Raw genomic sequence first — 122,570 nt, 5'->3', positions numbered from 1 at the left:
GTGGTGCTTATCTCATGATTCTAGTCTTGAAATTTGTGAGGATGTTGATATATTTACAAAATATAAAGTTACTCCTCATAAAAAGAGAAACCATCATATAATTACACTTGATAAGAAGTCTAAAAAAATTGAGTGTAGTTGCAGAAAATATGAATTTGCTGGAATTCTGTGTTCTCATATTCTGAAAATATTTACGTGGAATAATATCATGAAGATCCCAAGTCAGTATGTACTGAAAAGGTAGACAAGAAAAGCAAAAATTGGATATTTTGGAGTTAATGTTTCAATGGCCAACAATGCTAGTTTGGATCCAAAAGTACTTCAAAACATGTGATACAAAGATTTGTGTGGGTTGAATGTTCAGTTGGTTACCAAGGCAGCAGAAAGAGATGACACTTATAAGGTTGTTAAAGATGTTATGTTGAGCTTGTGTAAGATGGTGGATGATAAGTTACAAGTTAATGAATCTAATATCCAACAATCAAAAGTGAGCCAAAAATCTTGGGAGTTTGATTATGGTGAAGGGAACTCTACTGGAGTGAAAGGAATTAAAACCAAGAAAAAAAACAGTCTCAGGTAAAAGGTTGAAAGGTGGGTTAGAGAAGACTTCAAGGAAAAGAAAAGAATCAAGTATAACAAATCAAGCTTCAACAATTGTAATGGTTTCTACTCCATAACTTTCAAATTTTCATTTATTTGGTATTATTTATTGTTAATGTTGGTGCGGGTAGCACTAACGGTCTAACCTAGGTTTTGATGAATGACAAATAGGTTAAGTTAGTTTTGTTGTTGTCTGACACTTTGATCGAGTGTGCAGGGGAAGTCCAGACAGGTCGACGGGCTGACCGGATGTCTGGCACGAAGTCCAGCTAGGTCGACGGGCTGACGGAGTGGGCGAGTCCAAGCGTCGACGGGTGACGGACGCTGGGAGTCCGATAGGTCGACGGGTGACTAGATAGTGGCGAGAAGTCGACGAATCGACCGTCGACGGCGGGGACCGGACGTCCCGGTGTAAGTGAGGTAAGTCACTGAGGGAGGGATCATGCGAGGCGTTCCGGGAAGGAACATTAGGCGTCGATCCGGCTTAGATCCATTCGGATATCTAAGTCGAGATCGTGACTAGATTCGGTCTCGGAAAGACGGAATCTAAGTCATATTTTCGTATTCTATTTCATAAATTGTGCTAACAATGCGTGTCGAGAATACATATGTACCTGACTAACTCGCTTTTGGGAAAGGAAGTTTGAACAGGAAGGGTCGGCGCCGAGCCCAGCGCCCGTAACGGATCCGCGCCGCCGAGGTGAAGTTTATCCAGCCGAGTCGTCGCCACGTGGAGTTCGCTGATTAGACCGCCCGCTCTCAGTGCCGGAGGGATCCGCGCCCGAGCAAGATATAAAAAAAGCCCTGTGGATGGAGCTTCAACAATCAATCGAGAACTCTTCTACTGGTCTTGTTGCTTTACACGTGCGACGCCAACAAAGCTCCGACAAAGTGCTCCTTCGGTTTTAGTTAATTTCTTTGTCGATATTACTTTGTTTCACTTGCATTTCTGTATTCATTTTGTAATTATATTCGATTGCTATTGCCCATGAAAGTGGTCAAAGACCACGGCCTCGAGTAGGAGTCGTCACAGGCTCCAAGACTAATGTTCATTTACTTTTCATGAGTTTTACTCGACTTTTCGAATCGATATTCACCCCCATCGAACGATCACGGTCCTACAAGTGGTATCGGAGCCGAGATAATTAACAACCAAATTATAGGGTGAAATTTTTTTTTTTTTGTCGATTTTAATTCTAAAACTGGTGTATCATTACTTTAATATTTTTAATTAATCTAAATTGGTGCAACACGAATCTAGATTTTTACTACTATTTTTCTCTCTTCCGATTACTAATCCAAGACCAAGTCTTGGGATTTTTTGTTTCTTCTCTTTCGTCTGCGTGCAGGACTAAAATGTCTCAGCACAGTACGACCTCCACTCTTCAACGGGATGATTTTTCTGGAAAAAGCGGATGGAGGTTTACCTCAAAACAGACTTCACCAGTGGATGAGCATTACGAGACCCTACAAAATTCCAATGGACAACTCCGGAATCTACTGGATCCTGAAGACTGGACAGACTTGAAGAAAAAGGCATCAATAGAAAATAAAGCGATCAACACTCTATAGTGCGGATTGACAAGAGAAGAACTGCAGAGTCGGTCCACACAAAAACGCTAAAGAGCTATGGGACAAATTGATCGAGCGACGCGAAGGAACGAAGCGACCTAAGGTAAAAAACGAGACCGCTTTTAAATAAAATTTTAATATAAAAATGCGAGGAAATGTGAATCAGCTCCACGCAAGAATCAAGGACATCCTTAACGGGCTTCATGCGATAGGCCACCGGATGGAAAATAGAGACTTAATAAGGTACGATAAATGCTTTTCCACGTAATAGTTTGGGGCATCAATTGTAGATGCCTACAAAATTTCTAAAATCTTTCTAAATTAAAATTAGATAAGCTTTTCCGTGAATTAGAATTACATGAACAAACTAATGTCGGAGCCGAAAAGGTATAGCTTTTTGCAGGTTCCTCCAAAGAAAGAAAGAGCAATATGAAGAAGATCCCGACCAAGACTCCGAAGATGAACACCGTGAACTTGGTAAGAAAAATGTTCACGGAGGAAAAAGATCAACGACAAAGGACCTTGAAGATCGCCTCCGGATCAAAAGAACGTGACTTGCTTGAACAAAAGGGACATTACAAGAACGAATGCCCAAAATCAAGTTCGATAAACCGAAGCCAACCAAAAGAAGGCCCTCAAAGCAACATGGGACGACTCCTGACGAATCGAGGAAGAAGAGCAGAACATCGAGCCACCTCAATCGATGACCGAGGTAAAAGAAGATGAGCGGAAGATGAAGACAGGGTCCGAACCCGAAACAAGCCACGAGTCCGCATCAAGGAGGCCCGAATGAGGTATACTTTAATTTAAACAAAAATTTTTTTAGAATTATTTCCTGTTTAAATAGTAAATTAATTAAAATAGAAAATGAAAACAAATCACTTCTTGAGGAAAATCAAGACCTCAAGGAACAAATAAAAAATTCGAATCCAACTCAAGATCTAACACTTGAGGAGGAGAATTTATCATTAAAAAATGAAATAAACAATTTAAAGGAGATGTTAGAAAAATTCACAACAAGATCAAAAAATCTAGACTTAATCCTAAATAATCAAAAAGCATGCTATAATAAAACCGGACTAGGATATAAGTTGAATTCAAATAAAACCTTCAAATCATTAATAACCCAATACAAATCAACCAATTTAGCTTGGGTTCCGAAAGCGTGCTTAACCACAAATCAATATTATATACCTAAAGAAAAAATACATTATATAAAATCGAATAAACCAAACCAAAATCCAAAATACAAACCTAAATCAAATTCAAAATTTAAACACTTTAAAAATCAACAAAATTATCACCAAGTTAACCATAACTATAAAAAGAATCGACACAAACCTAAAACCAAAATTTAAATTAATGGTCAATAATTCAGGGGGAGGCTCCAGAATAGCTGGCACCTCCAAAACTAACTTACCCGATAGGGTAACCCAAAACAAACTAACTCGGCAGGGTAATTAGGATTAGAAACCAAGTTTAACTTGAATCATGATACTGGTGAAATTTTTGGATGATAGTACGTTAGGAAAACTTGGGCATCGCATGTCTAGAAAGATATGGTTTCGATCTGGTGCATTTGGCCAAGTGGAACTGACCGAAGCTACCCTTAAATGGATCCTAATCAGTTAGACCAAGGTTTAGTACTAGGACTATTCGGAAAACCTCGAAAGGTTGGTTACTTCTAATGACGTCCATGTGACTCACCAAGCTTAGAAGTTTATCCGAAGAATGCCTGTTTGTAGAGACCAAAACTAAACCTGAATCTAACACAAGTTAAACCAAAACTCCATAATTAAAAATCAAATTTCATCTCGCAAAATCATAGGATTCCCTGATTGATAATATAGATCGGGTGAGATGAATAAGACTTAAATTTTAAATTTTAAACTTAAAATTAATTTCAAAATTTTAAACTTAAAATTAATTTCAAAATTTTAAACTTATTAATTTCAAAATTTTAAACTTAAAATTAATTTCAAAATTTTAATTTTTTTTTAACTTAAAAATTATTTTCAAAATTTTAATTTTAAACTTAATCTCAATTTTAATCTTAAAAATTAATGTCAAAACTCCAATTTTAAACTTAAAATTTTGTCTGGTCATAAATAAAAAGACTAACGTTAAATCCTACTTACTGTAGGAAACCAAGTGGATTTTGGACAGTGGTTGCTCCAAACATATGACTGGAGATCACACCAAGTTCACTCAACTCACTTACAAAAGCTTAGGAACAGTTGCCTTTGGAAACAACGGCAAACTCAAGGTAATTGGTATAGGTAATATTGAATTAAAAATAGACTTTATAATTACAAATGTTTTACTTGTTGAAAATTTTAAATACAACCTTCTGAGTATAAGTTAATTATGTGATACTAGGTATAAGGTTAAATTTCTATCCACAGAGTGTTTAATTAAACATCTAGATACTCCTACCATAAGCCTAAAAGGTTTTAGAAAAGACAACATCTATGCCATCAACTTAACCACTTCTTCCATTAAGTGTTACTTAACACAAAAAGAAGAAACATGGTTATGACATAGAAGAATGTCTCACACCAACTTTCAAAATATAAGTAAATTAAATGGACTTGTGAGAGGCTTACCAAAATTACCTAACTTAGATTCAACCATATGTAATGCTTGTCAACAAGGTAAACAAACTAAATCCACTTACAAACAAACAAATCAACCACAAACTAACTCAATATTAGAACTTCTACATTTAGACCTTTTTGACTCCCATGGAGTCAAATCTATAAATGGAAACTTATATTGTTTAGTAATTATAGATGATTATTCTAGGTTTACTTGGGTAAAATTCTTAAAACATAAAGATGAAACCTTTGAAATTTTTATAAATTTCTGCAAACAAATTGAAAACGAAAAAGATATTAAAATTAAAAGAATTAAGAGTGACAACGGGGGAGAATTTAAAAATCACAACTTTAACAGTTTTTGTCTTGAAAATGGTTACCATCATGAATTTTCATGCCCTAAAACCCCCCAACAGAATGGGATTGTAGAAAGAAAAAATAGAACCTTACTTGAAGCCTCTAGAATAATGTTAAATGAGTATAACCTACCTAAATACTTTTGGGCAGAAGCTGTTAGTACAGCTTGCTATGTACAGAACAGAACTACAATAAATAAAACCCATAACAAAACCTTCTTCGAAATATTTTATAATAAACAACCCAATATAAAATATTTTAAAGTGTTTGGGTGCCCAGTTTTCATCTTAAATACAAGAGAACACTTAGGAAAATTCTCCTCTAAAATTGAAAATAGAATTGACCAAACTCTAAGTCATGAAGAAGAGGAACAACATCAAGAAAATGAACCCCCTAGAACTATAAGAGTGAATCCCAACCATCCAACTGATCAAATAATTGGTGACCCAGACCTAAGAGTTCAAACCAGATCATCTTTTAGAAACTTGAGTCAAATCTCCTTAATTTCAAAAATAGAACCCAAAACAGTGGATGAATCCCTGCTAGACCCAGACTGGATTATAGCTATGCAAGAAGAACTAGCCCAATTTGAGCGTAATGAAGTTTGAGACCTAGTACCACCACCTAAGAATAAGAAAATAATAGAAACAAAATGGGTATTCAGAAACAAATTAAGTGAAACTGGGGAAATTACTAGAAATAAGGCTAGGCTAGTTGCCAAAGGGTTTAGTCAGGTTGAAGGGCTTGACTATGATGAGACCTATGCCCCAGTAGCCAGATTAGAATCCATTAGAATGTTACTAAGTTATGCAGCCCATAAGGGATTCAAACTATACCAAATGGATGTTAAGTCTGCCTTTCTTAATGGACTAATTAAAGAAGAAGTTTATGTAGGTCAACCTCCTGGGTTTGAAAGTATAGAACACCCTGATTATGTATTTAAGTTAAAGAAAGCATTATATGGACTTAAACAAGCACCCAGGGCATGGTATGAAAGGCTAACATCTTACTTAACATCTAAAGGATTCAACCAAGGTCAAATTGACCCAACCTTGTTTGTTAAATCATTAAATACAGACATATTTATTGCACAAATATATGTAAATGATATAATATTTGGTTCAACAAATTCAGATTTTTTAGAGGAATTTATTAATCTAATGGAAAAAGAATTTGAAATGAGCCTAGTAGGAAAATTAACTTATTTCTTAGGATTACAAATCAAACAAACAAATGAAGGAAACTATATTCATCAACACAAATACACTAAAGAATTACTTAAAAAATTCGGGATGGAAAATACAAAAGAAATAAAAACACCTATGGCAGTAAACACAATCTTAGATAATGACCCAAATGGAAAATCAGTTGACTTAAAATATTATAGGAGTGCAATAGGTAGCCTACTGTACTTAACTGCAAGCCGACCTGATATTTTATTTGCAGTCAGTATGTGTGCTAGATACCAAACTTGTGCTAAGGAATCCCATTTGACACAAGTTAAAAGAATTTTTAGGTATCTTAAAGGAACAACAAATGTAGGAATTTGGTATCCTAGGACCAATAATTTTGAACTAATAGGGTATTCTGACTCAGATTATGCTGGATGTAAATTAGACCGCAAAAGCACAAGTGGTGGATGCCAATTATTAGGTTCATCACTTGTTAGCTGGTTTAGTAGAAAGCAACATTGTGTTGCTCTATCTACAACTGAGTCAGAATACATAGCTATAGGTGAATGTGTTGCACAATTATTATGGATGATGCATACTCTAAAAGATTTCAACTTAAACATCACAAATGTAAAAGTATTAATTGACAATATAAGTTCAATTAACTTAACCAAGAACCCTGTGCATCATTCAAGAACCAAACATATTGAAATTAGGCACCACTTTATCAGTGATCATGTTACTAAAGGTGATATTGAACTCAAATACATTGAGTCCAAATCAAATTTAGCTGACATTTTCACAAAACCACTCCCTGAAAGTAAGTTTAGCAACTTACGTCGAAAATTAGGGATGTGCTCAATAGACTAGGATTTTTTAAAATTGTTTTCAAAATAAATGTTTTCAAATTATAAGTTAAACTTGTTTGTTTTCAAAACTTTCCTATTTTTAGTTTTTCAAAAATAGTTTTGGCCTTAGACTAGTTTTGAATCCTTAGAAAGCATGTACCCATAGGACTAGTTTTTGAGCATCTCACCAACACCTTAGGTTTACCTTGCTTGTGTTTGACAAACATAGAAAGGGGTGAGATGCATAGGCCAACTGTCTGGACTTAAGATGCTTATTTCAGTGCATCAGCATAAGTCTGGATGTTAAATACAAATCAGATAAGAATCGATTAAGATCATCAGTCAAGTCAAACACCGCTTATAATCACCTTAATTAACTGACTAACCAGGAAAGCTACTATCTTCTGATAGTTAGTTAATACCTAATTGGTTAGACAGCTGTTTAAATTTAAGTATCAAGTTCAGGGGGAGAAATTAATTAAAATTCTGTGTGTTTGAAAAATACTTTTTAAAACTAACTTATGTCTAAACATTAGTTTACAAAAAGTTTAATTTAACTAAGTGGTTGAAAAACTTGGAAGTCTAATCCCACCTAATTTTTAAACCTGATTGCAAATTTAAACTTATTTAGCTTTGTAACATATGCTTGAAAATTAAACTTTCCAAATTTTGCTCTTATCAAATTTATTTTGGCAAATTTAATCTTACTTGTTTAATTTTTGCTGTGTTTTGAAAAATTGAAGTTGAAATTTTTTTTAAAAAAAAGTAAATGTTACTTAAACTTGAAAAGAAAATTTAAAAAACCTGATTTAATTTTACACGCTTGAAAAGTTAAAACTTGATTAACTTTAAATTTATACTTTTCAAAATTCAACTTGTCTCTCCCAAGTCAACTTGATTTTTTTTACTTGGATTTAAAAATTATACTTTTATCTTTGAATTTTGAACCAAACTCAAATATTTTTTCAAGATTAGCTGTGCTTATTTTTTACAGTAACTCTACACTATGATTGCTTATCCTTGTTTTTTGATGAATGCCAAAGGGGGAGGGTTAGGTGGTTAAGTTAGATAAACTAAAATTGAAAACACTAAAACTAACTTTAAAACCGATGTACGTGTTTTTTGCGTTCTTTCACTAACTTAACCAGGTTGTCATTCCATCAAAAAGGGGGAGATTGTTGGTGCGGGTAGCACTAACGGTCTAACATAGGTTTTGATTAATGAAAAATAGGTTAAGTTAGTTTTGTTGTTGTCTGACACTTTGATCGAGTGTGCAAGTCCGCAGTCGACGGCCGACCGGATGTCGCACGAAGTCCAGCTAGGTTGACGGGCTGACCGGATAGTGGCGAGAAGTCCAAGCGGTCGACGGGCTGACCGACGCTTGGCGAGAAGTCCATCTAGGTCGACGGGCCGACTAGATAGTGGCGGGAAGTCCAGACGGTCGACGGGCTGACGTCACGTCCGGGTAAGTGAGGTAAGTCACTAGAGGGGAGTGACTGCGAGGACGCGTTCCCGGGAAGGAACATTAGGCGTCGATCCGGCTTAGATCCATTTCGGATATCTAAGTCGAGATCGTGACTAGATTCCGTCCGGAAAGACGGAATCTAAGTCATATTTTTCAGTTAATTCTATTTCATAAATTGTGCTAACAACTGCGTTGAAGAATACATATGTACTCTGGACTAACTCGCTTTGCGGAAAGGAAGTTTCGAACAGAGGTCCGAGCGCCGAAGGATCCGGGCCGGAGGTCCAGCGCCCGAACGGATCCGCGCGGAGGTGAAGTTTATCCAGCCGAGTCGCCGCCACGTGGAGTTCACCGATTGCAGCGCCACGTCTCACCAGGCGCCCGGAAGGGATCCAGGCGCCCGGAGCAGCATATAAAAGAAGCCCCAGGGATGGAGCTTCTTCAACAATCAATCTGAGAACTCTTCTACTGCTGGTCTTGCTGCTCTACGTGCCTGCGACGCCAACAAAGCTCCGACAAAGTGCTCCTTCGGTTTTTAGTTAATTTCTTTGTCGATATTACTTTGTTTCACTTGCATTTCCTGTATTCATTTTGTAATTATATTCGAATTGCTAGTGATTGCCCAACGAAAGTGGTCAAGGACCACGGGCCTTCGAGTAGGAGTCGTCACAGGCTCCGAATGAAGTAAAAACAACTGTGTTCATTTACTTTTCCGCTGCGTAGTTTTACTCAACTTTTCGAATCGATATTCACCCCCCCTCTATCGAACGATCACGGTCCTACAGTTAACTGTATTTTATTTTTTTGTTTTAGCCTATAAATTCTGTGCCAACAATTGGTAGCTCCGTTGATAGTTTTAGTATGACTGAGACTCAATTCATACCATTATTGACATCACAACTTTCTCAGGTATTCATTTTTACTACAAGTTCACAATCTTTCACATTATTACTTGATAAAGCTAATTACTGATGCTGTAGTTAGCTGATTACTTTCACTGATGCTGTAGTTAGCTGATTACTAATGCTATAGTTAGTAGATTACTGTATTTACCATTGCTGCACTGATTGCAACTGAAATGCTTTCACTGATGCTTTAGTTAGCTGCATTTGCCATTGCTGCACTGATTGCAACTTGAATTACTTTCACTGATGCTATAGTTAGTTGATTACTGATGCTATAGTTAGCTGATTACTGCATTTTCCATTGCAACACTGATTGCAACTTGAATTACTTTCACTGATGCTGTAGTTAGATGATTACTGATGCTATAGTTAGTTGATTAAACCATTTAGTAATTAAGCTTGGTTTTTTAAATAGTTTACAGTTGAGTATATACTTGAGTATGTTGGTTAGCTGATTATTTCATCTGGTAGTGACAGATTAGTATCATTGATTTGGAGATTGGTGTGGAGATTCAAGGAACTTCATTGTCTGGATGAACATTAATTATATTTGTTAAACCCATGACAGAGTGAGTGATGTGGTGGTGAATAACAAAGTGGCTACACATTACCTGATTTATTAAATGCTTATGTACCATTATTCCTTAATTTTCCAATTATAGTCTAGAAGAAGTCATCTGCATCTTTTTCTAGTACCTTGATTCAAGATTGATGAGAGCGAGTGAATATGCTTAAGGATTATGTTTGAGTGATGGGCTGCTTGATTAATAACTTTCCTTCTGAATACTAGTTAAACAATGTCTTGCTATTAGTGTTTGACTTGTTTCAATTTCCTTTCAGAACCTCCAATATTGTTCTTTAACATGATACCCATATTGTATGATTCAATTATGTTCCATGAGAGATATGCATGATAATACACCTGATACTATTATGTCATAGATGCATCAACCATCTCATCTTGGTAATTTTCTGACAAATTATCTGGAATAATGCTACAAAAGGTATAGTTGCTTTTTGCTTCGGGTTTTTTTTTAATAGTTTACGGTTGAGTATATATTTGATAATGCTTTATTATTATGTTATAGGTGCAACAGTCATCTCATCTTGGTTATTTTCTAACAAATTACCTAGAATAATGCTACAAAAGGTAGTTATTTTTACCGCAATACAGTTAGTACAAAGGTATGATGATTAAAGTATATATGCAATGTTGGAATTTTAAGTGTTGTTTTGCATTTGCAGGGTGATCCTGTCCGAATGCTGAATCAACGGACGCTGGGCACGCGGCGCTCCCCGGCTGCTGACGTGGATCTTCGACTGGTTGTACGAACCTCCGACGAACCTGCACAGAAGTCGGGCCGGGAAGGGGTTCCAAGTGAAGCAGAAAAAAGTGGCTCCAAAGGTGTCCAACGTACCCAAGGTAGTATAAGGCTCTTTATAGCGGTGAAAGAGCGTACGGAGGCGCATACGCCGCCCTATCGATATGTGCGACGAGTTTATCTGACTCGCGCCTCCAGCCACGCCGTCTTCGATGGGAACGACAACAACACCGTGACTTGGTATGGCCTAGCCATAGGACCTCATAGGACTTGATATCTGTCACCATAGTCGGGCGGTCAGTCGGGGAGCAAATCGGTCATGCTGGCAAGATTCCTTCCACGTAGGACACATCCCTTACATCCGTCCCTTCCTCTTCATCGGCATGGGAGATCTTCATGAGATGTTATATAGGGACTACTAGCGAGATGTTACATTGTCTTTGGAACGATCGCGTCGCTCGCCGTTCTTCCATATCGTTCAATCAGCGCGTGACCCATCGCCTTTATTATCGGATGTTCATCGGTCGGCCGGAGAGCCGACTCATCCTTTCTCGGCGACTCACGCGTTCTTTTTCATGAGTCCGGTCGGCTCACCCTTCTCCGATGGACCACCTGGCCCTTTGACTTCCACGTGACGTTGACCCCTCGCTATGGGGTCCCGTGTTCTAACCGCCGGATCACAGGGTTTTGTAAATTTTGGAAGCTAGAGGTTTTTGATGGGCTAAATTTCTCTTATATTGTGAAAATTAATGGATGAAGATTCAACTGATGTAAACATTTTAGTGAGCTAAACTTTGGTGTGCAATTGTTGTTTTTTTGGAGGATTTGTTTGTAAAGATTCTACTTATGTAAACATGTTAGAATGTGGAGATTTTGTGATAATATTATTTTATGGTGATAAGTGGATGAGATATGGTGTATAGCTATTATGGTCAGTGTTACTATATGTTGATGTCTTTTATGGAATTGTGAGTTTGTGTTGAAAGAAGGTGGAGCATGTGTTTTTCATATAGTTATTTATGATGATGTTGTGTGCTTTGTGATGTTTGATAGTTTTCTAATTCATAGAGTTATGTAATGGTTAATGGGTTGATGGAGTGCTGATGTATGTAAAGGTTTGTGCTAATTAAAATGTGACTAAATGCTTCTCAAGAAAAGTTACAAGTGTCTAATTGTTGGTTTAATTTGAATAGCCCTATCTCAGATAAAAATCAGATGCTTTTGCTCTCTAGCATATTTGCTACTGGAAGCCTCAATGGCACTCTAATTCCAAATCTCAAATCACTATCGGTAAAAAGCAACTGAATAATGCTATATATATGCATTTTGTTATTAAGTATATTAGAAAACTGCTCGATATGTTTCTAGTTTCTAACTGGATCGATGAGTTGAAAACAGGAAGTTTTAAAACTAATATAATGTTAGAGTCAACAAGTTATCTCAAAGATTATTTGGGATCGAAGAGTTTATAGACTTGAGGATTATCTTCTCCTCTAGAGTTTGATTATAGTGCAAAGAAAGAATTTTATGTAGCGTATGGACAAACATTTTATATAAGGCTTCCCCAGATGCCACTGAAACAAACAACACCAAAAGATCTAAAAAAAAAAAAAATCACATTTTAGGCTCTAATAACATTCTCTAATTGAAGAAGTTGGAGGTAAATGTCAAAAATCAAAGATTTCAAGCTTAGAATCGACAAAAGAAAACAAGTTACATCAGGAAACAAATTACACCATTTAGAGTTACATCACAATGTCAAGTTACATTACAAAATAAGTTATATCAACCACATACTCAGCATCACAATCCAAATACATACAACTATAACCATAGCAACTCTAAATTTTATATTCAATGAATATATTTCATCACTCAACTGCATAATTACATTATTATTGTTCTCATCATCCAGAACATCATTATATTCACCTGCACCCCCGTAACTAGTACCTTTCTTCAATTCATTGATCTCTAACTTTAATTTTTTGTTATTTATCTTCAACTCATTAATAATTGTCTTACTTCTCTCTGACAGTTATGGGTCATGCCATAAGAAGAAGTCACATCCCCTTTGCTGAATTTCAAATCAACTTAATCAAAATTCAATAATTAAAAAACTCACAATACCGTGTTGATACAACGAGTCCATGATATTTGGAAAGTAGCTCGTAACCCACAATGACATAATATGTGTGGAGTGTCACATTGCTCATCGTTCATATGCCTTTGAGTGAAAGATGATACTGATGAAGAGCCAGTTGTCATGATTTTCTTTCCTTGTACCTGAACAACACTAACATGAAAAAAAAAGACATAAATTATGTAATCAAATTAAGATATTTAATTTGATAATCAAAACTGCCTATGAATCAGATAATCAAAATAAGGCATTTAAAAAATAGCAACTCAAGGGGCATCTAACATGAATTGTAATACTTTTAACTAAATCAACTATAGTTTAAAGGATTTCTTCTGAGAAGGATCAGTAGCACAAATAAGAACTTATGAACATACTTCACAAAAATTCAGATCTAGAAATTAAATCCAAATAGAGACCAATAGAACACATTCCTATATAAAATAGAACACTTACTGCATGTTGCCCATATCAACATATCATGAGTCTAATTCATTAAAGTATGCATTGCTTTTACAAACTAAGAAACGTAAACATCCTGCTCCACAGATCATATAAACATCACAGAATCTAACAAAATCCCCAAAGCCAACACCCTTTAACTAAATCAACTATAGTTCAAAGGATTTGGTAACAACAACTTAAACTCAAAATAAATGACAAGTTTAAACATCACAAACAAGAATAAATGAAAAGTTTTTCAACAGCAACTAAAAAATTCAACAAATTACTATTTGAACTTGGTTGAAATTCATTACTGTGTCAGAAGCAAAAATCTCTCTCAAAACAGCTAGGAAAATAAACTGCAAGGGAAAAGCATGGATCCAAATTGAACAATTGCTAAGCGACTGGTTGTGAAACACTACTAGCATAGAACATGCAAGGTACAGAATTAAAAAGTGAAAAAACAATGATGTAAGTTGGTGATTGTTCAAGTCTAAATAGGAACACTTTGTAAGAATCAACTGATAAATGGGGCAATCTGATTAAGTGCTATATAGAGATAAAGTATTGACGTGTACGTTGGGAAAACTAGGAACACTTTGTAGGGATGCACTGGAGGTGGAGGCAGCGGGAGGGAGGTTGGCGATGCACTGGATGTTGCGGAGGTCACTGGAGGGGGCCGCTGGAGGTCGTCGCGAGGGCTGGAGGTCGCGAAGGTCGCTGGAGGCCGCAGGAGGGAGGTCGCCGCGATGCTGGAGGCCGCTGGAGGTCTTCATGATGGAGGTCGGCGCTCGAGGTCGCGGGAGGGAGGCAACGGGGCTAGGGCTTCGGCGCTGGAGGGAAGCGATGGAGCTAGGGCTTCGGCATTGGAGGGAGGGAGGGAGGTGACAGGACTAGGGCTTCGGCGCTGGAGGTCGAGAGCGGCGCTTTTCGCGTTGAGCGACACTGGAGGGCGAGAGAGAGGTTAGAATTTTTCCGAGTTGGTGCGTGCACGTGTTTTACACGTGAGGGAGATTTTATATCACCAGTGTGGTCCAAGGGCGGACCAAGAAAACGCGGTCTAGAAGATCCCTCTCTGTTGTGACACTACAAGTTCCCACCTGCAAGTTTCACGATGAGATCAAGATTCATAGTCACATTAAAAATTAGCGTTTCATTTTCTTACAAATCTTATATAGCATGATTGGGAGTACAACTATAGTTGCACTTAGTATAGTATTTATGGCATTTAAATTTGACTAACATATTTATTTATTCATCAGGAATTTAATATGCAGTGAAACACGCTAAAACAGGTTAGTCGTCTTCCATTTAATCATCACAAATACTTTATAGGCCTTTAATTGCATCCTCACTAGTTGAATAAGCATGGATAGCGGAATCTAATCAGTGAACAATCATATTGTTCGGAAGATGTACAACACAAGCAATCAATACTCTTTCTAATCTTCAAATTGTCAGCAAAATGCAAGGATCAGGAATATATGTCATAGCTGTACATACAACCAACCTTTCTGGATTCCTCTCGTTCATTCATTCCAAGTCTAATAAAGAAGCGATTAGTATGATCGCACAAAATACAGGAAAATTTGAATGTAGCCTATGCAGACATCCAGACAAGAAGTGGGAATCAAACAAAAGAAGCCAAATAGATGAATAGTACTCCTTTAATGAGAGTACGTTGCACTTCATTGGTATCGGGTGAGTGGGGTGGTGAGAGATCTGAATTCAAAACTTGGAACACATGGCTTTCGAACTGGTATGCACATCTTCTGAAATCACTTGGGTTGTTTTGCCGCACGAGGATGTGACCAAAGCACATTTTTTCCAAATCTCAATTTAATGTCATAGAAGCTTTATGTTATAGCATCTTGAGATGTCATCAAACACAATGACAAGTCTGATTCATGTTGTCAAGATTCTTGTCAATTTGTAAACCTGCAAGTATTCAGTATTCAGCCAGAATTTTTAGTAAGAAAAAGTGATTATTCTATCCTCTTTTTATTACAAACCTGAGCGCTTCTTCGAGGCAATACCACTTCCAAGGAATTTCGGAAGCCATCAGCCCTGCACAGCAAAAAAAATAAATTTTTTGATAGAGAAAAAATCTAATGCGTCTTACACCCAGGATCAGAAAGCTAGGGATGCTTGAACACTTTGGTTCACTTATATGCTATTGATACCACTTGGTGTTGAAACCTACTCTATTACAGTTTGTTGGTAGCAGCACTACTAGAGTACCACAAGGTTCAATACTAGCAAGGTAGCTGCTCGAATCTGCAACCTTAGACCAACCATTGTAGATCAAAATCCCTTTGTCTCCAGTAATTAAAAAAGTACAAACAAATAAGAGCAATATAACATAGTTCGACCTAAGCTGACTCCTTGAAGAGAAACCAATCTATATAATATATAAAGGTATTGATGAAATCAAAAAAATTCACTGCGAGGTAGCTGCTCAAATCTGCGACCTTAGACCAACCATTATAGATTAAAATCCAGCGCTTACAGAATGTAAAATCACCTCCACTTTTAACTCACATGGTGATATCTTCATGGAGAAGTAATTAAAAAGCACAAACAAAAAACAGTGATATAAGATAGTTAGACCTAGGTCTACTCCATGAAGAGAAATCAAATCTATATAATATATAGAAGTATAATGAAATCCAAAACTGCCCGTACCATGCAAGAGCCTTCTCAATCCACCCTGGAATCCTCTCTTAAGATAGATGGAGGAAACAAAGAAAAATTTATTGTCCTCCTTGGGCACCAACTACTCTTGAGAAGGGGTGAGCATTCGGTTAATTCGGTGCATAAATTAACCGAATTAACAGAAAACCGATTTAGTATTGGCTAACCGAATCAAATCAAAGTTTTACTAAAATTGAATTAACCGAATTAGTTATTTCAGTTGACACCTAATTAACTAAATTTGTTTAAAATAACAATAACAAAATTTATACAAAATTAATATCAAATTAACCGAATTAGCCGAATGCTCACCCAGTCTTGAGAAAAACACCCCTCCTTTCTATAAGCACTTAGTTTTCTCACAATCTCCAAACACATTTTAAGATATCCTCTAGACTCCAAAAAACTCACCAGGTGAGAAAAACCATGACAACTATATCTCCTTGCCAAAAACACCAGTAACAACTACTACAAACAAACCTAGATAAGCTTAAAAGTCATATTTGATTGTTGATACTCTAGAACCCTTGCACTAAATAGCACTGGGCCACAAACTGGGGTCCATTTCGTGTGGAACTAGGAAAAATAATCCACCTTGACAAGATGAGCTCCACCACTCCACTAAACACTCAATAAGTGATCCTCAAGAGCGGTCCTACAAATCTCAGCATACTCCACCATTTCCCATACCAATCATTTGATATACATATCTGGCTCCACCTTGACCGAGCCTATGCACAACCAATTTGTTCAATGGGCTACTCAACCACGGAAATAAGCTCTTTTACTTGTTTAGTGTCATGGGGTGAACTAGGTTCCTCAAGCACTTTTCATGTGCTAACCACCTCACATGCCTTCAATCTCTGCAAATTAGAGTTTTCTGCAACTTTTCTATCATGTGAATCTGCATCCTATGAGCCACCCTAGAGTTATAGTATATTGGTACTTTTTTTGTAATCTGAGTGACTCAATGAAATCAAATTCTTTATTAACTTTGAGACAAAGACCATTTTCCAAGAATCTATTATCCTCTCAGTGCTATGTTGACACCTTGATCCTCCACCTCCATGCCATCCTTTTGATCCTAGCCATACATGCGGTAAATGTCTAAAACAACTCGCTCGGTGCATAGATGCATTGTCAAGTTGAATCCACATACAGATTTATTAGAGGTGTATTCTTTTCATTTGAGATGACAGCAATGTCTACAACTGTTGCGATATGCACATTGCTATGAGTTGTTGACCTTTTCTAGAATAGTTGCTTCTATAGTTACCATATGTCTTGTGCTAGAGACACTCAATAATCCTAAAGTCTAGGTCTGTATCTATGTGTTGTTGAGCTCCCCCCTCCCCCTAGTAGTCCCCTTTTTGCTTTATTCAACAATGCACTCACTCAAACAGGAGATAATTTTCATTTAGGAAATAATGAGGATATTGTTCATTTAGGAAGAATGCAATAACTTCTTTCATAACCGCTAGACCATCCCGATGGGATGTTAACAACAACAACAACAACAACAAAAAAGAATGTTTCTCTTGTTAACACCCCTTGGGATGGTCTAGTGGTTAGCGCATGAGGTACTGCCAACTTGAGGTTTAGGGTTCGAATCTCGACATAGCCGAGGTAAATGCCTCCCTCATGTACCAGTCACTATTCCAAGGGCTAGTAGTCACCCGTGATTTACTTCCTTCGTATTGGCAAGGGCAATGAGGGCGAGTGCAGTCGCCTTTTGCCAACTTGTTTCTCTTGTTAACAAGGAAACTTTAAACGAAATAATGCCATATAAAATCTTCTCACTATGCTCTGGAATGTGCTTATATGCTCAATTATGTTTTTGCCATCCACTATAAGTAGCCTGTAAAACCTTCTACTAAGATGACCCTGATGATGAATACTCATATAGTTGTATAACACTGTGTGCTCTGATTAGATACCATATTAATAATGTCATCCATGAGTTATAATCTAATCAAGGTTTAATACCTCAAACCACGTTGGAGTTTTAGCTTTTGAATGGAACAATATGTTTTGATTTATAGTGCCAGATACGGGTTGTAGTGAGTAGGTAGGAAGAATGATGGGGTGGTTAGAGTTAAGTAGAAGGACAGCTGGGGTGATATAAAGAAATATGAGCCATGCGTATGCCCGGACGAATATGAGTCCGGCCGGATTTCAGGGCATTTAGTTCTAATTGGTTAGTAGTATGTGACCGGCCGAGCGAAGACTGATCAAACGAGAGGTTTCATGTGTATGCCCAAATGAATATGAGTCTGGCAGGGCTTAAAGGGCATCCAGTCTAATTCAGTATTACACGGCAGGATAGACGAGGATCGACAGGATACAGGATATTAGGCCTAATATATAAACTCGGCTAACAAAGGTTGACCGGATCAGAAGAAAATTAACCTGGTCAGGAATCTAAAATATCATTGGCAAGGTAATTGAATATTATTATTCTTTATATATATGCTCAGGTAAGCGAAGATTGGCTGAGATACTTTAAGAAAGGTATTTTGTAGACACTATCGGTCGGGATGTTCCATAAGGAGTATTCTCTATATATGATCGGCCGGGGTGTCTCTTGAAAGGTATTCTCTATACATGGTCGGCCAAGATACCTCTTAAGAGGTGTTCTCTGTGCATGGCTGGCCGAAAAACTTCATAAAGGGTGTTCTCAATACATGACCAGTTGGGATATGCTCTAATGGGAATTCTCAGTACATGGCTGGCCGAGATTCTTCATAAAAGATGTTCTTAATATATGACCGGCCGGGATACATCAAGAAAGATATTCTCAGTATATTACCAGCCATGATACACTGTAGAGAAACTATCCTCAATATATGTAGCAGACCAACAACCGACATTATTAAGCCAACTTGGCAAGTTTGTTGGAAGATATTCCTTTAAAGTCTCTTCATTAAGAAGTTAGAAACATATTCTGAAGAGTGCTTCATGAGAAACTAAACTCATAAAAGACAAAAGAGGTACATCTGGGATAGAAAAAAGATTCCTCGAAGAATTATTGCACTTAGCCCAGAATTATTGCACGAAGCCCAGGCTGTACATTTCTCATCTCCTAACAAACTCTAACAAACCGGGGACGACCTCAGGACTATGGAGGTTAAGTGAGGTGGTATAAAAAGGGGAATCCTCTCCGTTGGCAAGGTACGCAAGCATCATTTGTTACATAGAAATCCTACTTCCATTACTGTTCTTCTTCCATCAGCGAGAGAGAAAACTAACTTAAGCATCGGAAGGCCTAGCCAGGGACTCCTACCCGGTCTTAGGTCACTAACTCTTCGTTAGTTGGTTTGAGTGGGCGCAAGATTATCCAGGAGTTTTTCCAGATCTTCGAGGAGACATCCTTCAATTCATTATCTATTGACATCGGCGATCGTCGAGGTGTTCTTGGAGATCTAGATTGGCGCATCATCCTCCCGTGTGCTACCTGCCAACGCTAGCGTACCATCTCCTAGCTTTCAGACAGGAACAATGTCGATGATGAATTGGAGGTGCAAGAGGGAAAGAGATGAAGAAAAAAAAAAGAAAAATATACACTCAGTTCAACTTAATGTTCCATCTTGAATGATATAGTTCATTATCTTATATAGACACAATCTAAAAAAAATAACAATTTAATCTTAATTTATATTGACCTATGTTATAACACACCAAGGGGTGTTGAATGATACTCAATGACACGTGTGTCTGTGCCAAAATATTGTTATATTTTGGTAATTTATTGGAACAATACATTTTGATCGTGCCTCGGGCACAATACGAAAATTCAACCCATAGAAAATTATAGTAGATCCTACTGTGTTAACAAATCTAGTATTCTTTCATAGAAAAACTAGACCTATTGAACCGTTTCAAGGAAGCAACTTTCCTATATCCTTGAACAATCTGTCTCTTGCGTTGACAAGCTACACAATGAAACCTTAAATGCATGCTTCTAGGATTTTATAAGCTACACTATGCAATCACTTATAAGGATCATAAGTGCTTTGATAGTACTCATTGGAGTTGAAGGATACTCTATTTCTACTCATTCGCATTGATTCAATAAAAAAAAAGACAAGCCAGATCAATCCCAACAAGACAGATGTTAGAACCAGCCACCTAAAACCACCTTTTTATAGATCAAAAATCCAATCCTCAGGATGCAAAATCAACTCCCTTGATCCCACATGGTCAAATCTTCTTCTCCCGTGGTAGACACACATAACACTGAAAATTGGGCAGTATAATGTGGTTTGGTCTAAGACAACTCCATGGAGAAACCAAGTATATATGCAATATATGCAAGTTAAAGTAAAACAACACCTGTAAAATAGAAAAAGACGCTATCTACACCTTGTATAAGAGCACTTCCAATCCACCTTAGACACTTCTATCAATATTGTTGGAGAAAAACCTCATCTTAAGTGCTCTATAGACACTAAAAGTTCTCTACAAAAAGAAAAACTTGATCTCTCAGATTCTGCAAATGCACCTACGACATCAGGTTCTAGAATGCTACCACAATAAGAACCACAGAAGCAATCAAAATCACTTGCTGTACTAGTCAAAACCACAAAACTTGGTATTAACAATTTTTATATAGGACTTAAAGTCAAATTGGAAAGTCATTGGGCTCGCTAGGCCATTGCTCTAGGCATCTTGGCCCTAGGTAGTGCTCTTATTGAACTGAAATACTTCTTTATTATCTTAGTTTCATATGCTCTTTATGAAAAGGGGACTTATTGAAGCTCCAAAAACATAACCTAATACAAAATTAATATGACAGATAACTAAACACAAAAGGTAGCTATATACATAGAAAGACCTAGGTGAACACCTTTTTGTATTAGTCCTTTGAAGATACTGGTCTTCCCTAAGTAAACCATGACCGCCATAGCTTGCCTCATCGGTATCAAGTATCAACTGCAAGAGGAAATTTGTTATATCAGTAAAAGGTTTTTATAGTTTTTAGTAAAAGGTTCTAAAAGGACAGAATATTTCACACAAAGCTGTTGCGAGCTTGAAAAAAATAATTGTTCTATCAGAAAATACATTAGTGATAAGATGTAAAGAGAGACTTGCAGTGTTTATGTGCACCTTGTACATTTTCAGAAAATGTACAAATATAAGAGAACATATGAAAAGTAGTAAAAATCAGTCTTGTTTACTTAATTGATTCTACAAAAATAGAAGGAAAAAAAAATCCTAAACAATTAAACACAACACCTATCAAGTTTTTCCATTTCCTTTGCATTAAACAGGATCAAAACAAGAGATGTAGATCAAGAATAAACTGAAATCCCATTAGAAAAAAAAAACTACCAAAGGGCAAATAATTGAAATCTAAATATACTGAAAGCTCCTTTAGCAATTAATTTTAATTGAAAGAAACTGAACCCATAACCTTGTTTGATATTTCTCCAATGATCCATATCATGTCACATTTAGTACATGAATATCATTAGGTCAATATGCTACATCTAGGAAAGCATAAATAAAATGAACCCATAGATACCTATAGGAATTTGCACCAGAAATAGATCAAGCTGTAGTGATATAGTTTCCATTGAAAGGTACTCAGCATCAATGTGAGAAGTTAGAAGCAAAATAAGAATCCAACTATCAAATAGTGAGACACCATCCTTGTATGCATGCGAGTTTGCACAGACATATACACACATTTTTTTGCTTATTTATTTTTCTTGTGCTGTTGATCATACTCTAAGAAACAGTGAAGTACATAACATACCTGATATTCGCCTGCTTCTTCTACACCAATTGTGTATGTTTTGTAACAAGTTGTAGGATGGAAGTTGAACACAAAGAGAAGTTGTCCTCTCTTATAAGAAATAATCTGCATAGAAAATAGATATACAATCCTTCAGGATGAAAGATATAAGGCTATACAATGAAGCAGCTTGAAAATAAGTGATAAGAAGAGTCATTATAGTAACTTATGCCTTTGCAACCAAGCAATTCTAATCATTGTATGAGAGCATGAATCAAGATCTCAAATCTTGTCTCTCCATTTATTTCCCTTGTTTAATTGTTCTACATAGGTTTTTGTGCATACTTATCTATCTTTTACCTTGTCTCATAAAGGTTTTTTTTTGCCTTCTTTATAGAAATGGATTAAAAAAAATAGGATCCAATTAGAAACAACTTTAATTTTTTTCTACATTAAGGTGCTTTAATAACTTTATGGGTTTCAAAAAATTTTATTCCCTTTGGAATAGTTTCATATAAAAATGTTCCTTAATACAGAAATCCAATCGAGATGTAATTGTCTTACTGGATGTCTATGCCAAAAGGGTCATATGAAAAAGAATATTGCTGCAATGTTGTGGCAAACATGTAAGTGAACAGAAAAATTCTTACCATGTTTGAATCACTAATATGATGCACATTTGGTGGTTCACTTGAAAGTATATTGTGACTCTCCTCTATCCTCATCATATCCTGCCAAATTAAATAATTGAGTTCAACACCAACCAAACAAATATAAGCACACACATACAAAATCCCTTTACAACTACTATTCTATCCGTGGCAAAAGGTGATAACGCTCACCCAGGTGGCACATTCTCGCTGACCCAGCAAGATGGCAGATAAATAATGAGAGACTTCGCTCATCAACAGTAGTGCATGTAGGGGGTGAGGTAACCTGCGGGGCTTCCACACCCACTGGAAATCAACCCCAGGCTTATCTATAGCAACACCACCACATAAACCATCTGCGCCAGCTCGTGGGGGCTACAAATACTATTCTAGTACTGATCTACATTGGTCAATCATCATGTGTGCATATATGTGTTTGTTTCTTTATTGGATATGCATGCAAAAAGTAGCAATTCTACCATTTTCTCTTTCATTTTGACTTCAATATTTGTTGATATTTCATAACCATCATGTAGCAAAGGTATATGCTGCAATATAAAAACAAGCCGAAGTCCCAACTACTCGGAGTTCAGCAACATTGGTCTACAGTTATTGAACAAGCTATATAGTTACGGCTTCCTAAAAGGATATCAATTAGTTTTTGGCCCATTTAATTAACCATAATCATGTGAAGTACAAATATCTGTTACTATATGCAATAGTGGCCTCCCTTTTCCTTCATTGCTTATGTTGATAATTTACATCGTTACCAGATTCCTAATTTGCAAAACTATTTTCTTTCTGGCAGGTATCTTCAAATTTTTAGTTGGCGATGTTCCACATAGATAATCCATCATCAAGGTCTTAACTTCTATACTATTTTGATCGGCATGGTTGAAACCTATTTGCTGACCAAAGTCAAAGTTCAGAACTATGTTAGCATGGCCAAAAGTTAGAGCTATTGCATGTGACCGCTGAAATTATACAAACAATGAGATTCTCTGTCTCAACTGATTCTGTGGTACTGTGTTCAGCATCAATCACAAAGAGATGAGGATCTATAGAGAAAGTAAGAGAAATGAAAATATGCCAATGACGAGCTACAGAAGAGCCTTTAGCCTTGCCACGGAGAGAATGACATGGAGCTCTAACATAGAAGAGGGAGAGGATTAAGTAATGGCACTGAAGGCCTAGGCAGTCTTCAACCTCTTATGAAAGTGCGAAGTCGAAGAATACAAGTTAATTGAATTAAAATTTTAAAGAACAAAAATATTAGAAAATAGCTAATATTGTTTGAATTCATTTCAACATATGTCATAGTGTAAGCGTCATAGTGTAAGCATGCCGATTGTCCGCACGGCAAAATACTCATAACCAAAAACAGGACAAGCAACACGAGATATGATCCATACCAATTAATATCGGGTTTCAATAATTTAGCAAAACGATACATTTCAACCATGTAGCCACATATGGTACATGATTTCAAACCATGCTTGGATTTACACAACAAATACTCTAAGGGTGCGTTTGGTTCGGGGTTATCCTGGATAACCTTGATTATCCATCAAGGGTTATCAACCAAAACCTTGTTTGGTTTAAGTAATTGACGATTCCTAAGTTATGATGCATGCCTGACACATCAACAATTTGGGCATATAACCCGGAATCAGAAAACCTCAGCAAAGTGGGGTTTTCCTTGATTCCGGGGTTAACAAAAATTTTAAGACAAAATTACCCTTCATTATTTACCCTTTGAGATAAAATAACCCTTCAAATTTATAAAATTTCAATCTGCCCCTCGGATATAATCAAACTTCCGATTCACAAAAAACCCTAGCCAGTGTTCGCCGCTCCTCCTCTAGCGCACACGCACGCAGCTTTTCCCTCTCGCGGCGATCCTCCTTCTCTCAGCGATCTAGCGGTGTTTCTCCGCGACGATCCTCCCTCCACGACGATCCTCCCTCTCGCGAAGATCTAGCGGTGTTTTTCTGCGACGATCCTCCCTCTCGTGCACACACAGTGTTCCTCCCTCTCGCGGCGATCTAGCGGCTTCCCCCTCGCGAAGAACCCTAGCGGTTTCCCCCCTTGAAAGACATCCCATTCGCGAACATCCCCACTCGCCTTCTTGGAAAAGGTATGATCTTATACGCTGTTAATACGTACCTTAGACTTTTGATCATTTTTTACCATAAACGAATATTGGCAGAGGGTGGTGAGCTTGTTAACGATTGTTGCATCATGAAAGGCCTATTTTTCCCCATGAAAGAACCCTATCGCCATTCTTCATGTTTGTTTTAGCATTGTCTTGTTGCCCTTTTGTTTTAGGTTCTGTTTAGTTCTTGTTTTGTTCTTGATGTTTAGTTGTTGTTTAGTTTTTATTTAGTTCTTGTTTAGATCTTGGTGTTTAGTTTTTATTTAGTTCTTGTTTAGATCTTCTTGTTTAGGTCTTGCTGTTTAGTTGTTGTTGTTTAGTTGATGTTTAGTACTTGTTTTTGTGTTGTTTAGTTTTTGTTTAGGTCTTGCAACTTGTAAATTGAACCTACAAATTCTCTTTCAACTGTTTAGTTCTTGTTGTAACTTGCTGTTTAGAATTTGAAATTTTCTACCTTGCTAATTTATTATTTGGTTCATTGCCCTATTTACATGATAGGTTGATATGGCTCGGTTAGCAGTAAGACAGGAGATGAAAATGATTTCTGTTCTCATTATGCGCATGAAGATGATGGAAAGTAAGTTATTTATGCTTTTATCGTTGGCAATTGTCTTAGCTATTAAGAGGAGGAGTGCTAGATTGAGGAGGAGCATATTATATGCTTATTATGCATTGTCTAGATATAATATTAGGTCTATAAGCATAAATGAGATGACTTTTCATAGTGACCAGCAATGTATTGATAACTGTAGGATGGATAGAAGGTCTTTAAGCAAACTTTGTTGTTTGTTAACGACACATGGAAAATTGAAAGGAAACAGAAATATATCAATTAATGAACTTGTAATATCTTTTCTTCACATTATTGCACATAATGTGAAGAATAGGGTCCTAAAACGTCAAACAGCTAGATCCGGCAAGACAATTAGTAGGCAATTTCATTTAGTTTTGAACTCTATTATGTGATTACACAACATTTTGCTTAAGAAGTTAGAACCAATCCAAGAAAATTGCACGGATGATAGGTGGAAATGGTTCAAGGTACAAGTATATAATTTCTATAAATTTATTTTTATAAATCAATTTAATGTACATAATAAAATAAATTGATTTTATAGTACTTCTTTGAGTGTAGGGTTGTTTAGGAGCATTAGATGGGACTCATATTAATGTCAACGTCCCAGCAAATGATAAACCTAGGTATCGAACTAGAAAAGGTGAAATTGCAACTAATGTCTTGGGTGTATGCACACCAAACATGCAATTTAGCTATCCTACCGAGTTGGGAAGGATCTGCGGCAGATGGTAGAGTCTCAAGGGATGCTATTAGTAAGAGGAATGGCTTGAAGATTCCTCAAGGTAATAGGTTTTTTGGCACCATATAGAGGTCAAAGGTACCACTTGACTGAATGGAGGCAAGGTTACCAACTAGCGACAACCAAAGAATACTTTAATATGAAACACTCTCAAGCAAGAAATTGCATTGAGAGGTGTTTTGGCATTTTAAAAGTTAGATGGGCTATATTGAGAGATAAGTCATTTTATCCTGTAAAGACTGTAGGATTATTTCTGCTTGTTGTATTCTCCATAATTTTATAAGGTGTGAAATGACAATTGATCCGATAGAGACGGAGCTTGATGTCCTTGAGTCAGATGATGATGATGATGAGGCATTGTGAGACCAGTTCTGCTTGGACTGAATGGAGAGACAAGCTTGCAGATGATATGTTCATGAGCTGGCAGTCATCAGTTAATTAAATTTAATGTTCTTTCTTGAAATTTGGGTTTCATTTCCATGTACTGAACTTTTTAATTATGTTGTATTTGGATTTATTATCCATTTGAACAATTTGATTGTTTCTGCATTTTGTATATTATTCATTTGAACAATTTGATTATGATTTGTGCAAGAACAATGTGTTATTTGGATGGTTTAATTTCAGTTTTCAATGGAAGGAAAGAGCCAAAAGATGCCAAACATAGTCGAAGAAGTAGAAAGTTCAATACCACCGAAGTTCAAAAGAAAAATTCAAAGTACCAAACACTTATGGACAAAACAAGAGGATGTTGCATTAGTTGATTGCCTTGTTGAGTTGAGCAAAGATTCAGCTTGGAAGAGCGAGAATGGTTTTCGAACTGGGTACTTGGTGCATTTGGAGAAACTCATGGCTGCTAAATTGCCATCAAGCAGTTTGAATGCTACTCCTCATATTGAGTCAAGGTACAAGCTACTGAAGAGACAGTTCCATGCTATCACGGAGATGTTGAATCATAGCAGTGGATTTGGATGGAACGATGTTGAGAAGTGTATCATTACAACAAAAGATGTCTTTGATGATTGGGTTAAGGTAACTTTTTCTATTTTGTGTATTTTCATTTCTTTGATAATTGTGGGTTTTTTTGCTAATGATATGTTTTTAATTTAGAATCATCCGACTGCTATTGATTTAAGGAACAAAAAGTTCCCCCACCTTGATGACTTGATGTTTGTGTGGGGTAAAGATCATGCCACAGGAGCTAATGCAGAAACTCCTGCTGATGCAGTAGAAGAGATAAATTTATGCGATGAAGAGGTTGACACGTTTAATGCAGAAACTCATGCTGAATGCTACAAAGGTGAAGAATCTAATGATGCCAACCAAGCAATAAGAAAATCTAAGACTCTAGATTCATCAATTTGTCCGTCAAATAAGAAGTTAACAACTAGAACGAGAAAAGGGAAGGTTGATGATGTTCTAGGTGACTTGGTGGGAGAGATTCATAAATATGTTATTGTTGTTAATGAGGCTAATGAGGAGATGAAGGGAATTTCCACCTACTTCAAGAAACAAACTGAGAGTAGTGATAGAAAAATGAAGATATATGATGAGTTAATAGAACTTTCTGAATTCTCTGAGCAAGAAATTATGGATGTTGGGGAGTATATTCTCAAGGATGAACACAAGGTTGGCAACTTCTTCGCATTGCCAAAGACATTTAGGAGAAATTATGTGGTGAAGCAGCTCAATGAAATCCATCTAAAATGAATTAGATAGTTGAATTAGGTTGTTGGTACTTATATTTTGATATACTTTTGGACAATCATGATACTATTTTGAACAAAAATTATTGGATGAATGCCATTTTAGAGAACTTGGATGATATTTTATTTTATGTTTATCAAAATTGCTGAAAGTTTTGGTTCAAAAATGGGATTTTTATTAGGTTTTGATGATAGTATGTCATTATCTGTTTGTATTGCTGTTTGTATTTTGATGCTCATTTACTAACTATACTGGAGGTGTGGAGACCATCGAAAACTGTGTCTGCATGAGGACCATGGAATTTTATGGAAACATCAAGATTGGCGAACAGGTTTAGCGGAAGTTAGGCGATCAAGGAGGTTAACTATTTCTTTCATATGTACTGTTGCTAACTATGAATATGGCTTTTTCTGGCACTTCTATCAAGTAAGTTCTGTGAGAAAATATTTTGCATATGTGATTTTATGGTTTATTCTATATTTTAGCACATTTTTGTTTCTTTGTCCAGACTAAGTATTTCCACTGGAAGTTTGTTGAAGTTCTATTCAAATTCCATAATTGTCGTGATGCCTATCAACCTCTGTTGTTAAAATTGAAATTGTTCTTCAATATAGCCATAGATACCTTTGAAGGCTTGAAATGGATATACTTTATTGATCATCACTAGTATCTTCAACTGTGGTTATTAACTTATTATTCATTACTTCTATGCCTCGTTGATAATTTTCTTCTCCATCAAGAATCAAGATGAAAACATTGTATATACATATGAAAGCATTATATAAATGTTCATTTTCTTAAGACATGATAGAAGCTAAGGGTTTTTTTTGCTAACAAGATAAACAAGATTTAAGCTATTCCTACCGAGATAGCCAGAGAGATGCTTGATTCAAGATCTTAGCCAGAGATATTATTAAGTTTTGTTGTTATATTTATGTTTTGATGATAGTATGTCCTTACTCAGCATTGCATTTTCCTCCGATTCAAAAAAGGTATGTACTTTATAGTTCTTCAAAGCTCCTCTTCTCTGTTCCACTGATGCTGACCTCTGTGCTCGCTTCGTTTTTCAGAGATCAAATTCCAGCACAGCTCCAGCTCTGTTTACCTAAGCTAAGGTACAAATTTCAGAGATCAAATCTCAGAGTATAGTCATACCTAAGCTAAGGTACAAATTCCTTGGACATAAATTTGCTAACAATTTATTTTGGATGTCACTATTCGAGCACTTATAATGTTTACACATTACATTATTTGCTATGAAGTCATGGCAGAATACAAGTTTTACTATGCAAGTAAATTCATAGTTCTGAAAAATTGCTGATAACCATCTTGATCGGCCATGGTGGATTGCATCGTCTGTGTTCGATATGATATTTGCTGATAAATTGAACACATCACTCCACCCAATACTTGTAGGAAAAGCAACAATCCCATACAACTCACTTAAAATCAAGTGTAAATGGATTGACATCAGTTTACAAATAAATCGAAAAAAAAAATCTAGAATTTAAATAATTATAAACACTGCTTCAAGCCTTGTTGTTGGCTTTTCTGGAGTTTTAACTAGTGCTGCTTTCTCATTCATTTGATACTGCTAGTATTAATTGGTAAAATACAGCAACCTTGAACAATGGCCATGTTTCTATCATGTCTCTTTTTTTAATCATAATTTAGAGAAACTTAATACTCTTGCCAAACCTTATAATTGTCAATCTACTTAGTACGTCACTTATCCATATCTTATTCATTATATGTAATATGATGGTGCAAATATTAAATTGACTATTTTTTTAGCAGTATATTGTCATGGAAAGAAAGCTTTTGAGATGGGAAGCTCCAGGCTATTGGCTAGAGAGAGTTGACAGAATGTCTCCTGCTGGCAGGAACATTATGTTCTTCAAAGCTCCTCTGTTCCACTGACGTTGACCTCTATGCTCATTTCGTTTTTCAGAGATCAACAATCAAGATTATTCCAGCACAGCTCTAGCTCTGTTATTGTTTCGTTGGTGGGAATGTTGAATTTGCGGGGAGATAAATTGCTGGGAAGAAAGTTGTTTGTGGGGGGAGTCTGATGCACATGATATGTTTATCCTAAGTCCTGTTCATTTAAACTAATTTTCTTTTTATTATAAAAGCTTTTTAGATTATAGAAAAATAATTAAATATGTTTTCTAGTGGTGTTGCGATTCTCAAAGTGGTCAAAAATTTATTAGAACAGTTTGAAAGTTTTAAACATAAAAGACAAGAATCAAAGTTAATGGAGGAAGAGCAATTTTGTTGAAGATTTTGAAAAAAATGTCAAAAGACATATCTTATTTCTAAGATTATTAAAAAAGATATTTCCTTTTAAAATCAAATAAATTAAAACAATTTGATTTTATATTTTATATTATAATAATTTTAACTAAAACTCAATCGAAAACTGAGACCAAATCTGACTCACAATCAATCAATTATTATAATTAATATTAATATTAATATTAATATTATTTTAAAAATATTAACTAAATATCAAATTAATTTAGTTGTGAAAATATTTAGGATTGAACCAGGGGTAATATAGTAAATGTACAACTAGATTATATAGTAAAATCTCCAAACAAACAAGTTTTTATTATATTACTTATGATCGAACCAAACAACATTAGGTTATATTGTATTCCCTATAACCTTGGTTATGTGATTACTTGGTAATCACATAACCAAGGTTATGATTGATAACTTGAACTAAACGCATCCTAAAGTCTAAACTCACCCTCAAGTTGGAGGAACTACAATGTATTTTTCCTTATTACAAATATAATGTTCTTTTATCAAACAAGGATTATGTAGAAGTTGAACATTAGAACTAAAGGAATTTGCAAATCTACTTCCAAGTTTTCTCTCATAATATAACTTTAATTTTTGTTGTTGTATGTAATTAAAGGTCACAACAAAAATAGATCATGCTAAGGTGGGGCAACAGGCATTAGTAAGGATAAGTAACTCGACAATAATCAAAGAATAGCAAGAAAAATAGGATTTGATACATTGTATCTAGTTCAACATGTGATAGGACAGCTTAGGAGTACAAAGAAAATAGTAATACTAAACCATAACATATAGGTTAAGATTTTTGAATGACACATGGAAGAAACACGCCATTATTGTCAAGACAACATTATGCTACAATAAACATGAAAATATAGCTTATTATAGCCAAATTAATCAAAAGTATAGCGATAAGACATATCTAGTAAAGCAAATTAATGACTTTTGAGAACCAACAATAAACACAAAGGTACAACAATAATTCCACACAAAGCCAATGGACTGAAATCCTTACCTTATCAAAATTGAAAAGTTGCCCGTGCAAATCGGTCATTAGCAAATCCCATTGACGGTTTGCCAAAGCAAATGAATATTTGTTGCTTGCCAATGGAAACTCGATTCTCTATTGAGAAAATAAAACACCATAAGACTAATTATTGTGGTCCAGAAGGAAGCATATCATCACAACAAGAAATAAAATAAAACAAGAAAAAAATAGACTGAAAATAAGGAAAAAGATAAAATGAGAAAACCTCACATTTGGATGTCCGAATTCATTCCCCATAAAGTTTATGTAAGCACTTCCACTCATTGTAAATGTGAGTAATTTGATCATCTGAAATATGATATCGGAAGTGGTTGAATATCTCAGAAAGAAACTTCTATGAATATGCCGACTCATGTTCACCAAAAAGAAAGAGAGAAGATAACTAGTATTCTAGAGGAAGATAATCAGAACCATCAGAAATGTACCTTTTCAGATAAGCAATAGCAATTTTTTATGCATAATCCAGCAGTTGCAAGAACAGAATGTGGAGTATGAGGGATTGGATAGTCAAAGGAATAACTATGATAAATCTACAGCTAAATTCAATTAAATATAAATATGATAAACTTAGGTCCGACAATCGAACCTAAGTTTTGATAATGACAAAGGATTCAAAGTTAAGATTATTTGTGGTCTAACGTGTTTGATCGAGTTTGCATGAAAGTCCTAAGTGTACTTAGGCAAAAGTCCTAACTGCGGTTAGGCAGGTGGAAAATCCTAAAGGGTGGTAACCTTAGGTCCTAGGGGGTGATAACCCTAGGCGAAAAAGTCTTGACAGGTCGAAGGCTTGGGCAAAACCCTAGGGTTGGGGACTCTAGGTGGAAAGTCCTGGTGGGTGGTCGCGGACCAGATGAAAAGAATGGACGGGTCGTGGAGCGAACGTCCAGCAGAAAGTCTTGGAGCCTCGGGCGCTGAGCAAAAATCCAGTCGGTCTGGAGGGCCGATCTGGCAACAGATAAACCCTCCTGAGTGGAGCAAGTGAGGACGCGCTCCCCGGTGAAAGAACAATAGGAGTCGGTTCGACCTAGGGTTTCCGGATGGAAATCCAAAATCAGAACCGGACAGTCCGGTGACTGTCAAATATTTATCTTAATATGATTTTATTGTGCTTAACTCTGTTTTGCAGGATATGTTTTATATTTTGGACTAACACATCTTGCAGGTAGTGAAAAAGATGTAAAGTTTTGGATGAACAGTACCCGAGGCGCCCTCCATGAAGCTTGGAAGCGCCTCGGGTGCACTAGTCGAAGATCTCCGCGCAGTAGGGCAGAGGGCGCCCTCCATGGAGCTGGAGGCGCCCTGGACATTGGGTGGAGGGCGCCCTTCATGAGCTTGGAGGCGCCCTCAGGCGGATAAGCAGCGAGGGAGGCAGAGCTTATCGACGCAGCGATTTCAGCGGGGTTGGAGGTGCCTTCCATGCGGTTGAGGGCGCCCTCAACAGGCAATATAAGCCTGTCTCGACCAGATGCCTGAACACAACTGAAATTCACGATTCTTCTACTGTGCACTGCTAACGAAACAATCCGACAAAGCTGTAAAGCTACTCCGACAACCACAAGCTCGACTTTCTCCATTCTTGAGTTGTTGGTATACTTTTAATTTATTGCATTTAAATTGTCATCTCCTCTTGTAATATTTCCGGATTGATAGTGAATTGTCCAAAGTAAACACTCAACAAATGTGGACCTTGGAGTAGGAGTCGCGGCTCCGAACCAAGTAAATCTTGGTGTTCGAGTTTGCAATTGTTTCTTTTATTTCCATTGCATAACGTTTACTCCGATCGATTGTTTTAAAACAACGTGAAAGCCAGCGCTATTCACCCTCCCCCCCTTTAGCGCTTTCGATCCTACATCCACAACAAAATGAAGTTGCCGAACATAAAAACAAACCTCCTGTAAGTAACTCGTTCTCTAATGTTTTCCTCCAATACACTCCAAAATCTTCTAGGGTGATGTCGTCTCTACCGCCACATACCTCATCAACTGTATACCATCACGCATCATCAACTTCCAAAGCCCAGTTCAACATCTTCTCCAATCTTTCCCACACACTAAACTTCTTCGGTCACTCCAATCTTTGGGTGCACATCCTTTGTCCACATCTACAAACATCATCGGGGGCAAACTTGACCCTTACTCCACCAAATGCATTTTTCCTGGATATTCATCCCTTCAAAAGGGATACAAATGTTACTCACCTACCACCAAGAAAACCTTCATCTCTATGGATGTCACATTCTTTGAAAATCAGACATACTACCCCAAGTCCGATATTTAAGGGGAGAAATTGAGAGAATATCATCCCAAAGAGCTTGAAATAATCCCTAAGACCCTAACACAAACACTATGTCTGAGCCTACTCCTGACACAAACACTAATGCCTTAGCCTACTTCGGACATAAACACATCCCCTACCAAACCTAATCCACCAGAAGAAGTTTGTGTATATACTAGACGAAAAACACACTCAACACGGGTCCAAAAGTTGGAACTAGATCCAGATCCTATTGACAATGATACGACCTTAAATCATGAGTCTAATTTACCCATGATTTGGAAATACCAATTGCTTTAAGGAAAGGGGTTAGATCATGCACAATGCACTCCATTTCTAATTTCATCTCTTATGAAAGGCTATCCTCAAAATACCGAGCACGTATAGCCTCCTTCGACAACATTTAGGCCTCATCCAACATTAATGAAGCTCTAAATCAGACAAAATGAAACCAGCAGTAAATGAGGAGATAAGGGCACTACAGAAAAATGACATTAGGTCCATCTATGAACTACCAAAAGGGGAAAAAAAAATAATTGGGTGCAAGTAGATATTCAAAGTCAAACACAAGGTGGGTGGAACAATTGAAAGATTGAAAACACGACTGGTCGCAAAGGGTTTCTCACAGTCTTATGGAATAGATTATCAAGAGACCTTCGCTCCAGTCGCTGTACTTAACACAATCAGGATTCTCCTTTCCTTGGCCGCTAACAAGAACTGACAGCCCCACCAATTGGATGTCAAAAACACCTTTCTAAATAGAGACTTGGATGAAGAATTCTATATGGAAGTTCCATCTGGAATCAGACCATACCCTAACAAAGCACGCAGATTACACAAATCCTTATATAACCTCAAACAATCCCCTAGAGCGTGGTTTGACAAGTTTGCCACATCTGTAACCAAACACAGGTACAAATAGTGTCAAACGAACCACACTCTGTTTGTCAAAATCTCAATTGACAACAAAATCACCATTCTTATTGTTTGTGTGGACAACATCACTATCACATGGGACAACGAGAAAGAAATAGTTGTACTAAAGGAGCTCCTCACACGAGAATTTGAAACCAAAGATTTCGGAGATCCAAAACTCATCCTAGGAATGGAACTCGCAAGATTGAAATAAGGTATTTTTCTTTCACAACAAAAATACACAATAGATCTACTAAAGGAAGTTAGAATGCTTGGATGCAAACCAGTGGATACCCCGATGGATGGATCAAATAAAATTGTTTCAGAAAATGGCCAAGCACCAACAGATAGGGGGGATACCAACGACTTATAGGCAGACTGCTCTATCTATCACACACTCGACCAGATATCGAATTTACTATATGTGTGGTAAGCCAATTCAAGAATCATCCCATAGAAGAACACATGAAAGCCATTTATAGGATTCTCAAATATCTTAAAAGTACTCTGAGCAAAGGGCTACTAGTCCGGAAAACTGAAGACACAGGCATACACGTTTACACGGATGCATATTGGGTTGGAAACATTAATGACAGACGATCAACCTCTGGCTACTGCACGTATGTAATGGGAAATTTGGTGACTTGGAGAAGCAAAAAGTAGTCCGGAGTGGCTAGAAGCAGTGTTGAAGCTGAATACAGGGCTCTTGCTCTTAGAATCTGTGAAGGAATATTGATCCGAAGAATTTTGAATAATCTCAGAATCTCTAGTTAAATTGTGGTGCGATAATCAAGCAACTATCAGTATCACCAAAAATTTGGTTCACCACGATAGAACGAAGCACATTGAAATTAACCGACATTGCTCTCCCATGCAACAACTTTGAAGAGCTATGTGGCAAGTTGGGCGTGTACAACATGTACAACCCAACTTGAGGAGGAGTGTTGAAAATAAAATAGTAATTGTAAGCATGCTTTGCCATTTCCCTAGATGTCTTTTGGGCTTCCCTAGCTTCCTTTAATGTCTTCTTGGAAATATGTATTTCATTTACTTTTTTCTTGCTTTACATTGTATTTACAGAATCTCTCTTGTACATTTGCTACAGCAAGAAATAGAGAACTAGTCCTATTATTTTCACATCTCCTTCAACGTGCAACCCATGGATGATCAAATAAGAAAAAGATTAAGATGTCATGGCATGTTCAGCAATGACATGTATAATTGCTTAGTTATAAAGGATGATTGATTGGAGTTTGAGAGATTATGAGTTGAGAAAAACCAAAGAATTAGATAACTAAAAAATAGATTCATCTCTTTCTTAACAATTCAGACTTTTGGGATGAATAGCTAGTCAAGCTACTTTAACATGCTACCCAAATAAAGTTGTCTTGACTTCAAATCTTGCATGTGTTAAAAATATTATCCATGAATCCATGTGTTATGCTTGGACCAGTCTAATCAAGTATATCTAGTTACACAATAGTCTAATGAAGTATACCTACCTACATATTGAGCTCAAGTTTTGGGGATAAGATGTTAGTCAATCCACTTTAACATATACTTACGGAAACTATCAGAATTGAAGTCAACCAATCTATTAGTGGGAAAATATCCATGTAGCATACTTTATGCTATACTAGGAGGGTTATATGCCTTTCTGATATTTGGGAATTCCGCTAGCGGTTGCGCGTCTTCGGATTTATGATTACATCACCCTACTTGATTCTTTGGTCCTAAGGATCAACGCTTGGGCACAGGGAACACTATTCTATGCTAGCAAGGCACAACTCATCACTTCTGTGCTTTAGGTAGTGGAGTGCTTTTAGTTGTCCATCTTGCCAATACCTCAGGGTGTTATTGATATGTGCAGACCTAAGGATGAAGGTGGCTTGGAGGTTCGGGACTTGCGAGCTTGAAACCTATCCCTCCTTGGCTAAGGTCTTATGGAGGATACCAAAAAAGGACGGCCCTTGGATCAAATGAGTTAATTATACCCGCGGTGAGCTAACATATGGACATGGGAGGCAGCCTTAGATTCCCCTCTGATCAATCAAATACGGGATCTGTTGGATAGAGATTAACAGATTGGTTTACTGGGTGGGGGTCGGCCATATACTTCCTTAGGCATTCTATTCCTAAAAAGTCATGGGTTCGAATACTGTGGCGGACAAACTTACTGTCAAGTCATGCGACCTTTTGGATGCTGGCACATAGCCATCTTCTCACCAAGGACAGAGAGAATTATCGGGAGGATCGACAGTGTACAAGTGCGGGAGAGCATCTATTCTTTGGCTGCCCCCACCCCCTATTGCTAGATTATGGAGGAGGATTAGAGATTGACTATATATGACACTGGAGATGTCCACCTACCGGAAAGCAATGAGAGTCTTTGGTAGACACTACCATGGTAGCAGGGTGTTGACAAAGGCTCGTCATCTAGCCTTATCATCTGTTATTTATTATGAATAACAAGCTAAAAACTATAGTTTCTTTGGTGAGGGACAATTAAACATTAAAAGGATTTTCAAGAGTGCGCAACTTCATATACACCGGTCCTTGTGAGTTTTACTCTGATCTTATAGTTTGTCAGATATGAGTAACTCCTAAGGAATAACTCCTGTACTCTTGGTTCATACTATACAATTTTTTACTTATCAAAAAAAAAATAAAGGATAATAGTTCCAAACTACAGGCAAGCAAATATTTGGAAAATAGGAAGGTACCACAAAAACTAGCACGATTTCTTGAAAGGTAAATTATTTTTTATTAACATACTTTATGTAGTGCAGAGCCTCTAAACAGAAGATTGTCAGATCCACTAATATGCTCATCAGTCTTGCTGAACAAAATCTCTGCAAAGGACCGTCCTCCTGATATAGACTGCATTAGATCATCAAAATGTATAATTAGTCATCAATTAGGAAAAAAACTAAGTTAATGTTACATTAGAGATTGAGTTAGGTCAGATAGAGATAGTAACTAAAATACAAACTGGTGTTTGCCTTATCATTTAGGGAAGATGATGCTTTTATTTAGGCGTTTCCTCCAATTTCATGCACTCATGCCAATTCAAGACTTTTATTTGCTATATAATTTCTTGCCCTAAGTTACATGAATTCAATCATTGTTATGTTGATTGCTCCGCACTTTAAGTTAGAACTATTGGTGCTGAACCTGATAAACTATGACCCCCTCAATCATTAAATCAATTTTTTTTTCACATCCTGCCTAGTGGTTGTACATAATAAAATAAAACAGACATTTGCAGGTTCACAAATATTTCACTGTCTAATCTGTCTTATTATGTTGTTTAAATTTTCCTACTTTAACAAGAGAAGCAAGATGACTATCATCACTGCTGCTGCTATTGGTCATTAGTTGATTGTAGAGCCAAAATATGGTAGGTAAATTATGGTACATGGCCACAAGTACCAAACTGCCCACAATTTGATTACTGGTAGTGACCCAGGATAAAAGCCTTGACTGAAACAGTAGGAGAAAACTCATCTATGACAAGGATCTTAATTGATGCAAAAGAATGGACTTTGTTTCAGAAACATTGATGTGAACTGGTAAGATTTATAGCAATATAGGTTAATCTAGTTATAATTGGAAAATATTCTTGAAAGCACAGAAGGTTCTCATCATCAAATAGTATGGATAAACTACTTCAGTTGGATAGTCCAAAACCAAATAAATTGAAGAATAACTAGAGAAATAAGCTTCAAAGAGAAAATTAGATAACATAGATACCAAGCTCATCAGAACCTATGAGACACAATAAGTGCTACCTGATTATGATTCTCAGCATACAAGAGCATATTATGTCTGTTTAACTGATTGCTCAGAAGTACACTCGCAATCTGCACTAGACATATAGGTAAATTGTTAGATTAGGATACAAGTTAGAAACAACAGTTATCCTATGAAACAAAAGTAAACAATAAAAGTTATCATTCTAATTCTGATGAAAGATAATTCCAATGTATATATTATTAAGACATTTTGTGTATTATAACACTCAGTGAATTGGAACTTTGTTTAACCATGTATACAATAATATCAAATGGTACAGGTGACATAAACAACTCACAGTGAAGGGCAAATTTTGACCCAATTTCATTGTGGGATTATAGTCAATGCTATCACACGGTTTGGTTTCTTTGCGCAATCCCCATTCAAGGCTATGGGTTTCATAGTGCGACAAAACCCTACTTCAAAATCACAATTTTATATTTCTTCAAAACCTTTTCTCCTGAACCTCCTGCCACTGTCATGGAAGCCTAGCCACAAAACTGTCCTACCTTCCTTAAATCAGCTTGTGATTTCTTGCTTGCTCAGCTTTCTCCCTAAAATTTGTATGTGATTTGCTGCCCACCCAATTCTCATAGCTCTTGCTCTCTCATACCTCACTCATCGTGAATGAGTAAAATGTTGTTGGTTTCATTATAAAATTCAAACCCAGGCATACAATGCCGCAAGAGACTACTATTATTTTCTCCTTTTTTTCTCATGCACAGAATATCTTTGTCTGTCTCATTAGTTTTCAGCTTTCTGCCATTGGGTGCCCATCCTACATGGGCAATTCTCAAATGCCATTAGGTCTCATTAGAGATTGCACAGGTGTTCAAGATTGGAGATCTACAATAAACTATCGTGTGCTTTTAAGATGTTCCATACCCTAAAAAAGTTTTAAAAAGAAAAAAGAAAGGAAAATGCAGTGACAAAATGTCATGCAAAGGAACAATACATGCAACTACCCTAATAGCTACATGTGAGCTTGTTTAGCTTAAACAACTAATAACAGAGATGAGTATTGCTTCTGTTGAACCAATAAACTATGTTACTATTATCAATATATATTAGTTACTATATTTGTATATATTATTTATCATATTATCAGTATATATTAGTTAATATATATCTGTCAATTAGACTAATTGTTAATTAGTTCTAAAAATAGATCCCTAGTTTGTAGATAAATATGCCTCACTCTTTGATAAATTATATGGATTTTTTTTCTCTCAAGTATCATGGTATCAGAGCCTTAGTGATTAGAAATTAGGGTGCATCTCCGCCGATTCACTCCCTCCTCCCACAAGCCCTCTACTGCACACGCCCTGCTAAGAAACAATCCTAACCAAATTCCAGACAATCAAAGAAATTAGGGCAAATCCTCTGAGAGAGAAAAAAAAATTGCCACGATCCGACTGCCTATTTCGCGTTCACGCTCGTCTCTTGCCACGACAACCTTTCCGCCGCATCAGTTCGCAATCGCGCTGCCCATTGCTGTAATCACACTCGCCTCGTGCCACGACAACCTCAGCGCTGCTTCTTGCTATAGCAGTCACACGCGCGTCCGACCCAACTAAGTCGCCACCCCTGCCATGGGGCTTCTTCTTCTTGTCTTGCTTCACCACTTTCGATGTCTGCCCTTAGACCTTTCCGACGCAAGCTAGAGATCCGTGCACCTTAGCTGCAGAGGCTCCATCTCCTATCACTGCTTTTTCTCTTCTCCTGTTGCTGTGCTTTCTCTTCTCCTGTTATTGTTGTGTTTTCTCTTTCCGACGCAAACTAGGGATCTATGCACCTTAGCTATAGAGGCCCCATCCATCTCCTGTTGCTACATTGTCTCTTCCCACCGTTGCTGCGTTTTGGTCGATTGTCCTTCTCCCATGGGATAAAAGCTTATGGCTGAGAATAAGCCTTCTATTGTGACAGATGCAGTGCCTGTGATGTCTAAGATCACGTATATAACCTAAATGGTTCGAACTATTTGAATTGAAGTAAGATTTTTCGTCTTTATCTCCGAAGTATTGATAAAGATGATCATTTGACTGATGATCCTCCTAAAGATGATTCGAAACATACATGGCTCAGAGAGGATGCTCGCTTGTTCCTTCAGATTTGGAATTGTATTGATAGCGAGGTAATTGGTTTGATCAATCATTGTGAATTTGTTAAAGAACTGATGGATTATTTGATTTTTTTTTTTTGTACTCTAGAAAAGGGAATCTTTCCCGCATGTATGAGGTTTGCAAAGCTTTTTACCATGTGGAAAAATAAGAACAACCTTTGATTAATTATTTTATAGGGTTCAAAAAGACATATGAGGAGCTTAATATGTTGTTGCCCTTTAGCCCTGATGTGAAGGTTCAACAAATCCACTGTTTCTTTTCTCTATGTTTTCTCTTTCCAACACAAGCTAGAGATCTGTGCACCTTAGCTGCAGAGGCATTATCTCCTGTTGTTGATTTTTCTCTTCTCTTGTTGCTGTGCTTTCTCTGTGCACCTTAGCTGCAGAGGCATTATCTCCTGTTGTTGATTTTTCTCTTCTCCTATCGCTGTGCTTTCTCTGTGCACCTTAGCTGCAAAGGCCCCATCCATCTCTTGTTGTTGCATTTTCTCTTCCCACCGTCACTGCATTTTGGTCAATTGTCCTTCTCCCGTGGGATAAAAGCTTATGATTGAGAATAAATCTTCTATTGTAATGGATGTAGTGCCCGTGATGTCTAAGATCACGTATCATAAGCTAAATGGTTCAAACTATTTGGATTAAAGTAAGACTATTCATCTTTATCTACGAAGTATTGATAAAGATGGTCATTTGACTGATGATCCTCCTAAAGATGATTCGAAACATACATGGTTAAGAGAAAATGCTCGCTTATTCGTTTAGATTCGGAATTGTATTGATAGTGAGGCAATTGGTTTGATCAATCATTGTGAATTTATTAAAGAACTGATGGATTATTTGACTTTTTTTATACTCTAAAAAAGAGAATCTTTCCCATATGTATGAGGTTTGCAATGCCTTTTAACATGTGAAAAAATAAGATCAGCCTTTGATTAATTATTTTATGACATTCAAAAAGACATATGAGGAGCTTAATATGCTACTGCCCTTTAGCTCTAATGTAAAGGTTCAACAAATCCAACGAGAGCACATGTCTAAGCTTCTTTGTTGGCCTATCTCCTGACTTTGAGTCTGCTAAGTCACAAGTTCTCTCTGGTTCTAAGATCTCTCTACAAGATGTATTTAGTCACATCCTCCGTATAGAAAACAAGATGTATTTAGTCACATTCTCCGTATAGAAAGTACTACACCTGTTCCACTTAGTGGTGCTTTGGTAAGTTGTAATACTAATTATGTGCCTGAAAGATCAACTAGTCACAATGAAAACAAAGGAAAAGGCTCCCAGGACTTGCAAATTCGAAGGCCAAATTCTAGTGGTATTGTATGCAATTACTATTGTAAGTCAAGCCATACAAAATTTGAGTGTAGAAAGTTTCTGTACAAAAATCAACAAAAACACTTGACCCATATTGCATTCACTAATGACGCCGCTGATAAATCAGTCCTTATTTCTGCAAATGAATTTGCCAAATTCTCAAAATATCATGAATCATTCAAGTCGTCATCTCCCTTTGTCATTGTTATTGCTGATTCAGGTAAACAAATATGTCTTCTTTCCTTATCCTCCAAATAGGTCATTGAATCATATGACTAATAATTCTAATCTCTTTTCTACTTTTCAATCCAAAGCTAACACTCATGCTGTTACTATAGCTGATGTGTCTCCATCTTGTGATTGTGGGTCTGGCACTATCAATCCAACCCCTTTGCTTTCTCTGCCTTATATTTACCTAATTTATCCTTTAATTTGCTCTCTGTTAGTCAATTAACTCATAATTTTAACTGTTGTGTCTCATTTTTTTTCTTCTAATTATTGCTTATTTTAGGATCTTTTGACAAACATGAGTCTAGAGGCCTTTACATTCTTGACACACCGCTCTCAAATTCTTTTGCTTGCTCCAGTAACACTTCTCCTTTCGAGGCTAGGTTGGGGCATTCATATCTCCCTTTGCTCAAGAAGTTTTGTCCACTATATGGTAAGGCGTCTTCATTAGATTGTAAGTTGTGTCAGTTAACAAAACATCACCATCTTAATTTGAGTCCAAGAGTAAATAAACATGCTATTATTCCTTTTGAATTAGTTGATTCTGATATTTGGGGTCTTTGTCCTATTTTATCTAAACTTGGTTTTAGGTATTTTGAAGGAGAGCCTTTGCGCAATGGTAAAGTTGTTTTGTGACCAAAAGGTCACATGTTCAAATCCTAGAAATAACCTCTTACAAAAAGCAGGGTAAGGTTGCGTACAATGGATCCTTCCCCAGGACCCCGCATAACGGGAGCTTCGTTCACCGGGCTGTCCTTTTTTGGTTTTAGTTTGTTACTTTTGTGGATGATTATTCTCATGTAACCGGATTATATTTAATGAAAAATCATTCCTGTTTTGTGCTTTTTGTGTTGAAATTAAAACTCAGTTCAATACGTGCATCAGTACTTTGCGAAGTGATAATGCTAAAGAATATACATCTCCAATCGTATATGGGTCAGAATGACATGCTTCATGAAACCTCTTGGGTTGACACTCCGTCCAAAATGATATGGTTGAACGTAAAAATAGACATCTTTTTGAAACTGTAAGGGTCCTTTTATTTTAAATAAATGTTCGCAAACCTTTTTGGACTAATGCAATTTCTACAGTATGTTTTCTCATTAACGACATATCATCCTCTGTTCTTTATAGTGAGCCCTTACAAAATCCTTTTTCCCAATAAGTTATTTTTCCTATTAACCCTAGGATATTTGGTAGTACTTGTTTTATTCAGGATGTTTGTCCACATGTCACTAAATTAGATCTTAATTCTTTGAAGTGTATCTTCCTTGGTTATTCTCGTCTTCAGAAAGGTTATTATTGTTCCAGTATTAACAAATATCTTGTCTCAATTGATATTACCTTCGTGGAAGACACACCTTATTTCCTGTTCTCACCTATTCCAACTCATCAAAGGGAGGATGATGATTTGTTGATGTATTATATCACATCGTCCGCACCTGTCCCTAAACCGGCTCGCCTCCTATTATTCGAGTTTACTCCTAGCATCACCCTCTAGATTCATGTCGTGCACCTACTATTCTGTCATCAGATCCAGTCCCGAACGATGATCCTATTGTGTTACACAAAGGTAAACGCTAGTGTTTTACTTATCATACTTCTTTTATTTCTTATAATGGCTTGTTGTCTTCTTCTTGTTTTTTTATTACTTCACTTTACTCTATCTCTATTCCTAAGACTATGCATGAGGTCATATCTCATTCTGGTTGGAAAGATGCAATGGTAGAAAAGATGAATGTTTTAGATGACAATGACACTGACACTTGGAACTTAACCGATCTACCTTTAGGGAAATAGGCTATTGGATGCAAATGAGTATTCGCAGTTAAAGTCAATCAGAATGAGTCAGTTGCCAGATTAAAGGCTCATCTTGTCGCTAAAGGCTATGCTCAATGCTCAGATCTATAGAGTGGATTATTATGACACGTTTTCTCCTGTTTCAAAGTTAACATCCATTCGATTGTTTATTTCAATGGCCGCTATCAACTTGATATCAAGAATGTTTCTCTTCCAGGTTTTGTTGCTCACAGGGAGTCAGGGCAAGTTTCTCGTCTTCGAAAATCTTTGTATTGTTTGAAATAGAGTCCTCGTGCTTGGTTGGGAAAATTCAATTAGGTTGTTGAAAATTTTAGTATGATGAAAAGCAAGTCTAATTATTCTGTGTTCTACAAGTAGTCAGTAGTTTGTATCATTTTATTAGTTGTCTATATGGATGATATTGCTATCACTGGAAGTGATACTACGAGAATCTCATCTGTTAAATCTTTCATTCTTACTCAGTTTCATACGAAAAACTTGGGGTGCTAAAGTATTTCTTCGGTGTTAAAGTTATGAGAAAAAAGACATATTTCTATCTCAGATAAAATATGTTCTCGACTTATTAACTGAGATGGAAAAATTTACGGCAAAGCCTTGTAGTGTTCCAATGACTCAGCACATACATCTCACATGAGATAGGAAACTATTTGAACATCCTGAGAGATATCGAAGATTGGTTGAGAAGTTGAATTATCATACCGTGACTTGTCCAGATATTGCATATTTGGTTAGTGTTGTCAGTCAATTTATGTCATTTCCAACCGTTCATCATTTGGCAGGTTTCAAAATGGATAGAAGATCTACTTTAGGTTATTGTATCTTTGTAGAGGAAATTTAGTTTCATGGAAGAATAAGAAGCAAAACATTGTGTCATGATTCAGTGCAAAGTCAGAATATAGGGCTATGGCACCGTCTGTGTGCGAGATAATGTGGACATATCAACTCTTGACTGAAGTAGGACTTAAAATTCCAATACCAATTAAACTATGGTGTGATAACCAAGTTACTTTTCATATTGCATCAAATCCTGTATTTCATGAGCGAACTAAGCATAATAAAATTGATTGTCATTTTGTTCGTGAGAAAATTTAACAAAGTTTAATTTCTACAAGATATGTGAAGATTAGAGAACAACCTAGGGACATCTTCACAAAAGCTTTAAAAGGGGTTCGAAACTTGGGGGGTTCGGACTTGAACTTAGGGGGAGCATTACCAAGATATATTAGTTATCATATCTATATATATTAGTTACCATATTATCGGTATATATTAGTTAATATATATCTACCAATTAGCCTAATCATAATTTCCTAAAAGTAAATCCCCCAATTTGTATATAAATATGCCTCACTCGATAAATTATATGGATTATTTTTATGTAAGTATCTGTTACCAAGTTCAAGCTACCTGCACATCACCTCCAATTTAGGTTTTAATGCAAGGGCAAAGCACATACAAGGTTGACTACTATTTTGTCAAAGAGAAAAGTAAACAAAAGAGATCATTAGATCTTTTGTTACTTTGATAATCAATTAGCAGGCTTACCAAGCCAATGAAAGGTCTTTGAATTGAATATATTTGTAAAACTTTAGGAATCAAGGATATCTTTGAACCAATTACGAGATATATTTATATAAGGGTCCTAGATGTAAATATTCTTAACATAACTTTAACATGTTTGACCAAGTAGTAGGCAATATCATTTGGAAACAGCAAACAAAGAACAATCATTTCTTTGTTTATTTTCTATCATTGTCATCTTGAATCATGGTTTAAAATCTCGTGTCATGTCAGACGACATGGGCAAGACTTATTGTTCCGCCCGCCAACTAGCATGGCACCAACATGACCCCGGAAGGCCCTGCGGCCTCGCGCACGCATCGTACAAATGAAGGCCTTGCAACAGTCTCGGGCCGCCAAAAGCCTCACGCAAAACCGCGATGGGCAGCACAAGGCCACTGAGTTTTATTTTTTAAATGGTTAATTCTTTCCCCTCTTAATTATTTCTCCTTCATTCTCATATTTTATTTATTTTTTATTACTTTCATCCTTAAACACATGAAAAAAATTCATTTTTACTTAATTTTTCTTATTCCTTTCCTCCTTAAATATATATGAAAAAATTTCCTCCTTAGACGGATTAAAATCAATTTAATTTAAATCTACTTTATCCTAATCACTTAATCACTATGTCTAGACTTTAATTAATCCTAAATTGAGTTTTTTCTCAATCCTAATTTTTAAAATATTAGTTTAACTTGATAGTAAATATTTATAGTAATCAAATATTATAATAATATTTTTTTAATTAATATATTTTATATTAAAAAGGTACCGAAACTAGATCGGGACGATACGATACCGAAACCGTATTATTCCGGTAATAAACTGAAACTCTGATACGGCTCAAAATTTTAAACCGTATCTTGAATTTACCCAATGAAGTAACAAAAGGCATGGGGATGGCAGTCAACTAGATCTTGAAAAGCATATTTCGAGATTATGTTCACAAACAATCAAATATTAATATGATCCTGTAGATCCCTTGGTCAGACCACTAAATACGTTGACAATTAGTATTTGAAAGCATAAATTGGCCACATTTTCTTCTGTTCCCTAGAATTAATAGCTTTTCATTTTCTTTTTCTTTCTCTTTTTTCTTTTATAAAAGGGTTGAAGCGTGGAATCCAAAGAGAAAATAGAACAAGGTTGTAACTAAGCAATCTAATTTTGCAACCTTTAGGATATGTTAAAGCTGAAGTATAATGAATAAAGGATGAACAAATAACTTTGTAGACAAGGAAATTTTTACAGCAAATCGGCTGTCTGATTGCAGTCAGATACCTTATTCATGCTCCAGTCTTGATCTGGGACATTCTCAAGCAGCCACAACCACATTTCAGACACAGAAGAGTTAACCCAGTAGTCAAATCCCAAACCGCCTTGCGTTGTTGGCTCACACAATCCAGGATAAAATGTGGCCTAAAATATAAAAAAGAAAAACTCATCAAGTCAAACAAGTATGAACAATAAAAGGTTAGCTGTGTAACTGAGACCAATGTTATCAAATGAAATAAACCAACTAGAAATTGTTCTAGTTTTCATGTTCTTAATTTATTACATAGCTATGCAACTGAACAAATACAAGTGTGAAACAAAATCACCATAGATAGAGCAATTTCATAGTTCACCAAAATATATGTTACACAAAGAGAAATAGTATGATATTGGTACAGACCCAGGGATAGCATACTGCAGGTGAAACTTGGCTAGCCTTGTGAGCTAGTTGGAAGAGTGAGTGATCTTGATGATAATTAGTGTTTGATGGAAAATGAGAGCACAAGATCTCAAAAGATGTATGCAGCTTGGGAGCTTGGAGAATAAACATTGTCCTTTTTTTTTAATGGTTTGTTGTCATTTTGCATATAGCAAGTACCAAAATAATATTTCTCTCCCTTGTCTGTTGTCTGCCTGTTGGTTACTGCCCTTCTAAATTTCCCATGACTCCTTTTGCCCCTTCACTTTTAATGGTCTCAATTCACCCATGTCCACCACCTAACAGCTAACCTCTCCCCAGCCAAAAAATGCAGGTTTTTATCTTGATGTGTAGTAATATTGTCAGCTTCCTTGTTTTATTATCTGAATGGTGCTTTTTCGATCTTCATGCTAGATCTTCTAGAGTTTCTAAGTGTGGGTAAGAAATCATATACAGCAATTCAGAAACTTTAAATGTTTTAAATTCAATACAATTCTAGCTATTTTGAACTGTTTTATATTTATATTCCAATTTCCTTGGCTGGATTTGGTGGTTGTTGGTCATTTCTTGTGCTACCATTCATCTTATACTTGCCTGTTTACACTGAATTATATTCCAACTTTCTGGTGTTGGATTATGAGATTAAGACAAATTTATCCAGGGCCCTAATAGTTCAGCATCAAAATACAAACTTTCTTGTACCACATGCCAAAAATTTTAATGGTGTTGCTCCTTTGTTTACTTGCTCTTTGCGGGAAAAAAGAAAATATTTCCTGACTACTTAATTTGTTGTTTCAATAGAATCCTCGGTTTTCTGAAAACTTCAGAGGAAAATTCATAGGAATAATGGATTCTTTTTATAAACTTTCCCCAACATAACATCTCATAAATTTTCAGAAATAGGAGACTTTTTCAAGAGAAATTAAGATTGATTTTAAAACAAAGGATGTCAGCAAAGCTTTTATTTTAAACAAAGTGAAAATTTAGAGGAGTTGGTGAGCCAACTGATGTCATTTGTTCAATTCATGTATAATGTCTAATGGTTTACTTTGAACATTGTTCATGATATTGCTTTCAACTATATACTTCTATATTTAATGTGATTTACTAATTACTAATATATACTTGTATATGTACATTGTTATATATCTTATAAATAAGTACAACTGTGTCATTCTGGTAAGAAACTGAAATACCAACACAGCTCATGATTTTAAACAATGCTATTAATGTTCACTGTTAAGGTTTGACTGATGAATACTTATCAATATAAATATGTTATGCATAATGCATTTTCCATACATATAGTGTATTATCGTCAATATAATAGTTTAAAATATTTTATTAATATAGATATCATGTGTGGTCACATATATGAGCTACATTACATGGTAGGTTGATCACATAACAACTGCATACACTTTTAAAAAATTTGGCATATACAGAAGTTTGATTTTGGAGGATTAAGTTTATTGAAACTACAATTGATAGATAAATTGGTTGTATCATAAGATATTGAAACGATTCACTTAATATTGAAAACCAGGTTGCCTAATGAACATGGACAGATGACAAGTTAAATGACTTACGTCTTCAGCAATTGTAATAATATCAGGATAAAGTTCATGAAGCATCTCATTTGCCAGGGTAAGGTATATTAAAGCATCCTTATCAACATACTGATTGCAATACCTAAAAGAGAGAATATCAATCTGGCATCATAACACATAAAAGGAGAATGCAAGAAGAGAAACAATATAAAAATTAGTAGAAAACAAAAACCTTAAACTGTAATTACTAGGGATGCTCTTGAATATAAACCAACCTTAAGCTAAGTTAATTATGCAAGTATAAGCAAAAAATGTTATACATGTAGAGCTTTTAATTTATGAAACAGAAACTAGAAAGACAGCCTCACAGCATGTTAATCAAATGTAATATACCCAAATTGCCAACCAACAATGATTAGGCCAGTGTGGAAATGAATATGAGGAAAAGAGTTCTAGCGTGTCTATATCCATTGGGTAATAGGAGAAACTACAAAGAGCAAAATTTCACTAGATAAACTCAAATGGGTAACTAAGTCATGGTTAACTCCTGAGACAAAATTGTGTTCAATGTAGGATATCAACATTTACCCATGGAAACAGAAGCATGTCTAAGCAGAAGAACTCGCCACCTACTGCACCCATCTTATAGACGGTAAACTGTTTGTAGGCAATGTAGCTTCGGTTAGAATGGTATATTGTCCCAAGAATACTTCAACCATTTGGGATCATTTTGAAAGCTTACATAGTCAATAGTAAGTTGTTGGGAAGATCAAAAGGTTTTGGTTTCATTTCCTACGCTGGCAAATAAAGTATTCATCAAGTTATTCAGGGATCAAACTAGATATATGACTGAGCATTGATAGTGGGTTGTGCATGCTCGTTGGTGGATCACAATCATGCGTGTTGCAGCCTGATTTTACCAATGCTGTTGATGATTGATGCTCCTCCATAGTTCAAAGAACCTTAAATCACCCCGAATAGTACTTCTAGGGAGATTGTTGTGTTGCATTCAACTATGGCTCATTCACGTGGCCAAAACGGTCTAGGAGCACTGGAGCTCTTTGGGTAACTCTTCTTAGCAATGATGCCTTTATTGTCTCCACAGCAGACATTCCACTCTTTCATACCCCAATAGCATGGTTGGCTTAGGTGTCTCAAGCACAGTCATATATATAGCCATGACAATGCCCTATCTTTGCACGTACCTCCTAGACCATTGATGACCTATCACATTAGGTGATCTATTAACAAGCTCTCAACATGTCATTGAAGCTTTAGCCGAAGATGACACCCTCTCATTTGGAGATAGTTTGTTACATGTCTCAATGCTCGCTCAATGTTGGACAACAAAAGGTGAAACCGTCACCTCGATAGCCCCTCGAGGATGGCCCCCCACTATTTGGAAGGGCGGTAAATTACAGGAGGCTTCGCCCAGCAATAATAGCGCATGCAAAGGAGGGGTTGAGGCAACCAACGGGGCATTCCGCACCCGCTAGGAATCGACCCCGACCTATTGATAGCAACACCCTTGCATGAACCAACTGTGACAGCCCTTGGGGGCAATGCTCACTCAATGTTGCTCCTTTGGTAGGTGTGGCCTTCCTCAGTGGTAGATTGCTTGAATTGCCTATCGACATTTGGAAGTGTTGCAACAATTATAGTGTGGCTGAGGAACCTACATGGTTTAGGAGAACATTACATTGTCAAATTTGCTTGTGATGGAACTCTTGATCATTTGTTCCTAATGTTTGTTATAAAACAAACAGCCATGATATACGTGATAGTCTTGCATTCATAAACACAAATACTCCTATAAAAATTCCTCTTAGAGCCTCCCTATCAATGTTATTAAGCCATACTATAAGGAAACTTGGTTATCCTTCTTGTTTATGTATTGCTTACTTAAACATTAACTTAATTTATGATAAAGAGGATTTACCAACTTACTAGGAGACATGTGAGCCTCCATTTTTGCATGTTAACTTTTCCACAAGGTCACTTATTCTCATCAATAACATTTCTAGATTCCATAAACAACGCTTAGTCACAATATTTAATCACTTATTTGAAAACCCGACAAAAAAGAAGGTTCTCAATGAAAGAAACTTGATCCATCAAAAGTCAAAGCAAACATAAAGACACAAAATTCCTTATTAAACAGGACCAACAAAAAAGATAACAAAGCAACTTTATTCTTTAAAGGTTAAAATGAAGAGAGACATGCAACACTTTCTTCCTCATTAGGCATGATGATTAAGGGAAGATGATGACAACTCTTCAAGAGTTAAATTCTCCATGATAATGGGGAATGATGCAAATAATAATGAACCAATTAAAAAGAAATGATATAATAATATAAATAGAACCATCATTTAGTTTTATTTTTATTATACACAAGAAACTTGGTATTTTATTATATTGTTCTTTGATAATCTAGTCTATTTTACACCTAAGTTGTAAGAGATTGGGTAATTGTTTATATATAACCATGAGCTCATTGGATGGGCCCCATATTTACAACCAAGATGAAAGGCAGTGCTAATGTAGAGCAATACATGGCACTCTACTAATTCATATGCAGTGCCACAACATAGTGCCCCACGGCTAGACAATATACTTTTTCACAACCTTAGAGGGCAGTCTTTCCAAAGTAAGAGAAAGAGCATCTTGCATAATTCCTTTTCAGAGTCACTATAACTTTCTGAGAGCTTTCTACTGCCAACGAGTCTACAAATGAGAGAAAGCAAGAGCTCTACTGCAAACGGTATAACAGGAAACAAGATCCCTCAACTTTCCAGGCCAAGTAGAGCAAAGACCTCACATCTCGAATAATTCCCAATAAGACTGGCACCACCTCAAGATGAGTGATTCAACCCTAGGGCAATTTCCAAGCATCAACCTACCTCAAGCTGTTCTCCAATCACCTCAGACCAAACACCAAGAAACCTCTAGTCTAGGCCAAACTGCTACAAACTAGATTGAAGCCAACCCTGAGTCATTGCCCTTGAACCTCAATATTCCCCTAGCTAACCTGCTAGTTGTATTCCTCTAGCTACAAGCCCACTTTGTAGTCCAAACCTTAATATTAATAGAATTTTATAGACTACTATTTTGTATTGTGATTACCATCATAACAAATAGATGCAATTTCCTAATTTCATCAATCTCAGTTTCTAAAAACTTTAATCTCTTTGTAAACGATCTCTCCTTTTCCTGGATTAAAAATTTGTTTGTGCTGTTGAGCAACGGCAAAACTTCTCATTGAGTCTAACCCAAGATAATAGAACAATAGTTGGAGGATTCCTCTAAGGTCAGTGAACCTTCCACGGCATTTCAATTATGCCCCACAATATTAACTGAAGGACTCGCAATATCTTGTTTTAATTATTAAGATATGTGAAATGGATTATGTTACACAACATGCTTGTCATTCAATGATGTTGAGATGTTTAGTTTATGTCATTATGTATTTCTATGAGATGTATGTGAGTCTATTCTTGATTTCTGTTTGTGGACTTCTAAGTATATATTATTATGTGATGAAGGGAACTCATCCGATAGTTCGACAACATACTGGGAGCATAACTGTGTTTGATTATGAGAGTATAGGGGTGATATACTAAATGTGTATCAACAGGTGAATAACAATATAGTGTATTATTATTCAAGATATTTTATATCTATTTGCAATTAAATCTATTTTAATGGAAGTTAATGCTTATGGCAAACTCATAAAAATTAAGAATAATGACATCATGTCTGTTTACAAGGATATTGTATAGACTTAACTTATATTGACAGTGTCAAATATGAAAATGGATAACTATATATTTTCCATAAAAGAGCAAAGGATCTTACTCATCCATGTCACCAGTGAACGTAGAAAACCCATTGTGTGTATACATCATTGACGGGAGTGAGTGAAATTGGAAGCCATCAATCTGATATTCTGCAACCCACCTTTTCAAATGTAATGGTTAGAGAACAAAAGATGAAATATTTAAACATACAAGTATAGAAGAGCTGTATTTTAGAAAATAGGCAGTACCATTTCAAGTTAGATAAAAGAAAGTGTAGCACATCAACATCCCCATATTTAAACATCCTGGTGCCCCAGTATTTATGGTGGCCTCGTTTCCCTGACAAAAAAATTCAAGATCTCCGAAGAGAATTACAGAAAAGTTCACAAGATCTATGGCACCTAGTATTTGAATGATTAAAACTTGAAATTCAAAAACTCAAAGGAAATAGTACAAGATTAATTTAAACTAAATACGAGTGAAAATAAAGAGAAGGGGAGCCTTGGCGCAACGGTAAAGTTGTTGCCATGTGACCAAAAGGTCACGGGTTCGAATCATGAAACAACCTCTTGCAAAAAGCAGGGTAAGGCTACGTACAATGGATCCTTCCCCGAGACCCTGCATGGCGGGAGCTTCGTGCACCGGGCTGCCTTTTTTTTTTTTACGAGTGAAAATAAAGACTAGAGACAATTTTGGTATATCTAAGAACTAATAATTAAATCACTTGCCACAAAAAGAAATACAAGAGAAATAGAAGAGCATATAAATCTAAGTTATCCAACAAGGTGTGCATAATATGAGTTATTCTGAGAAAAACTCTCTTGAGGACCTTATGGTCAAGTAGAAGGGTCCTCCCCCACAGCCTAACAAACTAACAAGATCAAATGATATTCATCCTTCTCTTTCTCACTATTGTTCCAAATTTTGGTGACCAAGGTATAAATAGATAGAGAGAAACATAATGCTCAATGAACCAAAAACTTCCATGGAACAAATTTATATGTCGAACAATTTCTCAACGATTTCAACAGTTCAAAAGCAGTTCTTTAGTCAATCTACCTATTTTCTTTTTGGAGAGAAACAGAAGAATTGTTTCTGTGTACTATACAAGAGCTTTATTTCTGTTCAAGATCATCATACTTCATCAATACACACAAGGTCTCATGTTTCAACAAAACCAGAGTTGAAAAGTGAAATGCATTTCCTTTTGTTCAAAATCAGTGAGCCTCAACCTTTTGTTTTTCCCTTGTTATTTACCCATTGTCAGTCAGCAGCAGGTACACAGGCAATTCGCTAGTAAAAAAACCAATTCACGAAAACAATCTTTTCAACAATTTGGAGTCATTAAGGGTGCAACTATCTCTCAAGAATAAAGAGTGCCTAGGTTTTACGTCCATCTTGGTTGTGATAAAAAATGAGAAATAAAGAGAGAATAGGCAAGCACTAGCTGTGTAACATCAGCTTAACCATAAAGCATACATATGGGAATCACCAACATTGGTTGAATAGATAAATCAAGCTGAAAAAATCATACCAGTCTGAAAGTAGCAGTCATTTGATCCATCAAATAGTGACAATCCAACTGACTCATCTGCTGACGCATAGGAATGAACGATATCTAGAAACACCAAAATCCCGAGTCCTGCATAGAAAAAGGCAAATGCTAATATCATTGAACTGTAAGATGATAACAACCTCATGACTCATGAATCACAATGAACATTGGGCTAAAGAAAAACTATTAAAAGCATACCATGTGCTTCATCGACCAATTTTTTGAAATCGTCTGGAGTCCCAAATCTACTACTAACAGCAAAGAAATTTGTAACCTGAAGTTCAAAATGGGCTTAACACATGGTATAGGAAGCACGATAAAAACAAGCCCTAAAGGCACATTAGGAAAAATATTGCATTGCTACTTGATTTAAATTTATTGTTTGACTGTCTAAATAGAGTGGGTCAACTCCAACAAACCATGCCAAATGAAACTAGACATATTACAATACCACTTAATCTAAATTTATTTTCTTGTCATTAAAATAGAGATCAGCTCCAGCAGATGATGCCAAAATGGAACTAGCTTGCAATTTGGAACGAATTCATTAATGGCAGTCTTTAATTGTTTTAAAAGGTGGTCACTTGAGCCACCTAGGTGGTTTTGCAAGGGACCGCTTTGCTTAGTAGTTAGGCGGTCCCTGTTAAGTGATCCTTTTAAAAAGAAACCAAGACGGATTCCTAGGAGGTCCAAGTAGGTCTTAGGAAAAATAAATAAATTTTTTTATATGTTGTTAGTTCACCCTACTTTTCTGCATCAGCCCACCAACACTCCTTATTCATCCGTTCCTCCCACCCTACATGACTTTTGTGTCCCTTTTTGCTTGTACCAATTTTTGGAATATTTTTTGTCTTATCTTCCCTAGGGGAGTACCCTGTTCTCTTAACGTTTTTTCCTCAAATTCATTGTTATTTTAGTCTTGGCACCAAAATGTTTCTTTTCCAGATTTTTAGCTCTGAAACTGTTTTTGTTGGTTGCAATGTGATATATGAAATGTTCCATAGTTGATTGTTGTTATGTGTTTATTGTTTATGTATAAACTTAGCTAAATTGATCGAAAGATACAATTGTTATACATATAATCTTTTTTAATTGAGTATATTTTTTATTATTTCAATATTATTTTAATGTCAACTGCCCTACTGCCTAGGCACTAGGAAGTGAGCACCATCAACCACCTTTTAATACTTTACAATCTTTGATTAGGATTATTGGAGCACAGTAGGTTTTAATATGACATGAAATTGGATCCTCTAAACCATGGTCGCTACTGTCAACTAATGTCCTTTGTAATGCTAACTGATTCATATGGTCGGAAGTAAATAGATACTTGATTTTGCACTAAATTTAGTGTTCAAATTATATGCAGTCAGAGAAATTGACAAAATTTATGATATCTCAATGAATAACAAGGTACTGATTTCCAATCCCCATGAACAACCTAGATGGATGGTCCCCACCAATATTAGATCATTAAATCCCTCAGAACCTGATGAGAACGTACTATGCTTATTACAAGGAACCCCAATAACCTCCAGTATGCTGACTTTATTCTGGTTCCTTGGTAGTTGAATCATTGAAAATTACTTGAAGCTGAGTATTATTACTGATGAACAATCTGGCTTCTGAGAACACAAGGAAGAATGTATTTCCTACCTTGCATTTTATGGTTGATTTTGTCTCTTGTCTAAGTAGCACATTCAAATACTGAAGACACTCTTTGGGGTATACCATCTCTCTGGTAAATAGCCAAGACAATGTAGCTGCAATCTTAATATTGGATGGCTGTATCACATTTGGATGAAGAGAACTGCAAAGATTTTCCAGCAAATTGTCACCTTCCTTGTGTCGTTTGACATACTGTTTTGAAATATAATGCCCTGGAGAACTAATTAATTGATTGTAAATGGTTGTGTACTCTTCTGATCATTTTTTGTGCTTTGCTATGCCATTTTTTTGTTTTTTTGGTATTATGTGCATTCTAATTCTTGGAATCTAACACTCCACTGATGATTTTTCCAGTTTCTCACTTTAAACCCATGTTTGGTAAGGTGGAATGATCAGCAAAAGGAAAGGCATGGTGGGAAAGATAAGTGGAACCCAACTGTCCCTCTATTTTCATGGAGAGATAGGAGTAGACTTAACCACGGTTCAGAACCGCCGGTTCGAGAAACGCCGATTCAACAGTTCCTAACATGTCGACCCTTAACCTTAACTGGCTAAGACGGTTACGGTTAACGGTTCAGAATTGCCGGTTCACGGTTCAAGATTATTATATTAAAAAATTTAAAATTTATTTAAAAAAAGGGCTTGCACTTATTTAAGTTGCTTACGTATCCCATTAGGGTATTTCGGAATCAAAACTCACGTAGTTCTTTTATATTTTTACCCGTTTACATTTGGAAGTGGCATTGTTGCTCACTTCCATTTTCCATTCCTGTTGTATTCATTCTTTCGATATCAAAATCTTCGAATTCGTCATCTGCAAGTTGCATTCCTTGGATTCTTTTCTCGGCTCTGGTCTAATCGTCAAGTAATGCTTAGGCTTCCAATAAGCCGGGAGACAAAATTGATCGTCGTTCATCTAATATGTTGTCGCCAGCAATAAACGTCTGCTCACTCATTGACACTGGACAAACTAAAATTTCTTGGGCAATCACTGAGGGGACAAGAAAGCTTTAAACCTCCTGTGACCACCACTTTAGGATATCAAAATTTTCACTATCTGCTTCATTAAAATCAAAAGATGTTAAATAATTCTCAAGTTCCTGTATGGAGATTCGTCCGTTCTTTTAATAAAAGTTATGCTTTTGCAAGTTTTAAATTAATACTAGTAGTTTATTGTGTTTTAGAAATATTAGTTTGTATTCTATATTTTATATAATATTGATTATAAATATCATATAAATAAATTCTAACATTATATCTAACATTAACAGGATCAGGAGAAGAAGGATCTTGATATGAAATTAAAGCATCATAATACAAAGTTAATATTTCTGGTAAAACTTCTAATTTAAATTTAGGATCTAAAGCAAATTCAATTAAATAAATTTCAGGAATAAAATAAAAATATTTTTTCCATTTAGTTTTCATAGTTAATATACAAGAAGATAAAGATTCATTATTATTCATTTAAAACTAATACTATACTAGAAAAATTCTCTAAAACTAAATGACAAGTGGGATAATAAATCTCGGAAAGTTATTCGGTTACATCGTTAAATACTTTTAAAATTTCACAAATACTACTACAAATATTCCATTGTTATATATATATATATATATATATATTTTGTGAAAAAAAATGAACATAATAATTATTTATATTGAAATGAATATTGTAATAATTGATATGCTAAATTCCATGTTGATACATCACGTGGAACTTTGTTAGGTTTCATTCCATTAGTTTTACAAAACCTACCTCATTGTTTCATTATAAATGGGTGTGACCATAAATAAGAAATTACAGTGCTAATTGGTTTAATATGATTTTCTAAAATTTTTAATACATTTTCAACACATGAATTTAAAACATGGCATACACAACGAATATGAAAAAACCACCAATAACATATAACAAACAAATTTTAGATCTTCTATACAAGCGATATTAGAGCTAGCATTATCTAATGATATTGAAAATATTTTATTAGTTAATCCATATTCTTCTAAAATTAAACATAATAATGCGATGTTATGAGTCGTATGTGATTCATCAAAAACTCTATAAGTTAACAATCTTTTTTTGGAGATTCCAAGAGTTATCGATCCAATAGCAAGTCGCATCCATATACAAATGTGTTTGCCAATAATTAATCTAAATATCGGAACATAAAGAAACTTTATTATTTAATTTACTAAATTCATCAATTAAATTTTTTTTCCTTGTTTTACTAATTTTTTAATTGTACAGGTAAGTATAGTCCTAGGAACACGTTTAAGACATGGATTAAGAGATTCTTTACAAAAGTCTTCAAATGTATATTTAGATCCAAAACTAAAAGAAAAGTGTTCTACGAAAACAAATTTAGCTAATGATTCTCTTAATTTATTATCAGAATATAAAAATAAATCAAAATAGTACTACAGCTAGTTGAAGAAAATCTAGATAATCGTGTTTGAGAATGGTCGAGTCCATATTCAATCAGGTGCATCGTTTCTAAGTGTCGTCTCAATGACCTATAGTTACCGCTGGCTTGGAATTTGTAGGAAGCATTGCAGTACTTACATTTTGCACGCAATTCTCCCGATGGAAGAGTAACCTTCTCAAAATGTTTAGTGAAAATAGAAGATTTTAAAGGAGGAATTTCCCGAACCTTAGAAGTAATTGCATCGACACTTCCTTATGTCTCAAGTGTCAGAAGGTGCTCAGTCTCATCATCGGTAGATTGAATGTTGGGGTCCTTGTGCGAATTCACTATTTTCTTTCCCTCCGAGATCGAGATGATGAACCTCCACGACCTCCTTCCATTGTAGTTGAAAGTTGGAAACGAAAGTGCGTAGAAATAGAAACTTGGAGTCGAAAATGTGTAGAGGATGCAAAATTGAGAATGAGAGTAGAGAAGATGTGTGTGGAAATGATGAAATGAACTCTCTATTTATAGAGTTTGGATAGTAACGGACACTAAATTATAATCATTGATAAAAAAAACGGTCAAATGATTTTAACCGTTGAAAAAATTCCAAAAAATCATCCCCACTCCCCAATGGCTAGGAACCACAAGTTAAAAAAAAAAAAAAAAAAAAAAAAAAAAAAAAAAAAAAACTTGAACCGGCGATCCGCCGATTTTTGGGGGCCTCCTGCCATGCCGGTTACGGTTTGACTCAACGGCCAACGACCCATCGACCTGGTTACGGACCCAACCCAGAGTCAGGCCTAGATAGGAGGAAAGGAAAAGGTAGGGCAAACATTTCCCATTTTTGGTCAATTTGGCCTCATCTAAATTGGGCAGAACACTCCATTTGGGTCAAAATGTCATCGATTTTAACACGGAAATGAATTAACTTTTAAGTTTTTGTTTAGCTGATTATTATTTTTTATTTTGTTTGATTTATAAAATCAATTTACCAAAAAGTTAGGTTTCCTCCCTCTCTATTTCCTTCCAACAATACGTTGGGAAAATTCCTGCACTGGTTTCATTCTCTTCAAGAAACATAACAAGGGATAATTTTCCTTATCTATTCCCTACAAAGTTATTTGTCTCCAACATTCTCTATCTCTTGGAAACATGACCTAAAAGAAAATGGAACAACCAAACTCTGTTATAGTAAAGGCCCATCCACATATAGAAACATCTGTTCTTGTATAGAATGGAAATTAAAAGTTGGTTTACATATTTCTTGGCTCTTTTATTTAAAAAGCATGCATTATGGCCTTAGTTTAAGATTATTTGCAAGCAAGTCAAGGGCACATTCTCACTGATCTTGTAGAAACTACTTAATCTTTTTTTAGTTGACACCAGGTATCCAGCTTAAGTCGACTAATCCTAGGATGGCCACCCAGCCCCACGAAAATTTTCCACCGACCACTTGGGTAAATCGGGAAATGCTCGTAGCGAGCGGCCCATCGGTCCAACGGTCTTAGGTCAACCACTCCTTAAAGGAAATTCATCCAAGCTAGGACTAGATCCTTAGATGTCAGGGACTGAGAAGGGGCCTCTCGCTGCACCATTGCCCGGGCTTTATAGAAACTACTTAAAGATCATGGAGCAATGTGGAAAAACATGAATCAATATCAATAACAAACTAAGTAGTAAATATAGTTTTTCCACCAGAAATAAAGTTATTAGACATGTTATTTTCACCATAATTTTTGTTAACAAATGGAAAAATAGAGAGCTAACCAAACATTTAAAACACTAGTATGCTATAGAAGGAAAAGGGCATAAAAATATTAACCTCACATATAATTAGGATAATACTAAATATTTGGGGTGTTAAAAATGAACCCAACCAACCAACCAACCTGACCCGAGTCAACACAAAAAATATCGGGTTAGGATTGGGAGTTTTAGGGTTTGGGTCAAATTGGGTTGGACTCGAAATCTGACCTGGACAATTGTTTTGGGTTGGGTTCGGTTCGGGTTAACCTGAATTTAGGATGAAGTGGAGCTTGAAACTTGAAATTTATTTACTTATTTTTTTTATGCTTGAAGATTTTTTGATTTTATATTGATATCACAAATTTTCATTGTGTAATATTTATTTTGTGAAAGATTTGAATTTCTAAACAGTTGTTTCTTTTGTGGAGTAATTAATAGTTTAGATAATTAAACTCTAAACTTAAATATTTAAACTCATGAATTATAACTATCATATTTAGATGAGACAAGGTTTGTTATTATGTGTTTAAATTAAAATATTATTATTATGTGTTTTGAATTTTTATTTAATTATTTTGTTAAAGAATAAAATAATATATCGCATAGTAAAAAATCAGATCAGGTTGGTCGGGTTATTCGGATTGGTTCAAGTTCGGGTTTATAATTTTTAGGTTGGTTCGGGTTAGGAATTTTTTTGTAATACCCTTGCTTCAACCCGATCCATCCAAATTGACAACCCATTAAATATTCAGAGCATCAAATTTATTTTTAAAAAAATAGCAGTTGATTAGTTACTTGAGAAAAAACAACTTACTTTATATCCAACAGAGGAATAATCCTTATGCTCAACAACCCCAAATAATTGAATGACATTATATCCTGCACTTTTCACGTGTGGCAATACCTGCAAAAAGAGAAGTTAAGAATAGCTATATAATAGTTTGTCAGAATAATAGTCCAATATAGCTTATTAAACCATTCTTTATACTGTTTGGTTATTATACATTGGCATAACTAGCCTCTTTTTCTTATCCAAAATCTTCTCATTCTTCCCTTTTGCTTCTCTATCCTGATATTTTTATTTCAATAGTAATAAATGCTAAAAAAAAATTACTCTCAGGGTTCTAAAATGCTGTTCAAGCAGCCACATACAGCTGCATAGGCATTTTAGATAAGAGAGTGTTTTGTATTACTGATATGTGGTCTCTTTAGGTGAGCGGGCTAGTTGCCCGTCTGTGCATTAAAAATAGAAGACAACTCAGTGCATGAAGTTCCTACTAATGCAAGGTCCTGAAGAAAGATCTATTGTACACAGTCTTACCTGCATTGCAAGAGGTTATTTTTACAACTTGAACCCTGACTACTTGGTCACGACAATATCTTTACTGTTGCGCTAAGACTCCCCTTAAAAGGAAAAAATATTAGTTCGGATCATTGATGTTCCAAAACTTAATGAAAACTTTTGTAATGATTTGTTTCTCCAAACAAGAAGATTAATTATAGTGATGTGAAACACTAAACTATGCCTTTGATGGGGTAGCACATAACAAGTCTTGACTTAAACAATTTATTTTGCAAGGATAAACATTTAAGATGTTAACTATATGCATGCTACTAATAGTATAGTCTATTTTTCATTATTATAATGTGTTATACGTTGAATAATTGATATATTTTTTTACATAAAATTATGAATTAGATAGATTAATTGGCAAACCTTTCTAGATATAGTTAGACATCTTATTAATATATGCCTAGGTATTGTTATTGTATGCTCCATATGCATTATGCAATGAATTAACCGTCCAACAGCTAAAAATGTCTTCTAAAACCTTAATTAGCGATTACTCTCTCTCCCAACATTTGTGTGAATGTGACATTTCTCCACAGTTAATTTAATCCATGGTTCATCATAAATTCATTCAACTGGTTTCATCATTGTCAACACTAGTATTCTCTTTTGTCCAAATCTTCTTTCATCTCAAGTCAATATTGGCTCGTATTTGCTAGTCTCATAATATATGCTGGAAATTACCCATACTCTCTCAACACATTCTCCGCTGTATTCATTTAAAGAAAGATGACACTGTAGTTTATCGCTCATCAGTATTTGGTTCACATTTCTTCATGTTCAGAACTTCAATTTTCTAACCTTCGTGTAAAGGGCAGAAGGAAATTATAATTCTAAAGCATGTAAACCATGGGCTTTGACATCAGACCATCAAAGTCTCTTGGGTTGTGCATTAGTGTTAAGTCTTCTCCGAGAGGGCATGAACAATATTTTCATCAAACATCTGAGTAAGAATGGATTTTGTTTCTATTTTGGAACTCGATTGCTATTCTTAACCAACTTGGCATGTTTGATATATATGTTCTGACCTGAGAGGAATGTTATGGTGAAAATCCCAGACGAGTTATCAAGTCGTCAGTTATAATGCTGAGTATTTATATATGTGGATGTAACTAGTCTCTTTTGTATTGAACAAACTGTTGCTTTATCCTAATCTATTTGATATAATGCTACGTTTTACCTTGGAGGTGAACTCGTTAAAGGATGATATCTTCAGTTCTGATCCACTTATTCCAACATGGCACTCATATATACGAAGGGACTTTGGAAGTTTTGGCTTCTTGTATCTCCAATTGTGCATTTCCTCTGGAGGTGGTTCCCAGTGAACTGCATAAGCTTCTTTTCCATCTGCTTCTGAAAGTAACCACCCACATAAAATTAACAAAAAGCAAAATTAAGTATAATCAAGTAGGTATCTTTGGCTCACCGCCAATAATGGATTATATGGTCTAAAACTATTTTGATTATTAGAGAACACAGATGTCAATTTACATGTGAATGTTTGGTATAAAAAGAATTTGAAAGTTACATTTGACAAGAAGAGGAAGCTAAGAATAAACAGGCTCTCTAAGAAAATTCTTCCAGGAGACAGAGAAGCTCACTTTCTGTATTCTAATCTCATATCACTTTCTGTTTCATTGTCCAACTTAGACTATATGTATGTAAACATTTTTTTGTAATAGCATCTGAAAGGTACAATTGAGAAGTAGAGGAAGCAAAGAATGAACAGACTCTATACAAATTCTTATGGGCAGAGAAAGCTCAGTTGTGTTCTTCTCTTATATCAGTTCCTGTTTCATTCATAATCCAATAGTCCAACTTGGACTTCTATAATTGACTGAAGTCAACAGTTGAAATCAGGTTTCTCTTTGAACACTGGTCTAGAGGATCAAGCCTTGAATTGTACTTCCTCTTTTTCTTACGTCACTTGATTCTCTCTTACCTAAATTAAACTTTGGATTTATATGCCATATGGCCCATATCTCTACAATATATATGATGAACAAGAGATATAAAATTGGCTTCAGCATGTTTATCTAAAAGTATTGGAATAATACATTTGTTCAGTGAGTCATGAAGATTGCAGGCAATCATCATGCTTCATATGCAACCAGCACCACCATATCTAAGGTCACTGAGATTATCTTATTGACATAAATCCACACAAAGGAAACAATCTTTCATGTCGCATGTGTCTACATTGACCAAGCCCAAAAATAAGATGAAATTAACACATGTACCCAACTTCAGATACAATACAAATATACTGAAGACAAAAAAACAAATTTTAGTATTTGTTTTTTACTTTTTTAACAAATGTTCAATAAGACAACTGATTTTGATCCCTAGACAATACAGAAAAGATGGAAGGTTGTGTTAGAACTTAGATGTTCACAAACAGCATAAATATGATCTTTAGGTTAAAAAAAAATAAGAAGATCAGAATACAACCACCCATTGAAAATGTGGTGAATCATTAAATAAACAACACCTATAATATATTTTTGTGCTGCAACAAAGAAAAATGTTTATATAGTAAAATAAATGAAAGTTACCGTAGAAAAGGGTTACTAGTGGAGAAAAACAATAAATATAGTTATTCATGAATGATTAAGCATAGCCCTGTTTAATGTTTTGATCTGTATTGACACAGAAAATAAGTGCTGGTGCAAACAAGTGTCCAGACCAATACATGGGTGGCATGAACAAAATATCATGTGTTCATTCATAGTATGAAAAATCAAGCAACCAAGCCCAAATAATGTATAATAAAATCAGTATATAGTACCTCTAATAATAATTAGCTCTCTTGTGGTTTTTTTCTACCACTTTCAGCACTATATAAACCATCCTAGCCACTCTCCTCACTCAAATTCTCTCTTCTCTCAAGCTCATCTAATCTTTCTCAAAAACTTTAAATCTCTAAACTCAATTTCCCTTGTTTTCCCCCCAGCTTTAAAATAATCACCCAACGTCAACCTTTTGGTTGGTATTACGCTAGTGTATCATACAGGCATTCAGCACAGTGTGGTATATTGACCCATCGGTCGTTTGTCGTTGGCCTTTGTATTATCCTCCAATTTTGTTTCAAACATATTTTTTTATCTTTTGATATGATAAACTCAAATACGCATTATAATATCATTTTACATTATATAAAAGAATCCACTGTCCAGCACACTTGGAGCTGAACACTTCATACTAGTTATTTCCAACCATCCAATAACTAAAATTCTTCCAAAGTCAATTTGAATTTGAAATTCCAGAATTTTCCCACAGTATTGTTGCACCTGTGATTATGTCCTACCTTGTTAAAGAGTAGGAATAAGCGAATAGCCAATATTTTCCACTTGATATGTTTAATTAGCTCTTCTTCTTGGAATTTATGGATCAGCATGGCTGTAAAACCTATGTGTCATAGATCTGTCAAGTCCTCATATTATACAATTGAAGAATTCATTTAATCTACCTGGAGCTTACCTTCTCAAAAGTGGAACAGCTTAGCCATCGAAGTTGCATATGAAATCTCCAAGCAGCATTCTTAATTTAGGTCTTAAACCTTCTAATTTTACCCACTACTCACTTGAAGATTTATATACTTCCATTATACAATTGCATATGCAAAATCAAGTAATTATAAATATAGATGACGAATACATTTAATATTTACTTGGACCAGAATTCACTAATATATGATTGTCATGCTTTCATTAGAACTATCACAAGCCAGAGGAAACATATGACCTTGCCTTATGGTTTCCACTGTGAAGAACGGTTTACAACTATGGTTCAGGTTGGCAACAGATGGAAGGGCATTTTGAGAAATATGTGCACGCCCTTTGGGTATTTGGTAAAGTTAGGTGCGCCCTTTGTTAAAATGTTGAAAAAATTATTACACAGATTCATTTGATTTATAATTAATAAATCAAGATTGAAAATAAATTTTGTATTAATTGATTGAGATGAATTGATATAGAAGAAAAACTAAATATAATATCTAAATCACTTGTTATGTTTGGATCGAAGAACAAATACTCTTACAAATGTTTCTATATCTTCATTTACAGTAAAATTATTTTTAGTTTAATATTTAATATATGCATGTGTAATTTGAGGGATAACACATGACCTATAGAGGGGTATGAAGTGGAGACTGTTTTTATGTAGATTATGGTATTAAGCTGAATTTGCATTGGAATATCAATTTTTATATTTTATTTTAAAAATTAATATGTTTTTAGATAAATTTTATAATACAAATATGATAAGTTCAAAGATTGTTTTATAATTTTTTAATTTAAACATTATTAAAGATAAATTTACTTTTTATTTGATTTGGTTTGAAATCAACCAAATCAAATTAAAACCAAATTTTATTTTGATTTGCTCTATCCTAATCTAATCGAATTTTTCTAGTAAAAACATAAATGCAATCTAATCTTTATTCAATAATTCCTTTTAATCAAAATAATAAACATATCTACAAAGGTTTAATTTTAAATATAATTTAAAATTATATTTGTTATTTTTTAATAGAATCCTTTTTATATAGTTAATTTTAATTAAATCTGATTTTCATAAAGATAGAGATAAATGAACATATACGTCAAATTGGTCAAAAAAGTATAGGGATCAAACATATCCAATATAAAATGAATCATTCCACAAATTATAACCAAACAAGGAATGAAATTAATTATTCTACTTTTCATTCTATTCCTCTCATTCTCATTCATATTCCAGTTCATTCTGCTCCTTGAAACCAAACACAGCCTAGTAATTTAGTAATTGGGGTGCCAATGATCACTAGTTGGTCAATTATCCTTATATGGTTACCAAATTATGAAAAATCCAAACAAATGAAACTCTTATATTCTAATTCTTTTCAAGAATATTTGTCTGGAAATTTGTATTTGAGAATCCCATATAATGTGGATGTTTATTTTCAATTTTTGGGTATTTATATAATAGTGAGCTTAAGGATATACCTTCATCCCAAGCAACAGACAAGCTTAACAACTAGGGCAAAGATCAGAAACATCTTAAGTTTTCACCTAGGAGAAAAATATTGTAGCCTCCGAAACCAATTATTTAATTAAGAGGATTTATTTGATTATTTCAGATTTAATTTTTTTATTTAAATAGATAAATTTAGCTAATGAATGGTCTTTGAACACATTTCTGACTTTGAAGCCAGTAAAGCTAGGACAGATTACTTTGCTAATGAATTATAATGCAATTCATAATTTTTAATTTGGATCAAAGTAGAATCATAATAAAAAGCAGTATGCTGCACAAAAGAAAATTAGTGTGAACTGAAAGAAAATAAGCAGAATGATCATCTTTAACAAACAAAGTTATATACCTGGCTGAACATATGTAGCCCAAGCTGGAACTCTTTCCAGTGCTCCCTCAGGAGTATTGAAGTAAACCCTATACCTACTTCCATGTGGAATTGCAGGAATGTATTTTTTCAGCCATGCTCTGCGCCCTTTACGCATTTCTACCCAGTAATCAAGAGGAGGCTTCTTTGCTTTAAATTTTGCTGTTGAGACTGGATCTCCTATAACACTGAAGACATCAAACTCGTTTCCCTTATCAATTACTTCAAATCGAGTATGATCGTTAGGACCAAAATTTGAGGCTTCTCTCCATTGATTGTATCGTGTTTCAGCATCTTGTAATTCACCTAATTCTTCTTCAGTCTGGGGGCCATTAGGGCCAAACATCTGCTCATACAACTTGGCAACCATCTCCATGCGTGATTTACGGGACCAAACCTCTCCAGGTTCCCAATAGTCATCGTTTATTTTCTTTAGCAATTCTTCAGCATTAATATTATTGTCACCTTTGTCATATTTATCTACATAATTATACTCTTGAAAATAATATTCTTCTGGTTCTTCACCATCCCTTAACTTATCTTCCAGAATGATAAACCAATAGCCAAAATCATCATGGCCCAAGTGTCCCTCTCTAGCACTGTTTTCTACCGGTGACCACCCATTGAAGTCACCAACAAGTGAACAATATCGAGCACCTAAGTAAATAAGCAATAAAAAAAGATTTAAAAATCCACAATTTTGGTTCCTTTTAAACAAATTATTAAGTCTCCAGTAACTCTAAGTAACAGGCAGACTAATGAAAACTAGAAGATACAGTTTTGAAGGAATGGTGCAAGAGAATTATCATATGGCAGCACATGTTTCAATAGAAAAGAGTATGACCTAAATCAAGTAATAAAAGATTCAAACAAAACAACAAACTTGTTGAGTTCAATAACAGATCTTTTATCTGAAATATTGAAGAAAGATCAACAGTTCACAAAATGGCATTGGCAGAAATAAGAATTTAGGTTAAAAAAAAATATGAAACAAGTATTGAAATCAATGATTGATATGCAGTAATAGCATAATATGGACAGCAAAAGATGTGTCTGGACTCCAAAGGAAAGGAACAAAGGTGAAACAGAAATTCTGACTGAAACAGAAAACAAGTAGTAGAATAGACAAACAGGAAGGTAAGAAAATAACACCAAAAACTTGAAGATAAACAACTAATGCAATTCTACTAGTGTAATGGTTGAAGGCAAGAAAATATCGACAACACCAAAAACTTAAAGGCAAATATCAAATGAAATTCTACCGGTGCAATAATCAGAGGCAAGAAAATATATAAATAACAACAAAAACTTATTAAGGAGAAGTTAGACAACAAGTTGATTTGTACTCCCTAAGTGCCTATAAAAAACCAACTTGTGGATGTGTTTACAAAGGAACTTAATAGACACGCGGCTTTTCAATGATTATATCCAAGTTAAGAATGAATGATATATATTCACCAACTTAAAGGGAAGTGTTGGAAAGTTGACAACTATTTTAGGATAATTTCTAATTTTATAAGAAAAGATTAATCATGTAAATCCCTTGACATGGGGATCACAGAAAACCCTTCATATGGGGATCATGAAAATCCCTTGATCTAATTTAGGGATAAAATATTTTTAAGTTTATTATTTTCTATTTTTCTAATTTTTATACATAATCAATGTACAATGTATATATACTCATTATTATGCATAATGAAAAAGCAAGAAAGAATTTCATTCCGCATTTCTTGTCAGTTAGCTTTAATTTTGCAAATGAGATTCATAAACTAGGATGCTGATCTTTGATAATGCAGAGGGAAAACCAGCAAATAGAATACCTGGAGCCCACTCCATGAAGTCCACACGGTGCTGTCTGTGCCTGTGCATGCCCAAGATCTCATACCTATCTCAACAAACAGTACAGAGGCATACTAACCCTCAGCTCCTTTTTCAAATCTAAAAATAGCATGAAGTACTAACTAGCATTGTACTTACCCAGAAGCCGAGTCTCTCATATCTATAAACCTAGAATACAAATCGAATCGGCGGTCCTTCAATGCCTTATATCTAACCGTAAAAGAACATAACGTGAGGAAAACAATTTCTGGGAGAAGTACAAAGTAGAGATGATAGTGACAGAGCACCGGTCTCGGAGGAACTGAGCAAAAGCGCGGTGAGAGATGCCAAATCTGGAGAGAAACCCAACGGGATCAATCTCGGGCTCCGACTTCCTGCTGCTGGAGCTGCGCGGCGGGTTCTTCTGTCGCCGTTGCACGGGAGACGACTTCTCCTCTGGAGACGAGCAGCATTTCCACGTTCGTGGGGGAGAGGAACCACTCCTTCCGACACCGCCGCGTCTGATGTTTACACCGAGATGGGGCAGAGCCGGGAAGGGCGCTGGGCGAGGGTTTGGAGGAAGGAAGGAAGGCGTCGACAAGATGAAGACTGAGGGGGGCATCGCTGCGGGGTAGGTTCGGAAGGTGTTAGGCGAGGGTCCGGGAACAATCGAGGTGCGCAGGAGAAACTACCACCGGGAGGCGACGGCCGTCGACCTCTTGTAGTAACGGCAGAAGGATAAGCCAGAGGCTTAAGTGAAGGGGTTTATGAACAATTTCAGTTTGCTTCTCGATTTTTCTCGGATTGCAGTTCTCACTCCTAGAATATGCAAGCCAGGATAAAAATATTTCCCAATACTCGATCAACAAATTTTTCAGTCAACCAATGACCTTGTCAAGTTGTCAAGTTGAGGAGTTAATAAGACTTGATTTGTAAATAATTTTATCTAAATGAGTCCATGTGACAAAAGGTGATTCGTTCACCCCAGCACCCCCGTCAATTCGTCTCTAAGCTAACACGGAGGAAATAAATTACGAGTGACTAAATGAGTCCATGGACATTACATTTAATAGTCTAGAATTGATTAATTTTTAATGAATATAAAATATCTGATTAGATATATGATCTTTTTTATATAAAATATAAAAAAAATATTATATTAGAATAAAATATTTTTATAATTTATCTATTTATATTTTATCGTGAAACCGACAATAACAAATCATTTAGAGTGAGTGATATATCTCAATTATAACATAAAGAATGTTTATCTACTTAAAAAAAACATGCAAGCATGCATTTGATACACTAATGACTCAAAAAAAAAACATGAACTCGAGAGTTATTCTAAATTAGATTTACCATACACTAAATGAGTGATATATCTCAATTATATCATAAAGAATGTTTGTCTACTTAAAAAAACATGCAAGTATGCATTTGATACATTAATGACTCAAAAAAAACAATTAACTTGAAAATTATTCTAAATTAGATTTACCATACAGAAATTTAATTCAATTGAAAAGGAGTCTTGACGGAATATATGATCTAAATATTAGAGTTTGAATTATGAAAATAGTCTCTTGTAAAATAAATACTATAAAAATAATCTCTTGTAAAATAAATTACATATAGTAGATCATTCCCTTGAAACTACATTAGCAAAAAAAATTCATGGATCGGGCGTGTTGGAACGGTTTGCATTAACAGTTTAATTCGGGTTTTAATGAATAACAAGTAAGTTAAGTTAGGTTTTATTGTGATCTAATCACTTGATTAAGTGTGCAGGAAATCCAGCTAGGTTGACGGGTCGACCAGATAGTTGGTACGAAATCCAGCTAGATCCATATGTCGATCAGATAGCTTATACGAAGTCTAGCTAGGTCAACAGACCAACCGGATAGCTGGCACGAAGTCTAGACAGGTCAACGGGCTGGCCGGATGTCTGGCAAACTGGTAAGTTAAGTCATTGGAGGAGAGTCACCAAGTGAAAACGTGTCCAAGTTAAAGGGACAGTAGGCGTCGATCCAATTTAGGTCCATTTGGGATCCTTAAAAGGTAGATCCACTACCTTAGCGGCCCCCCTAGTGCCGGCCCCACGGACATGGAGGGAGGTTCATGCAAGTACACAAGTCATAGGCGCATGGCGGGGTAAACCCCAGGTCGTCAGTTCCTGAGAATCGACCCCTGGCCATTACGCTAGATATACCATGCGCCCACCTTCTGCGCTACGCCCTGGGGGCTCCAGTTGGGATCCTTAAGCTGAGACTTTTACTAATTCATGATCCTGGAAGAACAGGAACTAATTACTACTCTATATTGTTAAATTGTCCTAATACTTATTTTACAGGATATTTTAGACTGACATTGTTTTGCAGGGCAAAAAGAAGAAAATTACCTTTAGATGAAATGTCTGAAGGCGCCTTCACTGCTTGAAGGCGTCTTCGTACTGTTCATAGAAGACATCGTCCATAGCTATGGAAGGCACCTTCCACGGGATAAACTTTTGGCGTCGCAGTGGATAAGTGTCGGGTTGGTCGGGATCAAACTTGCCTCATTGGAGACGCCTTTCGCCTTCCATGGCTATGGAAGGTGCCTTCCATGGCTATGGAAGGTGCCTTCCATGGCTATGGAAGGTGTCTTCCATGCCTTTTATAAGACTGTCTCAAGAAGGCATTGAATAACAACTACTATACGAGCTACTACGCATTCTTTTGAGGTTTCGATTTCTCCGAGCTCCTGTTATGACTCTACTGCAAAGCTGCTGCGCCCGACTACTACTCCGAGGATTTCTGATCGCGACTGGCAGACCGACATCGACACAAGTGCTCTCACTTCGGTCTTTAAAAGTGTCGGTATTTTTTAATTAATTACTGTAAAAGAACAAGTGTAGTGTGTTGCACTTATTCAATTTTCTTTGTACTCGATTTCCTCTTCTGGAGGTACCGGAAGAGGTTTTTAGTGAATTACCCATCAGTAGGTTCACGGGACCTGGGTCTTGGAGTAGGAGTCGCCGAAGGCTCTGAACCAAGTAAAATCATCCGTGTTTTTCTTGTGTTCTTTATTTTCGTTCTCTTTTTTCGCTGTGTTCGTATAGTTTGATTTCAAAATGACAAAATGAATTTTTAAAACCACGTGATCCCCCCCCCCCCCTCACGTGCATCTCAATCCAACAAGTGGTATCAAAGCAGGTTTTGCTCTGATTTGGTGCAACCACCAATCAAGCCGGGGTAATTGCAATTTTTTGTTCTATATGAATTGGTAAAACTTTACCTATTCAGATAATTATTTTCGTTCGATTTTAGTTTGGATTGGTGCAACACCTCTCAAATTTTGCTATATTTTTTGTATTTTAAACACTGTTAATCCAAGACCAAGTCTTGATATGATACCTCGTTTTAGTTTTTCTTTCTACAGCTGTGAAATGACACAACTTGAAGGGTACAACACTGTTCGTCCTCCCCTATTCAACGGTGACGACTTCCCTTACTGGAAGAAGCGGATGGAGGTGTACCTGAAGACCGACTTCAACTAGTGGTTCAGAATCACTAGAGGCTACAAAGCTCTCGTCGACTACGCCAGAATTCCAATGGACCCGGAACATTAGAATCTGGAAATGAAGAAAAAGGCGCAGATCGACTTCAAAGCTCTCAACACAATTCAGTATGAGCTAACAAAAGAAGAGATGAACTGCGTCGGCAAACACGAAAACACAAAGAAACTTTGGGACAAACTCATAGAACTGCATGAGAGAATCAACGACGCTAAGATAACAAAGAGAGATTTATTTTTAAATAAATTGTTTAATGTTAAAATGCAAGAAGGTGAATTGCCAGTCAGCTACACGCGAGGATAAAGGACATCCTCAACGAACTCCACACAATCGGCCACTAATTAGAGAACCGTGATATGATAAGATATGTCTTAAATGCATTTCCTCGAAATGCACTATGGGCATCCATCGTGGATGCCTATAAGATTTCGAGAAACTTGTCAAAATTAAAACTAGATGAATTATTCTGTGAACTAGAACTGCACGAACAGACTAACGCCAAATCCAAGAAAGGTCTTGCTCTTATTGCAGGGTCATCAAAAGATAAGTCCAAATCCAAACCGGAACTAGAAGTTAAGTCTGACCCAGACTCAGATGATGAAGAACACCTGGTGAACCTGGTAAGAAAAATGTTCACCAGGAGAAAGAAGAACTTCACCAACAAGGACTTGTAGAAGATCAACTCCACCTCCAACTCTAACAGCAAGAATGTGACCTGTTTTGGATGCAACAAGAAGGGGCAATACAAGATCGACTACCTGAATCTGAAAAAGAAGAAGACTCTTAAAGCGACATGGGACAAATTGTCAGGGGAAGATTTAGACAACGAAGAACCGAAGCACTCCAACTACCTCGCACTGATGGCGTACGAACCAGAATTAGAAAGTGAATCAGAAGACGGGTCCGAACCCGAATCAAGCCACGAGTTTGCACTCGTTTCTGAAGGTTCCAACAAGCTAAGGTATATTTTAGTTTAAATAAAAAGTTCTTTAAAATCATTGCATGCTTAAATAGGGAATTAACTACTTATGAAAATCAAATAAACGAACTAACAAAAGAAAATAATAAAATTAATGAACAATTAAAACTGAATTCAACTACTGAACCAATTCAAACTGAAATCCCAACTCAAGTTGCAAAACTTGAGGAGGATAATTTCATATTGAAAAATAAAATAGTTAAACTAAAGGAATTACTTGAAAATTTCACAACTAGATTCAATTATCTTAACATGATACTTGGATCACAAAGAGCTGTGTACAATAAGTCCGGACTCGGATATAAGCCTAGCTCAACCAACAAATCCTTTATATCTTTAGTTAACCAAAATAAAAATCAAAATAAACCTTGGGTTCTGAAAGTATATCTAACCACGTAAGTAGGACTCAATTAATATTATATACCTAAAGATAAAATTTATTATATAAATCATCACCCTTAAACTCTAAGTTAAATCTTCAAAAATAAATACAAAACAAAAGAAAAACCTTAAGTTATTCAAACCTAACTTAAACAAATATAATATAAAAAAATTATAATCAAGTATACTATAATTATAAAAGTAATCGACATAAACTCAAAACTTAAACTCAAAATGTTCAATAATTCAGGGGGAGATTCCAAATTAGTTGACACCTCCAAAATAATAACTTACCCGGTAGGGTAATTAAGACTAGCTAAAATAGGGACAACTGTTTAACTTGACAAAAGTACTGGTAAAGTTTTGGATGATAGTAGGTTAGGGAAACTATGTATATGCATGTCTACGAAGATATGGCTTCGACCTAGTGCATTTGACTTAGTGGAACTAACTGAAGCTACCTCTTACGAATTCTAACTAGTTAGACTAAGGTTTTGTATTAAGTTCAGTGGATAGGACTATTTGGAAAACCTCGAAGACATGGTTACTCTAATGATGTGTAAGTGACTCACCATATCCCAGAAGTTTATTCAAAGAATGTCTATTTGTTAAGCCCAAAGTTAAACTTGAATCTAACACAAAGTTAAACCCAACCCTAAAATTGAACTTAATTTATCTCACAAAATCATAGGATTCCCTGATTGAAAATATAGATAGAGTGAGATGACTAAAAAATTTTAAATCAAAATGATAATTTTAAAATTAAATTAAAATTTTTAAATTGAACTTAAAATTTAAAATTAAACTTAAAATTAAAAATTAAATTAAAATAAAAAATTAAACTTAGAATTTAAAATGAAATAAAAAAATTTTAAAAAATTAAAATTAAAAATTTTAAAAGTAGAATTAAAAGTAAGGTCAAATCTAAATTAATATTAACTACTATCTATTGTAGAAAATCAAGTAAATATTGGACAGTGGTTGCTCCAAACATATGACAGGGATCACACCAAGTTCACTCAAGTAACATACAAAAGCTTAGGAATAATTGTCTTTGCAAACAACGGTAAACTCAAGGTAACTGAGATAGGTAATATTGAACTTAAAACTGATTTTATTGTTAAGAAATTATTACTTGTTGAAAATCTCAAATACAACCTTCTTAGCATTGGTCAATTGTGTGATTCTCGATATAATGTTAGGTTCCTATCCTCTAAATGCTTAATTAAGCACTTAGATAACCCTTCTATAAGTCTAAAAGGGTTTAGAAAAGATAATATCTATGTAATTAACCTAACCACTTTCTCACTTAAGTGTTATTTAACACAAAAGGAAGAAATTTGGTTATGACATAGAAGAATGTCACACACAAACTTAGAAATCTAAGTAAATTAAATGGATTAGTTAGAGACTTGCCAAAATTACCTAACTTAGACTGAACAATTTGTAATGCCTGTTAACAAGGAAAACAAACAAAATCTACTCACAAATCAACTAATCAACTTCATACAAATTCAATCCTAGAACTATTACACTTAGACCTATTTGACTCCCATGGGATCAAATCAATAAATGGAAGTCTATATTGCCTAGGTAAAATTCTTAAAAAATAAGTATGAAACATTTGAAATCTTTAGTAATTTTTGCAAACAAATTGAAAATGAAAAAGACCAAAAAATTAAAAGAATCAGAAGTGACAACGGAGGTGAATTTAAAAATCAAAATTTTAATCAATTATGCCTTGAAAATGGTTATCATCATGAATATTCATGCCCTAAGGCACCCCAATAAATGGAATAGTAGAAAGAAAGAACAGAACTCTACTTGAAGCCTCTAGGACAATGCTAAATGAGTATAACTGTAAAATACCGAAAAATTACGAATAATGATAAGGGAATTTTTCAAAATTTTTAGAATTTTTCTGAAAATTTTTCAGAGCTCGTATGACTCAGGTTATGGGGATAAAAATGAGGCATGGGAAAGCCTGTTTAGGCTACCCAATTAAGCGAGAAAAAGTTTACTTTTTCTTTTATTTTTCCTTTTTCTTATTCTTTCCTCTCGTTACTATGCTGAGTCGTTTCCCCCGCGCCTTCTTTCCCCTCGCGGCCGATCAGCCCTAACCGTCGACGGCTCCTCATCTCCTTCGCGTGCTTAAGCCGTGACAAAGAGAGAAGCTGACACTTCTCTTCCTCCTCCTCCCATCTGCCGATTTTTCCCTTTGCGTGCTGCGGCCTTTTCCCTCTTTGGAGCTGCGCGCCGACGCCGACCCACCTCCGCCGGCCACCAGGTCCAGCGCACTTTTCTCTGTTCTGTGCCCTAGCCGATGCCACCACCGTCGTCTTCCTCGGCCCTAGCGTCAATCAAGTTCCCATCTCTGCCCTAGCACCGGCTGTGGCCATTGTTCCCTACTAACGCCGCTGTCGTCACTCAACCCGAGCAGCGCCTCTGCCTAGATCGGATCTACTTCAATCGTTGAGGCGCAGATCTATTGCCATAGAAGCCACAGGTTTCAGCCGGGCCTCGCCTGATCTTTGGTCATCATAGGCAGTTAGAGGAAGAGGTAAGATGCACAGATTGATCTAGACTTAGGTTATCATTGGGGTGATGATTTCTTGAGCTCTATTTTGATATGGACAGTGAATCGCAGGTTATTTTTTAGGTTCCAGCAACTACCCCTGTTCCGGCAGCAACATCACCGGCTGAGGTTTCAGAATTAGGTAAGTGGAGGAGGTAATTTCGAATACGAACTAGATTTAATTCTAGCTATGAAAGGGATAGGGTTATTAGGGCGATAAGAAATGATTAGGGTTTTACCCTAAATTAATTTAGAAGATTTTATTTAGCTATTCGTTTAAATTTGTAGCTAAATAAAAATGTACATTATATGGTTGACACAGGATTTTGACGTGAGACGAGTATCTCGACGTCAAATTTGGACTGGTTTGGACTTTTTGATTGGAGGCAGGTACTTTGACTTTATGTCATTTGATATGCATAGTAATGTCTTTAACAAATAGCAACGATTGTGTTTTTTTATCTGTTTCGGTTGATCACTACCCGATCGGTTACATGCTTGTTTGTTTATTTGCTATGCACATCATGTTAGTATTTACCTGATTATACATATTTATAGAGGTAGTGACACAACCATGTTATTTATTATGTTCAGGACCTAGGATTTTTGATATATTATCTGATCTGTGTACCTTTGATTTGACTCATTGTTCTATGGTACACATTTTATATTTATACATGGATATTGTTATGCTGCTCAGTATTGTGTCATGCTTAATGTCATGCATCATTCGCATGATTGCATGCTGCGCGATAGTCTGCTCTATTATTGTTAAGCACATCGCTGGTTTCATCTCTGTCGGTGCTCCGTTGGTCCGCTCATGGGTAGCGTGACGCAGCGTGGTAGCACGTCAGTTTGGCTCTGTCGGTGCTCCGTTGGTCCGCTCATGGGTAGTGTGACGCAGCGTGGTAACACGTTAGGGATCCCTCCCCGTCATGATGTACCGGGAGATGAGAGCATTGCGCTCCCCCATTTATAATTTGGGGTAGGAGGATAGGTGTACTCCGACAGCATCCCGTCCACTCGGTCACTCATCAGGGGCAGTGATGACAGAGTACACGATTGTCACAACCCCTACCCACTCGGTCTCACCATTGTGTGTGAGATGGTTGACTGGCGTCAGGGGTGACGATGACATTTGCATCATATGCATGATACATTTATTACTTGTGTTTGCTGCATTTACTTGCTGCATTTATATGGATGCATATGATTGACATGCATACAGGATTTATGACACTTTCGATCTGACAATCCTGTTGTACTTATACCCTGGTCCTAGTTAGTACATTTTTCTCTTGCTTGATTCAGTTGCATTTATCCTTCTTGTATCAGGAGACTGTACGCATGATTAGTGCTGGTTGTTATTTTCTTTATTATGCATGTCAGTTGATACCCGCTGAGTGTTGGACTCACACCCTCTTCCGTTGCTATTTTCAGGTTGATGCTGTCCGGAGAGTTCCAGTCGCTAGTCCCCTGAAGACCCAGAGTTATTTGATCTTTTTGTTATGTCTCTTATTGCACTATCTGGACTTGTATTAGTTTACCTTATGAATATTGTTGATGACCTTATTTGGATTTGTTTTACTACACGCCTGCCTAGACGACAGAAGAGGTAAGTTGTTTTTATCGTCAGATTTGAGCTTTATGAGTGTAGTGGAGTAGGACATCAGTTTTGTGCTTTATGAGTGTAGTTGAGTAGAGTTATTTTTGAGTCTTCTTATCATTGCTTCTTAGTTGTTCACTATTAAACTGCGTGGATATTGGATGTATAATTGTTGCTTATTTATTGTTCCGGTCGTGTTGGCCGATGTATGTGTGGCCCGGGGGCGATGTAGAAAGTTTCAGATTGTCCATCGTACAGGGGAGATGCTGTCGAAATTTCTTCTGACAGGGACTCCTCCGGGGCGTGACAATAACCTATCAAAATACTTTCGGGCAGAAGCTGTTAGCATAGCATACTATGTACAAAACAGGACCACTATAAACAAAACTCATAATAAAATATCATTTGAACTCTATTATAATAAACAACCCAATATTAAATACTTTAAAGTATTTGGATGCCTAGTCTATATACTAAATATAAGAGAATACTTAAGAAATTTACCTCAAAAATAGAAAATAGAATTTTTTTAGGCTACTCGCTAAACAGTAGATGTTACAGAGTATATAACAAAGTTACACTAAGAATTGAAGAAACCGCAAATGTAAAATTTGAAGAGTCAAATCAAAACCTAGAACAAACCCAGAATCAAACAATAGAATTTGTTTGAGGTACCACCAATCAAGGAGCCGGTGAAAACCTAAGTCAGGAAGAAGAAGATCAACTTCAACTGAATGAATCTACTAGAATCATAAGAGTAAACTCAAATCATCTAATTGACCAAATAATTGGTGACCCAGACCTAAGAGTTCAGACTAGGTCATCCTTTAGAAATTTAAGTCAAATATCTTTGATCTCAAAAATTGAACCTAAAATGATAGAAAAATCCTTACACTACAAGAAAATTAGGATTACACAACACTTAAAAGACAACGATTTTTTTAAAAAGCATTGTCTTTTTTTCTTTTACAACGCTTTTAGTGAAAATCATTATTTATATTTTTTGTTTTTTTTTAAAGATAACTTAAGAATAAGTGTTGTCTATTAGTATTTTTTGGGGGTCAAAAGACAACATTTTTGAAAAGGCGTTATCTGATATCTACTTCAATTATTTTTTAACACCTAACCTCCTCCAACAAAACCTCCCCCTTCGCGAAAACTCCAAAACCTAGCCTCAAAACTCATCTCCACCGAAACTCGACTAAAACCCATCTCCACCAAAACCTTCCTCTGTGCCTCCTCCGTCACTTTACCGCGTGCGCCGCAACCTAGTCTCCTCCGCCACTCCTCTGCGCCGCTAGCGACCTAGTTTCCTCCGCTACTCCTCCACGTTGCCCACAACCTAGCTTCCTTCGCACAAAGGGTTCCAAGAGGTTTCGTCGTTCCTCGCCGCGAAGTCATCCTTTGCACAAAGGGGCTTCATCGTTCCTCACAGAGACGTTGTTCCTCACCGCGACGTTGTCCTTCGCACAAAGGGGTCTTGCCGGTAATTAAGAAGCTCCTTCAGTACGAGAATAGACGTCTGGTTTTCCTTTTCTTGTTGCGATTTTGGACTTGTTGTTTTGGATTTGTGTTATAGTTGACACGGTTAGCTAATTCCGTTATTGTTTTTCTTCGTCCTCGCCTCCATTGGCTAGATCACCCCTTTTCTTCTCTTATTTGTGGCTTTTCACTTGCCTTGTTTGGATTCTTTCGCTTGTCAAATGATTTGGAGATTCTTGATTGCCTAAGGAGTGAGCTATATCCCCTGCCAAAGAAGAGATCGCCTAGTGATGCACCTTTCGCACTTGTTCTTCTCTGACTGTCCGCAACCATTGGATATCTGCGACATAATTCTCGCACTTAAAGTGGCCTTGCAATTGCATTCATCTCCTATTGGTAAGGCTTCTTCACTATTCAGATTATTCCTTTTTTTCTTTTTCAAATTTAGTTTCTGGCGAGGAATGAGATACGGTTTAGTTGTTGAAATTTACTACTGGAATTCGTTGCACAGAACTACATGCATAGAACACAAGTGGATCTATAATTCATTCCAACTCATTCTACAATCAGAGAGTTAATTTATGTTAAGTGGGCAAAGTGTTTGCGGTAAGTTTTGGTTTCTTTTCATTACATTATTATGCTAATGATTTTGCAAATCATGCTTTGAAGCTGTACTTGCTCTATTTATTCTAATTCTTGTATCAAAATTTTTAACTTGTCAATAGCATTCTTCTTCTAAATAACATGAATCTTGAGACAAATCTATGTTGCTACATGCTGTGTGCATAAAAATTGTTGATATGTTTCCTGAATGACTATGCTTGATTTGGCCTTTAGCTTACCCTTGCAGTATAATGTCAATTACAATAGTTAGCATTGATATAGTGAAACTGAGAAGTACAATTGTTGATTATTTTGATTTAGATATTTGACGAACACTATTCTTTGGGGGGGGGGGGATCTAATCTAATTTCCTCTTACCTTGTTTAAAACAACTTGCTTGCCACCATTAGTTAGAAGTTAATGTTAGGAAAGAAATAGGAAGCTTTTTCGAGGAGAAATCCTTATGATTTGATTTTGGGTTTTTAAATTATGGGAAATGTCCTTTGTGCGAATACTCATTTAAATACTTTTCTTAGTGCATCACATTTGAACATTTATGTTAGTATATCCCTCTTCTAACAAACTGAAATTTATGTATTTAACTATATATTACACAGTTTGATTCATACAGCCGACCCCACCTAGTGGAAAAAAGTTTGGTTGTTGTTATTGTTGTTGTATAACTATATATTGCATAGTTTGTCCAAGAAGGTAAGAATTTGTTCCTTGCCATTATTTTCATTATCTAAGATATTCTCTCCTTTACTTTGACATTTCTATTCTGATACATTATTTGTTATCATGTTCTAATTGGTTAGCCTCATGTTTTAAACTCTACTAACACAATTGTCAGTTGTTATTGTGCTAATTTTGAGTAGATGTTGTTATTTAATGATAAAATATTAACTTGTAAATTATAGATATTTTATCATATGCCACCAAGCTATTCATATATATTAATTTTGTCAGTTGCTTTGTGCTAATGGTAAGAAATAGTTGCTCATATTATTATTTTTTTAGTATTATATGCTATGTGTACTTTTGAAATCTTGAGTTGAATCAATAGACTTCCTTGAAAAGCTTGAACACATCCAGCCATCTGCTTACAAAATATTCATGGTAAGCTAACTTGTACTCAACCTATTTATTTTCTAATAATTTATGCATAGAACTTGCTTTATTCATCAAGTTGAAATGTTCTATTCTATGACTGATATACTAGTTTTTGTCAATAACTCCTCTTCATAGTGATGATAATGCATCATGGGATATGGTCATGGCCAAAGATTTGTGGGATGATAAGCATGTTGATGGGAAGGATTGCTTACAACTTCACCCTATAATCCTTTGTACCTGTAAAAGAGAGAGACCATATATTTCTTCACCCAATAATCCGCTTATATGTAGATATTTATATACATAAGGGAAAATGTTAGGGTCGATTTGTGCTGGGGGGGGGGGGGTGAATAGCTCGTCGCACACTCATTCTCTTGCTTCGTGATGATGTCGTTGCAGCGGAATGAACTCAAAGCAAACTTACAACGCTAACATAAAAAATTTACTTAGTATCCACCTCAAGAAGATGTGACTAATCCAAGGATCCGAATGTGACACACACTCCACTATGAAAAACACTCATTTTCGATAACTACTGAAGGCGGAGAAGCCTTGTACAAACTCTTAGTACAAGAAAAAAGAAAAGGGAAGCAAATACAAGTAAAATCTTACAAGATTTACAACATGAAACCCTAATCCTAGTTTCTTCTTCTCGTGGAACGCCTCTTGACCTTGGAAAATGCAACAACACTTGACTCCAAGATGCTTCAAGAATTGGTGGCGAAAACCTATGAGAGTCGTGAGAAAACAGTGGAGAAGAGTTGCTGGAATCACTACGAGGAAGACGACTTTAAACTCAACATTTCCTTCGCAACGGTCACATCCCAATCAATTGATTAATCAATTAGGGAGGCTTGAATTGATCGGTTGATCGATTCAGAGCGCCTCTATGCTCGCTGGAAAATGATTGAATCGATCGCTCGATCGATTCAACCTCTATTGCGACTTCAAGCAATTTCCAGCTCCCCAATCGATCGGTCGATCAATTAGCGGTGCTCAATCGATTGACTGATCGATTAGGTAAGCTTCTGTGTGCGTGATTTTGCTTCCCAATCGATCGGTCGATCAATTGGGCCAGCCTTCGATCGCGCACACAACCAATCGATCGACTGATCGATTAGACTACAGTCCAATCGATTGGTTGATCGATTGACCTCCCTTGGACTTGCTTAACTCAAGTTCTAGGTTCCCAATTTCAACATCCGGTCAATCGTGACCTGTTGGAATTCCTCATGTCTAGCATCCGATCAACCTTGACCTGCTGGGACTTCTTCACCAAGTGTCCGGTTAATCCTTTGACCTACTTGGACTTTTCTCCTTGTGCCAAGTGTCCGGTCCTTCATGAACCACTTGGACTTCCTTCCACCAGATGTTTGGTCATCCTTGACCCATCTAGATTTCCTTGTGTCAAGTATCCGACAACCCTTTGACCTACTTAGACTTCCCAACACCAGGTGCCCGGTCAACCTTGACCCACCTAGATTTTCACGTGCCAAGTATCTGGTCAACCCTTTGACCTACTTGGACTTTCCAACACTAGGTGTCCGGTCAACTTTGACCCACTCGGATTTCCACGTGCCTAGCTTCACTCACCAGGTCTTTCCACTGATCAACTTTACTCACTGGGACTTCTACCTGTCTGGCTTCACTCACTAGGACTTTGCTTCACTCACCAGGATCTTCCAACTGCCTATCTTCACTCACTAAGTCTTTTATAACTACCTAGCTTCACTGACTAGGTCTTTCAATCTGCCCGACTTTACTCACCAGAACTTTCGATATGCCCGGCTTCACTCACCAAGGCTTTCCAGTCAAGTATCTAGTCAACCTTGACTTACTTGACTCTTCTTCACATCAACCTAGTCAAACCTTGACCAGGGAAGAATTGCTCCAACAATCTCCCCAATCGGACGATTGTACCTATAATCTCCATATATTGTCAAACATCGAAACTCAAACATCGAAACCCAAACATCAAAACTCAAGCTTAGTCAACTCAAGCTTAATCAAACTGGTCAACCTTGATCCAAGGGATATTGCACCAACAAAAAGATGATCCTATATGATATGTCTATCAATCATTAATTACAATCAATCACAATCTCTATAATCAAGCTAATTTAAATCAATCATAATCCCTATAAGTAAAGGACTCTTCGAAAGTATTCAACACTTCCCCTCAAGTTGGAGCATATATGTCAATCATATCCAGCTTATCACAAAGTTCCAAGAATTATTTTTTCTGCTCTAGCTTTGCTGTGGACCTTTGATGAGAGTTTAGCGAGCGACGTTACGAAGAGAAAAGGAAATTACGCGAGGCCACATAAACCTTGATAACAGGGCAGTCGCGCACAGGCGCATTTTTTAAGTCCCGCAACATATCACCTTTGTGTGTGCGCGCGCACACACATCAACCCTCACTGCGATGCCACGTCACAACAATCCCTCACCACATCCCTGCCCTCTCTCGCCACACCCTTATGCGAATCTAGGTTTTCTAGCCCTTTCCATGCCCTGCCCTCTCTCATCGTGATTTCGATCATGGGCGCCGAGCCTCCCTCCCTTGCCACAACGAAGCTAGGTTTTCCCTATACTGCAACAAAGCTAATTTTACCCATGTGTCCCTCACTTTCCGCGACAAAGCTAGGTTTTCCCTCGCTGGCTGATTCATCTCCTGCTGATAAGCTGGTTAGGAGAGTAATTAAGCTTCAAATATCTATCTTGACGGCCTTCCTCGTCACCGCATCAAGTTTTGTGAGTTATACACTCTACAAAGTTCCTTGTCATTTGATGTATACATTTCAAAATCATCAAGTGTATTATATATATTTACCATGAATGTATTTTTTTTTCTTCCGAATTTGTTATAATGAAGATTGAGAAATAGAGATCAATACTTGCTAACTTGTATTTGCTATATTGTTGCATGTAAATCTACTAGTATGTGGTTGGATATTCTAATAACATCGAGATATCTTTTTTCCATGAACTTTGTTGATATCTTTAAGAATATTATCCATGCTATTTAAACAATTTAGAATCTAGGATTAAGTTAAGGATATGTTCTCTTTAAGAATCATCATATGAATAATTTATTGTCTATACTTATTATATGGTGAGACTTATTGTACATTGAGACCTACTGTACTAGTAATTTATGTATATATATATGAAAATTTTAGATTTTATACCTGACATGTTAATTTTCATAGATTTTTATTAATCGAAATATTTACTCTAATGTGATTTATAACAATTTTATCCATTAAAAAAATTATTATCAATATAAAAATTTAATTAGTAAAAAAACTAATTTTTTTTATAAAAACCTATTTTTAAAACTAATATTATTTTTAAATTTTTAAAAATTTATAAATAGGCCTAGATGAAAAAGAGTAAGGATGAATATTTATTTTTTTAAAAAAATATTGAAAATATAAAATTATTTTTTCTTGGGCCTGAGACATAATTAATCCTTAGGTATTCAGCAACATCTTTTCCTTGCTGTTGCTTCTTCTCCCACGAAACTAAAGCGTTGCTGGAAATGGAGTACGTGGATTCGCTCACCGGATTCCGCTTAGACGGTCGTCGTCCGAATGATGTGCATCTTTCTTCACTTATTCTACTATTTCAATTTATTTATCTATTTTCTTGAAACTTCCATTGGTTTCTCCCTTTGCAAATGAGGCAAATACGTGGAGAAATTGGGGTTGTCGCAAAAGCTGACGGGTATACGTTTTCTTCTTAATTTCTTTGTTGCCAATTTTATAAACAAAGAAAGGAACTCGTTTCCTTCTTCAATATGCTCACTAGCTTATTTGTTCCACTTAATATCTTTAGGAATAGGTTAGCAGTGAAGTAAATGAAAGGGAAGAAATCATAGTTATAATTCACTTATAAAATGATATGATTCATACATATGAATGAGAAATGAAAATCAATTCTATTCAATACCATATAGATCGTATTTTATATAATCCTAAAAATTAGAAATAAAATAAATTAAAAGTCAAATATAACCAACTAAAAGTAAATATAACCCATTAAGAAATTGATTAAACCTAATATACTAGAAATTAAATCTAAATCATTGTAAAAAAAAAGAAGAATTTTATATTATGCAATAGAGATATAAAGGAGGAAGAAAGCCAAATATCAAATCCGATGATGACGGAGTAAATAGAATTTTTAATCTCCCTTAACAATGAATGAGGAGAACAAGTCTTACTTAAAATATCAATGAGGAGGGAAGCGATGGTGGCTTATAAATATTGTAATAGCAAAGTCATCTTCCATTTCTAGATGATTTTTCTTTCAAAAGCATTTGGCAACAATTTTCTATTGACGTTTCATTTCTATGCAATGAAATAAATAACAATTTGTACAATATCATGAATTTAAGATGAGAACCTGCATATTTTGTTATGATCAAATTCAGCTTCTGCCTGTATTATTATGCTATTTAAGGGAATATTCCATTATTTTACATATTTTTGGATGTCACAACTATTCCAAACATATATTATTTTTTAAAACATATTTTTAGTTTTTTATCTGGACTTTATGATTCATAACTCATAAGTTTATGCACTTCATGATTTGCAAGTTTGCCAAAATAATTCATGATTGCGTTACCTGGTTTCGATATAGATCCATTTGACTATTACATAGCCATCGTTTAATCATAAAAAAGAAAAAACAAGTCGCTATAGGCAAAAGAAACTAGAAGACAAATCATCATAATGAATTCAATAACAAGAAAATAAATGAGCATCTTTCATAAATACCATTAACTTGCCTATAAGCATATAGCTCCAAATGCAGTGAGAAAACAAGAAGAAAAACTTCCTCAGAATTGCTGACAAATGAGCTACATGGCCAGCATAGAGATGCCTACTATTGACTATTCTATTTTTCATTTCAGGATCCCCTACTATCCTTAGACATTGTAGATGATCAGCAATCCCATACATGGCCATCATCTCACTACGATAAAGCTTGTATCCATCCAATGTTTGTGGCCCTTACAGTCACTAAATTCATCGCTTCTTATATATGCAAGGTTTTAATTCAGGTCATTCAATGCTTTTGACTATGGTACTTCTTTCCTGTAATACAATATTGGCAACTCCAGTCAAACCTATTATGAAATATGTAAATTCTTGGATACCTGACTAAAGCAACTGTGCGATGAAATCTTACCGTTTTCTTGAAGTAGAACATAACAAACATCTTATTAGAAAAATCCTGGAAACCAATTAATTTAGCATTAACAACATAGTGGAAGGCGGGTTTCTCCCACTCATGAGAGCATTGGCTAGGATAACCATTCAGTTTGTCTAGTTAGATTGTGCTCACTGCAAATAGAGAGCTTTAGATGGCTGAATGAACTAACCTTTGAAAGCAAAGACAAACCAAGTTGTTCAATGGCTTCGCAAAACTCATCAGGATTAGCTCCACCATTGTTAGGATCAAACCTACTCCGCACTTCAGCTATTAGAAGCCAGCCACTGCACCATGGTATGAGTAGCTAATCTATTAAAATACATTTAGAAAAGAACATGAACGCTGAATTAAGAACAAAATTGCATGGCTAACCTGTGCTTTAGAACTCGTTTAGCTTCCAGCAAATAGTTATGGTAGTTGGTTCCCATCAAAGACAAACAGAAAACTGCTACATCTATGGAGATTGACTCCAGCGGTGTCTGCCCATAAAAATGCCCACAGTTACTTGTTAGCCATGTTAATATTAGGTATGAATATCTACTATGGGTCATAATTGTGTTAAAAGTGATGCATGGGATCAAGAGTATCTAGAAGTCCGGGTGTCAACACTGATATTGGGAGCGGGACCAAAGGATGCAACTGCATATCTGGCAAGTACTCACAGAAGTTTGATGATGATCTTATACATTAAATGAAAAAAATATAGTAGAATGCATTGCAACTCATCTGTCTGACATTAAGAGGGGTGACAGTTACAGTCAGCATTTTACATGTAAACTTCAGAGGAATTAATTAAATGATCAACTGTACAGCCATCAATGCAGAATAAACAAAGCAACAGAAATGATCTTGTGTATCCTTTGTAAATTTGCTTTGTTATTTGAAAAAGGCATAAAATGCATATTCTGACTGTGTGATATCTACTTAGGTCATGTTATTCATTATTATTATGGTTGTGGATATTTTCTAACGCATTGTCACCGTGTAAGGTACCTCCTAGTACATGGAATATCACCCTCATGACATTTGTCCACAAACATATGAACATATTGAGTCATTGACCCCCACTGCAGACTGCCGCCATCTTAAGGGTTTGGCATAAATGGAAAGTTGGAGACAATAGTATAGATTGAAAATTTCATTACCTCTTCCCTATTCCTCATCTGAAGAATCAAGGTTTTATCGCTTATTTCTCCTCCTCTCCCTCCTTTTCACCCTCTCCTTTCTCTTCAATCTCCCTCTCTCCAAGTAAACATAGCCTAAGTCACAATAACAAAAGCATAAATCTCAAATCACCGTAACAGAACCATGAATCTCTAGTCTGAATTCAGCCAACATTTACAATCCCTTATTAGTCAGTGCTTACTTCACCAAGGAAGAGGCTCACACCATTAACTGATACAAATGAAAATGTAAACAAAAATAATTAGAAATAGCAATCTGGGTGGGAGCTGGCAACTGATCCTCATGTATAGGCGGGCAGGTTTAAACAGTTCATGATAGATTTTTTTTTTACCAAAATTCCTATTCTTTTGTTTTTTTTTTAAAATAAAGGCTGAACTAGATCTGACCTGGGACTCATTTTGGGTAGAAACAAAAGAAACTAGTGATTTGATTTTGAAATACTGATTGTCTCTACTTTCATTTGGATTTGGAGTACTAGGAAGTAATTAAATATCAAGACAAGTCATTTTAACATTATGTAACAGAAGCCAGTAATATATGAATATAGTTAATTAGAACTTATCAAGAACAATGGATCTGGTGTTTAAAGGACATATTAGAAGAAGAATAGCTAGAAAGAAATCAAAGTTTAGATCTTTATAAACATAGACAGAAACAAAGAAAAATAAGTAAAACGCAATATCATGTTAAGGAAAATAATCAATAATGAAATCATTACAAAGAAAAGAGGTAGTGCATACGTGAGCCATATCACAGGCAATTACTGATGGGTCATTGGAAACAAGGTCAATGGAGAAGACCTTATTCTTCACATTTCTTGCTAGTGTTGCATTCCCTAGAGTATGATTTAAATGATTAATGCGAATAAGGTTAATGTTGTCACTTGAATATAGAAATAATATTCAACCCAAAGTGAATTTTAAAGTATCCTCACCACAACCAAAATCAGCAACTGTCAAAGAAGAACTATGACTCTTTAGCCATTTAATGATCGTGTTAACTGGTTGTTGTGGCCAATGCAACATTTGCTCTTGGTATCCTGCATGATACTAACAAGTGAAGCATAAGTCACAACAGAATATGTGATACTTCATGTCATAATCTAGTCCTGAAACGAATTTTCTGCTTGCTGATGTAATATAAAAGGGTAAATTTGATATGGAAGGAAAATAAAGATAAAGGAGGTAAAGCATGCTCTCAAATCAACTAGGTTTATACTAAGGCTTCTTCCATACTCTGCTCATTAGTTAACTTTCTATTTCAAAACATCCAGACAAATTTCCTCAACATTACTGGTTATGATAATGGGCATAGAAAATGTAGCAGTTTATAAGCAGCCTCAGCAAGTCTAATCAGACTGTGTTGGAGAGAAAGAAAACAAGACATACAAATGAAAAAATAGAATTACCACATTAAATAGTTGTGGATCATCCTTGAATAAGTTGAATGCCTCGGTACCATTGCAAGTGTATAATTTCTCATTTAACATTCTGAAATGGCCTCCTGATAACCTCATTCTCATCTATAGATCAGTTAGAACATTGTGGCTGTGAGGAAAAAAAATATGTAACGACTTGAAATATAGAAACGAAAAGGCAAATAGTCCGAAGGTTAAGAAAAAAAGATGGCCAAAAAAAGAATCTTGTGAAAAGAAAACACAGACAACGAAAGGAAGAAAAGGGATCAAGGAACAAAGGTGCGATTTTTGAAACCCTACACAAAATTCCTCGGTGCCAGACAGTGATGCGCCTAATTACCTTTTCAAGGAAACCAAGTTGCGACTTGGAGTTGGATGAAGGTTCAACCTTTCTCCTCTTAGGATAGGGCGGCGGCGAGGAAGACTCCGCCTTGCCACGCTGCGCCTTTAGGCTATGTTTGGTAGAGTGTAATCTGTCTTGTAATGTAATCAGGATTATATTACAAGATTGATTATTTTGTTTGGTTTAATTTTAAACTTGTAATATAATGTAATCTGGATTAGAAAAGGTAGTGAAATTTTGTAATCTGGATTACAAAGCAAATACTATGTAATCAGATTACATTACGAGGTCATCGATTAACCAAAATTTAAATGCCGAATATACCCCTAGTCCACCGTGGTCGCCATCCACTGTCGTTGCCCACCGCTGTCGACCCCGCTTGCCGGTCGTCACCGGCCGCCGGCGCCGCCATCGGCGACCACCACCGCCGCCGACAATCATCGGTGGTGACCACCGTCGGCCGCCTCCGGCGATCATCGCCATCGCCGGTTGCTAATGGCGGCTGCCGGCGGAGGAGGCGACGACCGTTGGTTGCCGCAAGCTCCGGCAGAGGTGCGGCGGCCATCGATAGAGGTCGCAGGATATTTTTGTCATTTTATAATAATACGAATAACATTCTTTATAAAAAATAATGGACACCAAACAAAAGAATGGAATCATCCTTGTAATCAAAGATTACATACATTACATTACCAAACGTAGTAATGTAATCAAGATTACATTACATTACATTACATTACAAATTTGATTACATTACAAGCAAGATTACATTACACCCAACCAAACGTAGCCTTAGGGTTGGCAACTCCGAGCTCTTGCTGGTTTGGGGCCTTCGCCGCTTCCGCTTCTTCTGGGGTGCATGGGGTCTAGCATCCATTGTCTTCGAGGTGCAAATTCTTGACCACCAATAAAGACGATGGAAATAGCCGCAAGACCAATTAGGAAGACGAGCTGTTATCCATTGGTCATCGATCTAGACGGCAACGCACCATAAACCCTAATGGATGAACTTTGTGCAATTTAGCGAAGGAATTCCTTATTTTTCTTTTAAAGTCCCTTGGGCAAAATACCCTAATCTCAGAACCCATGGAGACGACGATTTCTCAATCCTTAACTTTAATTCAAGGTTTAAAACCGTCAATTGGTTCATCACAATTTGTCACGATTCGAAAATATTATATTAAAAAAATAAAATTATAAATTCATGTAATTATTTATGATTATTTAAAATAATCATATAGAAAAAAAATTTATTTATTATTTATTAAATAATTAATTACAAATTATATATGACATTTTTAATATTTAATTTTATTCTCACTAAAATATAATAAAATGGTAAAACGAAAATAATAATGTGTAAATTATTTATGCAATGATGGTCTCAAATGGAATAATGTGTATCAAATGCATAGAGATTTAGCGGAGAGTACACATAAAGCTCATGACTCTGATATAGTTGAGTTGAGATGATAATTAACTTAAACATTAAATTGGCTTGATGGGATTGGGTTTCTAATAATAATAGTAAAAGGTAAAAATCATCAACACAGTGATTCTACACAGTCAGTTTCACAATCATCTGTGAAAGAGATAAATTAGAAAACTATAATTGACTAGTACAGATCAAGATTTTTTTTTCTCGACTTTACCAAGATAGAACAAGAGTTTCTTACAAGGTGAACTAAAAGATGGTCGGTTAATAAAGTTATGAAAGATCCAAGAATTTAAAAATTCTTAGCCTAGTATACTTTAGCGTTGTTGCAAACTTGAAAATAAAAATCTTTTGGTAAGAGTTTCAAAAGTTTATGTTTGGTCTATGTTAGGACATTACTTTTTTTGATAAATTTTATTCAATTAAATCTAGAAAAAAAATCTATGAACATTTGACATTTCTTTTGTCTTCCTAAAATTCTTTATTAAAATTAGGAATGCGAATTTCCGAATCCGAGGGATAATCTAATATTTTAAATTAAGAGTATACTATATGTTTAATTTGATGTGTATGAAAATATATATTTGATCTCCGATGGATATAAGAATGAAAGTTAAAATTTTGATAAAAATGAAGATGAATATAATCGTACGAAAAATATAAAATCTAACCCATTAACGTGCCTAATTAAAACTAGCTTACAATATAATCTTTATTCTATTCTTCATCAATTATAGGTTGGATGTAACATTGGAATGTGGACACAAGGGAAATTATAGTATATCTAATACTATTATAGAATTATAGGAACATTGGGACTGTGTAGAACAAGAAAATAATTGTGAGTTGGGAGCCTTATCAATAAAAAAGAAGTGATTTTTATCCTATTTCTAAATGATTTTTTATCCTCATTAATACAGCTTAGCTATTAGATTTGAGAGATGGGCTAATGATAATCCCTTGCAAAACAAAATGCAAAACAAATATATAAATATTAGTTAGATAAAAAGAGTAATTACTAAGATATATAAAAAAATTTAAATTTTCAATAGAGAAACAAAACTATTGGGTTGGATTTAATAAGAAGTTCAGATAAATTAATTATGATCGAACTTGTCTTCAACTATTATGAGTATTTTTATCAATCTCACACAACAATTAAAGCATGACAAAAATACTTTGAAATAGCTTCACAACTTGAATGTAAAGATTAAGGCCAAAAACATCAAAGGCAAGAAGCACCACCAAGCCACCTCTCAATAGCCACCAGTGCCTCATGTGGCATGTTCTCAGTCACAGTGTGGCCGCCACCCTATTCATGACAAGGATTAAAACATTATTTATTTTTCTTATTTATTTTAATTTGCATGTTCATGGAAAAATCTCAAAGAGATCAAGATTTGTCACCTTGAATGTGGCGAAGCAAAGGTTGTTTTCAAATTCTACAGCATACCTGTTCTAAGAACAAAATGAGAACAAGATGAAAAAGTTGCTGAAACTGATTTTGGTTTATTAAAGAAAACTGACTGGCTTACCCAGCAATGCTGCCATCAACCGTCCAGGGATGCCATTTGTTGATGACAGAATAGTTGAATGATTTCAGCCATTGGAGTTGTCCAGTATATGGAAACACCAAGTCATGATCCCCACTGAAAAGGATAAAAACAAAGAGCAACCTCTTTAAATCACCAAAATTATTCGTCTCAAGTGATTCAAGTTTATGATGTGATTACTTGTAGATGAACCCTTTGTATCCTTTCTTTGTTAGGTTCAAATGATACTCCATGGTACTCAACACTGTTCTCTCGTAGTTTATCCGTTTCGTGCATCTAATCCATTGCCCAGTCACTTCCCTCTGCAGAGCATGAGTCAAAATTATTTTTTCGAGATGATCGTAACAAAGTAGGCCATTGTTCTACCAGTATAAGAACACTGCACTTACAGGAGCAGCGTTTACGATTCGTCTTGAATTTTCAGATTCAAACAATCTTTCTGAGGTTAGTTCATAACCCTGTCAAGAACAATCTGTCAGTGCTACCAAAGAGTTTTCCTAGAAAGCTACTGCAAATATTTGTTGTTCTCTGTAAATTGCTTACATGGCACTCTTCATTAAAGGGACTTGCACCATGAATGGCCTGGTACATCTTGAGAGAGTCATGTTCATAGGAGTCCATGTTCACTGCCATGTCGAAATGGCACCGCAAGCAAAGGACATGGAAAGGGTTGATACTTTCAATGTGCTACAGCAAAAGAGTAGTGCATATTGTGTTACATGTAACAGTGCAACAGATCTTATAGAACAACAAACAAGGACCAAAACTTGACTCACCGACTGAAAATTTTCCATGTTCTTCAAGCATTCAGGATCGTCGTTGTCAACATATTTGCCTTGGCAAGAACTAGCCAAGTCCTGACAAGAATTGAGAATGAGTCGATTGGAACTGCATTAGCAAAAGTACCATAAATTGCAACAAACAATAAAGGCACCTGGTAGTGTTCATCTGAGATTAGCCCTATTCTGTTTGCAAATGGCACCATAGCACTTCTTTCGGAGTCGACATCATATGCTCCATTGCCTATTGTGTAGCCCTATGAGATTTGTGAGAGGAAAAAGAGTGGCTTATGTTTTAGTATCATAAGGATGCAAAAAGATGAGGAATCAAAGAATTACAGTATAAAAAGTAATGTTAGTAACAACCTTTAAGTTTATCCTTGGTTCTTTACCGGATTCTATTCCTGAAATTAGATAAATACACCTTTGTTAATGATAAAGGAATGAGATTAAACAGCAAGCAACATGATTAATCACTCAAAGCACTGGAAGAGCAAAGGTCCTATTTGGCTGGATCATTTTCTTCAGATATACCTTTTGCAATTTCTTGGGCTAATGGTGGCACAATGACTCCAGTATACGAGCAGGCTGCCAAAAAAATAGGATTGGGAAGGAACTCAGGGTACTCAGAATACCACTGCATATATAGAATGTGTTAGTATGTAGAAAGTATTTGGGATGAAATGATAATTAGATTATTTTTTTGGCCAAACCTTTATTAGAAAATCATACAAATCAGATACTGTTTTATCATCGTTGGTAATATAGTCATCAGCGTTTTCAGCATATGAGTATCCAGTTCCTACTGGAGAATCCACGGAAAGAATGCTAGAAACCTGCAAAACATTTAGCAGTATTAATTGATATTCTGTGATTCCTATGATTTCTATGCTTCCAAATGTGCCAGAAGCCAACAACTCAGTGATAGAATTATGAAATCCCAACAAATTCATTGTGTTTTGCAATGGAAACTTGAATGAAACATGACAATTGGTTGGGATTATATGATTTCTAGTGGCAACAAAGCTATGGATTATATGATATTATATGTTTGTGGTGTTCTAAAAGGGAGTAATTGGCAGTAAGATAGGAAGGATTGTCGGACTTTAATATCACTTCGCCCACCCCAAATCGAGGAGTTGAAAAAACAAAAATCAAATAGTGCAAAACTAAATCAAATAGTACCAATTTTATAGTATAAAGAAATAGACCTTGTCTAGTTGAGAACATGATTTTTTTTTTTAACAAAAGTCACAAGAAAAAACATATTGGTACCTTAGTCCATGAGTAGGGACTTAGCCTAGTTTTCGGTTGCTTTGTGTAGTGAAATGTATCAGGCACTACCTCAAAAGGACCTGAAACAAGTTAACATTCAAGTGAGTGAAGAAACCAACATATAGAGAGTAATCCAAGAATTCATAAATGCGAATGAAATGATTGGTATCGAAAGTTATTATATATGGAATGTGATATAATATAACAAAATGAATGCAAATAAACTAAAGATGTCTTACCAACAAGATGTGCAAGTGCATCAAGTCCAGAACAACCAGGGCCACCTGTTAGCCATAGTGTTATTGGATCTTCTGAAGGATTTCTTTTTGAAGTTGCAAAATAATAATACATATGTCTCTTGTGTTCTTCATCCCCTAAACCTATGTACCTACTCAATATATCATATAAAAAACAAACGAATGTGAATCGAATAGAAACAAATGAATAATGGAATCCAACAAAAGAACAAGCATTTTTTGAGGGGTAATGATAGATGATAAGGCAAAACTGATAACTTTTTGCATCTTACCCGGCATAGTGTTTAGAAGGAAATTCACCATCGAATCCAGGAAATTGCTTCACCTCAGCATCAATTGGTGCTCCTCCAACAGAAATTAAAAATAACAATATCAGAAGAAGAGTCATGAGAACATTTGATGCCATGATATCTTTTGATCTCTTCTATACTCTAATTCTTCATTTAAATGAAAATAGAACTCATCCGATTAAAGATGCAAGTGTTCTATAGTGAGAGGTGAGGAAAAAAAGGAAAGCATTTACATCTATCAAAACCTACCAAAACCAAATGTTTCAGTTTTTTGATAAGTTCGGATAGGAATAAAGGAAAGGAACAAACTTTCTTTTTCAGTATTGGAACGGAACACTCTTTCCATATGTTGGAAGAATCAAATGAAAAGAGAAAGAAATTTTCTTTTTCAATATTGGAGTAACAAGAGTATCATAAAAAAAATATATTTGTTTCCAAAATGAGATGATTTAATATGTAAACTATCTTTTGATTAGGAAAATTTAAAAAGCAAGTTATAAAGTGACTTGGCTCAATTGGTGCAATAAGCAAGTTGCAATGAATATTTTACCAATTTATAATTTGTCATAGAAGCAATATATAAAGAAGCAATATATTTTGTAAAATTTCTTAAACATGTTTAAAGAAATGAAAGCTCAATCAATTTTGAACTTGAGACTCATCTCCATTTAGCTTTCCTTTTTGTGGGCTTTCTTTTATATATATATATATATATATTTCTCATTCCGTTTGGTTTTAATGACTTTTTCATTGATTAAGAATTTGACTTTTAAATTAAATGAACAAGAGAGAGAGAGAAGATTACTTTTTCTGTGGTTTGAGATGCTATTTGTTTGATATATGCCTAGAGTTAAAAATTACATGTGATTTACATGTAGCCCATCCATTATTCAAATTGGACTACTTTGCTATTGAAGAGTTTGTTGAGCTTAGCAAACATTCAACATCAAACTCAACTTTCGAATTGTTTGGCCTCTCCCTACCCATCACTTCCATCCCCTTTTTTGGTCGGCTCCATCCTTCACAAATCCATTGAATCTACCAGCTTACCACATAGACGAGAGCTAAATTGAACAAGCAAATTCTAGATCCTATCCTCTTTTCTCACTATTGGCTTTGTTCATCCCTTAGCCGAGACACAACCCACTTACCACCTTCACACTCCCATTCAAACCATATCATCTTCCACTGTTGTCCCAAAGCAAAACTGATTTCTTGTAACATTTTGCAAGAAATCTAATAACAGAGGCAAAATCAAATATAAGAAAACTGAGCTACAAATTCAAAATGAAAAAAAAGAGTAAATGTTAATATAAATTACTCACAAGATAGTTGAGTAATATTGTTACAAGACATAAATGATACATCCATCATTCCCCAAACATGATAACTGAGAGGATGATGAAATTCTTTCATCCCCAAAGAACAAAAATAAGAGACATATACTGAAAATGAAAAGAGCTGTACCACTCCAAATGAGTTTGTTTTTTTACAGAAAAAGCTACTTTTATTGTTGTTGAAAACAACGTCAATACATTCATTGATGTAATTAATCAATTAATATTTAATTCCAATTGAAACATTGCATGCAATTTTTAATCTAAATATTTTATTGATAAACCAACACAAAATTTTTGAAAGAAAAAAAATGATGCTGGACAGGAACAAATAAGTTGCTCTCTGGCCAAAATGTGATCAGTGACTATCAATAGCCTTTTTAAGCTGTAGAAGATGCATTGCAATTTTCAGGCATAGAAATCGGACTTCAACCAAAATCATTTCCAGCCAAAAGCTTAGCATCCCAAAAGCTGATCCTTCGCATGTTATTCTCTTGGAATCTGCCAATGCTTCCGATGCAACTTTGCTGATGATGAAATATGTTTCTAGGGAGGACCCTTGAAGCTGGCCAAAAAAAATATCCATGTAAAAGGATTGTTAATGAATCATGTGGGAAACAGAGAACAAAGAGGCATGGAAGCTATTGATGAAAACTATCAAGGGAAGTGGTCCATCAGATCTACTGACAACACTCAGCTGTCATCAGAGCATCCTCACTGATACTCAGTGATATGCTTACAACATTTTCGGGGACAAATATGAGAACAAGGAAAGAAGTAACAACTACGAGATATTCAAGGTGATAATAGAAAAAATAAATTTAGCAGGTGAAAAATAAAGAGTACAAAAAAAACATCAAGTGACATGCCTGATTGCTGAATATAATCTTAATACAACTTTTTTTTGAATGTGACTAAGCTTGAAACAAATGCATGATATACGATGAGGTCGATATATAACCTACCAGGGTATGATTGACAGATCTTAAACAGTCATTAGTCTTCAACATTAGTAAAATTACACGCGGTAGTCTCCTAAGCAGCTCTGATATTTGAGAAAAATACTGAGCAGCATACATCTGGATAAGAAATAAAGAAAATAAGTTAGGGCACATATTTTGTAAAGCTTTTTGCATCATGTAACCAACAAAAATCCCATTTTTTGATGGTCACCAAAAAAATAACACACAACCTTAATTCTGCAAGATACTTGAGTTTAGACAGAATAGAAACATTCTGAGACAAGAGAAACAGACTACACAACAATGATCAGAGATAACATGTCTGAATATGGAACACAAGTTTAAATAACAACACACTAATTTCGAACACCACCACTAATCAATCTCTCACCACCACCTATCATGCTGCTAACACTAAACTACATGATTCAATTTCAAAAAAGTTGCTAGCAGTACTTGAAAAAGAGTTGATCATAATGCGCAATTGAATTAATTCACAAGTTCAAGAACTTTCATAAATAAATTTAAAAACAGACTTCTTCATATTAGACACCTCACTACCTCAGGTCACTAGTGTAGATAATTCTAAATGCATGAAAAGAGGAATTAAATTAAAACGGTAAAAACTTACAGCGATTTCCCGCAGATTCGCAATCGACAATGGTGAAACTCGTTGTCGGAAGAGCGATCACAGGATCGGAAAGCCCTCCGCAATTCCACAAACCAAATCCCACCGCCTTGAATATTCTCCTCGCTTACTCTCGCCTCCAACGCACGAATGATCCTTGGACGCACCCCCCTTTATATAGGGAAATAAACCAAGGGCATAATGAACTTTTCCATTATGAATAGTGGGGAACGTGGGCCATGTTCCTACATCCCCACTATCCTCATTTCCAACATCTCCCACTCGTCCAAGGTAAGTCACTAAGACTAATTCATTCAGGTAAGTCACAAAGACTTAATAAGTCACATAGACTATTAGAGAGTTTGGTCATATAGACCATATGAGAACATCCAATCCATACTTAGAGAAAATGGTTCATGCGACAGCAAGCACACTGAGCGATAGTTGCTAAGAAGATTGTTACACCTTGACTTAGTCGCTCTTTGAGCAATCAATGCTAATAAAGTTGTTACACTTTACTTAGCTGCTCAAATAAATTAGAGACACACTTTTTATGACACATAGCCACTTTCCTGGTGGCACATAGCCTTTATCCAGGATCCATCCAATCTTCAAGTGACACACAACCATTATCTTGGAGATATCCATGCCTTGCTATTTACCCAGATTAAATAATTTTCATTTACATCGATATGAACATCTCTAATTCCTTAAAATGACCATTATGTCAAGAGCATGTTCCATATCTAATATTCACATTCATTTCTATACATAATAGAAATGGGTCGACCAGTGAATAACAACAAAAGATGTAAATATATTTAATCTTCCTTTTTAATTAGAATCTATTTATTTTAATCAGTCGCTTTCGTAGTTATGCTCCATAGACCGAATCATACATAGCCATAGGATACATGCTAAAATAGCAGACACTGATTAAAATTTCAAGTAAACAGCTAAATAGTCACTAAGGCAAAAATTGAGATTAACATATAATCTCAAAGGTCTCACATAGTAGAGAAACAGGGATTCATTCTCCTACTACCTTTATTGTCGCAATATCATATATGGTATGAATCACATGCTACGATGTTATTCTCTTTACTAAAAAGAGTGCATGTTGTCTTCAAATTTTAATATCGTACAGATTTTGATCTAGACATACTTAACGTCTAATCCTGAATTCAATATATGAATTCTAATCTGGTCATCAACAGGTTCAGTAAATGGTGGGTTCATTTACTTAGATCATTATTTACACATAAATGATCTCATCTTGACACATTTATCAAGGCGACCTCAACTTATGAATCTGTCTCCAATTTCATAATTTCAGCTACGTAAGCTGTTTCATAAATAACAGTCTTACCCCTATTTGTACTTAACAAACAGAGATGATTGCCCATGTGAGTGGACCAATCTCCACCTACCAACATGCTCACTGAGATCTTATATGAATGTAACAAATACAACATATACACTGAATAAATTATGGCAAATGACACAATCATAACACAAAGTCTGATTGTTATTTCAATATAGTTACATTCTACGAAGTCCCAAAGACTTTACATGTTCTTTAAATGACTCTTTAGTCATTGGCTCAGTAAAAGGATCTGCAAGCATAACACGTGTAGGGACATACTCAAGAATGACTTTTTTTTAGCCACAATATCCCTTACAAAATTATATTTAATTTCTATATGCTTGCCTTTGCTATGATATTTGGGATCATTGGAAAAAGCTATTGCAGCTTGACTGTCACAGTAGACAATTACTGGACTCCCACTATCCTCAGTAATTTTCAGATGCTTCAGAAACTTTCTCTACCAGACTGCTCTTGCACAACCGCTGAACATGCCACATATTCAGCTTCCATAGTCGACAAAGCTACACAAGCTTGTTTCTTGCTGTTCCAGGAGATGACACCACCATTCAGCAAGAATACATAGCCTGATGTGGATTTTCTATCATCTAGGTCTCCAGCCCAATCTACATCTGAATAACCTTTCAGACTCATATATGATCCTTGAAAACAGAGACAATAATCTGTTGTCGCCTTCAGATATTTGAATATTCTTTTTACTGCCTTCTAGTGTCTCGGTTCTGGGTTTGACTGGAAGCGACTGACCAAGCCCACAACATAGTTGATATCGGGACGTGTACACAACATAGTGTACATAGCTGGTGGTGCCGCTCGTCATTCCTACTGAGGGATCGGGGTCCTCGGGCGACGAAGTACCGCTCTCCCACAAGAGGCGCCGAGCGGAGGCGCCATCCCGATCTGCTACTTCAGCCGTCCAAGCTTCTGCGGGGGGAGGCGTCCCGTCCCTAGCCCCCGCTACAGTGGAGGCTACTTCTTCCAATCGGACTCTATCCGTGGCTGAGCTACAGGAGCCGCTCTCCGTTCAGCCAATCACTTCCCTTCCTCCGGCTAGGCGGAAGATAACCCGATCAGTCATTCTTCCTGTCCGCCCTGCCCAAGCCTCCGGTCCGTCTGCCTCTGCCCAATCGGCGCCGGGTGGGAGACGATCCATCACCGCCACCCTTCGCCTGCCGATTGAGGATCTTCTCGTGCCGGGCGACCATCCTAGCTCTCCCCAGCATCAAGTCTACATTCGGGGTCGGGTCGCCCACGTCTGGGAGGAGGCGAGGGCGCGAGCGGCCATGAAGCCCCCGGGTGTGCTGGCCGACAACCATCTGGAGATGTCCACCGGGGTTAGTATTTGTGTTAGTTCATAAGTTACCTCCACTCGACACTAATTTTTGCTTGCAGTACTCGGTGGAGAATATCGCCATGTGCCAGCGGCTGGCCCAAGTGGAAGATGAGCTGAAGAGACTCAAGATTTTTGGAGAAGCCTCTTCCTAGGGACCATCGCCCGCCCATCTGAAGGCAGAGTTGGAGAAGGCCCAACAACTCCTCATCGAGGAGCAACAGAAGTTGGTCGAGCAGGCCAGTAGGCTAGGCCAGATTGAGGCACAGCTGAAGACTTATGATAAGAAACTTGATCTGGCCTTCACGAGGAAACAAATAGCCATCGCCGATTTGGAAGAAAAGAACAGGGAGGCCCGATAGCCGACCGAGGATCTGAAGAAAGCAAAAGACTCCCTGTTTACCTAGTGGGAGAGCCGATCGGCTAAGGAGGCTGAACTTCAAGGCTAAGTGAAGCTCCTTGAAGAGGAATTAGAGGATTTGTGCGCCGCTCTGAAAACATATCAAGAGGTCGAGCCGGGTCGCTTTGCTATCCTAAAACAACAGTACCTCCGCTCGGAACCATTCTTGGAGAAGGCCAGCAACCGGATTGTCCACTCGTTCTGTAACGACCCAATTTTCCATATTTCAAGTTCTAAAAGTCTATAAAAATATTTGGAAATACTTTTAAAATATTCTAGAGATTTTTAGAAATTTTTAGAGTATTTTTACGTAATTTTTGGAGGTCGTTTGATATTTTTACAAAACAAAGAAGTTTAGAAAAAAAAATTGTGTAAGCCGAGATTCGACCCGTAGACCTCGGATAAGTCATAAGCCTTAAGCGAAGCGAGACAACCAAGTGAGCCACGGGTCTATTGTGAATATATATGGAACGAAATGTATATATGCAGTAGTTGGAACATTTAAAAGAAATTCAAAAATGAAGGGCGCAGCTGAGGGATCGAAGCTGCGATCCGTGGCTTCGGTTAAAAGCCGGTTAACCAGCTGTGCCAGCGAGTTTTGTTAATTAAGGAAAGAATGGAAATAATTTAAAGGGTAGTTGATAATAGAAATATTGGAGTTATAAAGGGAGAACTTAGGGCTTGATTTCCGTGACCTAATTTCTACCTCTCTTCTTCCTCACGCGTGCGCGACGCCGGCTCCTCTCGGGCGGAATTGAAGAACGAAGCTAGGGCTTCGTCTCGGTGGCCGGCCAAGGGTTCAATCCAAGAAGTTTTTCCCGTCTTCACAAACCCTCGTCGAAGAGAGCACGGAGGATGCAAGGAGCCGCTGGAATTTGAGCTTCCCGAACCCTAGATTTCTCCTTTTCGGCTGTAAGTCCAAGAACAGCGAGGTGAGTTGCTTCTCACCTGCAGTAGGAGTGGTTCCGCGACATTGATCTTCTTTTCCTTTTGATTTCGGAATTTGATTTCACTCCTTATCATCCACAGCATGCTCCTTTGTTTGAATTTTCTGTGAAGCTTGCTGTCATGTTGCTGCCTTGAGTTTCAATTAGGGTTAAGCTGTGAAGGTGTTACAATTAGATTGATGGTTAAGTTTTTTTTTTCTTCCGTGTACTTTTAAAAAAAACTTAACAAGATCCTTCTGTGAAGCTTAATCTGTGAAGGATACAATATCTACACACATCTGTGAAGAATACAATCTCTAGAATCCAAATAGATGTTATGAATATGTAGTATAGTATGGTTATTATGCAAATAACATGAAGGGATAGTTGTTTTAAATATGTAGTTAGGTTTTACCTTACTATGTTCTGACAGGAATGATCAGTTTTATTTGCATTTTTTTTGTAACCACGAACAACTTTACTAGAGTTTAGAACAACCCCTATTAGTTAGGATTTCAATTTAGACGTCCTTGCTACCTTGATGGGTTTGTTCGATTTTCTGTTAGCCTTTAGTTTTAAAGTTTTGTACTGGGCAGGGAGTATGAAACGGGGCAGACTTTTGGAACAAAATACAATACAAAATATTTAAAATCTGATGGGCAATAGGTAATAACAATCTGTGTGTTGTTTTATTTGTAAACCCATTTACAAAGTGCAGATTTGTAAACCACGTATAGGTCTACAAAGTATACCACAAGTCAGATAAGATTAAGATCGGTACTTTGTAAACCAATTAAGTGCCTAAAAATTCCAACAAGTTTTAGATTTAGTTTAAGCTTGTATGATATGCAAATTTTAGTTTATATAGATATACATGAGCAGATCTTTTAACTTTCATTTGCTAGGCAGTAAGCATGAAGAATAGATTCGAATCTAGGTTATCAATGATAATTCTCTTTTGTTGGTTAATTTCCTTTTTGCTGCCCTAGCTTGGTTAATCCACCTTTGCTGTCATGAGTTTGTTAAAGAAGAGGAGAAGGAATTTGAATGGGTTTAGCATGTTGTTTAGATTTTTCCTATGCTGTTTAGATTATTCCCTTGCCATTTTGTTTTCGTTTGCTGATAATAAAGCATGAGCAATTATCCATTTGCTAATAATTAAGCAAGATCAGTTTAACATGAGCAGTATTGATTCCTATTTTTAGTCTTTTGCTATTAGACTAACATGGCAGTTTTTTCTAGAGTATGCTTAAGGAAATCAAATTCAGTTTTTCTTGATTCATATCTGATGTAGCATGCTTAAAGAGTACAGTTCTGCTTTTCTTTGATTTATGTTTATTGTAGCATGCTAAAAGAAGTTTGATTTGCTTTCCTTTGCTTGAGTCTGTCGATACATGATTAAAGAATTCTGTTGCTCTATAAAAACTTTAGAATCTGCCTGTAGGTGGAAAGAAAAAGAAAAAGAAAAAGAGTTCTAATAAATTCTTTAGAGGGTTATAAGAAGTTATAAGAAAGAGAGACCAATGTCTTAATAGAATCCCTAAGTTTAAGAATTGGGATCAGTGGCACATCAAGTGCTCAAAGAAATGCCAAGACATTTTATTATAAGAGAATTAAAGAATTACAAGTTAAAGGAAGTAATAGTTAAAAAGAAAATAAGTATTTTACTTTTAAATGGCATGTACCGGACACAAGGTCCATTGGGTGGGCTCCTAGATCGCCCTTAGGCACAAGATCGCCTAGAAGTACCTTAGTAGTTTCGGGATTAGCTACCTCGACTCTTATTAAGGATACGCGTAAATTTGTACAATGCCGGGCCCAAGAGAAGTTTATTATTATTTTGAAGTATAAAAGTATTAAAGTATAAGTATTAAACAAGTGAAACAAGCTTCACATATGTTTAGAATCAGTAAGTTTAGTTCTTCTTATTTCCAGCATGCAGTATTAGTTTGTATGTTTCCTTTATTGGTTTATGAGCATGATTAGCTATACATGTTTAGTATTTCAGTTAGTATGATTCCTTTGCTATTTATGAGCATGAGTAGCTTTATATGTTAGCATTCAGTTTTATCATGTTTTTATTTATATACATGCATATCGAGTTTTTGTGAGTTAGATAGCGCTCACTAAGCTTTATGCTTATAGTTTGCATTTCCTCCTACTGCAGATAAAAGAAAAGCTAAAGTATGAAAGGTAGGCGACAAGGTGGTGGTGGTGATGAAGGTGTGTGATGGCTGGACTATGGAGAGATCAAGAGTTTGTTAAGGAGTTGTCAAAACTTACCTGTTTAGAGTTTCCATTTTTTTCTTTTCTCCTTAATGCTATGATGAAGTTGAGATTGTAATTGAGTCTATTCCGCGCTTGTAGCTTGTTATGTCTATTGTTGGAGTTATATACTTGTTTACCATTGCTAGAATAGTTTCCTTTGAGTTATTGTGTTATTATTACTGCGTGGTTGTGGAAAAAAAAATGTGTTCCAGCCGACTTTGGCTGAGTATATATTATTTGTATTGTTGATTTGGTCACCGGTACAGGGGAGACTCTGTCGAAATTTTTCGGTAGGGATTCCTCGTAGTTAAGTAGCGTACCGGTTAAGTAGAGATAGTAGTTAGGTAACGTCCACCTTTAGAGTAGTAGTAGTAGTGTAGAAGGTGGGTTGTTACAGTCGGTATCAGAGCAATTTCCATTCTCCAGCATCACACATACATTAGCATCATCCTTGCCGTCTCCAAGTAAGAAAGTATTTAAATTCTTTCTTTATTCTGCTTTCCTTATTATTAACTGCAGTATAGAGTATTTGTTTTTGAATGCTTAAGTAAGATAGAAGATTTTGTTTCCCTTTTCTATATTCATATATAAGTCTGATTAGAAGGGTTAGAGAAGCTATCAAGCCTTTTCCTCTGCATAATTAGAGGTCAAGAAGAGGACGTCCCTGTACCGTTCGTACTGAGGACCGAGTTCAGGAGAACGAAGAGCCCAAAACCCCTGGGCCTATTCTCTCTGAAGTTGTTACTCAACTTCAGAGACAAGTAGCGAGCAGCAGCAAGTGATTGCCAATCTAATGGCCAATCAGAAGCCAGCTCCTCCCACTCCTCCAACCATTAATGTGGAGACCCCAGTGGTGACTGAAGTCCTATCGGTTGTCCTAGAAGTCGCCACAACACCTAGAAGACAAGAAGCATACCTCATCCAGTGGCTAAAGCTGAAACCAGAAAGATTCTCAGGCACGACTGAGCCCTAGGATGCCCAGGCTTGGTTCAAGACATTTGAGAGCACAATGGAGCTTCTTGACTGACCAGAAGTCGAGAAGGTTGATACCATTAAGTGTGCCTCTTTCTGCCTATCTGGAGATGCTTGTATGTAGTGGGAGCGAGTTAAGAGTAAGAGAGCAGTCAACCAGATGAGCTGGGTTGACTTTGAGATAGAGTTTTACTAAGAGTTCTTCCGCCAACGGATCACCAATAAACATTATGAGGAGTTTATAAAATTTAGACCCGGTGACCTACCAGTAGAAGAAGCGGTTAAAAGATTTAACAGGCTAGCTCACCTTTGCCTAGAGTTAGTAAGTACAGTGAAAGAACGAGTCAGACTGATGCTCCTAATGCTGAGACCAGAAATAACACCTAATGTGAGTAGTGAAACTCATCGACCATAGATCGGTGAAGAGCTAGTCAGCAGGGCATTAGTGAGCACTATATGAACAGCAACAAGACACAACAAACGCAACACGAGCCAGTCAAGATAGAAGACAAGACAGTGGGGAAATAGAGACCCCAGTCAAGTAATCAGAACTGGAAGGATATAGATAACAAGAAAGACCCAAGCAGGAAAACGTTCGGGTAGTCTGTAAATATCTAGAGGTATTTCTAGAAGAGCTACTTGGACTACCTTCCAACAGAGAAGTGGAGTTTGAGATTGAACTGGTTCCTGGTACCGGTCCAATTTCAAAAGCTCCATACCGCATGTCTCCAGAAGAGCTGAAAGAATTAGAAGAACAACTTTAGGAGCTACTTGACAAAGGCTTCATCCGCCCTAGTCATTCACCATGGGGAGCTCCCGTGTTGTTCGTCAAGAAGAAGGACGGATCTATGCAGATGTGCATAGATTATAGAGCTCTGAATCAAGTGACAATCAAGAACAAGTACCCCCTTCCCAGGATCGACGACTTATTTGATCAGTTGAGAGGGGTGACAGTATTCTCAAAGATAACCCTGCGCTCTGGGTACCATTAGCTAAATGTGAAGGAAAGAGACATACCCAGAACGACTTTCAGGACCAGATACGGACACTACGAGTTTGTAGTCATGCCTTTTGGTGTGACTAATGCACCTGCAGTTTTCATGGACCTGATGAACAGAGTGTTCAGAGAATACCTTGACAAGTTTGTCATTGTGTTCATCGACGACATTCTAGTCTATTTCAGAACCCCAGAGGAGCATGACACGCACTTGAGAATAGTATTGCAAACCCTTCAGCAAAAGCAGCTTTACGCTAAGTTCTCAAAGTGCGAGTTCTGGTTAGATCAGGTGGCATTTCTAGGTCACATAATTTCTAAAGAAGGCATCCAAGTGGATCCAGCCAAAATAGAAGCAGTCAATAACTGGAGCAGACCCAAGAATGCCAGGGAGATCAGAAGCTTCCTTGGTTTAGCTGGGTACTACAGGAAATTCGTGGAGGACTTTTCCAGGATAGGCTCTCCACTAACAGCCCTCACCAGAAAGAACAGGAAGTTTGAATGGTCAGATAAATGTGAGCAGAGTTTCCAAGAGCTCAAGAAGAGACTGACCAGTGCTCCTATCCTGACAGTTCCAGAAAGTGACAGGAGTTTTGACATCTATAGTGATTCTTCCAAGATGGGCTTAGGAGCTGTACTCATGCAGGAAGGAAAAGTGATATCTTATGCTTCCAGACAACTCAAAGATTATGAAAAGAACTACCCCACTCATGATCTTGAGCTGGCAGCTATGGTCTTTGTACTAAAACTCTGGCGACATTATTTGTATGGCGTTCAGTGCAGAATTTTCATAGACCATCAGAGTCTTAAGTACTTCTTCACTCAGAAGGACTTAAACATGAGACAGCGTAGGTGGCTAGAGTTGATCAAAGATTATAACTGTGAAATTCTCTACCACCCAGGCAAAGCTAATAAAGTGGCAGATGCACTAAGCAAGAAATCCAGTGCATCCCTGATGTCTTTGTCATCATTAGCCCTACCACTGCAGAAGGAGTTGTCAGATTTTGGAATGGAAATTATTTATGGGCAACTCTCTACATTGACCTTAGAGTCAACCCTACTTGAGGATATACAGAGAAAGCAAAGTGAAGATCCAGATATCCAAAAGATCAAGCAAGGGATACAAGAAGAAGGAAATTCGGAGTTTCGAGTATCAGACAGTGGAATTCTTTATCAGGGGAGCCGCCTTTGTGTCCCCAATGATGAAGAGCTGAGAAAGAAATTTTAGAAGAAGCTCATAGTACACCTTATTCTATGCATCCTGGTTCTACCAAGATGTATCAAGACGTGAAATAGAGATTCTGGTGGTCTGGACTCTAAAGAGATGTAGCTAAATATGTCAGTACTTGTCTGACATGTCAGAGGGTCAAAGAAGAACACCAGAGACCAAGAGGAGTTCTACAGCCTCTTCCTATACTAGAGTGGAAGTGGGAAGACATATCCATGGACTTCATAACAGGTCTCCCAAGAACCACAAATGGATATGATGCGATATGAGTGATAGTGGACAGATTGACCAAGTCTGCTCATTTTCTAGCCTTCAAGGTGTCTCACTCTATAGAGCAGTTGGCACAACTGTACGTTAAGGAGGTGATCAGACTTCACGGAGTTCCTAAATCTATTGTTTCTGATAGAGATGGGCGTTTCACCTCTCACTTTTGGGAGTGTGTTCAAACTGCACTAGGCACCAAACTCAAGTTCAGCACAGTCTTCCATCCTCAGACTGATGGACAGACATAGCGAGTAAATCAGATTCTAGAAGATATGCTCAGAGCTTGTGCACTAGATTTCAAAGGAAGTTGGTGCAAGTATCTATGCTTAGCTGAATTTACCTACAACAATAGCTATCAGGCCACCATCAAGATGACACCTTATGAGGCACTATATGACAGAAAGTGCAGATCACCCATTTGCTGACAAGAAGCAGGTGAAACAAAAGAAATGGAAGTTGAACTGGGCATTCAGACAGAGCTGATAGATGAGACTACTCAGGCTATCCAGAAGATCAGACAAAGGATTGAGACTGCCCAGAGTAGACAGAAGAGTTATGCTAACACACGCTGAAGGCCACTTGAATTTCAAGTAGGGGATTCAGTCTTTCTCAAGGTCGCTCATATGAAGGGAGTGATGAGATTTGGCAAGAAGGGTAAATTATGTCCTCGTTATGTAGGACCTTACCTGATCACAGAAAGGATTGGGAAAGTAGCTTACAAGCTGGATTTACCACAGGACACGTCGGCAATACATAATGTATTTCATGTCTCCATGCTAAAGAAGTGTATTCACGACCCTAGCTAAGTGATTCAGCCTCAGTCAGTGCAGATCCAAGAGGATCTTAGTTATGAGAGCAGACCTACACAGATAGTGGATAGAGTAGTCAAAAGACTAAGAAATAAAGAAGTACCACTAGTGAAGGTCATCTGGCAGAACCAGAAGCACGAGGAAGTCACTTGGGAGCGTGAGGACAGTATGAGACAGAAATATGCAGAAATATTCTAAGTTCGAGGATGAACTTTTTATAAGGTATGGGGGATTGTAACGACCCAATTTTTCATATTTCAAGTTCTAAAAGTCTATAAAAATATTTGGAAATACTTTTAAAATATTCTAGAGATTTTTTGGAATTTTTAGATTATTTTTACGTAATTTTTGGAGGTCGTTTGATATTTTTACAAAATAAAGAAGTTTAGAAAAAAAAATTGTGTAAGCCGAGATTCGACCCGTAGACCTCGGATAAGTTATAAGCCTTAAACGAAGCGAGACAACCAAGTGAGCCGCGGGTCTTTTGTGAATATATATGGAACGAAATGTATATATGCAGTAGTTGGAACATTTAAAAGAAATTCAAAAATGAAGGGCGCAGCTGAGGGATCGAAGCTGCGATCTGTGGCTTCGGTTAAAAGCCGGTTAACCAGCTGTGCCAGCGAGTTTTGTTAATTAAGGAAAGAATGGAAATAATTTAAAGGGTAGTTGATAATAGAAATATTGGAGTTATAAATGGAGAACTTAGGGCTTGATTTCTGTGACCTAATTTCTACCTCTCTTCTTCCTCACGCGTGCGCGGCGCCGACTCCTCTTGGGCGGAATTGAAGAACGAAGCTAGGGCTTCGTCTCGGTGGCCGGCCAAGGGTTCAATCCAAGAAGTTCTTCCCGTCTTCACGAACCCTCGTCGAAGAGAGCACGGAGGATGCAAGGAGCCGCTGGAATTTGAGCTGCCCGAACCCTAGATTTCTCCTTTTCGGCTGTAAGTCCAAGAACAGCGAGGTGAGTTGCTTCTCACCTACAGTAGGAGTGGTTCCGCGACATTGATCTTCTTTTCCTTTTGATTTCGGAATTTGATTTCACTCCTAATCATCCACAGCATGCTCCTTTGTTCGAATTTTCTGTGAAGCTTGTTGTCATGTTGCTGCCGTGAGTTTCAATTAGGGTTAAGCTGTGAAGGTGTTACAATTAGATTGATGGTTAAGTTTTTTTTTCTGCCGTGTACTTTTAAAAAAAACTTAACAAGATCCTTCTGTGAAGCTTAATCTGTGAAGGATACAATATCTACACACATCTGTGAAGAATACAATATCTAGAATCCAAATAGATGTTATGAATATGTAGTATAGTATGGTTATTATGCAAATAACATGAAGGGATAGTTGTTTTAAATATGTAGTTAGGTTTTACCTTACTATGTTCTGACAGGAATGATCAGTTTTATTTGCATTTTTTTTGTAACCACGAACAGCTTTACTAGAGCTTAGAACAACCCCTATTAGTTAGGATTTCAATTTAGACGTCCTTGCTACCTTGATGGGTTTGTTCGGTTTTCAGTTAGCCTTTAGTTTTAAAGTTTTGTACTGGGCAGGGAGTATGAAACGGGGCAGACTTTTGGAACAAAATACAATACAGAATATTTAAAATCTGATGGGCAATAGGTAATAACAATCTGTGTGTTGTTTTATTTGTAAACCCATTTACAAAGTGCAGATTTGTAAACCACGTATAGGTCTACAAAGTATACCACAAGTCAGATAAGATTAAGATCGGTACTTTGTAAACCAATTAAGTGCCTAAAAATTCCAACAAGTTTTAGATTTAGTTTAAGCTTGTATGATATGCAAATTTTAGTTTATATAGATATACATGAGCAGATCTTTTAACTTTCATTTGCTAGGCAGTAAGCATGAAGAACAGATTCGAATCTAGGTTATCAATGATAATTCTCTTTTGTTGGTTAATTTCCTTTTTGCTGCCCTAGCTTGGTTAATCCACCTTTGCTGTCATGAGTTTGTTAAAGAAGAGGAGAAGGAATTTGAATGGGTTTAGCATGTTGTTTAGATTTTTCCTATGCTGTTTAGATTATTCCCTTGCCATTTAGTTTTCGTTTGCTGATAATAAAGCATGAGCAATTATCCATTTGCTAATAATTAAGCAAGATCAGTTTAACATGAGCAGTGTTGATTCCTATTTTTAGTCTTTTGCTATTAGACTAACATGAGCAGTTTTTTCTAGAGTATGCTTAAGGAAATCAAATTCAGTTTTTCTTAATTCATATCTGATGTAGCATGCTTAAAGAGTACAGTTCTGCTTTTCTTTGATTTATGTTTATTGTAGCATGCTAAAAGAAGTTTGATTTGCTTTCCTTTTCTTGAGTCTGTCGATACATGATTAAAGAATTCTGTTGCTCTATAAAAACTTTAGAATCTGCCTGTAGGTGGAAAGAAAAAGAGTTCTAATAAATTCTTTAGAGGGTTATAAGAAGTTATAAGAAAGAGAGACCAAGGTCTTAATAGAATCCCTAAGTTTAAGAATTGGGATCAGTGGCACATCAAGTGCTCAAAGAAATGCCAAGACATTTTATTATAAGAGAATTAAAGAATAACAAGTTAAAGGAAGTAATAGTTAAAAAGAAAATAAGTATTTTACTTTTAAATGGCATGTACCGGACACAAGGTCCATTGGGTGGGCTCCTAGATCGCCCTTAGGCACAAGATCGCCTAGAAGTACCTTAGTAGTTTCGGGATTAGCTACCTCGACTCTTATTAAGGATGCACGTAAATTGGTACAATGCCGGGCCCAAGAGAAGTTTATTATTATTTTGAAGTATAAAAGTATTAAAGTATAAGTATTAAACAAGTGAAACAAGCTTCACATATGTTTAGAATCAGTAAGTTTAGTTCTTCTTATTTCCAGCATGCAGTATTAGTTTGTATGTTTCCTTTATTGGTTTATGAGCATGATTAGCTATACATGTTTAGTATTTCAGTTAGTATGATTCCTTTGCTATTTATGAGCATGAGTAGCTTTATATGTTAGCATTCAGTTTTAGCATGTTTTTATTTATATACATGCATATCGAGTTTTTGTGAGTTAGATAGCGCTCACTAAGCTTTATGCTTATAATTTGCATTTCCTCCTACTGCAGATAAAGGAAAAGCTAAAGTATGAAAGGAAGGCGACAAGGTGGTGGTGGTGATGAAGGTGTGTGATGGCTGGACTATGGAGAGATCAAGAGTTTGCTAAGGAGTTGTCAAAACTTACCTGTTTAGAGTTTCCTTTTTTTTCTTTTCTCCTTAATGCTATGATAAAGTTGAGATTGTAATTGGGTCTATTCCGCACTTGTAGCTTGTTATGTCTATTGTTGGAGTTATATACTTGTTTACCATTGCTAGAATAGTTTCCTTTGAGTTATTGTGTTATTATTACTGCGTGGTTGTGGAAAAAAAATGTGTTCCAGCCGACTGTGGCTGAGTATATACTATTTGTATTGTTGATTTGGTCACCGGTACAGGGGAGATTCTGTCGAAATTTTTCGGTAGGGATTCCTCGTAGTTAAGTAGCGTATCGGTTAAGTAGAGATAGTAGTTAGGTAACGTCCACCTTTAGAGTAGTAGTAGTAGTGCAGAAGGTGGGTTGTTACAGTTGGTATCAGAGCAATTTCCATTCTCCAACATCACACACACATCAGCATCATCCTTGCCGTCTCCAAGTAAGAAAGTATTTAAATTCTTTCTTTATTCTTCTTTCCTTATTATTAACTGCAGTATAGAATATTTGTTTTTGAATGCTTATGTAAGATAGAAGATTTTGTTTCCCTTTTCTATATTCATATATAAATCTGATTAGAAGGGTTAGAGAAGCTATCAAGCCTTTTCCTCTGCATAATTAGAGGTCAAGAAGAGGACGTCCCTGCCGAGTTCAGGCGAACGAAGAGCCCAGAACCCTGGGCCTATTCTCTCTGAAGTTGTTACTCAACTTGAGACAACAACAAGTGATTGCCAATCTAATGGCCAATCGAAGCCAGCTCCTCCCACTCCTCCAACCATTAATGTGGAGACCCGAGTGGTGATGAAGTCCTATCGGTTGTCCTAGAAGTCGCCACACCTAGAAGACAAGCATACCTCATCCGGTGGCTAAAGCTGAAACCAGATTCTCAGGCACGACTGAGCCCTAGGATGCCTGGCTTGGTTCAAGACATTTGAGAGCACAATGGAGCTTCTTGGTGACGAGTCGAGAAGGTTGATACCATTAAGTGTGCCTCTTTACGCCTATCTGGAGATGCTTGTATGTAGTGGGAGCGAGTTAAGAGTAAGAGAGCAGTCAACCGATGAGTGGGTTGACTTTGAGATAGAGTTTTACTAAGAGTTCTTCCGCCAACGGATCACCAATAAACATTATGAGGAGTTTATAAAATTTAGAACAGGTGACCTACCGATAGAAGAAGCGGTTAAAAGATTTAACAGCTAGCTCACCTTTGCCTAGAGTTAGTAAGTACGGTGAAAGAACGAGTCGACTGATGCTTCTAATGCCGAGACCGAAATAACACCTAATGTGAGTAGTGAAACTCACCGACCATAGATTGGTGAAGAGCTAGTCACAGGGCATTAGTGAGCACTATTTGAACGATAACAAGACACAACAAACGCAACACGAGCCAGTCAAGATAGAAGACAAGACAGTGGAGAAACAGAGACCCCAGTCAAGTAATCAGAACTGGAAGGATAAAGATAACAAGAAAGACCCAAGCAGGAAAACGTTCGGGTAGTCTGTGAATATCCAGAGGTATTTCTAGAAGAGCTACCTGGACTACCTCCCAATAGAGAAGTGGAGTTTGAGATTGAACTGGTTCCTGGTACCGGTCCAATTTCAAAAGCTCCATACCACATGTCACCAGCAGAGCTGAAAGAACTACAAGAACAACTTCAGGAGCTACTTGACAAAGGCTTCATCCACCCTAGTCATTCACTATGGGGAGCTCCCGTGTTGTTCGTCAAGAAGAAGGACGGATCTATGCGGATGTGCATAGATTATAGAGCTCTGAATCAAGTGACAATCAAGAACAAGTACCCCCTTCCCAGGATCGATGACTTATTTGATCAGTTGAGAGGGGCGACAGTATCCTCAAAGATAGACCTGCGCTCTGGGTTCCATCAGCTAAAAGTGAAGGAAAGAGACATACCCAGAACGACTTTCAGGACTAGATACGGACACTACGTGTTCGTAGTCATGCCTTTTGGTGTGACTAATGCACCTGCAATTTTCATGGACCTGATGAATAGAGTGTTCAGAGAATACCTTGACAAGTTTGTCATTGTGTTCATCGACGACATTCTAGTCTATTTCAGAACCCCAGAGGAGTATGACACGCACTTGAGAATAGTATTGCAAACCCTTCAGCAAAAGCATCTTTACGCTATGTTCTCAAAGTGCAAGTCCTGGTTAGATCAGGTGGCATTTCTAGGTCACATAATTTTTAAAGAAGACATCCAAGTGGATCCAGCCAAAATAGAAGCAGTCAATAACTGGAGCAGACCCAAAAATGCCAGGGAGATTAGAAGCTTCCTTGGTTTAGCTGGGTACTACAGGAAATTCTTGGAGGACTTTTCCAGGATAGCCTCTCCACTAATAGCCCTCACCAGAAAGAACATGAAGTTTGAATGGTCAGATAAATGTGAGCAGAGTTTCCAAGAGCTCAAGAAGAGACTGACCAGTGCTCCTATCCTGACAATTCCAGAAAGTGACAGGAGTTTTGACATCTATAGTGATGCTTCCAAGATGGGCTTAGGAGCTGTACTCATGCAGGAAGGAAAAGAGATAGCTTATGCTTCCAGACAACTCAAAGATTATGAAAAGAACTACCCCACTCATGATCTTGAGCTGGCAGCTGTGGTCTTTACACTAAAACTCTGGCGACATTATTTGTATGGCGTTCAGTGCAGAATTTTCACAGACCATCAAAGTCTTAAGTACTTCTTCACTCAGAAGGACTTAAACATGAGACAGCGTAGGTGGCTAGAGTTGGTCAAAGATTATGACTGTGAAATCCTCTACCACCCAGGCAAAGCTAATAAAGTGGTAGATGCACTAAGCAGAAAATCCAGTGCATCCCTGATGTCTTTGTCATCATTAGCTCTACCACTGCAGAAGGAGTTGTCAGATTTTGGAATGGAAATTATTTATGGGCAACTCTTTGCATTGACCTTAGAGTCAACCCTGCTTGAGGATATACAGAGAAAGCAAAGTGAAGATCCAAATATCCAAAAGATCAAGCAAGGGATACAAGAAGAAGGAAATTCGGAGTTTCGAGTATCAGACAGTGGAATTCTTCGAGCTGAGAAAGAAAATTTTAGAAGAAGCTCATAGTACACCTTATTCCATGCATCTTGGTTCTACCAAGATGTATGAAGACGTGAAACAGAGATTCTGGTGGTCTGGACTCAAAAGAGATGTAGCTAAATATGTCAGTACCTGCCTGACATGTCAGAGGGTCAAAGCAGAACACCAGAGACCAGGAGGAGTTCTACAGCCTCTTCCTATAACAGAGTGGAAGTGGGAAGACATATCCATGGACTTCATAACAGGTCTCCTGAGAACCACAAATGGATATGATGCGATATGGGTGATAGTGGACAGATTGACCAAGTCTGCTCATTTTCTAGCCATCAAGGTGTCTCACTCTATAGAGCAGTTGGCACAACTATACGTTAAGGAGGTGATCAGACTTCACGGAGTTCCTAAATCTATTGTTTCTGATAGAGATGGGCGTTTCACATCTCACTTTTGGGAGTGTGTTCAGACTGCACTAGGCACCAAACTCAAGTTCAGCACAGCCTTCCATCTTCAGACTGATGGACAGACAGAGCGAGTAAATCAGATTCTAGAAGATATGCTCAGAGCTTGTGCACTAGATTTCAAAGGAAGTTGGTGCAAGTATCTATGCTTAGCTGAATTTGCCTACAACAATAGCTATCAGGCCACCATCAAGATGGCACCTTATGAGGCACTATATGACAGAAAGTGCAGATCACCCATTTGCTGACAAGAAGCAGGTGAAAGAAAAGAAATGGAAGTTGAACTGGGCATTCAGACAGAGCTGATAGATGAGACTACTCAGGTTATCCAGAATATCAGACAGAGGATTGAGACTGCCCAGAGTAGACAGAAGAGTTATGCTGACACACGCCGAAGGCCACTTGAATTTCAAGTAGGGGATTCAGTATTTCTCAAGGTCGCTCCTATGAAGGGAGTGATGAGATTTGGCAAGAAGGGTAAATTATGTCCTCGTTATGTAGGACCTTACCTGATCACAGAAAGGATTGGGAAAGTAGCTTAAAAGCTGGATTTACCACAGGACATGTCGGCAGTACATAATGTATTTCATGTCTCCATGCTAAAGAAGTGTATTCACGACCCTAGCCAAGTGATTCAGCCTCAGTTAGTGCAGATCCAAGATGATCTTAGTTATGAGAGTAGACCTACACAGATAGTGGATAGAGTAGTTAAGAGACTAAGAAATAAAGAAGTACCACTAGTGAAGGTCATCAGTGCAGCCGAAGGACGCAGATAAAATGAAGATGACATGGTATTAGTTACATCAGTGCATCTTTCACCCAGTTCGGTAAGGCTGGAGGTGGTTTGCACTCCATGGACGCTCTAGCCTCCGCCCGTCCTTGTCGTCTAGGTAATAAGCACCCGACCGGAGCTTTCCCACGACCTTGAAGGGTCCGACCCAAGGAGCCTCCAGCTTGGTGACATCCCCGACTGGCTTCACCTTCTTCTATACGAAGTCGCCGACCTGAAAAGATCTAGGTATTACCCGCCTGTTGTAGTTCTGGCGCATCCTTTGTCGGTAGGCTGTCAGCCGGATGGCTGCTTTGGCATGTGCTTCGTCCACCAAGTCCAGTTCCAGGAGTCTCCGCTCGGCGTTGTCCTCGCTATACTACTGTAGCCGATCGGATTTAACTTCGACTTCGACAGGGACGACTGCTTTGCCTCCATAGACCAAGTGGAACGGTGTCACTCCTGTCCCCTCCTTTGGAGTCATGCAGATTGCCCATATCATGCCCGGAAGCTCGTCTGCCCAGTTACCTCCGACGTGGTTGAGCCGAACTCAAAGAATCCGTAAAATTTCCTGATTGGCGACTTCAGCTTGTTTGTTGGGGATACACTACGGAGGTGAAGGCCTGCTAAATCCTGTAGCCTTCGCACCATTCTCTGAGATGTTGCCCGGTGAATTGTCTCCCATTGTCAGAGACGAGCCGACGTGGAATTCTGAACCGACATATGATGTGCTGCCAGATGAATTTCTGAACCATCTACTCGGTTATCCTTACGAGTGGCTCAACCTTGACCCATTTGGAGAAGTAGTCTACTACGACGAGCAGGAACTTTCGTTGGTCGGTCGCCATGGGGAAGGGCCCCACTATATCCATGTTCCACTGATCGAACGGGCAGGATACTATGGACGTCGCCATCTCTTCTGTGGGTCGGTGCGAGAGGTTGTGATACTTCTGGCAGGACAGGCAGGTGGACACTGTCCGAGCGGCATCCACCTAGAGGGTTGGCCAAAAATATCCGGCCAGCAGTATCTTTCTGGCCAATGACCGACCGCCTGGGTGTCCTCCGCAAGTTCCTTGATGCACCTCCTGTAGAATGTACTCGATGTCTTCTGGTCTGACGCATTTGAGTAGGGGCTGGGAGAAAGCTTTCTTGTACAGTTGATTCCCAATCAGCGTGAATCTTCCTACTCTCCTTCTCAACAGGTGGGCTTCCTCCCGATCGGACGGCGTAATTCCCGATCGCAGGAACTCTATTAGCGCTGTCCTCCAGTCCTTTGGGAAGGTGAGTCCTTCCATCCGATCAATATGTGCCACCAGAGATACTTGCTCGATCGACTGCGATATAACAATAGGCGATATGGAGCTTGCTAGCTTAGCCAGCTCATCTGCCACTTGATTTTCCGCTCGGGGTATCTTCTAAACCACCACCTCCCAGAAGTTGGCTTTTAAGCTTTCAAAGGTTTCGGCGTAAAGATTGAGTTGAGTGTTGCTTATCTCAAATGTTCCAGTGAGTTGATGAGCGACTAACTGAGAATCCAAGTGAATCAAGACCCTGATCGATCCGACTGGCTGAGCGGCTTGCAGGCCTGCTATGAGCGCCTCGTATTTGACCTCATTATTAGTTGCCCGATATTCTAGCTGAACGGATAGATGCATCCATTCTTCCTGAGGGGAGATCAGTAGTACACCGACTCCGCTTCTTTATTGGGTGGACGATCCGTCCACATATATCCTCCAAGTGGCTTCTGGCTCGGGATTCTGTACTTCAGTTACAAAGTCTGCCAAGGATTGTGTCTTGATGGTCGTTCGGGGTTGATACTATATGTCGAACTCACTAAGCTCCGTTGTCCATTTGATCAGCCGCCCGGATGCCTCTGGATTGAGGAGGACTCTACCCAGAGGGTTGTTTGTCATTACTATGACCGTATGCGTGAGGAAGTATGGTCAAAGCCTCCGAGTGGCGAGCACCAGCGCAAAGGCAAGTTTCTCGAGACCAGTGTAGCGAGATTCAACATCCTTCAAAATACGGCTTAGGAAATACACTGGTTGTTCTTCGCCGTTAGGCCACACCAATGTCGAGCCGACGGTATGCTCGGTTGAGAACAAATAAATGCGAAGCGGCTAGCCAACAGCTGGCTTAGCCAATACAAGTAGAGAACTCAGATATGCCTTTGGTTCTTTAAATGCCTTGTCGCACTCTTTGTCCCATTGGAACTTGGTAGCTCGAAGCAGTATCTTGAAGAAAGGGAGGCTCCGGTCGGCAGACTTGGAGATGAATCGAGATAAGGAAGTTATCCGACCGGTAAGGTGCTGAGTTTCCTTCAAATTTCTTGGCGGCAGCATATCTTGCAGTGCCCTCACCTTACTAGGGTTCGCCTCGATGTCCCGCTCGATGACGATATTGCCGAGGAATTTTCCACCCTTTGCGCCAAACAAACATTTGCTCGGGTTCAGCTTAATTCTATATGCCGGAGCATCCGACAAGTTTCTCCTATATCTGCATAGAGGTCGGCAGCTCGAAGGGACTTGATGAGTATATTGTCGACATATACCTCCATGTTCTGTCCGATCTACTGCCGGAACACCTTATTTATGAGCCTTTGGTAGGTAGCCCCAGCATTCTTTAGTTCGAACGACATCACGTTGTAGCAATAGGTTCCGTCTTCCGTGATGAAGCTCACCTTCTCTTGATCCTCCCGGGCGAGCGACAACTGATGATTCCCCTGATACGCGTCTAGCATGCATGTCAGCTCACACCCAGCTGTGGAGTCCACCATCTGGTCGATCCTCGGTAATGGGTAGAAGTCCTTTAGGCAGGCCTTGTTGAGGTCTCGAAAGTCGATACAGACCCTCCACTTGTTACTAGGTTTTGATACCAGCACTATATTCGCGAGCCAGCTCGGGAACTGGACCTTTCGAATGTGGCCAACCTCTAATAGCTTTTCTACTTCAGCTCGGATGATCTGATTCTGCTCGGCGCTGAAGTCCCTTTTCCTCCGCTTCACCGGCCTAGCGTTCGGTCGGACGTGGAGCTTATGCTACGCTACGCTCGGGGAAATGCCGGGTAGTTCATGGGTGGGCAGGCGAAGACATCATGATTTTGCTGAAGGCATCTAATCAGCTCGTCCTTCTGTGCAGCTTGCAGGTCGGCTGCTATGAAAGTCGTTGCCTTCGACCGGTCAGGGTGTATATGCACTTCTTCCTTCTCTTCATAAACTAAAGTAGGGGGTTTCTTGGTTACAGTGTTTACCTTGAGTCGGGGAACTTTCCGAGCAGACTTAGCCTCTGCCTTCACCATCTCGACGTAGCAGCGCCGAGCAGCCAGTTGATCTCCTTTGACTTCCCCGACCTGGTCCTCTACGGGGAACTTGATCTTCTGGCAATAGGTCGAGACTACCGCTCGGAATTCGTTGAGGGTCGGCGGGCCCAGGATGACATTATAGGCTGATGGGGCATCTACGACGATGAAGGTGGTGGTCCTGGTCCTTCGGAGCGGCTCCTCTCCGAGTGATATGGCCAACCTTGTCTAACCGATCGGTTGGACCTCGTTACCGGTGAACCCGTACAAAGGGGTTGTCATCGGCAGCAACTCGGCCCGGTCGATCTGGAGCTGGTCGAAGGCCTTCTTGAAGATGATGTTGACCAAGCTCCCTGTGTCAATAAATATGCGATGAATAGTGTAGTTGGTGATTACCACACGGATGATGAGGGCATCGTCGTGCGGCACTTTGATCCCATCGAGATCCTTGGGACCAAAGTTGATTTCGGGCCCGTTCACCCTTTCTTGGCTGCATCCTACAGCATGGATTTCCAGTCATCTAGCATACAACTTCCGAGCTCGGTTGGAGTCTCCGCTGGTCGGTCCACTAGCTATGATGTTAATTTCACCCTGAGCGGCGTTGCTTCGGTTTTCCTCCTCTCGAGCGGAATGCCCGACTTGCCCGCGTGAGCCTAGGGCTGTTGGTTGCTACTCGGAAAACCTAGAGGTTCCACTGTACAAAATTTTGTAGGTCTGAACCTTTTCCTAGCTACCATGTGTTCTTTTAAATTAAATTTTGGATCGCCTGCGGAACTTAACACGTTTGATCCAAAACTTAATCTATTTGTTCTTTTAGGTTTTGACTTGGATCTCCTGCGGAACTTAACACGTTCGACCCAAGTCTCCTTAAGTTATTAATTCCATTAAATATTAATTTCCATAAAAGGTTCCCAGTACTGACGTGGCGAGGCACATGGCCTTCTTGGATATGGGAGCAACCACCACCGACTAGACAAAACCTTTAATAGAAAGCTAATATTTAATTTCCTAAAATAACTTTAGGTTAACCAAAGAGAACAATCAAATCACAAGGAAAAGAAAGAAAACAAAAGAACACAACATCGAAAAACATATTCGAAATACTAGAACGTAAGCCTCTTGTATTTGATATTATTTCCATAAATAACTAGCATGATGCGGAAATAAAAATTACTAGTTATACCTTATAGAAAAACCTCTTGATCTTCTACCGTATTCCTCTTCTAACCTCGGACGTTGTGTGGGCAACGATCTTCCGAGACGAGAAACCACCAATCACCTTCTTCTCCTCCTAGCTAGGTTCGGCCAACAAAGAGGAAGCTTCACCAAGGAAGAAAATCAAAATACTAACCAAGCTCCAAGAGATGCTAGCTTTCTCTCCTTCTTCTTCTTCTTCTCCGAGTAGTATCCGGTCACCACAAGAGCTCCAAGGAAGGGAGAGAGGTTCGGCCACCACAAGAGGAAGAGAGGGAGAGGATGGACGGCCACACCAAGGAACAAAAGAGGGAGAGAAAATAATAGAGGTTGTGTCTCATGAAGGCACCCTCACCCCTTCTTTTATATTCCTTGGCCTAGGCAAATTAGGAAATTTAATTACAATAAATTTTCCTTAATTTCCTTGACTTGATTTAATTGAGAGAAATAAAATAAAATTTCCCAAATCAATTTCAAGTGGCCGGCCATATCATTGGAAAACAAAAGAGGACAAGTTTTAATCAACAATTAAAACTTCCTAATTTGTTTCCGGAAATTTTAAAAAATAAAATTTCTCTTTAAAATCTCTTCATGGTTAATAAAAGGAAATATCTATAATTTTAATTTTATTAACATGTGAATAATTTTAAAGAGAAAATAAAACATCTCTCCAATCTACAAATAAGGAAAGAGATCTAATCTCTTTCTTTAATCTTTGTAAATCTTTTACAAGAGAGATATTTTAATTCTAATTCTCTTTAAATTATATCTTCCACATTATAATAAAAATTAAAATTAAATTTCTTTTTAAATTTATTTTGGCCGGCCCTACTAGCTTGGGTTCAAGCTAGGGCCGGCCACCAATATTATACCTAGGCGGCCCTAGCTTGGTTCCCAAGCTAGCTTGGCCGGCCCCCATTGGGTGGGTATAGAAGGTGGGTATAGGTGGGTATAGAACTCTATAAATAAGAGGCTACGATAGGGACCGAGAGGAGAAATTGGTTTTGGTCTCCGATAAAATTAAACATGTTCGCCCTAACACACAACTTAATTTTATCAATGATAATTCATTCCACTAGAGAACTATCATTGAACTACCGCACAATCCCAAATTACATTTTGGGCTCCTTCTTATTATGAGTGTGTTAGTCTCTGTGTTTAAGATATCGAATGTCCACTAATTAAGTGAGTTACTGACAACTCATTTAATTAATATCTAAGTCCAAGAGTAGTACCACTCAACCTTATTGTCATGTCGGACTAAGTCCACTGCAGGGTTTAACATGACAATCTTTATGAGCTCCTCTTGAGGACATTATCAACCTAGTATCTCTAGGACACAGTTTCCTTCTATAATCAACAACACACACTATAAGTGATACCATTTCCCAACTTATCGGGTTTATTGATTCAACGAACTAAATCTCACCCATTGATAAATTAAAGAAATAAATATCAAATATATGTGCTTGTTATTATATTAGGATTAAGAGCACACACTTCCATAATAACCGAGGTCTTTGTTCCTTTATAAAGTAGATAAAAGAAACGACCTCAAATGGTCCTACTCAATACACTCTGAGTGTACTAGTGTAATTATATAGTCAAGATAAACTAATACCTAATTACACTACGACCTTCTAATGGTTTGTTCCTTTTCCATTTTGGTTGTGAGCTACTGTTTATAATTTATAAGGTACTGATAACATCATCTTCTGTATGTGACACCACATACTATGTTATCTACAATATAAATTAAATGAACAACTACAAACAAATGTAGACAATTAGACCAAATGTGATTCTTTATTCATAATAAATGTTTACAAAGCTTAGGCTTTCAGTATACACTCCAACAATCTCCCACTTATACTAATGACTAAGCTGTCATATCTTCTACCATACATCTGATTCCCATTCCCTCCACATACCGATCGAAAGCTTTCGCCGGAAGGGCCTTAGTGAAAGGATATGCCAGGTTATCCGCTGATGCAATCTTGGCGATGACAACTTCTCCTCGCTTCACAATATCTCGTATCAGGTGGTACTTGCGCTCTATATGTTTACTTGCCTTATGAGCTCGTGGTTCCTTCGAGTTTGCAACTGCACCACTATTATCACAATAAATTGTGATGATTTTGGGCAAACCAGGAATCACATCTAAGTCCATTAGAAAGTTCCTGAGCCATACTGCTTCTTTAGCTGCCTCAGAGGCTGCTACATACTCAGCTTCCATGGTTGAGTCCGAAACGCATTTCTGCTTAACACTCCTCCATGAAATGGCTCCACCTCCTAAAGTAAACACATAGCCTGATGTAGACTTACTGTTATCCCTATCTGATTGGAAATCTGAATCCGTGTAACCCACAGGGAGCAAATCGTCTGCTTGGTAAACTAGCATATAATCTCTAGTCCTTCTCAGGTACTTTAATATATGCTTTACTGCAGTCCAATGTCCTTGTCCAGGGTTACTCTGATATCTGCTGACCATGCCCACGACAAAACAGATATCAGGTCTCGTACATAGCATTGCATACATTAGGCTTCCTACAGCCGAAGCATAAGGAACTGCTTTCATGTCCTCTATCTCTTTTGATGTCTTTGGAGACATCTCTTTAGATAGAGCTACTCCATGTCTAAAAGGTAAGAAACCTTTCTTGGAATCCTGCATGCTAAAACGAGCAAGGATTGTATCTATATATGAAGCTTGGGATAGACACAACATTCTTTTCTTACGATCCCTTATAACTTTGATCCCAAGAATGTGTGCACATTCTCCTAAGTCCTTCATATCAAATTGTTTGGACAACCATACCCTTACGTCTGATAATACCTTGACATTGTTGCCAATTAACAAAATATCATCTACGTATAGTACAAGAAATACCACCACGTTTCCGTTACACTTCTTATATACACAAGACTCATCCGGACTTTGA

The 122,570-nt window shown here is 37.0% G+C and overlaps 3 protein-coding genes and 3 long non-coding RNA genes across 9 annotated transcripts; 2 read left to right on the top strand and 4 right to left on the bottom strand.

Moving 5' to 3' along the window:
- Positions 1-14,847: 14,847 nt before the first annotated feature.
- On the bottom strand, positions 14,848-68,812 carry LOC122019773 (1,4-alpha-glucan-branching enzyme 3, chloroplastic/amyloplastic-like). 2 transcript variants are annotated; one of them, XM_042577286.1, is made up of 21 exons: positions 68,362-68,812; positions 68,213-68,284; positions 68,056-68,120; positions 66,215-66,889; positions 62,030-62,202; positions 60,313-60,402; positions 53,869-53,944; positions 53,650-53,757; positions 52,364-52,454; positions 52,174-52,275; positions 48,355-48,457; positions 46,354-46,491; positions 38,020-38,091; positions 37,004-37,108; positions 31,250-31,327; positions 31,007-31,114; positions 22,504-22,584; positions 21,875-21,979; positions 20,963-21,048; positions 15,435-15,489; positions 14,848-15,360 (listed from the first exon to the last, which is right to left on the bottom strand). In XM_042577286.1, exons 1-21 carry the CDS (start codon positions 68,673-68,675, stop codon positions 15,328-15,330), a joined length of 2,730 nt encoding a protein of 909 aa, XP_042433220.1. In that variant the 5' UTR covers positions 68,676-68,812; the 3' UTR covers positions 14,848-15,327. The 2 variants fall into 2 exon arrangements, 1 of the variants encoding a protein (XP_042433220.1); XR_006122026.1 differs by lacking the exons at positions 14,848-15,360; positions 15,435-15,489; positions 20,963-21,048; positions 21,875-21,979 and adding an exon at positions 28,642-28,791.
- A 6,207-nt stretch (positions 68,813-75,019) lies between these two features.
- On the top strand, positions 75,020-77,263 carry LOC122020668. The gene is made up of 4 exons (XR_006122277.1): positions 75,020-75,529; positions 75,617-75,686; positions 75,867-75,934; positions 76,985-77,263. It is a non-coding gene; the product is annotated as an uncharacterized LOC122020668 (long non-coding RNA).
- A 952-nt stretch (positions 77,264-78,215) lies between these two features.
- LOC122020288 lies at positions 78,216-85,412 on the top strand. 3 transcript variants are annotated; one of them, XR_006122175.1, is made up of 5 exons: positions 78,216-78,636; positions 78,882-79,028; positions 79,144-79,238; positions 83,832-84,080; positions 85,276-85,412. It is a non-coding gene; the product is annotated as an uncharacterized LOC122020288 (long non-coding RNA). The 3 variants fall into 3 exon arrangements; XR_006122174.1 differs by lacking the exon at positions 85,276-85,412 and having other exon boundaries at positions 78,234-78,636; positions 83,832-84,330; XR_006122173.1 differs by lacking the exons at positions 83,832-84,080; positions 85,276-85,412 and having other exon boundaries at positions 78,259-78,636; positions 79,144-81,575.
- A 140-nt stretch (positions 85,413-85,552) lies between these two features.
- LOC122020289 lies at positions 85,553-86,238 on the bottom strand. The gene is made up of 2 exons (XR_006122176.1): positions 85,747-86,238; positions 85,553-85,598 (listed from the first exon to the last, which is right to left on the bottom strand). It is a non-coding gene; the product is annotated as an uncharacterized LOC122020289 (long non-coding RNA).
- A 1,206-nt stretch (positions 86,239-87,444) lies between these two features.
- On the bottom strand, positions 87,445-89,087 carry LOC122019509 (ribosomal RNA-processing protein 8-like). Its single transcript, XM_042576969.1, has 5 exons — positions 88,847-89,087; positions 88,520-88,656; positions 88,171-88,284; positions 87,697-87,811; positions 87,445-87,597 (listed from the first exon to the last, which is right to left on the bottom strand). The coding sequence occupies exons 1-5, from the start codon at positions 89,085-89,087 to the stop codon at positions 87,449-87,451; spliced, it is 756 nt and encodes a 251-aa protein (XP_042432903.1). The 3' UTR covers positions 87,445-87,448.
- A 2,095-nt stretch (positions 89,088-91,182) lies between these two features.
- LOC122019508 (serine carboxypeptidase 1-like) lies at positions 91,183-99,575 on the bottom strand. Its single transcript, XM_042576968.1, has 17 exons — positions 99,489-99,575; positions 96,414-96,527; positions 96,048-96,145; positions 94,094-94,201; positions 93,804-93,952; positions 93,565-93,644; positions 93,003-93,125; positions 92,824-92,926; positions 92,656-92,693; positions 92,445-92,546; positions 92,287-92,367; positions 92,054-92,197; positions 91,900-91,968; positions 91,691-91,812; positions 91,493-91,606; positions 91,365-91,410; positions 91,183-91,269 (listed from the first exon to the last, which is right to left on the bottom strand). The coding sequence occupies exons 1-17, from the start codon at positions 99,573-99,575 to the stop codon at positions 91,183-91,185; spliced, it is 1,665 nt and encodes a 554-aa protein (XP_042432902.1).
- Positions 99,576-122,570: the final 22,995 nt, after the last annotated feature.

The sequence above is a fragment of the Zingiber officinale genome, chromosome 9A (assembly GCF_018446385.1).
Source record: "Zingiber officinale cultivar Zhangliang chromosome 9A, Zo_v1.1, whole genome shotgun sequence".
Lineage (NCBI taxonomy): Eukaryota > Viridiplantae > Streptophyta > Magnoliopsida > Zingiberales > Zingiberaceae > Zingiber > Zingiber officinale.
The sequence above is the reverse complement of the archived record's forward strand: the minus strand, read 5'-3'. Positions and strand labels throughout refer to the sequence as shown.

Coding starts and splice junctions, on each gene's coding strand:
- LOC122019773 (XM_042577286.1), bottom strand. CDS start 68,675: ATGCCCCCCTCAGTCTTCATCTTGTCGACGCCTTCCTTCCTTCCTCCA. Junction 62,203..66,214: donor GGCTACATATGTTCAGCCAG/GTATATAACTTT, acceptor GGTTACTTTCAG/AAGCAGATGGAAAAGAAGCT. Junction 60,403..62,029: donor TTAACGAGTTCACCTCCAAG/GTAAAACGTAGC, acceptor CTCTTTTTGCAG/GTATTGCCACACGTGAAAAG.
- LOC122019509 (XM_042576969.1), bottom strand. CDS start 89,087: ATGGCCGCCGCACCTCTGCCGGAGCTTGCGGCAACCAACGGTCGTCGC. Junction 88,285..88,519: donor AACTTGGTTTCCTTGAAAAG/GTAATTAGGCGC, acceptor ACTGATCTATAG/ATGAGAATGAGGTTATCAGG. Junction 87,598..87,696: donor AGTTGCTGATTTTGGTTGTG/GTGAGGATACTT, acceptor ATCATACTCTAG/GGAATGCAACACTAGCAAGA.
- LOC122019508 (XM_042576968.1), bottom strand. CDS start 99,575: ATGGATCGTCTCCCACCCGGCGCCGATTGGGCAGAGGCAGACGGACCG. Junction 93,645..93,803: donor TGCACTTGCACATCTTGTTG/GTAAGACATCTT, acceptor AACTTGTTTCAG/GTCCTTTTGAGGTAGTGCCT. Junction 92,694..92,823: donor AGCCCAAGAAATTGCAAAAG/GTATATCTGAAG, acceptor ATCTAATTTCAG/GAATAGAATCCGGTAAAGAA.